The sequence below is a fragment of the Leopardus geoffroyi genome, chromosome E1, assembly GCF_018350155.1.
Source record: "Leopardus geoffroyi isolate Oge1 chromosome E1, O.geoffroyi_Oge1_pat1.0, whole genome shotgun sequence".
Taxonomy (NCBI): Eukaryota; Metazoa; Chordata; class Mammalia; order Carnivora; family Felidae; genus Leopardus; species Leopardus geoffroyi.
This window is the reverse complement of record NC_059330.1, coordinates 55,132,910-55,254,336: the sequence shown is the minus strand read 5'-3', so window position 1 is coordinate 55,254,336 and position 121,427 is coordinate 55,132,910. Positions and strand designations below refer to the sequence as shown.

Below are 121,427 nucleotides of genomic sequence, written 5' to 3'. Positions count from 1 at the left end.
GCAGGGAAGGGGCATAGAGCAGGAGAGTGTGAATCCTGGGCAGGTAGGTCTGGGGCCTGGATCCCACCAACCGTGAGATCTTGACCTGACCGGAAGTCTGAAGCTTAACTCACCGAGCCACCCAGGGACCCCCATTCTTGTTCATTCTTTTGTCCTCAGCCTCTTAAAAAATACCTTTACTCCATGCCCTACATGGGGCTTGAACTCATGAACCTGAGACCAAGAGTCACATGCTCTACCCACTGAGCCAGCCAGGCATCCTAGGCCTCAATCTTTAAGTTTATTTATTTATTTTGAGAGAGAGAGAGAGAAAAAGAAAGCGAGCGAACAGGGAAGGGACAGAGAGAGAGGGAGAGAGAGAATTCCAACTTGGGGCCTGAACCCACTAACCCAGAGATCATGACCTGAGATGAAATTGAGAGTTGCACACCTGTCCCCTCAAGAAAAAAGGTGGGGGGCGCCTGGGTGGCTCAGTCTGTTAAGCTTCCAACTTTGGCTCAGGTTATGATCTAACAGTTTTGTGAGTTCGAGCCCTGTGTCAGACTCTGGGCACTGTGCAGAGTCTACTTGGGATTCTCTCTCTCTCTCTCTCTCTCTCTCTCTCTCTGCCCCTTCCCTGCTCGCACTTTCTCTGTCTCTCTCAAAATAAATAATGAAACAACAACGACAACAAAGGGTTGAACACCCGTTGGACTGAGCCACCCAGGCCCGCGGGAGGTGCTCTCCTTTAAGATGAACCAATTTGTTCCTTGAGGAGCACATGCAGCCAAGTGTACAGATCTTAAGGGTCCCCCTAGCTGGATGAATGCAGAACGCTTCATTCTTGTTCACCCTTTTGTCCTCAGCCTTTAAAAAAAAAAATCTTTATTTATTCCACGTCTTACATGGGGCTTGAATGCACGAACCTGAGACCAAGAGTCTCATGCTCTACTCACTGAGCCAGCCAGGCGTCCCAATCCTCAGCATTTATTTATTTATTTTGAGTGAGAGAGAGCGCAGGGGAGGGGCAGAGAGAGAGGGAGTGAGAGAATTCCAACTCAGGGCTTGAACCCACTGAGAGATCATGACCTGAGCCGAAATTGAGAGTCGGACGCTTAACCGATTGAGCCAGCCCGGCGCCCCCTCAGCATTTTTAAAGGATGGGTCCTACTTCTGTGCTCTATTCCCCGTCCCCTACTGAGCCTGCTGTTTCTCTACCTCTTTATCCCCTCCTGTGTGTCCCAAACACTTTTCCAGGTCTTTTCATGTACCCTTAATGTCTTCTGAGGGCCTCATGGGTCCAGCGCTTTGCTCCAGGGTCAGCCCACAGGGATGCCTCTTCTGGTTTCCCCGCTGCCACCATCTAACCCAGCATGTCCCCATATTCTGCTCTGCTCACCCTCAACTGCTCCTACCCATTCCCAAGACTCTTCTTGTGTCCTCTGCCCTGCACACTCTAGCTGCAACCTCACCCCCAGCCCCCGGGGCTGGCTGCATTCCCTCTCCCGGGCGTCACTCCGTCACTCCCGGAGGCGGCTCCTCACGGGCAGAACCATCCTCACTCCACCGTCCTCCCAAGGCCGCTCCCTGGTGCCTTGCCCACCTCGAGGCATATCACACACGTCACTCACCTGCTCCCACCCCACCCGGCCCGATTTCGGTCTCCATAATCCTTTCGCGTCTGCTACTTTCTCTCCATCCCTGTTGCCACCGCCCCGGTTCCAGGATGGGTCCCTGACTCCTCCACGGGTCAGTCCACCAGCCTGCACGCATTTCCCCGCACTCTCCTCGCCCGTTCGCAGTCAGGTTAATCTTCCTCTGACAGCCTCTGCAGAGGAGGAGGCTAAGTGTCCTAGTTTGTCACACTGAAGGCCTTTCTAGACCCGGCTCCCACTGCATGTGGCCAACATGGCTTCCACAGCTCCTCGTTGCCTGGGTTTCAGCCAAACTGAACCGTCAGTCATGGTTAGCATCCCCCAAGTACATGCTCAGTGCCATTAACCGCTTGATTCATTTCAGCTACACAACAATCCTCTGAGGTAGGCACGGGTAACATCACCCCTAGTTTATAGATGCGGAAACTGAGGTTCAGAGAGGCTAAGTGGTTTGCCCAAGGCCCCACCACAGCTGGGGGTGGTGGAAGGCAGGAGCTGACCCCGTGCGCACTGGCTTCAGAGCCCATTCCCTGGATACTGTAGTTCACTGTCCCAGCCATAGGCAGGGCTTGGACACCACTGGAGCCTTTAGGTGACAAGGTCTTCCTGTCTTGCTCGAATGGCCAGCCAGCCCCTCCCCTCCTATCTCAAGCGCCTCAAGTATATCTTCTCTGACCCTCAAGCTAGAACTAGTTACTTCTCTGGTTCCCAGAAACTACTTATTTACCTGGTTGTTTGGGTGGGGGGTGTGCAGGAAACAATGATCACCAGCCGCCCAGGTAGCAAAAAATTATGCTTCCAAAATCTCTTGATGTTGTAGCTGCCCTACGTGTGCTTTTCACGACCGAAGCCCTTTTTTCCCCAGAACCTGCTTAGATCTTGTTATTCACGTTTTAGGTTGTGTTACCGTAACAGAAATCCGGTTTTCTTCTCCACTTTTATTATCACCTGATCGAATTTAAGTTCTCTGGAGGAAGGACTGTTTTTGTTCATTGCTAGTTTCCTGGGACCTCACCCAGGGCCTTTCACTCAGCATTCGTTGAATTAGCAAACAGACCAATGAATGTTGCACTGCCTTGCATCTATGAGCTTCACCCCCAACTAGGCTCTGAGTCTCTTGAGGGGACTCTTGGAAGAGTCATTTATCGATAACTTGTTGTCCCTTTTTTTTAAACATTTTTTTTTAAATGTTTATTTTTGAGACAGAGACAGAGCGTGAGCAGGGGAGGGGCAGAGGCAGAGAGGGAGACACAGAAATCGAAGCAGGCTCCGGGCTCTGAGCATCAGCACAGAGCCCAACGTGGGGCTCGAACCCACAAACCGTGAGATCATGACCTGAGCCGAAGTCGGACACTCAACCGACTGAGCCACCCAGGTGCCCCTGTTGTCCCTTTTTTACACTTCTGTGTATGATGAGGTCCCTGCTCACATAAAGTTGTATATACCACTGCAGCTAACTATCTTGCATTTCGAGCATCACAGGGCAGTATTTGCTGAACAGGTGAACTAGATCAAAATTACAGAGAACATTTCAAGAAATTCATACACACCAGAGTAATCTGCTTTAGTCATGCCGGCCTGGGTTCTTCCCATACCCATAGGATGGCAAAAACCTATTTTCAGCTCTGACTTACTCTTTTCCTGCCTCTAAAATCCCACAGCATGTGACAGCAACCTAACACATGGCGTTCCTTCCTGCTGAACAACCTCAGCATTTCTTGGTCACCTACATTTCTTGAAATCTAAATTCTAGAGGGGTGCCTGGGTGGCACAGTTGGCTAAGTGTCCGACTTTGGCTCAGGTCACGATCTCATGGTTCATGAGTTTCAGCCCCGAATCCAGCTGTCTGCTGTCAGCACAGAGCCAGTTTTGGATCCTCTGTCCCCCTCTCTCTCTGCCCCTTCCCCCACTCATGCTCTCTTTCCAAAATTAAATAAATAAATAAATAAAACCCAGCAGAACCTAATGTTAAAAAAAAATCTAAACTCTCGAACTTGAATTCGAGTCTCCACATTGAGCTTCTGTCTCCTTTCCAGACTTACCTCCCGCAACCCATGGCACGAATCCACCACTCAGATGGCTCCCTCGGCTTCTCCACCCCAGCCTTTTCTTTGGTTTGTCTTATTCATACGGATCCTGCCAACTGGTGTGTCCCTCCCGCACCTCTACTAAAATTCTAGTCCCTTTTCAAGGCCCAGCTCAGGTGCCCCCTCCCGTCTCAGCCCTCCTAACCCGAGGTGTGTTCCCTGAGCGCAGATACCGCAGCTCGTTCCTGTTTCCCCCTGGCTGACCGGTGCTGGTCAACAATCGTGAGGCAGATTTCAACATACAGAAAAGGTCCGACTTCTGTTTTGAAGCATTCTGAATGAGAGGCGAAGCCCACTGCGTTTACTGCACTTTACTACAGCTAATGCATTAAGTGGATAATTAAGGTTTGACAACATGTGATTGCCTATAAAGACCTTTGCAACCAGTGCCTGCCACCCTCCTTCCAAATGAACCTTCTCATGGTGGCGCCCACGTTAAAGCCAAGCATTAACAGCCACAAACAACAAGGGGTCTCCTGATGGTGTTAGAGCTCGCGGCTGCCTGGATGTCCTGAAGAGGGTCTGTGTCAGCTCTGGAGGAGGATTTCAGTCCATATCTACCCTCCTGCCTGTCTTTATGACAGAATGTATCCTCTTTTTTCTCAGCCTTTCCCGATTCATGTTTTCTATCCTGAAAACAAAAAGACCGCAGTTAGGCCCAGATGCCCAATCAATGCTTTTCAAAGCGGAGAGGAGCTGGCAGCTCGGTGGGAAGGAAGCAGCCGGATCAGCAGGGGCCAGCCCCGCTCGGGTCAGCGGCTTCTCTCCGTCCCGGAGCCTTCCCATCTTCTGCTGGGAAGTCGCGGACTCCCCCTGCCTCCTGTCTTCTCCGTGCAGCCCCTTATCCCCACGACTCAGCTGAGAGAAGCTCGGGGGCACTTTCTGGTACCTGATCCTGTGTAGTACAGCATCTTCTTTGGATGGCTCCTTAGCTGGCTGGCTGGCCTCAGCAATCATGTCTCGAATTTTCTGAAGACAGTCTGCCAGATTTCGGAACTGATAGCGACTGCATTCAGAGGTGAGTATCAACTCTCCTGACTTGTTGATCTTATTTTTATGCTGCAGAGAACAAAGGCAACACCAGAGTTCTACAGAGTAAAAGGTTTAAAAACGACTGAGGGATGACAGAAAAAGAAAGGAGCCGGTGGTTACCGTGATGGCCATCTTCTGCCGCGCAGGCTCGGGAATCCACTCGGCGGTTGCCAAATGGAACCTGACTTCAGCCTTGGAATTCACTGTAAATAAAGGGACCAGAGCGCACGGGTCACAGAGACTCTCAAGTAGGCTCAGCGCCCAGTGGCTGGTGACAATCCTGAAACGGGGAGGCGAGACACCCAGCCACGTGTGACCCGTGACATAGGTCCTGTGTCAACTTGGGAATACAAAGTTGGTGATGGAATGAGCCTGCAAAGATAGTGAGGCACTTCTGGACAAAAATTAACTTCTGGGAACTAAATGCTCAGTGCTTCTCTTACAATTTAGTGGGATCTGAAAAGAAGGGGGAGGGGGAATGGGTTCCATGAGAACGAAAGAAACCTGTTCTCGGAGCTGGCTGCCAGCTCACACTGTGATTTCCCTTTGTTTCGGTTCACAAGCCGACCCTAGTCTTAGCAACCCACAGCTGAGAGTCTAAGAATCAGACCACATTCAAAGAATAAAGAGGATTATTATAAACTGGTGGTATTTAAGCTTCTGCTAAAACAATCCCTTTATTCCACATGAATGTAAGCATAGAACTCAAGTGCATCTCCCGGCCAAGTTTCAAAGTGAAAAACAAGGTGCCTTGTACCTTTGTTAACATTCTGGCCCCCAGGACCGCTACTCCGACAATAAGATATCGTCAAACGATCTATAAAACAGAACACAGATTATCCCCTGTCAAAATGCTCAAACTGTTCATTTATTATCAATACAGTATGACTATCCCTATTACACATCTTTCTTAAAAAAAATTTTTTTTAATGTTTATTTTATTTTTGAGAGAGACAGAGACAGAGCGTGAGTAAGGGAGGGGCAGAAAGAGAGGGACACACAGAATCCAAAGCAGGCTCCGAGCTGTCAGCACAGAGCCTGATGTGGGGCTCGAACCCATAAACTGTGAGATTATGACCTGAGCCAAAGTCAGATGCTTAACCGACTAAGCCACCCAGGTGCCCCACACATCTTTCAATGACTTTTATATAACAAACATAATGTTCAAAGCAGTAAAGGCAGAGATTATTTACAGATCTCAAAGCTAAAATCAAGTGCCTTTCCAAGGTCACACACACAGCAAAGGAGGTAAAGTTATGACCTGGGTTGTCTGCTTCTGGTTCAGTACATTTCCCCAGATCCAGCTGCCCTAGCTTCTTGCTGTTTATTTGTTTTAAAGCAAAGACTCTGTCAAAAGCTCAAACTGAGGGACAAACTTAGTTTAATGTTGTATTTTGAAACGTGGTGGATGTGGAATCCCAATAGACCGTAAGCTCCAAGGGGGCAGACGTTGTGTATTCCTGGTGCCCAGGGCCCGGTTAGTCAGTGTTTAAAAACATCCCCGCTGGATGAAAGGATTCTAAGTTTATTTATTTGAGAGAGAGAGAGAGAGAGAGAAAGCACAAGTTGAGGAGGGGCAGAGAGAGGGAGAGAATCCCAAGCAGGATCTGCACAGTCAGCACAGAGCCCGATGCGGGGCTCAAACCCACTAGCCATGAGATCGTGACCTGAGCCGAAGTCGAATGCTTAACTGACTGAGCCACCCAGGTGTCCTTGGATGAAAGCATTCTAGAATCGGAGCTGGGAGTCTTGCTTCTAACACGGGCACAGCCACTGGCCGGCTGTGATCTTGGCAAAGTCCCTCTGCTTCTCTGAGCCTCAGATTTGCTATAAAATGTAAAATGGGCTTTCTTCCTTCTATTTTTATGGTTCGTGAAAAGCAGACTCACGGTGTCTGAGGAAAGTAGGGAAGCGTGGTAGGGGGAAAATTTCGGAAGGCTGGATGGTGAGCCGTAAGAAGACTGGGTGGCAAAGACCTGGAACCGTGGTGGCGGACGGCAGGCCTTGGTGGGCAGTGGTGGCCCGTCTCGGGACTGCTTCCAAGAGAACTTCCTCCTTTTGAAAAGTCAGATCAGTTCACTTTTCTGCAGAGGTAAGGACTGCGCGGCACTGTCGGGGGACGGTTCTACCGCGGTGTGGGCAACCTTGCCTGTATCTGCATAGGCCGCCGAGGCAGGGTTTGCACTGCGGCCGAGTCCGTCTTCTAGGAAGGCCTGTGAGGCCCCCAAACTCAAGAGCACCCGAGGCAGGGGAGGAGCTGAGACATGGAGGGCTCCCACTCGCCTCCCTGTCTCCCTGGAGGCTGTCATGAGACTGTCTCTTTGCCCCCGGTTCTGATGAGATAGGCTTTTGCCACCTCCGGCCACATGCGCGCCTCAAGGCACAGCTGCCGGCGACCAAAATGCCACCTGCAGCGGGGCACCGGCTCCTAAGCCATGGGGAGGCCATTCCCTTGTGCTGCAGTTGATCAGGCTCTTTGTCTCCGTGTCACCTTGAACAAGGGCCTTGGGGAGCCGGCACCCGTGGCGACTCCTCCTCGCACGGTCTGTGGACACCACAAACTGCTGGACCCTAAAAGGGGCTTGCAGCTTCACAGGCTATGTCCGTCGGGCCTCACCTTGTGTTTGGTGGTACGCAAGTCTAAAGTTATCAAACAGTTCACAGGGAGAAGTCCCCACTTGGGTTCCCCAGCCACCAAATCCTTTCTTCTCCACTCCCCCAGCCAGTCCTCGAATCCAATTTCTTATACATCATTTCAGGTCTATGTATATGCATAGAAATGTATGTTTCAGACATACAAACGTAAGACACAAATGGTAGCTTACTGTATGTATTCTTCTGCAGCTTAACTTTTTCCGGAGAACCATCAGCTCATCTACTGGAAAGACTGTTCCTTGTCACGAGGACATCAAGAGCTCTGATTCGTCTCGCACACTGCCCAGCACTCCACAGTGGCTGTGCCATCATTTCTGTGGTATTCTAAAGTGCTTAAAGGGCTCTGCTTTTGCACACCCAGAGACAGTTTCTTTACTTTTGTTAGGCTGGAGAGATCTGGAAGGATTGTGTGAGGGTGGGAGGAAATGACTGATTTTTTTTTTTTAATGTTTATTTATTCTTGAGAGAGAGAGAGAGAGAGAGAGAGAGAGAGAGAGAGAGAGAGAAAGAGCATGAATGGGGGAAGAGCAGAATCTGAAGCAGGCTGCAGGCTCCGAGCTGTCAGCACACAGCCCAAAGCAGGGCTCGAACTCACGAACAGAGAGATCATGACCTGAGCAGAAGTCGGATGCTTAACCAACTGAGCCACCCAGGCGCCCCCTGACTGATTTTGTATAAAGCAAAATTACTTACCTAGAGGAATGTCATTATTGGCTTGCTTTGCATCATCCTGTAATGTAATGTACACAGTGTTAAATAAATATCACCAGCTCTGTGACGCCTGAACTGGTCCAGGGCAATCAAAGAAAAGATATAAAGCCACAATGCAAATGTAATATAGCCATTTTCAGGTCCCCAGCGAAATCATATCAGGATGACAGAAAAAGCCTCCTCGGACTCCAGAGGGCATCATGGGAGACCTGGTTCCTCGGAGGGAGGGCAGGCTCCACAGTACACATGCCTCAGGGAGACTCCAAAAGGAATCCCCTCTACTAACCTAGAGCAACAAACCTGGTGGGCCACCTTGTTTCTCCCTAGGCCACAGGAGGCTCACATGGGGAGCCAGCTGCCTTGAGGGTCTATGTCAGAGACTACTCGTTCCAGGATTTCTCACCTCCGTCTCTCTCCCGTGTTGTTCTCAGTAGTGATGTCTTTGAACCTGAGCCCCAGGCCCACAGGCCCAGTGCAGACACTACCCACTCTGAGGCTCTTCTGGCTACCAAGACTCATGGTGTCCTCATCTGTCCCCACCACTGGCTGCCTTCATCCCTTTTCATCTTAGAATTATTGGGGAGTGAAATCCTCATCTCCCTGCACTCCCTGCAGCACTGAGGAGGCCAGGCTCCGCCCTCCTTGAGGGCTGCTCTCCCTCTTCCTCCAGCTTCCTTCTTATCTCCCTAATGACTTTCCCACTCTTCTTCATTTGCTCTTTGCAATTTTTTTTCATGTTTATTTATTTATTTTGAGAGAAAGAGACAGAGCACGAGCAGGGGAGGGGAGGGGTAGAAGGAGAAGAAGGGAGAGAATCCCAAGCACACACTGTGCGGTCAGTACCAAGCCTGATGTGGGGCTCGAACCCATGAACTGTGAGATCATGATCAGAGCCGAAACCAAGAGTGGGACGCTTAGCCGACTGAGCCATCCAGGCGCCCCTGCTCTTTGCAACACTGACATGCCCCTGGAATCCTTTCTCTTCTCTTACTCCTTCCCTAGAACGTTTCATGCATCTACGATGATGAAAATATTATGGGTGTTCATGACTCCCAACTGTCTGGCTCAAACTCAAAACCTTCTTCAATTCCAGACCCATAGAGGCAATTTCTATTTGAGGTCTCCTCATGGCTGCCTCAAACCTCAAACCTCCTCACAGAGGACTCCCCTTACTAACGATCTGAAATAGTTCCCCAGCACTCCGACAGCACCCTGGTCTTTTCATCACCTATGTTTTCCCCATTTCTTTACTGTGTGCTCCTTCTACTAGAACATAACCTTCATGAAGCAGGGACCCTGTCAGTTTTATCTGTGTCTGCAACATTTGAAACAGTGTCTGACACATTAGGTATACAGTATGCTTTTTGTTGAACGAAAGAACAAACGACTTTCTCATCTCGATTAATGGCAACTCAATTCTTCCACCCTGGACTTCAATTCCTCTCTTATTCTCACTTCTTATAGAAAACACATCAGCAAGGGGCTCCTGGGTGGCTCAGCTGGTTAAGTGGCCAACTCTGGCTCAGGTCATGATCTCACGTTTCGAGAGTTCGAGTACCCCATCAGGCTCTGCGCTGACAGTGCGGAGCCTGCTTGGGATTCTCTCTCCAACCTCCACCCCACCCCGTCTCTCCCCCACTCATGCTTTCTCTCTCAAAATAAATAAACTTAAAAGAAACTACATTCTAAAAAAAAAACACACTAGCAAATCTTATAGGTTTTCTCTTCAGAACGTAACTAGAACCTGAACCTGACCCATTCTTAAGAGTCTTTTGCTTCCTCTCTGCTTATCATCATCTCTTGACTGTGTTACTGCAGTCTTTTAAGTGGCCTTCCTGTTCTTGCCATTCTACGGTCTACTCTCTGTAAGTCCCTATAAGAGTGATCTTTGTCATTGCTGCTGGCATTTTAAGATTTTATCTTTAGGTAATCTCGACAGCCAATGTGGGGCTTGAACTCACAACTCCAAATCACAGGTTCCACTGACTGACCAAGGCAGGCGCCCTGAGACTGATCCTGATAAAACTAAGTTGGATCATTCTGTTCCTCTGCCTCAACCCCTCCAACAGGTCCCATCACACTCAGAATAAAGCTAAAGACCTGTTAACCCTGTAAACGGGCCTCCCTCCACCCCATCCCTCTCCTCTTTCCATTCATCTGCTTTGACTTCCCTGCTCAGCCACTGGCCTGCTTGCCGTCCCTTGAACAAGTCTCACTGCCTTGCTTCATCCGAGTCCTTCCGCAAAAGTCATCTTCCCAGAGGTCTTCTTAGATCATCCTACTTAAAACTGCAACCCGACCGCTACCTTAGCACTCCTTTCTTCCAGGCTTTATTTTCTCCAAAAGAACTTACAACCATCGCACACACTCTGTAGTTCTGATTTTATTTATCGCTTGCTACCCTCCACTGGAAGATAAGCTCCAACAAGCATTCAGATGATCTCCCCCCCGCCCCCATCTCCATGCCTCCATGGTGCACACACCATGCTTTCAAATGAAGTTTGTTGAATGAGTGAGCGAATAAATGAATGTTTTCTTTTCAGTCCTGTACGTAGAAATTCAGTAGAATTGACTGGGTCCTATCTCTCCTGCCCTGGTGCCTGATAAAGAGCCTGAACATAGCAGGCTGGCAACAAATGCATCCTGAAGAAACGAAGCCCTGTTTCCTGTTTTCTTCAGGCGCGCTGGGGTTCTTAGGAGCTACGGACATAACTTCCCAAAAGGTTCAAAAAATTTGGCAGCTTCTGGGTTTTATTGTCCACTCCAAAGGGAAAATTCCCACATTTGGGCCTGGAGGCTGGGGATCGAACTCGGAAACGCCGGTGGTCCTGCAAGAAACACGCTCAACGTGCTCTCGAGACGCCCGCACACCCCAAGCCCTCCCGGCGCCAGGACCCAATCTGCCGCCCCAGCCCCACTCGCTCCGGCAACCAGCTCCCTCCCGCGGCCCCCGCCACGTCCTACGAGCAGCAGCCACTCCAATTTGCTCCAGCCTGGCCAATGGAGCCCGGGCTTCCTAACGTCACCGCAGAGGCGGGGAAACGCCCCTTCCGTACGGCCTTCCCCGCTCACCGGGACCCTCCAGGCGGTGTCCGAGCCCCGGGATTCGGGGTAGAGCTTGTCCAGGCTGTAGATACTCTGGAACTCTGTGCCGTCGGCCTGCTTGTGCAGAACCCGCTGGGGGCAGCACACGGGCGGCGGGAGCAGCCAGGTCCCGGCTCGTCTCAGGCCCCAGCGTAGGAACCGGGCCGCCGCCATGTTCGGGTGTCGGGGCTGCTTCCGGTGGGTGCCTGCTTCCGCGGTCCTCCACCTCGCGCTTCCCTCGGGACTTTGGTTCCGAGTGGTTTTTAGCGCCCGCCAGGGTCGCTGGGAGGCGGCGAGCTGAGCTCCCGGAGTCACTCTCTTGGGTACCTTTTAGACGTTTCCCTTTGGCCGCTTCCAGGGGGACCTGGTTGGAACGCTGAAGTCCTGCAGCGGCGGCGAAGACGTTGGCTAGAGGGCTCTAAAGGGAGCCTCCTGGTGAAAAGAACCCCGGATTCCGTGTTCCCCAGAAACACCTTTTCTTTCCTTTACAGGGGCTGTGCCCTCCCGGATCGCTCTCCCCTCGAAATTTCACACCATCACTGAGGCCTGCCCTGCCTGACCTAGCTCGTCTCCTTCCCCTTTACTCTGACTCTGCTCTACTTTATCTTTTTCTTTTTTCTTAAACATCACTCAATCTTCTAGTTTATTGCTTCTGTCTCCAGCCAGACTGTAATAAGTTCCAGGGGGGCTCTGGCTCACTGCTGGGTCCCCAGCACCCAGAACCTGGTACATCATAGACACACACACCCCCCCCCCCCCGCAATAAATATGTATAAGATGAATTCTTTGGGACTGTGCTTTTGAAAGTTGAGTTCTGCGAGAGCTGTTTAAGTAACTTCAGGCTCATTCACGAGTCAGTTTAAGCATATCCCTGTGGAGCAGGTGTGTGAAGTCTTTGCAAGACAAATAACAGGTGGGAAGAGAAGCAGGCAGGTGGAGAAAGAAATGTTTTTTGTTGTTTTTGTTTTTTTTTTTCCACTTAAAACTAGCCACTTATTTATTTTTCCTAAAAACCAGCCTTTTTTTTTTTTTTTTTTAGACGTTTATTTTTGAGAGAGAGGGAGACAGAGTGTGAGCAGAGGAGGGGCAGGGAGAGAGGGAGACAAGGAATCCCAAGCAGGGTCTCTGTGCTGAGCTGTCAGCACGGAGCCAGAAAGGGCTCAAACCCATGAAGGGCGAGATTACCACCTGAGCCAAAGTCAGATGCTTCATGGACTGAGCCACCCAGACGCCCCAAGAAAGGAATGTTTTTAAAAGTGGACCCACATCCCCTCACAGAAGGAACAGTAGTTTTGTGGGGCACGACGACAGTTTCTCCTAGCCAGGAGATAAAGGAAAGCTGGGGAGGTGGGTTGGAGATTCAGGCAGCCAAGGACAGGCTAAGCAGCGCCCTTTTTCAGGGTTCTTAATGATGCAGTTTGAAGTGTTGGGGTTCGGAGCTGACGACCAAGAAAGAATTCTTGAGATGTCTTCGGTGGAAAAAAGGGTGGTTTTATGAAAGCACAGGGACAGGACCTGTGGGCAGAAAGAGCTGCACTAGAGTTGGGAGGAGTGACTGATTATATAAGATTTTCTATCCTAAGAAGGCAAGGATGATGTCAGGGTCTCAGGAAATTCAATCTGTAGGTTTCTGGAAGTTTGGCTATTGATAAAATTGCTTTTTTCCTTGTAAATCATCAAGATGATTACAACCGATAGAGACTCCTGTCCTGCATGACTGTGGTCTCTATCAGTTAACCACTTGTTTTTCCTCTAGCAAAGTATTAAGACAACTGGCCATTCTTGGAGGAATGTCACTCTGCTGTCTCAAGGACTTGTCAGTGGGCTGTAAGTTGTAAAGAAATTTAATTTTCCATTTACTCTGTTTCCCACATCATTAAGACATGAACTTCAAAACAAATTCCACCTCTGAGAAAGGTCCAAAGTAGAGGACGCACTGTTTGGAAACAGCTAAGTGTTGCCTAACTTACTTTATTGAGAGGCAATGTGATTAATAAAAACAGCTCAATAGATGATTAGTGATTGTTAGTAATCCTAGTGGTTGTTTTGTAATAAGGGTTCTATTTTTAGTAAAAGCACTATTACCTTGAAAAATATGCCCTAGAGGATGCTGGCGGTTTGAAACAGGAGATTGTCATCAGATACAGGCTTTACCACTCCAGCCTCATTGCTACAGGCATATTCTTTAGGAGAGAATAAACTCCTTCCTGAGCACTGGCTTTGTGAAAGCAAACTAGGAAGGGAATGACAATTAACATAAACCTTTTGGGCTGTAGGCTGGAAGGGGGATCTCTTGGGTCCCTCCCAGTCTTAGTCCCAAGACCTCAGAGGGAACAGAGGCATCTCTATGGTGACTGGAATAAACTGTTCAAGGGAGCAAAGCCAGGAACTCACTCAGGTCGACAGCTCAGGGATTATGAATAATAAAGTCAGCACCATTCCAAGGCGATAGCTCTGAAGCTGGGCTCCAGGCCTGTTCCTGACACAGAGTGATAGAAAAAAGGAGCTGTAGGTTTCCATGGCCCCAAATAAACACAACCTGCTCAGGCCATCTGGTGGCCTGGATTCTGGGAGAGGAGGGGGGTTGAGGAGAGAGAGACAAGCTACCCTGGGGTGGAGAGAAGAGCAGCTGGCAAGCTCCTCTCACCTGCTGCTGTCCCGAATCATCCAGAATAGAGGCCCTTCTGGAAGAAATGGGCCTGAGAGGTGCCACCTGTTCCCTTAAAAAGGTGGGCACTGAAGGCTGAGGCCTGCCTTCTCCTTTCCCTCCTTTGTCCTCCACAGGCTGAAATGGTGCTTCAAGAAGGGGACATTCACAGGGGCAAGAGGAAAGAAGGGAAAAGATAAAGCACCACCAGGCCATTCCCGGCAGCTCGGGAGCTTGCAGGCACCAGGCCTTCTCTATGGCCTGTGAGTTGGGGGATCACTACCTTGTGGGGACCCACAGGACCTTCCTTTCTTCTTTTCTGGACTGCCCTGAGTCAGACTGGCTTTTAAAACTGAACATGACAAAGAGCTAGAGAATGTGAAATATTGCAAAGTGGAATTGGTGAGTTGTAGGTTTGGATATATATATATATTTTTTTTTTATTTTTTTTTTTCAACGTTTATTTATTTTTGGGACAGAGAGAGACAGAGCATGAACGGGGGAGGGGCAGAGAGAGAGGGAGACACAGAATCGGAAACAGGCTCCAGGCTCTGAGCCATCAGCCCAGAGCCCGACGCGGGGCTCGAACTCACGGACCGCGAGATCGTGACCTGGCTGAAGTCGGACGCTTAACCGACTGCGCCACCCAGGCACCCCGGATATATATTTTTAAGTTTATTTATTTATTTTGAGAGAGAGACAGCGCAAGCAGGGGAGAGGCAGAGAGAGAGAGAGGGAGAGAGAGAATCCCAAGCAGGCTCCTCATTGTCAGCAAAGAGCCTCAGGTGGGGCTCCAACTCACGAAATCGTGAGATCATGACCTGAGCAGAAACCGAGAGTCAGATACTTAACCGACTGAACCACCCTGGTGCCCCGGGTTTAAATATTTCTACGTGACTTCGAATTACTAACTTAACCTCTAAGCCTCAGAATCTCCATGAGTAAAACAGAGATTTTAGAGCTGCCTCCTAAGGCTGCTGAAGGTGCTAAGCACACGAAAGCACTCAACACTGCCTGGCACAAAGTCAGCAGGCAACAAAGTTAGCTGCTGCTAAGGGATGATAAGGAACTTCTTTTTACTTTCAGAGATCGGGTGGCTTTGAGTTTTTGTTTCTCTGCAGCACTGGGGTGGGAAATCCAGTCTTACTAGCTCTATTCCGGATGCTAAGACCACCTTCCTCTCCCCATCCAACACCCCTCACCCCCTGGGGGCAGGGCAGATAGAGTGTGCCTCCTGGCAGGAGTGAGTGGGCAATTCTGCCTCATTCTTCCAGGAACCTGCTTCCTTCACCACCACCTGCTATCTGCCTGGTCCCCAGAAAACACCCCCAGGCTTTCAGCTGTTTGGCTGCAAATCCCCGGGGAGCGGAGCTCAGGACTCTCAGCTCCCCGATCCCCAGAGCTGTGTGATGAGAGGTGGGGGTGTGAGATGCACAGAGACAGGACCATGGCCCCAGGGCCATTTCTGCTTTTAGAATACTGGTGCATTTTTTATTAAAGAAGAGAATAAAGCATTTGTAAATATATTTCTCTCATGTATACTTCAAAGGTGACGCGCTGGTCGGCCGCTACAGAACTGGGGAGCAAACAGGCAGGAGCCCTTCCCCCACCCTATCCCCTCCACCCTAGATGACAGAGACACATGGAGGGCTGGGAGCTGCCCAGCTCCAAAGGACAAAGGGCTCCAAGATGTGTGAACGGAAGGACCAGCCGACAGCGCTCATCACAGTGCTGCCCAGAGAGCAGGGTGGCGCCTCCAGGGAGGTCGGGCATGCTTGTTACGAAAACCCCTTTACCCCTTAGAAACAGATAAGGCATGAAGGTCCCTGCTGGATTCCCAGCAGAGGCCAGGGCTGCCGCCTTCCGCGGGGCTAGGTAGCTCCTCTATTTTCTAGGATCTCAGGATGGGTAGCAGAAGGAACTGGAAGCCCCGAGGAACTGCTCAGGGCAAGCTGGAGGCCTGGACATCTCTTAGCTGAAGCTGGACTTTCTGAAGCCTTAAAAAGTTTAGCCTGTGACCCAGCTGGGTCCTCAAAAGACCCCCACAAAGGTGAGAGGTTAAGAACGAGCATTTTACGGGAGGGGGGAGACATGGTCTCCACCAGGTCCCATTTCAATACTGTTCAGGACAGGGTGGGAAATCTTGGGGAGTCCCCCGTGAAGGGGGAGCAGGGGCGGATGCTAGGACCACTGGCTGGTGGCACACACCTGGGACATTCTGGGGGCAGCAGTCATGATCTGAGGAGGGGTCGGCCTGTGGGGAGCATGGGAGTGAATGAGACACATCATGGTCCCTGAGATGGGGGCAGGCAGAGGCTAAGCTCGGCAGGTCAGAGGTGGCGTGCAGAGATGGGGGCTCCCCACCACCCAGACTCCTGGAAGGCTTAACGGCCGGAAGGCATTTCCAGGGCTGGAGCCCCAGGAGGCTGGCTGTGAGGGAAGCAGGTGCACTGTTCGTGTATGGCTGCCGAGGGGCTCTCTGTTCCCCTCCTCTGATTGGCTACAGATCTGCAGTGGGCTGAGGGTCTCTGGGGAGAAGCCCGCCTCACCAGGGCTGGAGTTGGGGGCACTCGGGGCCTGGCCGAGGCTCTGCATGGCAGGGGCCGTCTCTCACCTAGTCAGGACTCTGGGGGATGGGGCAGCTGGTGCTAAGGGGATGACAGCGTGTCACAGCTGGGGAGAAGCAGTGGGTGGTCCAGGAGACCCCTGGAACCAGCAACAGCTGGCTCTGGGATCCTCCTTCAAGTGTTTCCAGTTGTGGGAAGGGGTCAGGGAGACCTTGCATTGCAAATCTCTAAAAAAAAAAAAAAAAAAAAAAAAAAAAAAAAAAAAGAAAGAAAGAAAAGAAAAAGCCAAATAGTCCAGAATGGCTTTCAGAAGCCTGGCCACGAATCTGAGAGCAAGGCTCAGGGTCAGGAAGCCAAGGGCTGGGGAGCTGGGAATCCCCGGGGGAATGGGGATGTTTGGCTTTGAAACTCTTAGCTGCGTCTTTGGGCTGACGCAGGATGGTGGAGGGTTCTGGGCGATCCGGGAGGTGTTGGACACCTCCCAAGTCAGCAGAGAACAGACTGGGTCCCCCCACCTCCCCACGCTCCCTGGGCCAGGCAGCAGCCTCCACTGGGCTATATTGCTGCTAAAGGGCTCCCTCACTCACCAGAGGCTGCATGGCCCAGGCATGAGAGGCCCTGTGACCTGACCCTGGGGGGAGGCTGCAGGCCGGGAAAGGGTCACTTGCTGCTGTGCGTCTTCACTTTGGTGGCATTGATGTCGGCCTTGGTCTTCTGGATTCTGGAGAAGATCTCTTTGAAGAGCGCCTTGTACTCGGGCTGGCTCTGCTCCAGCCGCTTGTCCACAGCCTCCACGTGCTGGCTCAGGCTCTTCTCGCCCACCCTGGCCTCCCCCTGGCCCTCCTCGCCCCCGCGAAGGTCTCTCCACGAGCTGTCGCGGGAGATGGGCCGCGAGGTCTGCACGCCAGCATGCCGCACCCCGGCGCCGTGCTGCCGGCACTTGCTCAGCAGCTCCTCGTACTTCTCGAGCAGCGCGTGGTACTGCTCGTCCACTTCCCGCAGGATGGACATGCCCCGCTTGCGCACGCTGTTGGCGTGCAGCGTCAGGTTGCCCGCGTGCCGGCTGGCTGGGTCTTTGGCCACGATGGCGTTGAGCGCCGTGTCGCTGCAGCTCTTGCGGACGGCATGGCCCGGGGAGGCGGCCGGAGAGGAGACGCCGTCCTGGGCGGCCGAGTCGTCCCCGCTGCCGGGCTGGGGGTCATCGGCCTCCGGGGCCTGGGTGAGGGGCGCGAGCAGGGCCTCGGCCAGGTGGTCCTCCCGGCCCAGCAGGTAGGTCTTCGCCTGCTTCATCTGCTGCAGCTCCAGCAGCTCGGCCTCCAGCTCCTGCACGCGGAGGCGGCAGCCCTCCATCTCGCACAGCTGCCGCTCCAGCTCCGCGTACTCCTGCAGCACCGCCGCGTACTCGCGCTCCGCCCGCTCCTTGCGCTGCCGCTCCTGGCCCACCTGGGAACGCAGCACACCCACCAACGTCTGCAGCCGCTCGTTCTCCTGCTCCAGGGGCCGCGGGCCCAGCTCCAACGAGGAACTGTGCAGGCGGAAGGCCTCCTCGCACCTGACGGGGAGCAGGCCGGCAGACCTCTGGTCAAGGCCAAGGTCCCGGGTCCAGCTCCCCCACGCTTAACACATCTCCCGGGCAACGGGCAAGATCGTCTGTTTGCTCCTCTGGAGGCACCCTCCGCCCTTTCTCTCCCTGCTCTCTGCCCTGGGCGGCTGACCACGGTGACCTGCGTCAGCCAGGTTTCTGCTCTCTCCTGAGCTCGACCAACGGGAGCCACCGGCAGCAGGTCCGAGCGTGGGAGCAGAGGGAGGTCAGGGAAGGTCTTCCCCAGATTCCTTCCCTGGTTAGTGCTGGCCAGGCGGCACCTGCTTGCCTTCCAGTAACCTCCTTCCTCTGGCCCCTTCAGGCCTAGGGGGGACAGCGGCCCCTCACTGTTGCAAGCCTGGCGTGCTGCAGTGTCCCTGTGGTCTCCCCACACCTTGTCCACACCCCTTCATCCATCACGCCTCAGTTACTCCGTGCAAGGTGCTGTCTCCTGCCAGGACCTTTACTGAAACACCCACTAAACACACAATAGGTATTTTTATCTTAAGAGGTCATCCTGTTAAGGTTTACTGAGAACTGAGCGGTGTAGTGGTTAACTCCTCCTGAGTTAGAATTCTGGCTTAGTAAAGAGGCGACCTTGGATAAGCTCACATAACCTCTGGGCTTCCGTTTCCTCATCTGAGTAGTGGGGATGATAAAACATACCTCGCGGGACTGCCACGGGAATGAAAGCACTGCGAGTGGTGGGCACACGGCCAAGGCTCACTAAATGCCAGCTGCTGCCTGTTGTTGGCAACAGGATCAGTCCCTCCAACAGCCTGACAATGCACCAACTCTCATTCCCACCTGCCGCCTGGTGCCCACCCTCTCCTTCCTCCGGGACTCGGGGACGCCGTGCAGGGTCCGGACTGCCCCCCACCCCCGCGGCACCCTAGCCTACCGGGGACTGGTGCACAGCTCCTTGAGACAGGGGAAGGTGTGGATGGTGCGCCTGCGTTCCCGCTTCTCCCGGCGCACTCGCAGCTGCTCCAGGCCCCGAAGCTGCTCCACCTGGGCCTGCAGTTCCTCCACCTGGGCCTGCAGGCGCTCGATGGTCTCCGTCAGCCTGGGGGTGGGGTGGGGGACATACGTGGGAGGGTCTGTAAGGGGACAGGGCCAGCCCTCCTCGCTGCAGCCCTGGAGGGACTGGGGATGGAGGTGGGGACAGATGGGCAACCTTGGGCCCCCGCTCCCTGGTGCTGAGGTCAGAGGGAACTCCCTGTGTGCCCGAGGACCCGCCCGGCCCCTCCAGGGCTGAGCTGACCATCCTCCCTGTGCCACCTCAGTTCCTCCTACACCCTTCGAGCACTTATCACCCTGCACGGCAGTAAAATATTTACATGCCTGCCTTCCCGCCCAGGCTGTGAGCTCCCAAGGGGAGGGAATGTCTCTCTGTATCCCCGTCACTGTATCCGCAGGGCCTGAACAGAGCCTGGTATATAGCTGGTGCTTCAAGAAGGGCTGTGGCCTGAACGTGAAATCCACCACAAATGACAAGGGCGATCTCACCACCATCCCGGGGTCCCAGGCCCGGGTTTCTGGGAGAAGGAGCATGAGTCACACCCGCCAGACCATATGCCCACCGGCAACCCAACCTGACCTCCCCCTCGCTCGCCCCCCAGCCCGCCACCCGGCCCTCACCCATGGATCTTCTGCTGGGCAGCCTTACTCTCCAGCACCAGCTTCTGGTTGGTCAGCTCCAGGTCGCGGGCTGTCAGGTCCAGCTGTTCGTACACTTTGGCATGCTGCTCATTCATGTGCCGCAGCGTGTCCAGCTGCTTGGTTAGGTACTGGAGGGGAGAAGGTTGACAGGGCTGGGGACGGTGTGTTCACGTGGGCCATTCTCCTACTTCTAGGGACACGTTTGCCTGGAGGTATTGGTCTGCAGCAGGGGGGCGGGTAATGATGGTGGAGCCACGGCTGCCTGGGACAGTTGTACAGGTTGTGAACCGGCACGAGGCTGTAGGGCCAAGGCTGTGTCTGCTAAGAGGGCACCTTTCCCTAAGTTATACAAGGGCACCACAGGCCAAGGGGTCCACAATGGGGGGGGGGGTAGCAGGTGCAGGGCCTCCGTGGCCCCTCACCTCGATCTCCTGCACTTGCTCCTCATTGGTGGCATACATCTGCTGCAGAGACTCCTCCAGCTCCTTGTTCCTCTCCAGCAGGGTCTTCCCCAGCTCTGCGGCCAAGTGCAAGTCTAGTGGAGAGGGGGCAGAGGGTGGGAGAAACATGAGCAGCTGAATGGGCTCAGAGGACTCCCGGGAACGTTCTGAGCATTCACTCTGTGCCTTCGGGACTCCAAGACAACCGGGACACGAGCTGGCCTCAGGGAGCCCGCAGGTCTGGGAGTGGATGGAAGCTGGGAGCGAAGACTTTACACTGACCGTCGCTTCTGCCTGCAGTGTCCTCTCCCCAGACACTCCCAAGCCTCATCCCTCCTCACCTTCCAATCTGTGCTTAAATGTCACCTTCTCCAGGAGCCCTTCCCTGACCGCTGACTCAAAACCACACCCTCCCCCGCCTCATACTGCCTCTCTGTTTAATTTTTCTCCTTCGCGAGTATCACCATCTAACTTACCAATTTGCTCATTTATCGTGTTCATTCCCCACCCCCCCCCCGACTAATTGTAAGCTCAGAGGGCAGAGATTTTGCCCATTTTGTTCGCTGATATCCCAGGCCCTGCAACAGCAGGGGCATAATAAATATTTTCTGAAAGAACAAGTGAGAGGAATGTGCTAAGAGAATCGACAGACGTGGGGCCAAGTGCCCTGGGATGCTGGGATGATAGGTAAGGGAGAGCTCACTCTTCCTGGGATCAGTGGGAGGCTCAGGCAATGGGCAGCTTTGGGTTTGGAAGGGTGACTAGGAGCTCGCCGAGAGGCGAAGGAAACAGAAAGACTTGCTGGGTATTAGAATCAGATGAGGGGCGCCTGGCTGGCTCAGTCAGTAGAGTGTGTCACTCTTGATCTCGGAGCTGTGAGTTCAAGCCTCAGGTTGGGTGTAGGGATTACTTAAAAATAAAAAAAAAAAATCTTAAAAAAAAAAGAATAAGCTATGCCTTTATTAAAAAAAAAAATTGGCTGGGGCGCCTGGGTGGCGCAGTCGGTTAAGCGTCCGACTTCAGCCAGGTCACGATCTCGCGGTCCGTGAGTTCGAGCCCCGCATCAGGCTCTGGGCTGATGGCTCAGAGCCTGGAGCCTGTTTCCGATTCTGTGTCTCCCTCTCTCTCTGCCCCTCCCCCGTTCATGCTCTGTCTCTCTCTGTCCCAAAAATAAATAAACGTTGAAAAAAAAAATTAAAAAAAAAAAAAAATTGGAGGAGGCTTCAGAGCTCATTGGCCCAACCTCCTTATTTCATGGAGGCCAGGCTGGAGAAGGAGACAGAAGAATGACCCATCCAAGGTTATGGCCACACTGGAAGCAGAATTCAGGTCTCCCGGCCCTGGTTGGGGACCATCTGGTCCTAGTGACATGCACCCCTCTCAGAAACCTCCTTTCTCTGGGCAGCAAAACCATCATCCTCTTCCCCCCCACCCCTACCCCCCCAGCAGCCCTGATTCTTGTACCCTAGGACTGGAACCTGCTCTCCCCTCCCCCAGCCAAAGGTTCATGAACACTGTCAGAGAGGCAGTCAGGGAGGGGGTCTAGCCTGTTTCTGGGGGGCTGTGTGGTGTGGGGGGGGGAGAATTAAAAGGAAGTGGCAGGTGCTGGTATCCCTAAAAATTCTCTTTAGTGGGTCTGGAGTTGTGTGAGGGCCCCTAGACATTTGGAGTAGATATTCCTCCGTATATATGCCTCATTCTTCTTAGAAACAAGGGAAATAACATACTTATTATCATAAAGGAAAAATTTATTATTTCTTTTATTTATATATATTAAAAATTGTTTAAAAAAATTTTTTTTTTCAACGTTTATTTATTTTTGGGACAGAGAGAGACAGAGCATGAACGGGGAGGGGCAGAGAGAGAGGGAGACACAGAATCGGAAACAGGCTCCAGGCTCTGAGCCATCAGCCCAGAGCCCGACGCGGGGCTCGAACTCACGGACCGCAAGATCGTGACCTGGCTGAAGTCGGACGCTTAACCGACTGCGCCACCCAGGCGCCCCTAAAAATTGTTTTAATGTTTATTTATATTTGAGAGAGAGAGAGAGAGAGTGCTTGAGTGGGGAGGGGCAGAGAGAGACGGAGACAGAATCTGAAGCAGGCTCTAGGCTCTGAGCTGTCAGCACAGAGCCTCACGTGGGGCTCGAATTCATGAACTGTGAGATCGTGACCTGAGCCAAGGTCGCTGACTGAGCCATCCAGGCGCCCCTATATATATATTATATATATATATATACACACACACACACACACACACATATATATTTTAATGTTTACTTATTTGGAGAGCGGGAGAGAGTGCGGTGCGCAAATGGGGGTAGGGGCAGAGATAGAGGGAGACAGAATCCGAAGCAGGCTCTGCACAGTCAGCACAGAGCCTGATGCAGGGCTCAAACTTGCAAACCCCGAAATCATGACCTGAGCCAAAATCTGATGCGTCACTGACTAAGCCACCAAGGCACCCTGAGGGAGAGAAAATCTTAAGCAGACTCCACGCTCAGAGTGGAGCCCGATGTGGGGCTCAGTCCCACAACCCTGGGATCATGACCTGAGCCCAAATCAAGAATCAGATGCTTACCAGACTGAGTCACCCAGGCACCCCAAGTTGCTGTGCACTTTAAATGAGTGAATTAGCTGGTGTGTGAATTACATCTCAAAAAAGCTGTTAAAAACAAAAACAAAAAAACACAAAAAACAAAACAAAACACTTTAGGCAGTTTAATCCAGAGACAGAGACTGATGTTAGGGAGCAAGGCCCTTAAAGAGGTTGGTGATAGGCTCTGATTGGGTTTACAAGGCTCTTTTTATTTTATTTTATTTTTTTAATGTTTATTTATTTTTGAGACAGAGAGAGACAGAGGGTCAGAGAGAAGGAGACACAGAATCTGAAACAGGCTCCATCCAGGCTGTCAGCACAGAGCCCAGAGCCCGATGCAGGGCTCGAACTCACAGACTGTGAGATCATGACCTGAGCCAAAGTGGGCCGCTTAACCGACTGAGCCACCCAGGCGTCCCAGGCTCTTTTCTTTTTAAAATCACTTTAAGGTTTGTGTTAAGTGTACTTGATGTGAAAAATCAAGCAGCACAGAAAGGTTAAAAATGGTGACCAAAAATTACTTGGAAATGTACCTCACATATTCTTAGATCTATAACTGGGAAGTCCATAAACAAATGGATGTGGCCTCAAATGGTTATGACAGAATGGTTATTTGTAAGTAATAGAAGTTACAGTCTGTGTGTGTGGCATGAGAGGAGAGGGGAGGAAGCAGGTTGATGAAAATGCCCCATTTAGAGAAAGATGCTGTCCAACATGCTGGTCACCATTCTTATAAACAGCTCTCTGGGCTTAAAGCAGCTATAGGTACAATTTTGTATGAACGGGATGTTTTTTGTACCTACTTTTTTCACTTAACAATTTGGCATAGGGGTGCCTGGGTGCCTCAGTTGGTTAAGCGGCCGACTTCGGCTCAAGTCACGATCTCGTGGTTTGTGGGTTCGAGCCCTGCATCGGGCTCTGTGCTGACAGCTCAGAGTCTGGAGCCTGTTTCAGATTCTGTGTCTCTCTCTCTCTCTCTGACCCTCCCCCATTCATGCTCTGTCTCTCTCTGTCTCAAAAATAAATAAATGTTAAAAAAAATTAAAAAAAAAAAACAATTTGGCATAAAGAGTTGTGTCCACATATATCTACATGGCCACTTTTAGTGGATGTGAATATTCTATTGTATACAAGTCCCCGATAGCCACCCCTAAATATTATTGTTGGAATTTTATGTATTTCCATTTCCCCCCTCTATTGAAAATGAAACTATACAAAAATTCACAGTACAAAAATCTTTGTGCAAATCACTGCCTATATCCCGAAGATACTTTCCCAGAAACGGAATTACCAGGACAAAGGGTAGGCCTACTTGATTCATTCTGCCAAAACGCTGTCCAGAAAACTTGAGTCTTTTTCCCATCAAGAGGTCGTTTCTTGAAACATCCCTCAATCTAGGCTGATGGAATAAATCCAGATCAAGATGTACAAGGGCACCTCTTCTGGGGCCAATGTGATGTGGTCCAGGGATTCAGGTCTTTAATGCTTTCCCTGTTCAGACAGTGATCGTTCAAGAATCCCCAGAGGACAGAGGGTCTCTATAGCCCCTCCTAGCGAGTTTCATAAATATGGTTGTTTCAGCTGAGCCCCTTGCTTGGCACCAGACAGGTCTGGGGAGGGGGTTTTCTTCTCAGAAGAGCCCCAGACAGCAGTGGCTCATAGTGGGCATTTTGAGAGCAGGACCTCAGGCTTTTTGTCAGCCAAAGCTGGGGGTAGGACTGATACCACCTTATGAAAGTGAGGGGCCTGGCTAGCCGTGGGGCCTGGACAAAAGGCCAGCCTGCCTGTCAGGAACAAGCCTGGAGTCTGCTCCCACACATAAAGGTAAGGTTTTGAAACAGCCAGAGTGGAGTCTCCAGGCCGGGCCTAAGCCAGGAACGCGGGGCCCTGTGCCCAGATGTCATCCGAAGGAGTTTCCCAGACAAGTGCAAAGCTGCTATCCTGGAGCAAGACTGCAAAAACTTAGCCCGGGAAAACACAAGCTGCTCTCCTAAACAGCTACCTCAGCCATTAAGAAAAAGAATCATATAGGGGGCGCCTGGGTGGCTCAGGTCACGATCTTGCAGTTCATGGGTTCGAGCCCTGTGTCAGGCTCTCTGCTGACAGCTCAGAGCCAGCAGTCTGCTTCCGATTCGATGTCTCCCTCTCTCTTTTTCTCTCTGCCTCTCCCGCCCGCACTCTCTCTCTCAAAAATAAATGAACATTAAAAAAGAAAAAAGAAAAACGATCATGTAGAGCTCAGAAGAAGCTTCAGCTTTGAGCAATTAACATCTGATGACGATGGCAAGAAAAACCAGGTGCCTGATACAGACCAGTCGGGGAATGGGCCACTTGCAGTATTAATTTATTCACTATGAGTTGGGCAGAAGTCTACAAAGTGTGAAGGCCTCTGGACCCGTCCGTCCACAAAGTGTGAAGTCTGCCATTTAACGTCGTACAACTGCAGCCCTATGTGATGTCGAGGGCTCAGTGGAAATTTGGGAGCCCAGCATGACCACCGCTAGCTGGCGATGACGGAGCCATAGCGCCTTCCTACTCTCTGTAATGCGATGGTGAATGTTTGGCTCACCCCCAAACAGTATCAGATAACTCAGGTATAAATGAAAAACAACAGAAGGCCACGTTCACCAGTGTTTTCTCCCTCGGGAACTGTCAGGGGGGTCTGTGAAGAGGCCACTGCTACTGATGCCGGCCCCTGTGTTGGCATTGGGGGCACGGGCTCCACGGCTGATCTGCTCGGCGTTCCCGCAGCTTAACCTAGAGTCCGAGACTTCAGGGTCCGAAGCTGAGTGAGGAAAGGTCAAGAACAACTGCATTTTATGCTTTTCCTTCCAGGTGAGCACGTGAGCTGGGCGTGCACATTCCTGCCGCTGGCCGGCTGGGCCAGCTGCAAGTCACGCTATAAACCAGCGACATAGAAGCTTGCGCTGCAAAGGCTCCGCGTGTAACCAGGCCGCCCAATGACTCAGGGGTGGGGAGGAAGGGAGCACAATAGAAGCTGTCTGGGGTGGGAGAAAAATCTCAGAGAGTGTCTCGGGGAAACTGGATCACAGTGCAAGCTAAGCTGGTCAAAGCTGCCAGGAGGGATCACGGGAGAGGTCTAGAAGGTGCAGAGCAGGGGACTGGCTGGAGCCAAGCGCTGGGGAAGGTACACCAGCTAGCAGAGGCCTGGCGGTGTCTCCGGACTCCGGGCGGAGTGCGGTTCCCCCTGGACCAGGGGTGGGGGAGGCCCGGGGGTGGGAGAATGGGAGAGCTGGCTAAGGAGGAAGTAGAAATCGGAGTAATAAACAGCCTGTCATGGCCAGATTAATGGTCACACTGGACCAAGCTGGGGAAGTTACCGAGTCTGAATGGGCATCTCCCCTGGACCCTGGGCCCTGGAGTTTTCTGGGGTCTCCTGTGGTGGGCTTCGGCAGTGTTGCCCTCTGAGTGCCTGCTGACGTGTCCCCCATGAGCCCCAGAGGCCTGAGAGGGAGTGGCCGGCAGCCAAGGGGATGTCTCTGAAAAGAAACCCTGAAATCCCACTGTCCCCACCGGTTGGGGTTGGGGTGTGGCCCCATAGACTCTGGAGCAGAGGTGGGAAAGGGACAGGGGACAGACACAGGGAGGAAGGAACAAAGATAAAGGCGGTGAGAGGAGAAGATCTATCACCTGGCAGGGCTACGGGGTTCCTGCTTACAACCTCCAGGGCATGAATGTCGGAACTCTGGGTCCACACAATTGGGGTCCGGTCACCTCCCTCTCCTTGTCATGTCAGAGCTCTTGCCCAAGGCTGAGACTCAAGGTCAGGCACCCAGGGCTTCACATCTGTGACTCAGCAGCCATCTCTCGGCATGGAAAGAGGTACCAAAGGCCCACCATGCCTGGTCCAAGGTCGAGGAGGGAGGCGGGCAGAGAGGGAGGGAGCCAGTGTGCTTAACAATCAATGGCTTTTTCTATTTTTACAGGTGCTTGTGTCAGTGGGCGGAAGGAACACGGTGAGGATCTAGGACCTTGCTTGTCCCAACTGCCTCCCTCCACTGGGACAGAACGGAATCAAAGTCAAACAGCAGGCCAAGCTTCCAGAGTGTAAAATTGAGGTCTGCCCCCAGGGCAGGGGGGAAACAAACACAGAGGGGAGACCCAGCTGGCTCTTCCTGAGCCACTCAGAGGCAACCAGGGAGCAGCTGGGCGGGAGAGAATTTGGGGGTTGGATACAGGGAAGGGGGATGTTACAGGCACCTGATCCCCAGTGTAGCTGGCCTTTGGCCGACGCTTCGCCCCACCATCCAGCTCTCTGTGCCGGGCTCTAGGAGGTAGTGCTGCACTGGCTGGGCCTGAGGCTTCCTCTGAACCCACCCCTGGCACTCTAGAAGCTCCTACTTTCTAGTCACACGTGGTCTTTTCATGTTGCTCTGTGCCTTCGTACGCCATCCACTCTGCCTACAATGCCCAGACAGCCCTTATTCAACCCTCCAGCTCAGAGGACCCTTTGCATCAACCTTTATGAGTCTTACACCAGAAGGCCCTCTGTCTCTGCTCTCATTGCCTTCTGCCCTCACCCAGGACGAGCAGACATTTGTGTTTTTTTGCTCAAGAAGTCCAATTTCTTCTGACACTGCCTCATTTCTGGTTTCCCTCCTTGTTCCTGGACCCTGGCTACAGGGACCCTGGCTACTGGGGCTACAAAGCAAGGCCGGCTGCTGCAGACCAGCATGGCCATCCCCTACCCTAGCCCCAGAACATGGCAGCCCGGCCCCGCTCGAGTCTCGACACCTCTCGCTCTCCAGAAGCAGTGTATCTCCCACCCCTACTCCCTGGCTCCTTCCTCCCACATCTGGGCCGGGCACAATGCCAGAGACTTTGTTAGGGGTGCGGGAATGAAATGAGACAGCAACAATATCAGCATCAGCCTCCCAGGAAGCCATCTTCCCAGGAGCTCAGCTTCCAATCTTTCCATCTAGGCCCGCCTCTTCCATGAAGCCCTCTTACCATATCCTAACACCCACACTTAGTTACAGGCCCACCTCTACCTGCCAGGGTGCACCCAGGAAGCCAGGGCTGGGACCGTTCCCAGCTCCCAGGACGGTGTCTGACACTTAAATGTCAGCCTTATGGGTGTGTGTGGGATGCAAAATTTGGGGGGTAATGCCCAGGATGGGGGACCGGGCTGTCACAGCCAGTATTGGACATCATACTCCAGGCAGGGAGGCTGAGGTTAGACTCTAGGGTAAAGAATATGGCAGAGTTCAGCCCAGCACCCCCAGTCCCACGCTGGTCCCCCAGAGACCGATTAATCCACCACGCTCCTGAGTACAAGGACAGTTTCATCTACCAGCAAATCTGGCCACGTGGGGATGCGGGTCAGGGCCAGGAATCAAAGGCTCCAGGATCTGGTCAGATGCCTCACATGAGGGCAAAGCTAGGCATCTGGGGTCCCATGGATAGGCCACTCAGAGCATGGGGTGTTAGTAGACACTGAACCAGAGTTGTGTCCACACACCTGCCTGGCTTGCTGGGTGACAGTGGTCACTTCTCCTGGACACGTTTCCTTGCCCCTCCAGCTCTAACCATCCAAGAATGAGGCACTTTGGGGGAAGAGAGGGTGGATTTGACTGTATTCCAGCAGACCTTGGCCCTGACCCTCTTAGGCCTCCTCCTCCTTCCTGTCCTACAGCTCCACCCCCTGCTCAGAGTGATGTCACGTTGGCCACCTCATCACCAGATTCTAACCCCCTTCCAGCCACCCTCTCTACGCTCAGATGGGAGTGGGGGAGGTGGCTCCCCATTTACTCAGGCTGTAGTCTGGTGCATTGTTCAGAATGCCCAAACCCGGTTCCCTCCAACCACGAATCATTTGGGAAAAGGCGGGGAGGAAAAGGGCCTGGGGACCCCTTCCCCTCGAGCCGTTTGGAGACTCCAAGTTTTTGCTGCTTCTTGGCCAGCAGGGTCCCCAAACCCCTACACCCTCCCTGGGTAGAGGGTAAAGAAGTTGGGGAAACTTTCTGGGAGCCTTAGAGCTCAGGAATCCTGGCAGGGGAGGGTGCCACCGGATTTGGAATGGGATAACTTTCCCCTACACACACACACACACACACACACACACACACACACACACACACACACTCACCATGCCTCTCAGCAAAACATAGCCAAGGAGCCACCTCCAGGCCTTCACAGACTTCTAGCCAGTACTCAGGCCCCCAATAGTAGTAGGGGCGCCTGGGCAGTTCCTGCCCCTAAGATGAGGTGGGTGCTCTGGGGGAAGTATGCCCCTGTCGTTCGGGGAAAGAGAATGGCTGCTCCCCCCACTTTTGTGTGTCTCCGCCGGTCCCGCCCGGGTCTTCTCGGGCAGCGCTCCCTGTCTCCACGTCCCCATTCTCCAGACGCATCACCCTCGGAGTCCGGTGCTCCGGGTCCAGCCCAGCCCTCCCCGGGGTGATACTGCTCAACAATGGAGAAGCGGACAGGGGTCGCGGGGCGCACCCCGCTTTCCCGCCGCACCCACGCCGCCGTGCTCACCCTGTTCCAGGTCCTGCTGGTCGTACCAGGGCTCCTCTTCCTCTGTGAAGTCCTCCATCACGGCGGCTCTCCGCATGGCCCCGCGGGCGGCGGGCGGCGGGCGGCAGGCGGGCGCTGCGGCGGCGCGGCTCAGGGCCGGGGCGCGGGGCCCGGGACAATGCGGTGGAGGCGGGCCGGGCCTCCCGCGTCGCGGACTCGGGCTGCAGTGCCCCCGCCCGCGCCGCGCCCCCTCGCCATCGGCCGCAGACCGGGCGCCCACGCGGGGCTGGCGCGCCGCCGCGGTCCGGCCCGGCCGGGGTCCTGCGGAGCCGGGGCACCCGGCGGCGGCGGCACAAAGGGTGGAGGGGCGGAGACGGCGGGCCGGAAGGCGGCAAGGAGGGCCGGGGTCAGCCGGCACGTCTGGGGCGCTAGGAGTACGCGGGGGCCACGGCGGGCGCCCCCTGCCCGGCTTCGGCCCGCGCTGCCCCCGGCCCGCCCGGCGACACCGGGAGCCGCCGCTGCATCTTGGCGGGGTCCGCCCCGCGCTTCCCTAGCCGCCCTCTCCGCGGGGTGGGGCCGGCCACCTCTGACCAATCGGGAAACGTATGCAAAGATAGAGGCGGGGCCGAGGGCGGGATCTCCTTGGTGTCTCGGTGGGCCAGTTGCTGATTGAACCTCACTCTCCCTCTACGTCCAACCCTTCCAACTATGGCTCAGTGTCTGAAATGATTTTATTTTGTTTACCTGCTGTTGTCTCTCTCCCTCCAGATCTCCTGAAAGCACAGTTCTTGCCTCTCCTGTTCACAGCTGGCTCTTCAGTGCCTAGAACAGGCTGGCCCACTGGTAGCTTCCATGGACACCCTTTGAATGAATGAATGTTAATTTACAATCACCTTTAAGAAGTTGAGTGTTTGAATATTTGTGGCCGGAAACTTCAGGCCGGGAGTGGCGAAGTTTTAGGGTGTGTTACCTGCATTCTGGACCTTTCCCTTTAAGGTCCCGTTTCCCTCCCCTTCCCTCTCCTTCCGTATTCTATACCCAGTTATACCAGTTAAAGCCATACATGATTTCACCTTCTAAGCATCCTTTCCTTAAAGGGGTCTCAAGCATTCATGTAACTGATTTTTATTGGACCCATCACGTGCTGGTACTGTTGTGGCATCCTGAGTATATCCAACTCTGAACCTACGTGTCAAATATATCCAACAAAGGACTTGTATCCAGAATACAGAAACAAATATCTGTAAGTCCAGTAGAAAAGTGGGTAAAAGACTTGACCAGGCACTTCACAAATGACCAAATGACCCAACAAATATGTGACAGGGTGTTCAACTTCTTTAGAAGGATCAACACTTGTAGGGGAAAAGAAAGGAAATGGGGTTTGCAGAGGTAGGAGTTGGGTTGAGAGGTGGAGGTGGCCTTGATAAAAGCCTTTCCCAACTCTGCACAGCTCTGGAATCTGAATCCAGAGAGATCCTTCAAAGCTATTCCAGTGGCAATGAGGAGAGGGCCTTTATATCCCCCCCCCCCACCTCCCTGTCTTGCACATATCAACAAGTCATTGAATGGATGAAGGCGCAGGCGGTGAATGGGAAGCAGTGCGGATCTTGGGCAAAGGAGCTCTTTTCAGCTCCTCTTTTCTTAGAGAGGGCTGACAGCTGAGGACTGTCAGCCAGCAGGCTTTCCAGCAGCTGGGGAAACAAATCCTTCAGTCCTGAAAGGGAATCTGGGAGATGAATCACAGCATGCATCATATATGCATATCCTGTAATCTAGACATTCTGTTTCTTATATATGTGCAACAGAAGTATGTACATGGGGCGCCTGGGTGGTTCAGTCCGTTAAGTGTCTGACTCTTGGTTTCAGCTCAGGTCATGCTCTCACCTTCATGAGTTTGAGCCCTGTATTGGGCTCTATGCTGACAGTGCGGAGCCTGCCTTGGCATTCTTTCTCTCCTTCCCTCTCTAACCCTCGCTTGTGCTCTCTTTCTCTCTCACAAATAAATAAATAAACTTAAAACAAAAAAGAAATATGTACATCTGTTAGCAAAAGACATGTACAAGAATGTTCATAGCAGCACGACTGATAATAACCCAAACTGGAAACAACCTAAATGTCCAACAATAGTCAATGAATAAAATGTGGTATCTGTGTGCAATGGAATATTATATAGTACAAATAAAATGTTGAGCGAAAGATGCCAGGCACAAAAAAGTAAATACTCGAATTGGCATCCTATTGTTTCTATAACAAGTTACCCTGAATTTAGCAACTTGAAACAACACAAACTTACTGACAGTTTTTTAGGTTAGAAGTCCAACATGGCTCTCACTGGCTGAAATATAGGAGTCTGCAAAGCTGTATTCCTTTCTGGAAGCTCTAGGGGAGAATCAGTTTCCATGAGTTTTGCACCTTCTAGAGGCCACCCCACATTCCTTGGCTCATGGCCCTCTTCCTCCATCTTCAAAGCCATCAACAGTAGGTTGCACCCTTCTCACACTGCATCATTCTGACTCTCTTCCGCTTTTTAAAGACCCTGTGATGACACTGAGGCTGCCCGATAAGCCAGCATAATCTCCCCATCTCAAGGTCCTTAACTCAATCACATCTGCAAAGTTCCCTTTGCTATGCAAGGTGACGTATTTAAAGGTAACGATTAGGATGCGAGCATCTTCAGGGGTCATTCTATTTATGTAAAGTTCCAAACTGGCAAAAAGGAATCTGATCAGGATAGTGTTTAGCTATGAGTGAGGATCCATGTGGGGAACTCTGAGGGGCTGGGGGTATTTTCTTTCCTGGCCCAGGTGCCGGTTACACAAGTGTGTTCCTTTGCGACAAATGTACACTTAGGATGTGTACATTTCTTTGAATATATGTTACATACGTTAATAACATAGTTTACCTAAGAAGAAAAATAAATCTATGGTTGACACATAAGCAGTCTCTGTCCCTGTGCGGCTTTCCTTCTAGTGGGGATAAATAAATAAATTACTGCGACCTGTAACATGTGCCATGAAGGAAATTAACAGGGTTCTGGGAGAAAGTTTGGGGCAAGGTTTAGGTTTAGCATTCAGGAAAGACCTCCCTCAGAATGGGACATCTAAGCTAATACCTAAAGGGTGCGATGGTGCCAGCCACGTCAAGCTCTGGGGGTAGAGTGTTCCAGGCAGAAGCAACAGCAAGGTCAAAGACCTTAAGGCAAAAAGAGCTTGACCTATATTAGGAACTGACGAAAGGCCAGTGTAACTGAGTGGAGTGGATGAAATGGGAGTTAGGGACAAGAGAATAAATTGCGACCCCCCCCCCCCAACTGGACAAGGCTTGTTATTTTCAGTTGTAAAAGATCGGTGGTGGGGTGCCTGGGTGGCTTAGTTGGTTAAGGGTCCAACTCTTGGTTTTGGCTCAGGTCACGATCTCTTGGTTCGTGAGTTCAAACCTCATCTCGGGCTCTGTGCTGACAGTGCAGAGCCTGCGTGGGACTCTCTCTCTCCCTCGTTCTCTGCCCCTACCCTCTCCCTTTGCAAAATAAATAAATAAACTTAAAAAAAAAGATCAATGGCAATTTTGGAGCATGAAGTGGAGGGGAGGGAGCAAGAGTGGAAGCAAGACTGGTTTGGAGACCCTTGTGATCATCTGGAAGGGAAGTAATGGTGGGATGGGCAAGGCTGGTAACAGTGGAAATGGAGCAAGACGAGAAACATTTTGCATTTTGTGTGCAGATGAACTGACTGCCTTAGACTCCCGGCTCTAGTAACTGGGCGATAGTGATGCCATTTATTGAGCTGGAGGCAAAAGTGAGTCTAAGGGACCAGCAGGTTGGGGTGGGGGGTAAGTTCTAGAAGGATCTGGTCAGCGCTTCATGCCCACCAAGTCTCCTTCCCATTTGCTCATTTCTTCATTCTGCAGCTCTGTGGGAGTGCTGCCCCTAGGGAGTTTAGGAAGTCCCAGGGGAGAGCAGGGGCAAAGAGCTGAGGGCCAGGGCCTGGGGAGGGCTGCCTCAGTTTCCCCAGCCTGGGCAGTGAGGATGCTAGTTAGAGCAATTAAAGGCAGTCCCAACCTGAAGATTCACGGATGCTTTCAGTGGTGACTTAGATGACCCCTATGTGTGAAAACATCCAGCTCCTGGGTCACCTCTCAGCCTTTACCATACTGGCCACACCCTCAGCATGGCTCTCCTCTCCTGTGGCCATGCCTCCCCCTGCCCCAGCCCCAGAAGCATCACCTGGCAGGGATCAACATGTCACAAAGGCTGGATTCTCACTGCCATCGCAGCAATAGGCAGGGTGATTCAGGCCAGGTTCTGGATCTCACGAGGCTGGTATGGGCCAAAGCTGGGAAGCCAACCCTGTCAGGTCAGTGGGACTTCCCTGTTCCGCTCCGCAGGGGGACACAGAGTGGAGGTCCAGGTGACCTGCAGAGCTGTGGCTGACTGAGGGCAGGGAGATGTATGCTGTGGGCCAGGCCTGGGCCCCGCCCTTTGCCTGATTTGGGGTACTGGAACCCCAGGCTCCTTGCCCAGTGGGACCACTCCCTGCGCCTTCAGGCCAGACTTAATACTGTTTAAACTATTCCAGGAGGAAAGTCAGCTCTGCCTTTTTTTTTTTTTTTTTTAAACGTTTTATTTTATTTTTTGAGAGACAGAGACAGAGCGGGAGCAGAGGAGGGGCAGAGAGAGAGGGAGACACAGAATCTGAAGCAGGCTCCAGGATCTGAGCTGTCAGCGCAGAGCCGGATGGGGGGCTCCAACCGACAATGCAGGATCATGGCCTGAGCCGAAGTCAGAGGCTCAGCCCCCCAGGCGCCCCTCAGCTCTGCTTTTGAGCAAATTCCTCAGCCTCTCCGAGCCAGCGGCCAACAAGCCCTGGGATCCATTTCAGGCCTTTCCCTCTAAGTAGGTAGAGAGGAGGATCTTCAGGGGTCAGAAGCGTTGAATTCTTCTTAGTCCCCAGCCTGGTACCTCATAGGTGTGTCAGGAGGACCTACTGGGTGTTCCTTGTTGGAGGCATCAGGACTCGGCGCTGATGGCCAGAGCCCTCGGTGGACCCGATATCCCCAAGCCGTGGGCGTTATGATTCCCTGGGGTTGGCTTCACACTCTAGCGACCAGGAGCGCTTCCCGAGCTCTCACCCGATCTCCCCGGGGACGCAAGCCCAGCTCCTGGATGTGGGACCAGAGCACAGCTGGGGACGGCGGGGTAGCTGGGAGCCGGGACCCCGCGACGCAAACGCCCTCCAGCCTGCGCTGCTTGGGCGCAGGGCGGGGATGGACATCCCGACACGATGGCTGAGTCGCCACTTGCCACCCACCCTCCCAGGCCGGCCCACCGGAAATGACGGCACTTGCGCAGGCTGACGTCGGAGGGTCCCGGCAGCTCCCAGTCGCCCGAGTCACCCTGGGGGAGGGGCAGGTACCCAGCCCGCGTCGCTGGGCCCTCGGGCGATGGACCGCCCCGCCCGCTGCGCATCTTGGGTTGGGTTCAGGGGATCGGGCGACCCCAGGACACTTTCCTCGGGTGCCCCCAGCCTTGCAGGCCACGCTGCCCTCCCAGTCCCCAGACGCATCGTTTCAGCGCCGGGAGCACATTGCACTGAACGATCTCGCCCCATCTGCCCCCTCCCCCCCCACACTCCCCAACACCAGTCTGAAGTCAGTGCCAGGCGGGGTAAGGCGTGAGTGAGGTCATCTGGTGCCCATCCCCCCTGCCTCCACATACCATCTCATTGTGTCCCGGACAACTGTCTGCTCTGAGCAGGGAATTATTTTAGACTCTCAGGGTCCTTGTGGTCAGAAAATGCTTCCGTATGTCTACCTCAAATCCCTGCAGTTTAAACCCTCCAGGCCTGCCATCAGTGGAGTGACCTCTAGGGTGCAAATGCTGAGTGTCCTCCTGTGGCCTCACCCTTACTCCTTTGAGACCTCCCCGTGGGGCTATGGAGAAGATTCAGTGAGCTGACACAGGCCAAGTGCTGAGCACCGTGTCTGGGTCATGGGAGCATACACTATTCAGGACCTTTTTTACCCGCAGGACCTATTTCTTGCCCATCACGGGATCTCTTCTGGCAGGGCTCCTGAGGCGGGTTGGGGAAACCCGTCCAGGGACCTTACCTTCCTGGTGGGGGATTGCTGGGGGGGCAGGTGAGGCCTGCAGTCAGGGTGGGAGCCAGGGGCCTCGGCTGCCCAGCTCCCACTGCAACTTGCGTACCTGGTCACAGATTACGGCCCCACCACATGGGATCCATTTGCCTCTGGGCAGGTGGAGAGCTGGTCGAGGGCAGGAACTCTGCGCGGTACAGAGCAGGTGCCTGACGAATGAACAAATAAACGCTCTGAAACCAGGGGCAGCACCATATTCCTTGAATTTCCTTCTTTGTCCCTCCCCTTGCCCCACCTCAGAGGCTCCTGAAATAACTACAAAATGAATCTGAGAAGGAGTTCGTGAACATGTTGTGGTTCCTATCGACTGAAGGGAACTGCCAAATTGGCTCTGTCTTCTGTGACGCGGGAGTTATCTTTATTCATTTACCCAATAAAGAATTGGGTGCCAGGCCAGTGCTAGGTGCTGGCGGCCCAGGGAGCAAGACAAACCCAGTCCCTGCTCGTGAGAAGCTTACATTTCAGTAGGAGAGACAGACATAAACTGAACAAAAAGGCGAAACTATTTTAAACGATGGCAACTTTTTAGTAAACACACCGGTAGCTAAAATAGCAACAGCCTGGGATGGGAAATCTCCCAGCGAAGGAGAAATGGAAGATAAGACCCCAAGGAAGAGAACAGGGCAGCCACATGGAGAGCGGAAGGAGATGTCCCAGGCAGAAAGAGGTCAGAGGGTTTGAGGAAATGGAGGAAGACCTGTGTGGCCTGAGTGGATGCTGGGGGCTCCCAGGGAGGGTGAGCAGGGCCCCAGCCCATGCAGGGCCCAGCGAAAATTGTTCCTAACAAAGGGCTGCAAGGTGTTTTCAGTGGGGGGGGTGTTGTGAGCTGCATTTTATTTTATTTATTAAAAAAAATTTTTTTTTTGGTGGGGGCGCCTGGGTGGCTCAGTTGGTTGGGTGTCTGACTTCAGCTCAGGTCATGATCTCGCGGTCTGTGAGTTGGAGCCTGGAGTCGGGCTCTGTGCTGACAGCTCGGAGCCTGGAGCCTGCTTCGGATTCTGTGTCTCCCTCTCTCTCTTTCTGCCCTCCCCCACTCGCACTCTGTGCGTGTGTGTCTCTCTCTCAAGAATAAATAAACATTAAAAATTTAAAAGGTTTTTTTAACGTTTGTTTATTTTTGAGAGACAGAGCCTGAGCACAAGCAGGGGAGGGGCAGAGGTACCCCCTGGGAGGTACCATTTACTGAGATGAGAAGACAGGCAAAGGTCAGGAGACAGAATGATTGGGCCTGGGGGAATGAGGTGTGGGAAACAGAATCACCCACAGTGGGGCAGTCTTAAATACGGCACTGACTCCTTTGACACTTCTCCCATGGGGAGGTGGGTGGAGGTCCCCTCCCCTTGAACCTGGTGGGATTTTGATTGCCTTGACGAACAGAATGTGACGGAAGTGACTTTATTTATTTAAAATTTATGTTTAAGAAAAAAAATTTTTTTTTTTTTTACGTTTACTTTTCGAGAGAGAGAGAAAACACAAGTGGGGCAGGGGCAGAGGTCCAAAGCAGGCTCTGCACTGACAGCAGCAAGCCCAATGTGGGGCTCAAACCTGCAAACTGTGAGATCGTGACCTGAGCTGAAGTCGGACGCTCAGCCGACTGAGCCACCCAGGCGCCCCTGGTGGAAATGACTTAAATGTTATTCTCAGGCTCAGTACTAAATGGCCATGCAGCTGCCTCCTCTTTCTCTCCAGACACCCTCTTTTTGTATGCACCCTTTGGGACACTCCCTCTCAGAGCTGTGACGCCCAAGCCACATGCAGAAGTCCAATATTGCTGTGACCATCTTCGCCCCCAGCTGAGCCCAGCCTCTGAGTCTGCCCAGCCCGGGTGCCAGATGTATGAGTGAAGAAGCCTCCAGATGACTCCAGGTCCCAGCTCTTCGGGGTGAACCCTCCCCTACCTCTGCTAGTCTCCCCAGCTGAGACCACAGACACCGTTGAACAGATGCAAAGCCAACTCAGCTGGGTCCTGTCTGAATTACTGAGCACAGAATTTACAATAAAGTGGTGCTCGTTTACACCCGCGTTTGGTAGGAGGTGGTTACACAGCGAACACACATCCGATTGACAAGCAAGTCCCAAGCTTCCACCTGGAGACATCACCTGCATCCTTCCTCCCCATTCCCCCTGTGACTGCCTGGGCTCAGCCCTGGTCCTCTCTCCCCCTCCACGCTGGGTTCCCAGTGTTCAGATCACTTTATCTTTCCTGCAACAGACAGAATGGCTTTGCCAAGACATAATGACATCCGATGACATTCTTCCCCTGCTTCAGAGGCTCCTCAGTGCTCACAGAGTGAGATAAAAGCTCTTGGACAGGATATGAAGCCCTTTATGGTCCAGTCCTGGCCTGCCTCTCCAGCTTTATCTCGTATCACTCCACATTTCATCCCAACCAGGTCTTTCTGGGCCCTGGGCAAACCAGGCTGTCTGCACTTTTGGGCTTTCTTTCTACTTGTTACTCCCACCTGGATGTGGGACAGGTTCCATTGGCCTGTTCTGCTCTCTTTCCATCCTCTCTATCCGCTCGGTGGCCCGAGGCTGAAGCTTTTGTGGGCCGCATCAATGGCCTCCCTTGTTCTCTTGCTGTCTGGGAGTCCACTGATGGGAGGCACCAGCAGGAAGTCAGAGAGCAGAACAATGAAGGTAGGGTATCCATCCCATGGCTCCCTCCCTTCCAGACCCTGTGAGGTCCCTGTTCCTGTTGGTTCTCTCTTACCACGGGGCTCTCTTCCTCTGGATTCTGCTTCTTCCATTCCTCCCTTGCCAGGGTCCTGGACAGACTCCAGTCTCGACCCCAAGGCTCTTTAGTGCCTGTATAGTTGTCCCGTCTTAGCAGTAGGAACTTGCCTTTGTCGCTCAGGCCCTAACACCTTGCAAAGGATGTGGCCCTTAGCAGGTATGGAGTTAATGTTTGTTGCGTGACTGATGGTTAAACTCAGAAAAAAAGGGCTCATCGGAGCCGCAGACAGCGACTCTTCCTTTATGCTGGGCATAAAAGGAGGGGCATGGCATGGTTTCCACATAGGAAATCATAGCTAAGAGCCTACTAGAGAATCATCAAATTAATAAAGATAACTAATTTCTTTTTTTAAATGTTTGTTTGTTGGTTTGTTTGTTTATTTATTTTGAGCGAGAGACACAGAGTGTGAGCGGGAGAAGGGCAGAGAGAGAGGGAGACACAGAATCCGAAGCAGGCTCCAGGCTCCGAGCCATCAGCACAGAGCCCGATGTGGGGCTCGAACTCACCAACCATGAGATCATGACCTGAGCCCAAGTCAGCTGCTCAACGGACTGAGCCCCCCAGACACCCCAACTAATTTCTCTAAAGTTTTAAAAGCTCTGTTTGACTACTATTTTTCCTGTATAAATCTAGGCTTTTTCCTTAAAGATTTTGACTGCATGAGTTTTCAAGCACATGCACAAAAGTAGAGAGAACAGCGAATCTCCACAGACTCCACAGGTTCCACAGTGACCAAGACTGACACATTTGCCTCCTCTTGCCTGTGTGTTCTCCGTCTTGTGTTTTCTTTGCTACAGTATTTCGGAGCAAACCCTGGTCATTAGGCCACCTTGCCTCTCTTCAGTATATGCACTAAACAATATCAACAGTGGTTAAAAAGCAATCACTGGGTGGCGTCTGGGTGGCTCAGTCGTTTAAGCACCCAACTCTTGGTTTCGGCTTAAGTCATGATCTTGCGGTTTGTGTGTTCGAGCCCCGCGTCCAGCTCTGTGCTGATCAGTGCAGAGACTGCTTGGGATCCTCCCTCTCCTTCTCTCTCTGCCCCTCCCCTGCTTGCGTGCTCTCTCTCTCTCTCTCTCTCAAAATAAATAAATAAACTTAAACAAACAACAATCATTGGTGGGATTAAGGGGGATGTTAAGTTTAACCTAGAGACAGTAAATACGTGGTGGGGATAAATGGATATCTTTCCACCTAGATGTATCAGTGGTCACTTTCCTCAAGATAATATTTTTTCCAGCCTACAGGGGCAAGAGTGCCCAGGGACCTTCTAAGATTTCCTCAAGATGGACACCAAGATTTCCTGAGGAGCAGAGTACCCAGTGAACAGGAGAAGACCTCCTGAGGTTGGAGGAGGATAAGCTGATTTATTTAAATCCATCCCTTGAAAGCTGATGGGAGGAGCAAGGTCTCTGGATGTCGAGTAATATTTTGGTGCCGCTGGGAGTTCCTGGTTGCAAATCCCTGAAATGGCTCCAAGTGATGGACAAGACCAAAGGGCTCACAATTACTCCCTTGGGATGGCCAGGTAACACCTGCTCTTGGTTTTTGTTTTTTTTTTGAAGTAAAATTTATTGAGGCATGTTTACATACCATAAAATCTATCCCTCTTAGGTGTATGTGAACTTCGACAAACATATGCAGTCATTGAACTACCACCATGATCATAGCACAGAATGTTTCCATCACCCCAAAGAGTTTCCTCATACCTTTTTTTTTCTTTTCAAAAAAATTTTTTTACAGTTTTTTAAAAAATGTTTATTTATTCTTGAGGGAGTGAGCAGGGAAAGGGCAGAGAGAGAGGGAGACACAGAATCCGAAGCAGGCTCCAAGCCTGACGTGAGGCTCGAACTCACAAACTGCGAGATCATGACCTGAGCTGAAGTCGGATGCTTAACTGACTGAGCCACCCAAGCGTCCCTAAAAATTTTTTTTCATGTTTATTTATTTTTGAGAGAGACAGCGAGAGACAGAGTCTGAGCAGGGGAGGGACCGAGAAAGAGGGAGACACAGAATCTGAAGCAGGCTCCAGGTTCTGAGCCTGATGCGAGGCTCAAACTCACAAACCAGGAGATCATGACCTGAGCTGAAGTCAGATGCTCAGCCGAGCCACCCAGGTGCCCCTCCTCATATCTTTCCATAGTCCATCTCTCAGCCTACTCCCAGCCCAAGGCAACAATCCCTTCTTTGTTTTCTGTCCCAATGTTTTGTCTTTTTCCAGAATGTCATATAAATGATATAATACAGTAAGCTGCCTTCTGTGTCTGGCACAGTACTTTTGAGATTCATTCACATTGTTGCTGCCTGGATCAGTGGTTTGCTCCTTTTTGTTGCTAAATACTAGTCCCATTGTGCCGGTGACCCCCAATCCGTTTATCCGCCAGATGATGGACATTTGGGCAGTTTCCACTCTTTGGTGATTATAAATGAAATTGCTGTAAGCATTACACAGGCTTTTTGTTTGGATATATGTCTTCATTTTTCCTGGGTAAATACCACAAGTGGGACTAGTGAGTCATGTGGTAACTGTATAATTTAACTTTATAAGAAAATATAAATGCTCCCCATCCTCACCAGTATTTGGCATTGTCGTTTTTATTTTTTTAACCCATTCTAATAGGTGTGTAATAATTATTACATTATGGTTTCAATTTGCATCTCCTTGATGACTAACATTCCAAAAATTTTTTAATGTTTATTTATTTTTGAGAGAGAGAGAGCTCGAGGGGGACAGAGGATTCGAAGCGGGCTCCATTCTGACAGCAGTGAGCCCAGTGTGGGGCTTGACCTCATGAAGAGTCAGATCTCGACAATCTGAGCTGAAGTTGGACGCTCAACCGACTGAGCCACCCAGGCTCCCCAAGATTCTGAAAAATTTTTTAATGTTTTATTTTATTTTTGAGAGAGAGAGAGAAAAACAGAGTGTGAGAGGGGGAGGGGCAGAGAGAGAGGGAGACACAGAATCCAAAGCAGGCTCCAGGCTCCGAGCTGTCAGCACAGAGCCCAATGTGGGGCTCGAACTCATGAACTGTGAGATCATGACCTGAGCCAAAGTCAGTCGCTCAACCGACTGAGCCACCCAGGTGCCCCAAGATTCTGAATTTTTAATGTCACTGCGGCCTGGACTGAGGTTGGGTGATTTGTAGAGTAGACTGGATTTTAATTATTTTTTTAATGCCAAATAAAGACACTATTCCTTTGTTATCTCGGAGGGATTAGAAAAGCCACAGAGCCTGCTCAGAATGTTATCCAGGGCAGGGAAAACCCACCTCTGGAGCAAGGACAGAGCTATCCTTCAGAGTCTGCTCCTTGGGTGACAGGGCAACATCCTTGTCCCCCTCCTCTCTGCCTCCATGCCTGTCCTACCCTGCTTTGTGCCACCCTTTCACTGGATAGATGGTCCACCCCTCATTTTTCACCTGTGGGATTCCTATTTAAGCTAAATGCCACCTTTCTTTGAAGCACCTTAGGATTTCCAGAAGCTTCCAGACACAGCATGCAAGATGATATGGAAAAAATGCTGCCTCTTTTGGTGCCAGAGTTGGATTTGCTGTTTTGGTTTTGTTCTTTAGCAGTTGTGTGAGTTGTCATTACTTTGGGCAAGCAATGTAATTGCTTTGAACTTCAGTTTCCCCTCCTGTAAAATGGGGATAATACTTACCTCAGAGGTAGGTTTTTCTTGTGTTAGAGGCATCATCATCATTGATAATATTAATTTGCCTCTATCAAAGGCTCACTCAGCTGAACCATATTTACTTCTTTCCTCGTTTCTTTCCCAAGCCAATCGCTCATAAAGGGCAGGCCCCGTGACTTAAGCTCCCAATGTCCCTGTCCTTGACACAGTGTTAGTAAATAACAGTCCCGCAACACATTTTGTTGAAAACAGATGGACCTCCAAGCATTCTCAGGGAAGGCAGGTGGCCAGAAAGGAGTTGTGGGACCTGGGGGACCCTCCAACTCTCATCAGGCCAGGGAGCTGCTTTTCTGGAGCCTGGGGCTTGTGGCTGGAAAAAAGCGGGGCTGTCTGGTGATGTGGGTTTGACAGGTCAAATAAAAGGGAACCAGGAAAGCAAATACCGAGGGGGGAAAAAAAAAGAATGGGGAGAATCGGGATTGACAAGGAAGAAACTCAAAGGAGAGGGCTGCCTGGGAAAGTATGGGCCCAGAGTTGCGTGGGACCAACGGTGAGGATGGGGGCAGGGAATGGGAGGCTGGGAGGGTTGCGGGCCCTGGCGGCCGAGTGGAAATGGGAGAGCTGGAACAGGGACAGCGCTCTGAAGCCGAAGGGAGGGCGCAGAGGTACGGGGTCCGGGGGAGCAGGACGCCCGGAGTGCGTGGCGACAGTGGATCCGAGGGGGAGACTCCCGGCGCACGCAGCGGGCGGGGCGGGGCGCGGCAGGTGCGGGGGCGGAGCCACGTGAGGGCGGAGCCAAGTGGGGAGGAGCCTGGAGGGGGCGGGGCCGACGCCGGGCCCGCAGGCGGGGTTCGCCGCTCCTCTTCTGCGAGAGCAGCGGGGGCCGCGGAGCTGGAGCTGGAGCCGGAGCCCGGGCCGGGGCGGGAGTCGGGGCCGGGGCCGGGCCGGAGCGGGCTCCAGCGATATGGGGTCGGCCGACTCTAAGCTGAATTTCCGAAAGGCGGTGATCCAGCTCACCACCAAGACGCAGGTGCGACCGGGGCCCTGGCCTCCCCACCCACCTGCCGGGCTGGGGGCTGGGCAGGGCCGGGGGGGCTGCGCGAACTTGGCTTGTCAGGAGATGGGGGACCGGCTGGCCTGCAGGGTGACGCTGAAGCCAGGGCCGGAGTGGGACCCTTGGCCTGTAGCCCAAGGCTTCATCCCCTAGCCCTAGTCCCTCACCCCCAGCCTCCTCTCCCGGGAATATCCCTCTATCCGCAGCCGCTGTTGCCACCTTAGGCTGACGTGTGCCTACTCCCAGAGCCGGCATCGCTGCTGTCCGCCACCTGTCCCGCCCCCTCCCCCCACCCCACCCCCGCTCCCGCCCCTCCAGCCTCGCGTCTCCAGCTTCCTCTCCTTCCCGCCCCCATCCACCCATCCACCTCCCTGCTCCCCTCCCTGCCCCTCGGTGCCCGAGGTTCCCAGACGCACAGACCCTGGCTGATTCAATGCAAACAAAGCCGGGCCGGCGCCTGCCGGGTCGGGGAAAACAGCTGGTGCGCGCTGGTAGCGGCCTCTCTGGGCCCAGGTCGATGTCCACAGCAAGGGAAGGCCCGGGTCTTCCTGAGAACGTGCAAAGAGTGGCGGGCAGCACTGCAGCCTAGCAAAGAGACCTGTTCCCAGGCCCATGAAGTCCGGTTTCCCAGCTGGGGATCACTGCTCCAGGGGGCTCCTCCTCTGAGGCCCAGCGGTGGGGATGGCTGTGTTTTCAGGTACCCTCTGTTCTCTGGGTCAGGGCTGACAACCCACCAAGTTGTCTTTGACTGGCTGGTGTGGGGCCTGGGGATGTCTTTCAGCCCAGTCCATGCCTGCACACTCCCCTGAATTCGCAAGTGGCACAGGGATCACCTCCTTGCCCCCAACATATAGGACCTGGCCCCAGCAAGGCTGCTTCTCTGCCTACCCCTTCTCTCCTTACCCCTTGAACCAGGCTGCCCTGGCTACAGAGATATCCAGCCTTGATTCCGCAGATCCCCCACTTTCAAGGGAGTCAGGACTGCTGTCTGGGACTTTCCTCTTACCCTTACCCCCAAGGGCTCTCTCTTGCTCATGGCAGTTAGAGTGGGACTGAGGGAGCCATCTCCCCACAGCCAGCTGGTCACAGCTCCAGAGGCTGGGCCTCTCGTCTTATACCCTCTCATTCCCACGAGAGATAGGTCAGGTGCCTGGCAAATGCCCAGGGCCTCTGGAGAGTCCAGACCCAGCTAAGAGGCATTTGATAGAAACCAGATTTGCTTCTCAGCCACTTCCCTGATGGCTCCTGATTCATTCTAGCACTTGGCTTTTTGGGGATGGGGCTTCTAGGTCTATGGGTGGGAAGTGGGCCAGCCCCTCTGTGTGGGGCCACAGGGAGAGGAGGGAGGGAGGCAGACTCCCATGTTTACCTACCAGGGGAAGGAAACACCTTGTTGGAGGAATGAACTATGGGCTGTTGGCTCAGCAGGCAGGGTCCTTTGCCAGACCAGCAGGACTAGCTCAGCCAGGTCCCAAAGGATCTGGATAGATTAGATTCCTACCTGCGCTAGCCCTCTCCCCAAAATACAGTGTGCCCATGGCTTTCCCGGCCCTGTTATGGAGCTGGCTGCGATGCTACAGTCCCGTTTCCCAGCTGAGGACAGTGAGTTGGCTAGGGTCAAGACTGGAGCTGGAGACCAGGTTGGGTCTCCCTCCAGAGACCAGTAGGGCCCTGCAGGTGGGAAGGGACCTGGGGTGGCATGAGGGAGAGACCCTGAAGCCTCTGGTCCTGCAGAGTAACTTGGCTTGGGCAGCTGGGGAGTGAAGACCAGATCCCAGTTGGTTGTTCCAGAACTTGCCACTCAGAATCCCCAAGGAGACTCAGGCCAGTGGTCCACAGGGTGTCCTCTAGTCTCAGATCCTCAGAGGCTGTGCTGTGAACACAGATGTTTGTTCTGGGCCGCAGACAAACCGACCCAGCACCTTTTCCTGTGGCGTGGACGTGAGCCACCACCGCTGGGCCTTCCCTGTCTTCCTGCACTGCATCCTGTTTTCTTCCTGCCCTGGGCTAGGCCCGACCCTGGTCCTGAGGCTTAGCAGTTTGGGTTGTGTTTCCTGAACCTTCCCTAGGATGGGTGGGGCGCTAGAAGGAGGACCTTCCTGGACCCGGAACCCTCCCCTAGATCCTGCCTTTTTGGAGATTCTCTCTGTAGGCCAGGTGAAACCTGGTGGGTCCGTGTTTACGTGTGTGCACATATATGTGCGTGTGAATCTGTGGTGACACGGTCCTCCAGGACAGGTCACCCTTAGCAGACTAGAGCACTTGTGGTCCTTCCTTCCCTCTCACCCCCAGCAAGTTGAAAAGATGTAGCTGGGCCCCTAAGCTGGTGGGGGGTCTGGCCTGAGCAGATGTTGGCAAAACCGGGCTAAGAATATCTGGTTTCCCACCAGGGTAGTTCAATTCCTATGCCCTGGCAGCAAGAGCGTTCCTACCTCCAGCAAAAATACTCTTTTCAAAAAAGACTGGCTTGGACTCTAGAAGCTTCCGCGAGTTGTGTGGAGCCCAGCTCAGGTAACTGGGACCGGAGCTAAGCTGTGTTTCTCCCCTCAGAAGCCTGAGAGGCTCCAGTGACCCTGGCCAATACCCATAGCATCAGGCCAGCCTGGGGTAGCCAGGTGATGGTGACCGAGCTGAAGCCAGGTGATGGTGACCGAGCCGCAATGGGAGCCAGAGAGCTGGGACTCTCTTCTGCTTCTTGGTTGGACTAGCCTGGGGCCTCCTAAGTTTCCTTCTAAGTCTCTCTCCTCATTTTGAATTCAGTCCCTAGGTGATACTTGCCTGATGAACTGGGCCAGAGGTCAAGTCCACTGGTGCTCAGATGAGTTTCTGCCCCTTTAAGGGGGTAGTAACCACCTGGGTGGCGGGGAAAGTGGCAGAGATGGGGGCTTCCCAGAGGCGCTCCCAGGTTTTCTAGGATGTCCTTCCCCACCCCAATCCTGGTCACCCACACTGTGTGTGTGTGTGTGTGGGGGGGGGGGGTTGTGGCATCCTGTGACTCCAGTGACTGTCAGAGGGCTGTCCTGGCTGAGGGCAGGAGGGCCGGCAAACCCCAGCCCCAGGGCCCCTCCTTTGGCCTTTGTTCTTCTCCCCAGCTAACTTGTCCTACCAGTTCTGAGACTGAGCAGGCCCTGGTACCAGGCCTGGCCTGAGGGCCATGGCCATGTGCTGTCCCCCAAGTGCTCTCCTGTAACTTGGAAGGTGGGGGGCGCTGCTTGGGGAGTGGGCCAGGGTACACGTGGACCTTGGTGAGGCTTTCTACCCCACCCGGAGCTTGGACAGCCCCACTGGTGCTCAGCCCTGCCCAGGGACTAGATTGAAGCGATCTCTAGGACTAATGATGGCCTTTCCCTGAACAAATATTGGCTGAACATCTGCCATATGCCCCAAGTGCAGGGTCAAGGAAACAGGGCTGGTGGGCTAATGGGGCCTTGAGGCAGGTGCGTTGAGACCCTGGAGTCAGGGCCTATGATGAGTGACTGAGGGTGGGGAGCAGGGTCCCAAGGTGGAAGCAATCCTATCTGGATCTAGAGCTCTGGGAGAATTCTTGGAAGAAGGGGATTCAGAGGACGGAGTTATTTTTAAATGAGATATATATATATATATATATATTTTTTTTTTTTTTTTTTTTTTTTTTTTTTTTGATGGTAAGAGTAATGCACACTGTGTGTGGATTTGTGTGGTAGCAGGGCATTTATCAGCGCTTTCAGAGAAGGGAGGAGGCTGGGTTGATGGAGCAACCAGGGTCTCTTGTGGGAGCTGCTGTTCAGAGGGTGCCTTGGACACCCTGGCCCTCAGCAGACGAACATTCAAAAGGAAAAAATAGTGATATGTGCACTTGCCAAAAAGTATCAGTTACAAAATAAAAACCACCCAGAGAGTTAATCTCTGTGAACATTCTGTCATTTTCTTCTAGGCTTTTATTGCTGTATAATTTAGCAAAGATTGTGACCACCTTGTAGTTAGTTTTTGCCTTATCTTTTCCACACAGTGTTGTACCTTGAGTGTTTTTCATTCATTAACACTCCTTGGGAACACGGTTCTGGTGGTTTGCATAATAACCTGTTATATGGAAGTGTCTTAACTTTTTGAGTGTTCCCTGATTGTTGGCTAGTTAGGTCGATTCCAACTTCTCACTATTATCAACCATTGCCCGTCAGTGAGCATCCTTATACGTGCACCTGTCTGATCATTTCTTTAGGGTTTCTAGAAGTGGAATTGATGATTCAAATTGGTGCCCTCTGTGAACTGCCTATGTGATTCAAAATGCACAACTGTGTTTAAGGTGTGTCACTTCCCTAGGACCGGTGGGACTTTGGAATGTGCTAGAAGGGTGGGCATGCGGGGAAGAGGGGACAGTCCGAGCAAAGGCAAAGAGAAGTTGTGACAGGGTTGTGTCATAGGGATAGTACATAGTGGTGTGTGTGCGTCCGTGTACAGTATGTGTGTGTGTGCATACGTGTGTAGATACGTGTGCACACATGTGTGCACGCATGTAGGTATGTTAGGTCAGATCTTGGCTGACTGTCTGGCCCAGGTCTGGACTCAGTCCTGCAGGCAGTGGGGAGCCCTAAAGGTCTCTGTGGAGGGAACAGTGCCTTTGGTGCTGTGCTTTGAACATGGGTTGGGGGCAGTGTGGAGGCAGGATTGAGGGGATAAATTTGGAGGTGGGGCCCTGGCAAGAGTGGACTGAGCTGCGGTGCTGGCAGTGAGTGCTGAGAGGAGCAGGGGCAGTCAGAGAGCCATGCGGGTTGACTCCTTTAGATTTGGGTGCGCCGGGAGAGGGTGAAGCCGGGGCCGAGGGGAGACGGTGAGGCTGGGCTTAGGCGAAATGATCATCCATCGATCATCCATCGTCTTGCCTTCTTCCTTGGGGAGGGGCATGACCTGGGTCTGGTTCCCGGGCACTTGACCTAGCAGCTTGGCCTGGGGAGGTCCCCAGGTGGGGAGGCCCTGCCAGAGGAGGACGGTGAGTTTCCCTGTCCCTCAGGGACTGAGTTAGGCTTTGGCTGCCGAACTCAGTGCCCGGCTGACCTCTGGCATCCGCACCAAGTGTCTCCAGCCTGCCTGTGCCAGCCCGGGCTCGTGATGGCTGAAGCATGGCCCCCACATGGGAGGGCTCCTGGGCACCAGCAGGGATGGCACAAGGGGACCGTGGCTTCCTTGCTGGGGCTCCCTTGGCTACAGACTGGTCAAACTGTGGGCCTGTCGGCAAGGGATAGTGTAATCACTGTGGACACACCGGGTCCCCCCACAGCCTGTGGAAGCCACCGATGATGCCTTTTGGGACCAGTTCTGGGCGGACACGGCCACCTCGGTGCAGGATGTCTTTGCCCTGGTGCCAGCGGCAGAGATCCGGGCTGTGCGGGAGGAGTCACCCTCCAACCTGGCCACTCTGTGCTACAAGGTGAGTGCAAGGTACCCCGTCCCTCGCTGCCACTCCCTGCTGGGCCACTTCCCACCCTCCCAGGGGGGCGTGGAAGCTGGCCCAGCCCTGGGGACCGAGAAAGCAGGTCCCCATGACATCCCGCCTGCCCAGGTCTGGGCAGTCTCAAGGTGGCACCCACCTGGACCCGCTGGCTGGGCTCTGGCAGGGAAGTGATCCTGGCACCCACTCCCTGTGAGGGCTTCCTCCGGCCCCCACACATCCGCTTATTCAGCTCATCCTGTGTGGTGGACGCTGTTACTGTCACCATTTTACAGATGACGAGACAGATTCAGACAGGTGGTCACTTAGCAAGGTCTCAGCCAGTGTGCGGCCGGCTGGGCTCTCCAGTGAGGCTGCTCTCTGGGCCACCTCCCGTCCCCCTGGGCTGACTGAGCCAGTCTGCCTCTACCCCTCCAAAGCCTGGAGTGACCCCAAGTGTCAGAGCCCCACTCCCCACCCTTCTAGTGTACCCCTCTGCGTGTGCCCACAGGCCGTGGAGAAGCTGGTGCAGGGAGCGGAGAGCGGCTGCCATTCGGAGAAGGAGAAGCAGATCGTTCTGAACTGCAGCCGGCTTCTCACCCGTGTGCTGCCCTACATCTTTGAGGACCCTGACTGGAGGGGCTTCTTCTGGTCCACCGTGCCCGGGGCAGGGCGAGGAGGGGTCTGTGGGCCTGGCTGTGGGGCTGGGTGGGAGGTGATGGGGAGACAGGGAGAGAACCCATTTGGGGTTGGTCATATTCCTCCAAATCTCTTGTGGCGTTTGGGAAGTACAAGAGTAGGCGAGTAGGGGGTGCTACTGAGGAGGGGCCTTCTCCCACAGGGGTCTCTGCCCCTGCAGCTGGGCACATGTGGGGCAGGGCAGCTGGGCACTTGCCCTCCCTGGCTGCCCCCTCCCGGGCCGAGGACAGGACCCCAGTGATTCCCAGCAGGCCTGAGGCTCTAGAGTTTTAGGGACCTGGCCTGGCTCCTCCCAGTCAGTGGGGAGGGTTTTTCCTCCCAGGGTCCCAGCCCTGCTCCTGCTCTGGCCCCCTTCTGCCTAAAGAGGTTTGAGGTGATTGGGAATCTACTTCCTTTCTCTTCTGCCTCTACCTTCATCCCACTGCCCATGGGTGCCTGCCTGGGCCCAGATCCCAGCCGCCTTCTGGGGCCACCTCTCCTTGGCCAGCGACCACTGAGGCGGCCTATATGTTATGTCCCTAGCAGGGAGAGGACGACGACGAGAATGCCCGGCCCTTGGCTGAGTCCTTGCTTCTGGCCATCGCTGACCTTCTCTTCTGCCCAGATTTCACTGTCCAGAGCCACCGCAGGAGCACTGTGGTGAGAGCCCCCCAGTCTTCCACCCCCCAGACCGGGGAGGGCTCTGGTCCTGGGTTGGGGCTGGTTGAAGTTCCCTGGGGCGGGACGCTGTGAGGGCAGGGGCTGCTCTGGGAGAGCCGGGCAGGTCTGGGAAGGGCTGGTGGCTGGTACAGCTGGAGAGGAGCCAGCTGGTGCCTGGCCCTGCCCCCTGTATCCGGGAGGCTGGCACAAGCACCCATTGTCCTCGCCTAGGCAGTGGGTGGGGGGGTGTGGGGCTTGGACGGAGGAGGTCTGGCCCTCTCACTTCTTGGGGGCCCATGGACTCGACCTTGAGTGTTCTGTGCCCCCCACCCCCACGCACCTCCAGGTGCACCCAATTCCGTTCCCTTCCCACCCCCTCTCTCTCTCCCTGCCTCAAACTGGACCGAGCAAGTAAAAGAACCAGAGGAGAAAAATGAGCTTTCAAGAACATTAATTTCTTCCCTTGTGCATTATCACCTGGGGCATTTTGAGGCTCTGTCTTTAGGATAATATGAGGGTCTCTGCCCCCAGGGATGACAATGGGGGGTCTTGATCACTCACCCCCAGCCTGATCACTCTCTGACCGTGTCCCCAGGACTCGGCAGAGGATGTCCACTCTCTGGACAGCTGTGAATACATCTGGGAGGCTGGCGTGGGCTTTGCTCACTCTCCCCAGCCCAACTACATTCATGACGTGAACCGGTGAGCTTTGGTTGGACCCGGAGCCCACAGTGTGGCTGGACCCCAGGCCTTCCCCCCACTCCCCGGCCCAGAGAGGGAACCACGCATGGGGTCTTTCAAGGAGACCCTGTCCACTTGGGACCCAACATCAATCTGATAGACATCGCGTGGGGTCATTGCTTTTCATGGACTTGAGCTGGGGCCGGGCAGGGTGGGCATGCCCTCCGACAGGAGAATTGCCATCCTCAGGTCCTGAACCCCCTGCCGTAACCCCCCCTCCCTAAGGATGGAGCTGTTGAAACTGCTGCTGACATGCTTCTCTGAGGCCATGTACCTGCCCCCGGCTCCGGACAGTGGCAGTACCAACCCGTGGGTGCAGTTCTTTTGTTCCACGGAGAACAGGTGAGGGGCCCCTGGCCTTTCTTTCCATTCTTCTGGTTCCAGGCAGCTGGGAGCGGAGGCTGCTCTCCAGCCCCGAGTCTCAGTTGAGGGGAGGTGCTGCCCCCTGGTGGTGATGGCTTGTAATGTACCGGCCACACGTTGTGCTCTCAAAGTCCAATGTCCCAACTGTGTGTGTGGGGGGGGGGGGGGGGGGGGGGGGCGGGGGAGGTTGGGGTAGGGGAATGGTGCCTGGGTCCTCCATGTAGAGCTGTGCTGTCCCGTAGAAATATAATGCCAACCGCATATGCAAGTCGAACATTTCCAGTAGTGACAGTAAAAGAATAAAAAAGAAGCAGGTGGACTTAATTCTAATTTTTCATTTAACCGAATATATCCGAAATACTACTACCATTGAGCATGTAACCAGTGTGCAGAATTATTGAGAGGTTTTACATTCCCTTCACGCTAAGTTTTCAAAATCCGCCGTGGAGTTTATACTTACATCCGCATTCAGACCAGCCACGTTGTAAACTCTCAACGGCTACATGTGGCTTGTATCTAGCAGGGCCACTGAAGAGTGGCTGGGGAGAAGGCATCGTGAAATACCCCGAAGGATGGGGAAGCCTGGCCCACATGGGGGCGTCCCTGGGCTCTGGGGGCACATGGTGGGACTTAGCAGCTACACGTGCTGTGCAGAGCTGTGCCCAGGGTGCAGGCAGCTCAGGAGGCTCCCTGAGGGGAAGCCCCCCACCCTGTGGGACCCCAGCCCGTTTTTTGAAGTCCCAAGGGAGGGTATCTGCCTCTCAAAGACCTGAGGGTCATTGTCAAGCCTGTAGATGGTGCAGTGCCAAGAATGGACCCTGATGTAAACTGTGGGCTTTGATGATGTGTCCACGTGGGTTCGGTGTGGCAAAGTGCCGCGCTGGCATGGGCTATCGGTCGTGCGGGAGGCTGTGCGTGTGTGGGTGCAGGGGGTACAGGGGAATCTCTGTTCCTTCCTTGTGATTTTTGCTGTGAACCTAAAACTGCTCTAAAAATAGTCTTACATTTATTTTATTTATTTATTTTTTTTTTTCAACGTTTATTTATTTTCAGGACAGAGAGAGACAGAGCATGAACGGGGGAGGGGCAGAGAGAGAGGGAAACACAGAATCGGAAACAGGCTCCAGGCTCTGAGCCATCAGCCCAGAGCCTGACGTGGGGCTCGAACTCACGGACTGCGAGATCGTGACCTGGCTGAAGTCAGACGCTTAACCGACTGCGCCACCCAGGCGCCCCAAAATAGTCTTACATTTAAAAAAAATAGGCTTTAGCCCTTGGGAGAAAAAGCTAAGGGGTATCGACACGATTTCCCATATAACTGGCCATCCCACTCTTGGTAATAAATTCCTCTGCGCTTGGCCCAGCCTGGCCTGGGTTCTGGATGCAGGCAAGGACAAGGCGGGGTGTCTCTCTTAACTCAGGAGGGGATCAGCCTGGTTCTGTAATCTGGCTCCCAGCCTAGGGCGAGCGCCGGAACACTTGTGGAACGAGGGGGTGGCCTGGCTGACCCTCCTGCGTGGCCACCTGGGAGGTGGACGAGGGCTGGTCTCGTGGTCTCCACAGCCTCGCCCCTCCTCTGCCGCAGACACGCCCTGCCCCTGTTTACTTCCCTCCTCAACACCGTGTGTGCCTATGACCCTGTGGGCTACGGAATCCCCTACAACCACCTGCTCTTCTCCGACTACCGGGAACCCCTGGTGGAGGAGGCTGCCCAGGTGCTCATTGTCACCCTGGACCATGACAGTGCCACCAGCGCCAGCCCCACCGTGGACGGCACCACGACAGGCACTGCCATGGATGACGCGGACGTAAGGATGGGAGTGGGGGGAGGGCAGCTGGCCCTGCCAGGCTCGGGGCACTCTCTTTAGCAGAGCTGGGCAAGGCATACCAGGTGGACACCTCGTGGTGAGCCTGGGGATGTCTGAGGGAGCCCTGGGGTAGGGGCAAGGGGTGAAGCCACCCGCTTATCCCAGGCTTCACTCTTGGCAGCCTCCAGGACCTGAGAACCTGTTTGTAAACTACCTGTCCCGCATCCATCGTGAAGAGGTGAGTCGAACACTCCTCTTGCTCCAGTGGATTTTCAATGCCCACCCCCCACAATGGTTATGGCCTTGCAGGGGGGCGAGGGGTTGGACATGAGATAGGGTAGGGGGAGCCCTGACCCCTACAGGAAGGAACCAGGGTCCCTGTGGACTTGGCCACCCCTGGTGAAACCGTGATGGCAGGACTTCAAGGGTTTTGAGACGCAGGAAAGGGCTGATGGCCTCAACTGGGTAAGGACAACTGGGCAGACTTCCAGGAGGAGGTGGCTCTGAGGTCAGCTTTTGGTCAGGGGAATGACAGTGGCCTTAGAGGCCAGGCAGACCTGAGTTCTTGCGTCCTGGGACCTTGGGGGAGGTTCTTGTGTTCCCAGAGCGCTGGCTTCTGCGGCTGTAACATGGAAACAGTAACTGCCCCCTTGCCTTGTTGAGAGGATTTCTTGTAGCAGGTGCTGAGTGAGTGACCGCTCTTTGAGAATAGTAGAGTGTGCCTCCGGTGTGACAGGGCGATGGGGAGGGGTGGGGGCATAGCATCGGTTAACACAGAGTCCAGTTCAGAGTGTGGGTGTGGGGGGTCACTAAGAGCAGCCTCGCTCGGGGACAGGGGAGCCTGTGGTCTGGGGGAGGGGCAGGAGTTCCCTCCGGACCTGCCCTGGACTCAGTTTCCTGAGGGGCCTGCATCAGGACAGCTATTGATGACAGAACCTGGGCCTTTCAGGCTCTAGAGGTGGGACCAGGCTCCGGGGGAATGAGGAGGCGTTTGTGGGGAAGCCGCAGCCACAGAGGGCTGGACTGGACAGGTCCCCGCTGTCCCCCACTCAGGACTTTCAGTTCATCCTCAAGGGCATAGCCCGGCTACTCTCCAACCCTCTGCTCCAGACCTATTTGCCCAACTCCACCAAGAAGATCCAGTTCCATCAGGAGCTGCTGGTCCTCTTCTGGAAGCTCTGTGACTTCAATAAGGTGGGCTGGCCTCGGGGACCTGGCCTGGTGGGCAGCGGTCTCCCCTGAGATGGGGAGCGGCCACTCTGGATAGCCCAGGGTTGGGGACAGTGTCTGGGGACACTCCCAGGATGGGGAGGGGGTGGGGCAGAGCCGTCTCCCCCCTGACCCTGCCCACCTGTCTCCCCCCCCCCCCCCCAGAAATTCCTCTTCTTTGTGCTGAAGAGCAGTGATGTGCTGGACATCCTGGTCCCCACCCTCTATTTCCTCAATGATGCCCGAGCGGATCAGTGTAAGGCTGGGGGCGGGCATGAGATCCCGGGGGGGGGGGGGGCTTCTTTGTAGAGGGGTGGGTCGGGCCGGTCTGTGCTGCCCCCCGGGAGCTCAGGCTTGGGGCTCTGACCTCCCAGAAGGGACTTCTTCCTGGGCTTCTGAGATGGGTCTCTGCCCCGGGCTCCCTTCCTCCCCTCCGCACCCTGTGTGGTGACTTCTCTCATTACCGCCTGCCGCAGCTCGGGTGGGCCTGATGCACATTGGAGTCTTCATCCTGTTGCTTCTGAGCGGCGAGCGGAACTTTGGGGTGCGGCTCAACAAGCCCTACTCAGTGCGCGTGCCCATGGACATCCCGGTCTTTACCGGCACCCACGCAGACCTGCTCATTGTGGTGAGGGGCCTCCCTCAGCCAGGGCCTGGGGACGGGGGGGGGGGGGGGGGGGGGATGTCGTTTTGGCCCAGTCTGGAGGTGGAGGGGACCCCACGGCCACCCCTCTGCCTCCTCGTACAGGTATTCCACAAGATCATCACCAGCGGTCACCAGCGGCTGCAACCCCTCTTCGATTGCCTGCTCACCATCGTGGTCAACGGTAGGGGGGCTGGGAGCCCGCCTTCCCAGTGCTCACCACCAGGTGGCGCCAGGCCACGGGCTGACCGGCCGCGCCTCCCTGGCTCAAACCCCCTCCCTTCCAATAGCAGTATGATGGTAGCTTCCTTTACACTGGTCAATTTTCTAGTAGCCACATTAAAAACAACAACAACAACAACAACAAAACAAGCAGGTGACAATAATTTTATAATATATTTTATGTAATCCACTCTATCCAAAATACCGTCATCTCAACATATAACTATACCCCCTGCAAATTATTAGGATATACATTTCTTAATTTTTAAAATTTACTTATTTATATAAAAGTTTTAAAATGTTTATTTTTGAGAGAGAGAGAGAGAGACAGAGCGTGAGCAGGGGAATGGGCAGACAGAGAGGGAGACACAGAATCCAAAGCAGGCACCAGGCCCTGAGCTGTCAGCACAAAGCCTGATACGGCACTTGAACCCAACAAACTTGGGATCATGACCCGAGCTGAAGTCAGACATTTAACCAACTGAGCCACCCAAGCGCCCCTTAAATTTATTTATTTTTGAGAGAGAGAGAGAGAGAGAGAGAGAGGGGAAAAAAAAAAAACAAAACAAAAAAACGAACGAGCGGGGGAGGGGCAGAGAGAGGAGGATAGAGAGAATCTGGAGCAGACTTTGTGCTTTCAGCAGTCTCACAAACCGTGAGATCATGACCTGAGCCGAACTAAAAAATCAGAGCCACGCAGGCGCCCCCCAAATTATTGGGATATTTTATATTCTTCTTCACATCCAGTCTCCAAAATCTTGTGTATTTCACAGGTGCAGCACATCTCGGTTAGAAGTAGCTTTGTTTCAAGTGTTTAATGGCCACAAACAGCTTGTGGTGACCGTGCCGGACAGCACGGATTTGGACAGTGTGGTCTCAGGGCGCCAGGATGTGCCCAGGCCTCCCGCAAGGACTGCAGACCCCTGTGTCCCAGGGGAGGGGCTCAGGCTGGCTGGCATGCCGGGCCCAGGAAGCAGGGTGGCTGTGGGCTGAGGCAGGATCACTTATGTGTGGCTGACTTTTGGAGAGGACGTCTTGGGAGGGAGTGGATTGGACTCCAGAGTTGATGGGCCGGAGCTGGGCCCCGGAGGCCCCTAGGTGCACCCTGAGCTCTGGGGCCAGAACCGCACCTGCCCTTCCTGGTTCACTCCCCGGCTCTGTCTCACACATTTTAACTGAGCACTGTCTCAGTGTAGCTGCTTCTGAGAAATGCATTTGTGAACGAGAAAGCCACCGTCCCTGCCCCAGCCTGGTGAGGGAGAAAGACACGAGACAAAGAAGCTCACAGATCGATATATGGCTTCATGCCATGCACAGCGCTTTATCCCTGACTCCCCCTCACAGGCCCTGCAAAAAATAAGTTTCTAATCATGCGTGGAGTATCCGTTTCATATTCCAGAAAGACTCACGGATCCTGAGTTTGTATCCCTGCTCAATCATTTTATAACGGGGAACTTTGGGCAAGTTTACAAACCTCTCCGAGTTCTGTATAAAAATGGGGATGGTTTCCTCTGTGTCCGGACCCGCCTCCGCCCCCCCCCCCCGCCACCTTTCAGAGGTGTGGCGAGGAGTGGGCGAGAGGCCATGTGTGAGTGGCTCTGTGAAGAGTAGGGCTGTCCCCCTGGAGTCCTGTAGAAGGCATGGCCAGGGTGGCCTTGGCCTCTGAGGACTCGTTCTTCCTGGCTTTGTGGGGGGCTTTACAGGCAAGGGGCAGGCCGGGGTTTGAAGCAGGAACGTCTCGTCCTGTTCAGGCTGGGGGTGCGCTGGGAGGGCTGGCGGGGGCCCCAGGAGTGAGCCGGCTCCTCCCCTGCAGTGTCCCCCTACCTCAAGAGCCTGTCCATGGTAGCTGCCAATAAGCTCCTGCATCTGCTGGAGGCCTTCTCCACCACCTGGTTCCTCTTCTCTGCTGCCCAGAACCATCACCTGGTCTTCTTCCTCCTGGAGGCCTTCAACAACATCATCCAGTACCAGTTTGATGGTGAGGCAGCAGCCCGAGCCCCTGGCCTGGATGGGAGTCAGGGCGGGCAGTGCGCAAGGACACCTTCCCGTCTAAGGAGGACGCAGCTCCCGGTCCCGCCGCCCCCCAGTCCACGCAACGTGCATTTATTAAGCACCTGCTGTATACCAAGCTCAGTGCTGGGTGGAGGGGATACGGTGGAGAGCAAAGCAGAATGCTTCCTCCCCTGTGGAGCTCCCAGCTGGGGAGGGAGGCACGGAGGGAGGCTTCAAGTGGACGGTCACCCAAACAAACAGGTCACCTTAAATCTGATGAAAGGGAAGTTCGGAGTGGCGCCGGCCCTGTGAATGTGGTAAATGCCAGGCTGCCTGCTGTAAATTCGGGCCTGGCCACTTGTTAGCTCTGTGACTGTGGGCACATAACCTCTCTGAGCGTTAGTTTCTTTGGCTATAAGACAGTCATAACGATAGTACTAAGAGTCCTTATCTCTGAGGGTGTTGGGAAGAATAAATAATACCCCACAAGAAGCATTTAGCAGAGTGTCTGGCGACTTCAATATTAGTGGTTATTATTGTTTCCAAAAGGAATATTTGCACTGATCGTGAGGGAGGAATGGGGGTGGGGGAGGGTAGAAAAGCATCGTGTGGGGTGGCAGCATATGCAAAGGCCCTGGGGTGAGATGCTGAACTGAAAGCAGAACAGTGTGGTGAGAGGCAGGACTAGAGAGCTGGATGGGGCATTGAAGGCCCAGAGCCGAGGGGATTCAGTGTGGGCAGCAGAGCACAGGCCCAGGCCATATTGTCCTTATTGTCCTTCCTTCCTGGTGACCTGGCTTAGGGACGTGGTCAAAATATTGAACAGCTGGCTTGGTGTGGACACTGACACGCTGGGCCTGCCCCACTTTGCCAGTGTTACCCCTTAGTGTGCTGGGGCGTGAGGGGGTCTGGAAGGGACTGGGGAGGGGCACGGGGGGAGCTCATCCTAGAAGCTCCTCTCCAACAATGTGACATCTCGGTATAGCCACTGCCACCCCCACTGCCGGGTGCCAGTCCTTCTGCAGCTTCGTCTCTTGGGCGCCCTGTACCCTCTCCTACCTGTGGGGTCAGACGCCCTCCTGTCCTCCAGACTCCCCCTCCCAGAAACCTGCCCGGCTGGAGGGGGAGGCGAGGGGGCCTCCCCGAGGTGAGGCGTGCTCCCTCTCTACAGGAAACTCCAACCTGGTCTACGCCATCATCCGAAAGCGCAGCGTCTTCCACCAGCTGGCCAACCTGCCCACCGACCCGCCTGCCATCCACAAGGCCTTGCAACGGCGCCGACGGACGGCTGAGCCCTTGTCCCGAACCGGCTCACAAGAGGGCGCCTCCATGGAGGGCTCCCGCCCTGCCGCCCCCGCCGAGCCCGGCACTCTCAAGACCAGCCTGGTGGCCACCCCAGGTCTGGCCCTGGCGGGTGGCAGGGGGGTGTGGGTGCCTGAGTGGTTGGGGGACAGACAGGGTCTCTGGGATGTCATGCAATCTCTGGCAAAGGGCATGGCCTGAGTTGGGAAGCTGAGGTACGGGAATGGCTGCAGGGGTGGGGGTGAGGATATTGGGAGGCAGAGGAGGACTAGCTTGGTTGGGGGGGCGGGACTGCGCCTCAGAACTGGGTGTGCGGGGGTCAGGCATGGCATCGCTAAAGTGGGGGAAAGAGGGGGCCTTGCGGGGCCCAGCGCAGATGCTTCCTCGGAGGGGCCCCACGGCAGGTGTCCTCACACCCACCTGCCCCCACCCCCAGGCATTGACAAGCTGACGGAGAAGTCCCAGGTGTCAGAGGATGGCACCTTGCGATCCCTGGAGCCCACGTCCCAGCAGAGCTCGGCGGATGGCAGTCCCACTGCAGAGGTGGGTGACGGGGACTCCCACAGTGGGGTGAGGTTGGGACTTCCCTTTCTCCCCAGCCTCTGCGGTGGGGGCCGGGCCAGGGTGCTCTGGGATTACCTGCAACAGAGGGCAGAAACCCAGTGCCCAGGGCATCTGGGGACTGGGGGTGCTTTCACAGACCTCTCCCTTGTTTACTGGTCCTAGGCTTAAGCCCTTGGCCTTCAGACTCCTCATCCATCAATCTTATCTGAGCTGAGCTGGCCTTTACCCGACCAGCCCAGTCAGCCCCTAGCCTGAAACCTGTCATCAGGCTGGGCTGGGTCGGGCAGGGCCTGAAGCCCAGGGCAAAGGATACTGGGCTGGGCTGTCCCCACTGTTCGGAGTGAGCCCCCCGCCAAGGGGGCCAGTGTCATTGCCTCCTAGATTCCAGGCTATGGGAGGGCCTGGGAAGAAGGGCTTTCCCTCTGTCCTCTGCCCCATGCCTGCTCCCTGTACCCCTCACTCCTGTCCCTTCCCTGGGTGCAGGAGCCCGGCCAGGCATGGCGGGAGCAGCGGCGACTGTCCAGCGCGTCAGCCAGTGGGCAGTGGAGCCCAACATCGGAGTGGGTGAGGGTTTGGGCAGGTGGCTCTGAGGTGGGGGTGGGGCGGGGGCTCTTGGCCCTACGAACAGCTCAGTGAAGGCTCGGAGGGGAATGTGTCCAAATCCAAGAACGAGCCTGGGAGCCAGGCTCCAGATCACTCCTTCCGGCTGGGTGACCTTGGACTCTCTGGCTGGGTTGCTTCCTCTGTCTACATTGTTCCGGAATATGCTGCAGGGTTGAACTCCAGTTGCCCACAGCGCTGGCTTCCTTACTAAGCTTTCCTTTCCAGCTTCCTTCCCCAGTTCACTTGTCCACTCCCTTGTGTGTGTCCTGTGATCACTACTAATTGTGCTTCAGTGGGGATAAACGTCCTACTTGGTCATGTCATTGCGAGGATCCAAGGGGACAGCTTTTGGCACGTAGTTTATGCTCGATGACAGGCCACAGCTCTTGCCATGAGTAACCGTCAGTGTTCATGGGCCCTGCCCTGGGCCAGGCCCTTGTTGTGGTGAGCGGGGACCCTTTCTGCCCCGGGGAGCCCGTGCTTCTGGGTCAGGGGTCAGGCCTATCCCCTCGCCGGTGGGGGCTGCTCTCCCAGCCCCGGGAACCCCCGTCCCTCCCCCAGGTTCTCTCGTGGAAGTCCAAGCTGCCACTGCAGACGATCATGAGGCTGCTTCAGGTGCTGGTTCCCCAGGTGGAGAAGATCTGCATTGACAAGTGAGGCCTGGGGAGGGGGGGGGGGCAGCAGGTGGGCCCGGGCGGGGCTGGGTGTGACCGGGAGCATGGGTCCCATGCTCCCCTCGACTTTCAGGGTGGGTTTCCCCATGTGGGCACGTTGGAAACCATCCCCTCTTCCTGGCAGGGGCCTGACGGACGAGTCAGAGATCCTGAGGTTCCTGCAGCACGGCACCCTGGTGGGGCTGCTGCCCGTGCCCCACCCCATCCTCATCCGCAAGTACCAGGCCAATTCGGGCACGGCCATGTGGTTCCGCACCTACATGTGGGGCGTCATCTACCTGAGGTGGGTCTGCCCGGCGGGGGTGGGGGTGGGGGCGGCGGGGACTCAGCGGGGGCCTCCGCTCTGGGTCCCGGCATGGCAGTAGGCTTAATGTCAAGACGGTCAACCAGGAGGGTCTCGTCTAGTCGAGGGTGGGTTCCCACTGCCTAGGGTGGGACAGCAGGGTGGAAGGGGTTTGGGCTGTACCACGTCCTAGCTCTTCCCCAGTCTTTCCTGCAAGGCCTCCCAGCACCCCCGTGACAGCCGACTCCCTCCGCAGGAATGTGGACCCACCTGTCTGGTACGATACGGATGTGAAGCTGTTTGAGATCCAGCGGGTGTGAGGCTGGGACCGGGGGAGGGTGGGGGCTCTGGCCCCTTGATGCTCCCCTGACTCCGTGTTCTGGGCTTTAAATGACCACAATCAGAGCCGGGGCTGACAGAGTGGCTGAGTCCTGGGGGGCAGGCTCTAAAGGCCCCTTGTAGCTGGGATGGTGGGGACAGGCTGTGATCAAACCCCTTTCCCTGCCCTCCCCCTCCCCAGAGGGGCATCTGGGTGGCTGTGGACTCACAGGAGCCTCCTGTCTCCAGGGCTTCAGGCCCTGGCCAGAGCCCGCGCCTCACTCTGACTCCCCCTCAAGACCCCTTTTCTGTGCTACCCACCCCCAGGGGCCACGGTGCCCTAAGGGGCTGCCCTACAGGGAGCTGTGAGCTGTCCCTTAAGGCACCTGGCAGGGACAGGGGAGCCTTTCCAAGCCTCCTAACCTGGAACCACCTGGTCCGGGACCAGGCTTGCTGCTGGGGCCCAAAGGAGGAAGGACAGTGTCCGGGTCACTTGAGGAGGAGACCAGGGGCTACTAGACTGCAGAAGCCAGACTGGGGGACCTCCTGCATTTTAGGGGTTTGGAGTGGGGTGTTGAGGGTCTCCTGCTATATTCTCTCTGGTCAACGGACGTAGCCTGACTCTCTTATCCAGTAGGGGCAGAGAAGGGTGGGGAGGGAACCATTCGATCCTCCCTGCCCCCACCCACTGCCTGGATGACTGGGGAGCGGAGGGGGCAGGATGCCACCCCTCCACCCTCCAGCTCTGGCCTCTGGGTCTCCCTCACCCTATTTGTGTCAGTACAATCTTTGCTGTGTACAATCGGCCTCTTTACACAATAAACCGTCCTCTCCATGTCCTGGCTCTTTGTACTTGGAGGGGAGGGGCTCGGGCTGTGGCTCTTGTCTTCAGGGGAGCTGGGGACTCTGTCTCCCAAAGTCAGTCCCCAGAGGGCCCTCAGCATAGGCCTGGGAACCAGCATTTATCATTTTCTCAGGTGGGGAAATGGAGGCTTGCGTCCTCTCACCCAGGATGCGGCCCCCTGGGCTCTGGCCACCCAGAGAAAGCGCCCAGGCAGGAGAGGACAGAGGCTTGCCTCCCAGCCTTCTGCACGGCCCCCAGGGGCTGTGCTGGTCCCAGGAAGCCACCAAAACAGCACTGGGGGCCCCTGGGGCTGCGGCCCTGTGCCTGGCAGTGCCCAGCATCATGGGGAGGGGCCCAGAGGCCTGCAAAGCCTGGGCTGCCCTCCCTGAGCCTCACCCTGGGCTTCACCTGGGGCCCAGCCCACTGTTTGCACTGGGCTCAGGGTGATGGATGGGCCGTCAGCGCCTCTGCCCCTTCCACCCAGTGGCTCAGAGGATCCAGCGGGCCAGAGGCTGCAGTCCCTGTGCTAAGCCAGGTGCAGAAAGTCACCTGGGGCTCTGTGCCAGAGAGGAGCGTGTTAGTGAGGGCTGGGGGCATGTGAGAGCCCTAGCCCCTCTCCTCACCTCCTCCCATGAACCAGGCAAGGGAGGGACTGGGTTAGACACCTCCTGGCCCAGAAATGGACCATCCTGGCCCCAGAGCCCTGACCAGGAAGACTGTCCCTTCCTGCCATACTCGAAGTGACAGCTCTGTCCCTGAGAACAAATGTCACGAAGCTTGAATGTAATCGATCAAACAAACAGGGTTTATGGCAGCAGGAGAGAGCTGTTGAACTCTTCCTGGTAGCTAATTAATGAGCTCATTAGGAGACAGGGTATGTGGGGAGGGAGGGCCAGGCCCGCTCGCTGGGCTTCAAGCTTCTAGAATGTCCTGGGCTGAGCTTGAACCAAGTACCCTCCCCACAGAATGAGGCAGACCCCTGAGATCAATCTGGGTGGCAGCACCCCCCCCCCAGACTCCGTCATTTAGGGCTGTCGGTCCTGGAGAGTAGCCGTGGGGGGCTTCCTGGGATATCCCCTGGGCTGTACTGATTGTGGTGGTGAACAGGGGCAGGCACGTGCCCAGTCCTGGGTGTGAGCATCAGAAGCTCAGTGTCCAGGCCCTGCCCTTGGTCTTGGGCTGCAGACGGTGCCTCCCACCTCGGTGAGGATCTGGGGGAGGGGGAGGCTTTGGGGAATCCAGTCTGGTCTAGGTCCCCCTGAAATGGAGTGTTTGCTCAGAGACTCTGGGCTACCCTCTGCCCAGCCTTGGCACTTTGGTGTTCTGCCAGGGGTGAGTCCTTGGGCAGCCTCAGGCCTCCAAGTAGACCTCCACCAGCCCTCCAATGGAATGCATACGGTAGAAGACCCCCAGAGGCAGACCAAAGTTGACGATGGTGAACCACGTCCGGTAGCCATAGAAGTCCTTTTCCAGCCCGTTCTCAAACTCCGGGTGTATACCAAACGCTGGCATCATCCACAACTGGGGAGGAGAGGAGGGGGTTGAGTGAGGGAGAGGGCTCTGTGCGTCCACGGGCACTCCACCCAGGGGAGGCAGGCCCCAAAAGCTGCTAGCACACCCCCCCCCCCTTCAGCCCTTCAGCCCTGGGCTTTCAAAGCAAGCCGTTCCTCCCTAAATCCCCCACCCCGTACCACAGCCACCTCCCTGGCTTGCCAGCCTGAACTCTAGGTGGATCATGTGGCCTCACGTTGCCACCGGCCATGGCCCAACCTGCTCTGGGCTCCCCTGTGCCTTGACCTCAACCACCTTCTTCCGCTCTGGCTCCCTTTCTCTGCCAGTCTTGACTCTCTGCTCTCTCTACCTGGTCCTGTCTTCTGTCCAAATCCTGCCCCTTTCTCAAGACACAGATTAAATCTTCATGAGGCCTTCCTTGGCCCATCGGGCCCACATTTCCTTCTCTGAACTCCTACTGCACGTTAGGGCCAGGTGATGATGTATGGTGGCCTGTGTCAGGGGCTTCACCACCTGAGGTGTTTCCAGCACGGTGCGCCTAGAATGTGTTCGTCATACGCTCCAGCGACGCTGGGTGTCCCGGCACTGCCCCTGACGGGCTGTGGGACAACCTAAGCCTCCGTCTCCCCATCTGTCAAATGGGGACAGGGATGGTGCATAACGGTGGCTGCTGCAGGGGTTTCCTGTGATGATTCAGTGAGGAGCTGAGCTACGGCATGGGGAGGTGGACGCGAGACTTTAGCTGCCAGACAACCAGCAGCCATCGTCAACACCTTCCCCTAGAGAGCTTTTGGGAAACCAGGCACTTGATGATCTCTGCCCTTTGACCCAATTCAGCGGATGATCAATTATTTGGCAATTCCCTCACTGGCCCCCTGGTGTCTCTCCAGCTGGACAGTGCACTTCCTGAGGGTGGAAATCTTACATGTTTGTAAAGAGCACTTAGCTATATGCTTGGCACGTTCATTCATGTGGGCACCTTACAGCGAGCTGGGGGACACTGCTCTCAGCATGGAGCTGGTGGGAAAGGTGCATGTGTCCCTGACAATAAAAGGGACAGGCCAGTTGCCCTTGGGACAGTCGATGCTCAACGAACGCACCATTCCTTCCTTCCTGAGGGTCCCTGAGGCCACCCGGGCAGCTCCGTCCCCACGCTCCCGCCCTGTCCACTCACTGTGAGATTGCAGAGGATGAGGAAGAGACAGATCTCCTTGAGCGCCCGCCGCTTCCAGTTGAGGTGGCTGTAGGAGTGGATGTAGGCCAGCGAGGCCCGCCGCAGGTCCTGGCCCAGCTCCAGCAGGGAGCCCCGGCGGGGCAGCTCGGCCTCCTGCTTCCCTGCCGTCTCCCAGAGCGGACGCCGATGCAGGCCCTCGATGATGAAGAGGTTCTGGGCGACGTGCTGCAAGATAATCAGCAGCGAGTAGGCCAGGATGAGGCGGTTGAGCGGCTCGTGGGGGCGAGTGGCCACGATGGCCACGATGGAAAAGTAGGCGATGCCCAACTGGCCCAGCGCCGCGCCCATCAGCAGCACCACGTCCAGGCTGCGGGTGGGGTTCTTGAGCGTGTCCAGCTCTCGCTCCTCCAGCCCGTGGATGGCCGTGCCCGCCAAGCACGCCAGGCTCATGGCGGGCAGCACGGCTACGTAGAAGGCGTAGTAGAGGATGAAGTATTGGCGTGCGATGGCGAGGCCACTTGCTTCGATCTGGAAGAGCACGAAGACGCACACGCCTGCCACCAGGGCCAGCAGGCCAAGCAGTGGCCCGAAGATGGCCCCGTGCAGGTGGAAGGGAGGCGTGCCGGGGTGGGCCCCTGCGTGGGGTGCCAGGCGGCGGCCCACGTTCTTCCACATGACAAAGAGCACGGCACAGCAGATGAGGCAGTACTCGGTGCTGAAGGGGTAGAGCATCAGATAGCCCTTCTGGAAGACCTCGCACACCGTGGCATTGAGGCACACGCAGGTGTTGGTGTCATTGCCTGGGAGGGGGCAGGGTGGGAAGGGATAGTTGTTCAGGTGGACCTCGTTCTGGGGAAACCGGCCGCACCAATCAGTCCCACACTCCTGGAGTATGCCACCCATTCTATAGACGTGGAAACCGAGGTCCAGAGATAGAAATCAGAAATCGCGGGATGGTCATTTCTTTACAAAGGGATTTCAGACTTCAGGAGCCAAGCTTTGGTAAAGACACATCATGTCTTTGGGGCCAAATGTCACCTCAACAGATTACTTCTCGGGCACGAGGGGAAGTCTATGACTTTACAACAGGAGGATCTGGCTGCTGCATCTGAACCCTCGGCTATGTGCTCTGTGGGGCAATCAGACATCTTGCCTCGTGATGAGGTCCCTTGCAAAGCTCACAGCATCAACTGTGGAATGCCAGTGTCCAAAGCGTTTAACCTGGATCTGATCGAGGCTTTGGTCCATACTTCCAGGTGGCAGGCTGAGCAGGGAAGAGGAGAACAAGTCAAATGCCACCACTAGGAAGCAGCCTGACAAACCTCAATGCCATTAGGAAAACAGAGACGTAAGAGACGGAACCATGTTTGAACACAGCATCGTAGGAGACATTTCAGAGGCTGGTTGGGGAAAGCTGAACAGGTCGATGGAGAGGATGGGGATCATGTTGAGGAATTCTGTTAGACATTATGATCCGGCTCAGGTCATTTCTCGTGGTTCGTGGGTTTGAGCCCCACATCAGGCTCTGTGCTGACAGCTCAGAGCCTGGAGCCTGCTTCAGATTCTGTGTCTCCCTCTCTCCCTGCCCCTCCCCTGCTTGCACTCCTCTCTCTCTCTCTCTCAAAAAATAAATAAACATTAAAAAAATTAAAAGAAATTACAACATTGTGGTAGTGGAGAGAAATATACTTATTTTAAAGAGACGTGCATGAAAATGTTTTGAGATGAAATGCTGTGATCTCCATGATGTAATTCGGCAAAACATTGAAATTATAGCAACGTGTTAATAATGATTACCTCTAGGTGATGGGTATATCCCGTTTTTTCACTCATCTGTATGTTTGACTTTTACTAAAAGAATCCGTGGTGTCACTTGTCAAAAATTCTCAGCACAGCTCTTCTGAAAAATGTATCTGAGTCTAAAGAATGTCCGCAGTCCATAGGCAGGCTGGGATTTTTGCAGCGGGGGTGCAAATGCATGAATGTGCTGGGAAGGCTTGGCTGTACACAGGTCAGGATGGTGATGCCACCCGGGGGGGGTGTGTGCTTTACACATACAGGTGTGGCTGAAACCCCCATGTAGGTGTGTGGGATGTAGCCTCTAAGGGCGGACTGTACAGGTAGGGGACTGGGTCATGGAACAATCTGCGGGAGGAGGGCCTTCTGCCCAGAAATCTTCTGTCTCTCCTGATATGTCCGGGGATCCACAACTGTGTTAGGAAGACATCCGTTCCTTTCGGTCCTGAAGCCTTTTTAGTTTCTTGCAAGTGAAATGCAATTGCTAGGGGTGGGGCGCATACCTGGACTTATCAGTGAGTAGCTCAGCCAGGATTTGTGGCTAGCTAAGGTGACAGCTAGATGCCTGGAGCCTGGCTGCACGGTGCCAGCACCGATGGGGCAGGACGAGGACCAGCGTGTAGTCACGATCCAGAGTTTGCTCCCACTCTGGGAGGGAATGTGCGCGTGCGTGCGAGTGTGTGTGTGTGTGTGTGTGTGTGTGTGCATTTGGGGCTGGGGGATCATGTCTCCTCTGTACCTGAGAAGTTTTCCACAAGGGCGCTGAGCTCAGCCTTGATCTCGCGGTGCATGGAGTCGTTGGTGACAGCCAGAACCCACAGCAGCAGGTTTGTGGCCAGGGTCAGCATCAGGCCACACCTGGAGGAGGTGCCACACTCTGTCCACACAGCCTGGCTGGCTCCCGCGTGCTCCGCCCTCACCATCACTGCCTTGGGGGAGACAGCTCTCTCCCAAAGCCAGATCCCATCTGGCATTAGGACTTCAGGAGAGGCAGCCCTAGAGGCCCCTTGGGACCCCTTCCCGGATCGACGTGCCACCCCAGGGACACCCTGTCCAAGGAAGCTGTGGGAGCAGGCACTGGCAGGGGACAGGGAGCCCCAGGGGTTGGAGGGAGAGAAGATACCCCATCTTACCTAGTGAAATTGGTCTGGACCTGAACACAGTCCTTACAGTGTTTCCAGAGCACCCAGGTCTGAAAGAGATGGGGCCTTGAGCCCAGGGGCTGGGGGCAGGGGTGACGGGAGCGTGGGGTATGTGCCCCAGTTGCTTGTGTGTATGTACGATGGAAGTGACAGTGAGGACGTCTGGATTGGAATCCTGGCTCTGCCGTTCCCTTGCTGTGTCGTCTTGGGCCAGTGGCAAAATATCTCAGAGGCTCAGTCTCCTCATCTCTAAAATGGGGCTAAAATGCCCACCTCTTAGGGGAATGCCTACTTGTCGGGGAAATGGACGGGATGATGCAAAGAAACAGCCAGCACAATGCCCGGCACAGGACAGGGACTCAGGAGTGTGAGTGATGTTGGTTCCTAAGAGTAGCTCTGTATTCCTGGGGGGTGTGGATTTAGGGATATGCAAGTATGCACAGATAGGTGTATTTACAGGGGTCTGCATTTCGGTGATGCAGGTACACGTAGCTGTGCATGGACGTGGGTGTGTGGAGGCAGGCATTAGCGGGGGGCTGCGGACTGTGGGCACATATGCTAGGCCCTGCAAGCTGCGCCTAGGCATGGTCGGGGTGTGTGTGTGCATGCGGCATGGGGACGGGAGAGGCCTGTCACCTGGGCGCCGATGAAGACAATCTCGATGACGGGGAAGATGAGTTCCAGCTGCGACTTGCAGTGGATGTGGCTCACGTCGTAGCCCACTCGGAAGACGTTCAGGCAGGCGGCACAGCTGCCGAAGAGCACCAGGGAGCCTGGCCGGGCCAGGTGGCCGTTGGCGCCTTCCCTGGACCCGGCTCTCCCTCCCCACCCCTCTCCGGCCACCCCGTGCCCCAACACTCACCCCGCACCCAAATGGATCCTGCATGAGGGTCCCGGAAGAGCATGGCGTGTGTGTGGCGGGTGGTGCAGGTGGCGTAATAGAGGAGCCAGAGAAGGGACAGGGCCTTCAGGGCGGCCAGCAGGATCCACACGTCGCCCAGCGTGACAGCCACGTTGTTGAAGATCATGCTACAGATGAAGGCTCCACCCAGGAACACCACATTGAGGGCCAGGAGCCCCGAGAAGAGCTGCCCTGCCTTCTGGGCCTGCCTGTCTCTCCGCAGCAGTGAGAAATGCCGCGCCAGCCAGGACTTCTGGTACGGGGGGGCAGGAGCTCCCATTTTCTCGGCCCCCGTGCCGACTTGGTTCTCCTCGGCCGGGGCCGCTCCAGTCTTCTGTGCTTCTGGAGAGGCCATGGATGCAGGCTGAGAAGGGGCTGGGGACACAGGGTCCTGGTTGGCTGCCAGGCTTTCCTGGTTTCATTCTACCCCTGCCCTTAACTGCTGTGTGACCTAGGGCAAGCTATGCAACCTCCCTGGTCAGACACTGGAAATAATAGCAGCTTCCTTGTCTACTTTACAGGACCTGAGGAGGTTCACACAGACCAGGGGTGGCTCAGTCAGTTGAGTATCTGGCTCTTGATTTTGGCTCGGGTCATGATCCCAGGGCCGTGGGATCGAGCCCCACGTCGGGCTCCGTGCTGAGTGCGGAACCTGCTTAGGATTCTCTCTCCCTCCGCCCCTCTCCCCTGCTTGTGCTCTCTCTCTCTAAAATAAAAACAAAAAACAAAAAACAAACCAGGGGATATGGGAATCCTTTGTGCTCCAAATAAAGATAGGGATTATTTCGACTGGCTTGAGGAATACCTCCCTCCCAACGCCCTGCAAGGTTATCCCACTTTCTGCCTCAGTGCCTGATCTGAAGACGGAAAATAACTCTGTCAAGGGAGCCAGGGGCTTCTGCATAATGTCTGGCCACTGGACATTTTGTGACTCGTCACCACTAAATGGCAGATTGTGTTCTGCTGACTTCTGGGAGGAATTTCCCTCTGGAAGGCAGGGAGAGCAAGAAGGTGTCCTCTCTTGTCCTGACTTTGATTAGCTGGGTAATGTTTGCCTACAATGTGTTGAGAAGGATCCTGAGGCTGAGTGTGAGGTTGGTGGGAAAGAATGCTGTGATTTGAATGATATTTGATTATGGATGTATATGTGTATATATAAAATTACTTTTAAAAGTCTAGAGGAGGGGCGCCAGGGTGGCTCAGTTGGTTAAACATCTGACTCTCGATTTCAGCTCAGGTTCTGATCTCACAGTTCGTGCGAGCAAGCCCCAGGTCGGGCTCTGTGCTGACAGTGCAGAGCCTGCTTGGGATTCTCTCTCTCCCGCTCTGTCTGCTCCTCCCTCCCTCCTTCTCTCCAAAATAAATAAACATCAAAAAAAGAATAAAAGTCTAGAAGACATCCACCAGATTCACAATAGGAGTTTCTTCTAGGGAACGGAGTAGGGTACTAGGATTGGGAGTGGTTTAACGCTCTAGTTTCTATTTTGTAATTTTTTTTTAAAGCTTACTTATTTATTTTGAGTGTGTGTGTGTGTGTGAGCAGGAGAGGGGCAGAGAGAGAGGGAGAGAGAGACAACCCCAAATAGCATCTGCACTGTCAGCACAGAGCCATATGTGGGGCTCAAAGTCACAAACCTGAGCCTGAACCAAGAGTTGGACGTTTAATCGACCGAGCCACCCAGGTGCCCCAATGCTCTAGTTTTTTTTTTTTTTTTTTTTTTAATGTTTATTTATTTATTTTTTTGAGACAGAGAGAGACAGAGCATGAACGGGGGAGGGGCAGAGAGAGAGAGAGAGGGAGACACAGAATCGGAAGCAGGCTCCAGGCTCTGAGCCATCAGCCCAGAGCCCGACGCGGGGCTCGAACTCACGGACCGCGAGATCGTGACCTGAGCTGAAGTCGGACGCTTAACTGACTGAGCCACTCAGGCGCCCCCCAATGCTCTAGTTTTTAAAGGCACATTTTTTATGGGATTGAAAGTAATTTTAAAGCACATTAAGATTTAGGGGCAAAGTTCTGGGATTGACTTTCAATATCCGCTGTGAACACGGGACAGGCTGGAAGTCCAGCATGATTCCCGGTGGGCCCTTTGGGTACTCATTCCCTGTGGGGCTGAAGCTACACTAGACGGCGAGGGTGCCGTCCCCGTGGAAGGCTTCTCCTGAGCTGACCCGGGAGGCCCTCTCGCCATCCCCGGCCATCTCTGAAGCTCTCCCTTGGTGCTGCCACTGCCCACATCCCTGGTGCTCTGGGCTCGGGGTGCCAAGTGCTCTCTGTCCCCATCCTCCAGGCGGGCAGGAGGTCTGCTTCTGAACTACCTCAGTCAGAGGCCTCTCCATTCCCACCTCTCCCAGCAGGTAGCCAGGTACCCTCCTCGCCTCTCCCCTATCAACCTCTCAGGTCTAAGCCTGTCCATTCCAGCCTGCAAACCTCTCTTAGATTGTTCTTTCTTTACTTACTGTTTTATTTTATTATTTTTATTAAAACATTTTAATGTTTATTAAAAAAACTTTTAAATGTTTGTTTTTGACAGAGAGAGAGAGAGAGAGAACACAAGCAAGGGAAGGGCAGGGAGAGAGAGGGAGACACAGAATCTGAAGCAAGCTCCAGGCTCTGAGCTGTCAGCACAGAGCCCAACACGGGGCTCGAACCCACGAACTGTGAGATCATGACCTGAACCAAAGTCGGATGCTCAACGACTGAGTCACCTAGGCGCCCCTCCCTTAGATTTTTCTTGACCTCAACCTCTACCCTAGTTCAGGGCCTCCTCTGCTCTCTCCTGCACTGGTCTCCCTACCCACTGTGCCTCTCCCCTACTGTAAGCCCGCCAAGGCTCCCAATTGCTGAGGGGAAATGAGTCAATCAGAGAAAGACAACTACCGTAAGATCTCACTCATATATGGAATTTACAAAACAAAACAGATAAAGCAAAAAGGAGACAAATGAAAAATTAGACTCTTAAATGTAGAGAACAAATTGGTGGTTACAGAGGGGAGGAGGGTGGGGGGAATGGGTGAAATAGGTGATGGGGATTAAGAGTATAGTTACTGTGACGAGCACTGCTGAATGTATAGAGTTGTTGAATCACTATTTGGACATCTGAAACTAATATGACACTGTATGTTAATTACAATGGAACTAAAGAAATAAAAATAAAAATAAGACAATTGCCCTCAGTATAAAGTCCAAACTATCTAGCACGGCCTGCACTGCCTTTCAAAACGAAAACTTACAGTGCATGTTTAGCACAGGCTTGGAGGCTAGCTGCTTTTGCTTCCTGGTCTGGCCTTGACTTAGCTCTCTAGCACTGTCCTTAGACCCCACTGCCTGCCACGGACTGTGTCATCCTGCTGTAGCTCCCAGAATGTGCCTGCTTTTGTTCACCACCCCGTCTGCCCACGCCGCCTTTTGCCCATAATGCCCACCCCCTTGCCCTTTGGCTGACTGCAGCTTAGAGCAGAACCCCACCTCCTCTAAGCGGACTTCCCTGAGCCCCAGGCCAAGGCTACACTAGGTACCCCATGGGCCCCCTGGGGCATCACCTGTCATGCTCATTCTCTTCTAACTCACTGCTCTTTGTTCTGTCTCTACCCTTTAACTCAGCTTAGGAGCTTCAGCTTTCCCCTCTCTGTAACCACCAGAAGACCCTCACCACATTTGGCTCTAAAAGACAGTCTTTCCAAACCCCCAGGCTCCCATGTGCTCTTTGCTCAATATTCGTACCTTCTGTGGTTCTGTTACGGCAAAGAGACTAATAACACTTGGTCCTTTATTCAAGATTCTACAAATGATTTTGTCCCCCTTTCCCAGTCCCCTCTGTCGTCTTTTGCCCTCTCCCTGTCCAGCCCCCTCGTCACACTCTGGACACCTACTCCCCATGTCGATCCAGGCCCAGCCAGAAGGCTCCAAGGCTCCATCCATCCTTGGGTGGCTTCCCACACCCCTCCCCCCATCACTTCTGGAGGCTGCTGTTCCTCTGCCTCACCTGTTACCTTCCACCAACGGCTCTTGCCCATCTTCTCCACCTACCTTAAGAACCTCTCCCGGGAAGCATTCTTTCCCTGCCCAAGCATCTATTGGGAGTGCATATGCACTGTCCGGTGAGGCGCTGTGGGCATGGCTGGACCCCCTCAAGGTCAGGAGAGCCTCCAGGGCAGGGACCAGGTCCTGCTGAACTCGAACCCTCCAAACCTATCACAGGCACGCTGCTCTTGCTGACCGACTCTGCCATTTTCTGGGGGAACTTTCAGCACCAGAGCCATGGACAGAGACCCTTCCCATTAAATACTTTCCATCCTGACCAAATCCCAGAGACTTTAGAGATAATCTTTATCTGTCCTCCAAGTTGAGCAAGCATGAGACTCACAGGGACACCTCCCTGCTCCTTTTGTCCCAACCCTGACTCCTTCTTCTTGCCTTCCCCACAATGTCCCTCATCTTCCCAGGGCAGTAGAGCCTAATGAGCCCAATTCTGGCACTTACTATCTCTGTGATCTTGGATAAGCTACTGAGACTCTCTGTGCCTCAGTTTCCTCATATGTAAAATGGATGTACAACTATGGAATAGTACCTGGTGCATAGAAGATACTCAGTAAAGATTTCTTGAACGAATAAATGAAGCACTTAATGCATAATGCCTACCTCATCGGGGTTTCGTGAAAATTAAATGATTTAATGCGTGTAAATGCATGTACAGCCATGTCTGGCACACAGAAAACTCTCAGTGTTAGTTATCTATGTCTTTCCTTTCAGTTCTGTCGAGGTCCTGGAGAGGCTGGAAGGGTCAGGATTACTGGTAAATTTCAGGGGTGGTTTTTGCTTGGACTGCAGGCCTAGAGGGGACACTCCAGGACAAGGTTCCAGGTCCTCTCTCTTCAGGGTCCCCTTCCCTGCCCTCCCCACCCCCAAATCCTACCCTCCAACGGCCGCTAGAGGGAGTCCTGGAAGTGGTCGAATTCGGTCTGCGGCGGGGAGGGTGCCAGGGTGGGACAAGTGGGGGGCGAGGGAAAGAGGCTAGGGCACCCAGGACTGACAAGGAGGAATCCGCCGCCCTCTGGCACGTCCCTTGGCGCGACGCCAGTCCAAGGGAGGGCCCGGACACCAAACTGGTTTGTGGGTCGCGATTAGAGACAGGTGATGATGAAAGCCGCGGAGCCGTCGGGGCGTGGCGCCTGGCCCGGAGCCGCAGGTCCACCTCGGGAGGAGGCAGCTGAGCGCGGGCTGGGACCTTGGGGGTTTCTCTCCGAGCCACTCGAGGGACTGCGGTGCCCGGGGCAGCCGCTACACATATACCTCAGACCAGATGTCCAGGCAGCCCCAACCCCACAGCCCTTGACCCAGCCATCCTGGGTTTTGATTCTTCCTGGCCTCAGCACCCACTTTTGGCTGTGCGCCCCCAGACCGGCTAGGGTGGGGCCCGGGTGGGGCCCGCCCAGCTGACTTTTGTGTGCCCCCTATTCGCGGAAAGAAGGTGGGCAGCGGAGCCAGGGTTGGGGTGCGGGATAGAGAAGGGTTGGTTCTCGGGTCGCCAGGGGTTGGCCTCCCCCTAGTCATCCCGCCCTCCCTCCCTTACCCCTACAGCCCCTAGTCCTTGAACCCGAAGCAGGTGTAAGTGTCAAGGATGGGCCCGCCCGGGAAGTCCCGCCGGCAGTCGAAGGGAGCTCCGGGGCCTGGCGCCGCCGCTGGGAGCCTTACCTGAGGCCTGGGCTGGCATCGCCCCCGGCTGACCGACTGCCGGCGCAGCGCGGATCTTCAGTCCAGGTGAGGCCCCCGGGCCCGCACCGATGCCCCCGACGCCCTCCCCTGCGGGACTGCGCAGCCGCTGCTCAGGCTCCGTGGCCCATCGATTTTTCTGTTGACTTTGGGGATCTCATTAATCCTTCGTTAATTACCCAGCCAGGGGCTCCCAGACGGTGCAGCCAATAGCGAGGCAGCTAGGCGGGCGGGCGGGGCCGGAGGCCGTGCGGGCTTAGGGCCTCAGGGTCAGAGGACCCGCGGCCGCCCGCCTCGGGGGGGGGGGGGGGGGGGGGGGGACTGGGGTGCACCGTCCTTAGGCCATTAGGCCTCGGCAAAGGCCCTGCGGGGCTCAGGCCACCCTTTCCTACGGCAGCCAAGCAGGGAACAGACTGGACCCCCCCCCTCCCCCCGCCCAGGTTTGGTGTCGCCTTTTCCTGTACCCCACCCAGCACCTGGTAGGGGTGCGGTCTTGCAGCAACCTCGCCACTCCACTCTGTCTCCCTAAGTCGAACGTGAACGTGGGGCAGAAGAGACCTCATTCCAACCCACAGGAGGCGGGTGGGGTGGGGGGCAGCCGCCCCCTCTGGCCCTCCTCACTCCTCCTGCAGCCTCTGAGACCTGCCCATCTCATTCTGCGGGCAGAGTCTGGGCGCGGCTTCCTCTTAAGCTCCCTGAGTTCTACGTTCTTCTGCCCCCACGCTCCCCACGCCCCAGCCCCCACCGCTGTCCACCGAAGTGGTCACCGAAGTGACCCTTCGGCCCCTCTAGCCTGTCCCCCTTCACCTCGCTGTGGCTGGACACCGCATCTTCCCCCTCTTCTAGCTGGCAGGGTCTTCTCTTCAATCTCTGTCTGCCTGACCTCCTCGTGTTCTCATCCTGCTAAATCTACCCATGCCTTTCCTAGATTAGAAGCCCATGGAGTGGGAGCGGGGGGTAAGAGAAGGCCCCGTTGTAAGGTTCTGTGTCCCCTGACACCTTTTAAACTAGAACAGCCCTGTTTATGCTATAAACTTGGGTTCCTGAAATATTTTATTTGAGGAAAAAGAAGTTCTGCCGTTTGAAAATCATTATGCTTAGCGGAAAGGCTCTGCGACCTTGGGCAAGTCACTTTGCCTCTCTGGGCCTCTGTTACTTTCTTTGTAAAATGGTAATTGACCAGGTCAGTCCTTCCTAACCTTTCATGCCTCACGGAACACATAAACAAATGTATTTGTCATTTGAGAATAAGGGGAAGAGGAAGATGGCAGCCTGGGTACCCCGTCCAGCCCCTCCCAGGCCCCCAGGTACTGGTCTGTAGCCAGTCTATAACTCACACTTGGTTCACCCACTGAAAAGCTTGAGACTTGAGAATCTCCAGGGTTCCTTCCAGCTCTGACCCACAAGAGCCTCTCTGGCAATCAGCTCAGACAGGGAAGCTGAGACAAGAAGCGGGGGGTGGAGGGGCACACTGCAGGTGGTTCCAACTCCAGGCAGCAGTCCCGGCCAGGCCACGAGGCTGGGATTAGGGGTGGCACCACAGCCACGGACACTTGCAGATCTTGCCTGGTCCTAGATACTATGGGGAGAGGTCTCCCTTCCCTGGTCACTCCATACCCCAGGGTCCTGCTGGGGTGGGTGGGTATGTCCTGACGATGATTTAAAAACTCATCCTGGAAAAATAACTTTTGTGAAAATTCTACCCTGGGGCCAGTGGGAATGGGTGGTAATGTGGCACAGTGACTGCCAGCCTGGGGTTCTCTCCTGGGGGGGTGGGGTCTCTGAATAGACACACAAGCCAAGCCCCACCCCTGCATGTCTCTCTTGGGGGCTTCAAGACAACACGTAGACCTCCAGCAGGCTGGAGACAGCGTGCATGCGGTAGAAGATGCCGAAAGGCAGGCAGATGTTGACGATGGCTGCCCAGAGCGAGTAGCCATAGAAGTCCACTTCCACAGTGTTGCTGAAGTGAGGACGGGCTCCGAAGGCAGGCATGATCCACAGCTGTGCAGAGAGAGGGGCGCATCAGGACCTGGCCCGGCTGGCCTTGAGGGTCATTTCTGTGGGCTTTGCTGGGGCAGGGGTGTGGCAAGATGGGGGTCCCAGCCCTCCAGTTTGTTGGACGGCAAGGGCTGGGTGTTGGTGAGTGGGGACCTTTGGCGTCTTGGGTAGGACCTGGCACTCACTTAAGCAGCTCAGGAAATGCACCCAACTGAATTTGCCCACCCCCAGGCTGGGGTTCCCCCTGTGATCACATCTACCCTGTTATTATGGCTCATTTGTGAGATGCGGAGGTGGGGAAAATAGATGATGTGAGAATTTGGTACAAATGGCTAAATCAGCAGCTCTGCCCTGGAGAGATGTATGCCCGGTGTTGGTGGAACCAGACAGGCCCAGGGCGGGGGAGGGGGTGTGTCAGGATCCACCCAGAAGTGTACCCCCCACCACCCTCCATGATTTCTGTTCTCCAGCTCCACCCCTTTCCCAGGTCTGGGAGGATGTGAAAGCTGGAATCATGCTTCCTCTCTGGCTGGAGCTCAGACGGTTGGGGTGTGGGGTATGAGGCAAAGAATGACAGCTTCTGGGCCAGCCCCACCCTCTTCAACCCCAGTTCACTGTGCCCTTGGACACACACAGCCCCTTTCTGAGCCTCTTTGGGTCATGCGAAATGAAGGGGTTGGAGACGATGTTCCTAGAGTTGACCCAGGAACAGATACCTGGAGAAAAACAGCCTCCCAGAAGGTGGTTCTCAGCCTGCAGTTGGGACCTGGGGAGGGAAGGTGGGGGCGGGGCCAGGCTGGGGGCGGGCTTCCAGGTTGGCCCAAGATACAAGGAGGTTTTGAGCCTTATTGCTTTTACTGGAGGGTCAAAGATTGGTGATCACTCTTTTCCTTCTTCTTTTTTTTTTTTTTTCTTTAACAGATTATCTGCTGTTTGGGAAGTATTCACAGTGGGGACACACTAAGAATGCACCCAAGGCAGGCCTGTTGGTATATTTTCCATAGCGTGCACTGGCGTGGAGTCACTCTGGAGATGTTCCCAACATCGGGATAGACCCACATTAAGGGTGTTTGTATATTAGGGATCTTATTCTGTTGGAGGTTGCAGCTGAGAGGGCCATTTCTATATCGAATGAAGCTTCAGAAGACGTGTTCTTTATGTGGGATGTGCTCACACGAGTACATGTTTACATATGAGAACTTTCCCTCCTGGGGATTAGATCCATACTGGAGTATTTCTCTATTAGGTTATAGCCACACGAGGGGTATTTCCTGATCGGGGTGTGCCTTCATGGAGAGTGTTTCTGCCCTGGAGTGGAGTCTGTTGCTAACACAGGAGTTTCTCTTAGTAAGGGGTTTTGCTGAATTAGCAGGGAGGGGGCGCTGTTGTGAACACCCCCCCCCCCCCCCCCTTCCAGGCCAGCCCGCAACTGCGCTCTGCTGAGACTGCTCGCACTTATGCTGGTCTCTGCTACTTCCTGATGCTGCTCCAATTATCCTGAGAAACAGGCTGGTCACAAGTTCCCAGGAGAAGTCACACCTTCTACCTAGGGGTGAGGGCACCCCCACTCCATATCACAGCTCCCTCTCACCTCCACCCAGCCCCCATGCCAGCATTTCCCGGGGCCCTTCCATCTGCAGCCTAGACACCAGAAGGCTGGGATTTCATTTTCCCTCTCTGCCCTGAGATGCTGTTTGCCTGGGGGCTGCATCTGACCCTCTCTGAACCTCTTTTTCTCCTAGAGAGCTTTAGTGTTTTTGAGTGGGCTGGGGGCAAGACAGAGAAGGCCGAGTGAATAAACCTGGAAGAACATCCTTCCTTGGCCTTCTCTTCCCCCCAGCCCATCCCCATCTCTCCACCCAACCCCGACCCTCAGTTACTCACGATGACATTGCAAAGCAGGAGAAACAGAGAAATGTCCTTCAGGCACCGGCGTCTCCAGTGTCCCCTGGGGGCCAAGATGATGGCCACTGCTTCCTGAGCGCTCTCTGGGCTGGGACCAACCAGCCTGGGGGTGGATGGGCAGGCAGGCAAGGTGTGGAGGGCATCCAGGTTGGCAAAGGTCAGGCCACGGCAGGGCTCCTTGGGGGTGGTATCACGAGGCTCAACCCCGGGTGGTCCCCGGTGGAGGCTCTCGATGATGAACACATTCTGGAAGGTGTGCTGGGCAATCATGAGCAGAGCATGGGCTAGGTTGAGCCCCCCGAGTAGGTCCCTGGGTGCGCCCACCACCACGGCTACAATAGAGTAGTAGGAAATAGCGTATTGACCCAGGGCGGCACCCATCAACAGCGCCACATCCAGGGTTCGAGTGGGGTTCTTATGGTGATCCATGGCCCGGCGATCAAAACGGTAGATGACTGAGCCGCTCAGGCTGACCAAGGTCATGAGGCCCAGACAGATGATGTTGAAGCTGTAATAGATGACCAGGGCCTGCTGGGTGCGGCCCCCCTCCCCACTCACTTGGACCTCGTAGATGATGAAGACGGCCAGCCCCACCACAAAGAGCATCAGGCCCAGGATTGGGCCAGCGAAAAAGGTCTCCCGGAAGAGGCTGACCCGGGACGGGGTGTGGCCGTGGCCATGGGTGGAGGAGGCCAGCAGCCTGCCCACATTTTTCCACATGACATACAGCATGGTGGAAGCAAAGAGGCTGTACTCAATGTTAAAGGGATACAGGTAGACGTAACCCTGCTGGAAGATCTGGCAGATGGCTGTGTTGCACGGACAGTCTCCTCCCACCGAGCTGCCTGCACGCTCCGCTGTGGAGAGAGGGGCACAGAGCTGGACCGCCCTCCCGCCTTCCTGGAGGCACCCCACCTGAAGAGCCTCACCTTTAGACTGTGAGTTTTGTTGGGGTGGAATCACAGTTGGACATGTTCACCACCTTATCCCAAACACCTGCACTGGGCCTGGCATGTTCATTCATTGTACCAGGTATTTATTGAGCGTCTACTATGTGCCAGAGATGTCAGTAAACAATAATAGCTGGCAGTCGATGAACCCACATCTGGACAGCAGAACTGCCCTTTGTCCTTTAGGCAAACATTCCCAATCCTTCCCGGCTAGTAATCACCCCTGGCTCCCCAGCATAGGAGAGTTCTGGTCCTGAGAGATGGTGGCCCTCCTGGGAACCCCGAAAGTTCAAGCTTCCTCGCAGCTCTCCCCAACATCCGACTCAGCCCAGAATGTGAGCTGCTTTGCCCGGGAGTCTCCTGTGACCTCCCCTCATTTTGGTTTGCAGCCCATCTATAAGAACCTTGCCGTGTCCAGAGTGCACTTTATAGAATGCCTTGGATCTTGGCAAACATCTCTTTCAATCCCCAGAACTATGCCTGCTGGTTTTGCAGGTGCAGAAACTGAGGCTCACGTAAGTAAAGTGTGGCTTGTGAGGGCAGAGCTATTGACCTACCTCCCAACCCCTGGGTAGATACCTTTCTAATGCGCCTCTCTGCACCCCCGGGGCCCCAGTATGTTAAGTTGGCCACCTCTCCGGGTTGTTTTAAACCATCCTCAGGAACTCTCTGTATGTGCAAGGTGGCCCTTTATCAGTCTTGCTGGGCTGGGCTCTCCTCTATGCTTTCCGTTCCTGGACCCTTCCATCCTGTGTGTGTGTGTGTGTGTGTGTGCGCGCGCGCGTCTGTGTGCGTGTGTGTGTTCAGGCAAAGTCCAGATGGACCTAGTCATCTAGTCTGGTCCTGGTTGGTGGGAGACCCTACAGAAGTCGAGAGAACTAGGACCAGGGGGCCTATGGACCCTGTTTTTCCTTGGTATAGCATATTGGTTCAAAGCAAAGATGGATCTCAACACTAGTTCTCCAATTTCAAGCTCTGTGACCTTGGGTAAACTATTTAACCTTCTATGCCTTACTTTCTGTATCTGTAAAATGGGAATAATAATAGTGCCCATCTCGTTGGGAAGTTGTGAGGGTTACGTAAGACCAAGTGTCTAGGACACTTAGCACAGCACCTGACATACAGAGTCAGTAAAATGTCACTATTGTCGTTGTGATTATTCTTTCTAGCTTCTTCTTGACAGACTCTAGCCCATGCTTCTGCCATCGAGCCAACTCTGCCTCCCTTCCCTTCTCTCCAGGTGGATCACCCTTGCCTTTTCATTCTGAAGCCCAAGTCTTTGGTGGAATGGAGACCCGAACCATGGGGCCAAGGCCGCATCCTCCAGAATGAGAAGATGCCCCCTGACACCCTCCCTCAGGTGTCACCTACGCCTGTATGGAGCCTGGAGGAGGGGAGGCTCTCCTCGCTTGGGAGGGCAAGGGAGACTGACTGTCCTGGTGCACAAGCATCCAACCCAAGGCCTAGAAGTCCCAGACCAGGGTTAATCTGGAGTGAACACTCACGGTCAGGAGCGAAGCGGTGGTGGCTGGTGTTGTTGTGGGAACTGTCATAGGAGTGAGTCTGGTGCACGGACTCGTCCACCACAGCCGCCATCCAGATGGCCAGGTTGGTGGTGAGGGTGAACATGAGACCACACCTGTTTGGGGAGGGGGAGCAAAGAGGCCAGTGGGAGTCTGGCCCCTCGTGGGTCCCTGGGGCAGATGGAGAACTGGGGAGCTAGACTAAGAGATGATGCCGGGAAGCAAGAAAGCAGTCAGGCCCCTGTGTGAACAGAGAAGTCGAGTTTGGAAGGCACTCTAAGTCTGGCCAGGATGCTACCCAAGAGAGGGCGTGGGGTGGGGAAGGGGTTCAGAGGCTCAGGCCACTGCTGCTCCCTCTTCTAGAGGAAAGCACATATAATTTATCACACAACCCATCCCACCAAAACACACAGGCACACACATATACACAGTACACACAGCACAGGACAAAATGGTGGAAATCTTGCTGATGAAGCAAAGGGGCCTTGGTTGAAACCACACCCAGGAGGCAGAAAGTGGATCCCATGCCCCAGGTTGGAAAGCCCTCATCTTTCAAGCCAGATGGGCATTGAGCTGTGGAGCAGGGACTCACCGGGTCAGATCCAGGTGGACGTGAATACAGTCCTTAGCGGAGACCCAGAGAAAGTAAGTCTGTTGAGAGAGAGTGGGGAGGGGGGGAGGTCACTCACTCTGCAGATGGGCTAAACTCTGGAGTTCCCATGTCCAAACCCAGCAGAATGTTCTCTCTACCTCAAGAACCCCCCATACTAGCTTACCAAGTTTTTACAAAAGGAGTTGGGAGCTTTCTTTCTTTCTATGGAACAGTTTATATAAAATAGTTCACCTGTTACCTGAAAACTCTTGGCATTTTGGGGGTCAACATCCCCTGCCCCACCTCTGTCCTTTGTTTCCTTGAAATGCTTGCTCTCACCTGGTTGCCAATAAATCCTCGTCATGGTATTTGTTGATGTGGGGGTATCTGTAATTTCATTTTACCCGAGTACCCTTCAAACCCATAAAATGTAAAAGAGTAAAACTATATAAGTACCAAAGTCATAAGTGTGTTGAACTGTGGAAATCTGCACAGCAGGGGTGATGTTTCAGGAGATGGAACCCTACATGTGGTCATTCTGGTCATGATACAGGGCTGAGATCTATCTGATCTGGTCCCATGTAAGACCAGTCCTGCCTCAGCTCAATCATGAGACCTTTCAGTGTTATTTATGCAACAAATAAAAAAAATATATATACTTGAACTTGTTTGAACCCTATTTCCTGAGCAAATAGAGAACATATGGGCAGTAGCTGAGGCCAAACAGGCCATGCCCACAGCGGGACCCTGGGCTGAGAATGATGCCCTCTACCGGCACCCAGGGAGGGCAAGCCAGGTTCTAGGAGACATGGCAGCTGCCACAACCCAGACATCCTAGATGTTGATATTGTCACTGCTTAGGTTGAAATGAAATCACAAGACCCCTAAGTAGGAGCTCACATTTGGATATTACTTCATTTCCAAGTGCTTCCGGATTTATGGACTCATATGATACACACTACAGTCCTATCCCCACCTTATTTGATTGCTCAGGGTCGAAGAGGAGTGGAGATCTCCTGACCTCATGCCAGATGCTGGCTCCTTCCACCACACTCAGGAACACTCTTCCCACCCACCTGGACGATGACAAACACAGCCTGGGTGAGAGGGTGCAGGATCTTGATGGCTGACTGGCACTCAAAGAAACTGGAGTAGTAGCCAGTCTTGAAGACATCCATGACGAGAGTGCAGATCCCAAACAGCACCAGCCCGCCTGGGAGTGAGGGGTGGGGGATGGGTCAGAGGCAACGGTTTATAGATCTGACGATGGATGGCTAGATGGGTGGTGGGTTGGATGGTTGGGTGGATGGAAGAATGAGTGGGGCAGGTGGGAGGATCAAGGGACAGGTGAATGGGGTGGGTGAGGGGATGGATAGATGGCTGGCTGGCTGAGTGGATGGTTGGACGATGGATGGGTGGATGGTTGGACGATGGAGGGATGGATGGATGGATGGATAAATGGATGGATGGAAAGATGAATGGGTGGATGGAAGGATGACTATAGGATCGAGTGAGTGGATGCATGGGTATCCTACTGAGCCGCTCTCTCTTTGGGGTTGCACAGATTGGAGGAAGAAGGGCCCTATGTGGGGGTCTTTCAGCTACAGCTGGCGTTTGTTCTCTGCTGTCCATCAAAGGCTCTCCCATGACCACCCTCTTTCAATCTTTAGAAAGGGCGGAGAAATCCCCTCCCACCCCTCACTTCACTCTTCTTCCAAGATTCTTTCTCTTCCTCTTCTCTCACAACGGCAGCCCATTGCATTCTCAGCCACATCTAGTCCCCGGGTGTGTGCGTGTGTGGGGGGCGGAGGGGAGGGACTTCCCAGCCCCCTACCTTGACGCGGACTCCACAGTTCCTCTGAGAGTCCCAGCCTCTGGCTCCCCGCCTGCCTCCCACTTCCTCCCCCCACCACCGCCCCTGGCACCTCGAAGCCAGATGGGGCCGGCGTGCGCGTCCCGGTAGGGGACGGCGTTGGGACAGCGCACGGTCCGGAGGAGGTAGAAGAGGGTCCAGAGGGAGGCGAGCAGCATCATGGTGGTGAGCAGCGCGAACACGTCCGTGTCGTACACCGCTACCTTGTTGAAGGCGCCGCCGCTGATGAGCGTGCAGGCAAGGAGCAGCACGTTCACGGCCAGCAGCACCGACAGCAGGCGGCCGCCCTTCTTCCACACCTCGCGAGAGCCTGCCCTCGGCGCCGGCGGGCTCTCCTTGGGTCCCTGGGCCAGCTCCTCGGACATGGCAGGGGCGACTGGGCGAGGTTGGAGGGGGTCACTGTGGAGGAGGAGCGAACAGGACCCCGGGTCAACCCCGAGGGCTCTGCGACCCTTCGGGTCTCTGGCTCGAGGGCAGAGGGAAAGAAAGGCGGCGGCGGGCAGCCCCGTCGGACCCCGTCCTAAGTCCCCACTCCCCACTCCCCAATCCGTTTTCCGTCTGGTCCGGGCACCCACCTGGCTGGGCCGGGAGCCCGCGCTGAGCTGGGGGTCAGGGGGTGGCGAGCGTCTCCTCTTTCCCACAGCGGGCTGGACGGGCGCTTTATACCGGGGAGGGCAGGGTGATTTACAGCCGCGGGAGCTCAGCTCCATAAATCTCTCAGCCCCACTCACATGATCCATCTTTTCTCCGAGCTGAATTTAGGGAAGAGCGCGCGGGAGCCAGATAAGGTAAGATTTATATTTACCCGTTAAGAGGCGCCCCCCTCCCCCGCCCCCGCCGTCCCGTCACCTCGGAGCGGCAAGGCTCGGGCGCAGCCCCGCACTGCGACACCCAGAGGGCACCCCGCCCCGGGCGCCCACCGCGCCCTCGGGCTCCGCGACCCCGGCCGCCCAGAGCCCCGAGCACTGATGATGCTCGATACACGCCCGAGGGCTCACAGGCGCTCGGACGCCCTCCCAGCCCCGGCGCGCCCTATACCTTCGCGCCCCTCTGTTGCTGCCCCAAGATCGGGACCCCAGTGCCCCTTTCCCTGACACCCCCACAGTGGTCCAAGTTCCTACTTCCTCTATCCCTCCCCGGAGTCTTCTGCTCGGCTGGAAGCCGCAAGCCGGGTTTGGGTATCAAGTTCGCCAGAGGCGCACGGAGTCCGCGTCTAGTCTTCCAGCGCCCCCAGCTGGAGCGCGGCTCCCCGACCCCGCGGTGGGGGGGGGGGGGGGGGGCGGTGGCGGTGGTGGCAGCCGGGACGCAGGGTGCTTCTCGCCGTCTGGGGGTCAGTCCTCAGACCCCTCCTAGGCCCACTGTCCTAGCGATCCAGACTGCCCTCGGACACCCCTCTCCAGCCCTTGGCCCGTCCCTTTGACGGGTGGAGACATCGGAAGCCCCAGAGCGGGGGCTCCCGTGACGACAGACCCCGGACTGTCCGCAGACTAGGCCTCATGGGGCGGGGTGCTGAGGTGACCACTTTTGGAACAGGGCAGGGCCTCGCGTGGTCACTCTTGCGCGCTCGGGAGCAGGGTGTTTAGGACCCAGGGGCAGCCCGGGGGCGGCTCCCCAGGCAGCGGGAGATCCTTCTCCCCCCTCCCTCCCGGGGCGAGCGGCTCAGATGTCGGAGTAGCGGCGGCTCCCGGCGCTCCGCAACCTGCGTCTGCGGCAGCGGGGGCTGGCGGCCCGGCCCCTGCCCGGCCCCCTCCCCCAACCCCATGCCTCAGCCCTAACCCCTCCGCCCTCCCCCGCGGGGGGCATTTCCTGGTGCCCCCTGCCCTCCCCGTCCAAGTCAGGCGCCATGAACGACCAGTACCACCGGGCGGCCCGGGACGGCTACCTGGAGCTCCTCAAAGAGGCCACCAGGAAGGAGCTGAACGCCCCCGACGAGGATGGCATGACTCCCACCCTCTGGGCTGCCTACCATGGCAACCTGGAGTCACTGCGTCTCATCGTGAGCCGAGGGTGAGTACCCACTCTGGCCCTGCCTAAGCCCGGTAGTGGAGGGGGTGGTGGAGGGAGAAGAGAGTCCTGGGCCCCCTCCCAGACCCTGAGACGCAGTCCCCAAGACTCCAAGGTACCTTCCCCCCACTCCTCTGAGCCACCCTCTTCTCTACAGACGCTAAGGTGGAAGCTTGGAGCCTCGCGGTGGTGGGAGGGGGCACAACTTGAGGCATGTGACCCTGGTGACCTGGATGTGGGGCTAGGAGGGGAGCGACTGGGATTTGGGGGCCCACGATTGCGGGAGGGGTTGCAGAATGAGGGGAAGGTGGGAGAGATTTCCTGGGTTGGGTCACCCCTGGAAGCAAGAGTGGGGACGGGAGAGAAGGGGCAGAAGTGGTGGCAGGACAGGCTCCTTACTCAGGAGGGCCTGGGGTCCAAAGGGCACCCCCCCCCCCCCCAGCCGGTGCTGCTCCTCCCTGCAGGCCAGGGCTCACACAGCTCTCTCCCAGCTCATTCTCCGGATTTATGGGCACTGTCCACAGCACCAAATGTCACTCCACACAGCCACCTCATTAACTCCCTCTGTGCCCCTCCCCCATGACAGCCTCCCTCTCCCCCCCTTGGGAGTTGTTTGGGGGGAAGAGTGGGCATAGAGTCCAGGTGTCAGAGCCAGGGAAGTGGTTTGAAGGTAGCGATTAAGGAATTCGGGGTCCAGGGCTGCTGACGTGGGCTCCCGGGGCTGAATGACACCGTGGACAACTTCCCCAGCCTCCACGGTTTTCTACAGAGAGGTCACCCGGTTGAACTGGACACCTGGGCAGCCTGGCCAGGGAAAAGGAGTGGAAGACGTGCCCCAGGAGGGTCACTATGAGCATCTCAGGCCCTGGGAAATCACGGTGGAGACAAAAGGGGCCCAGCTGGCCCTGGTGCCCGATGCTGGCCTGTGGCCTGAACATGTGGTGGGTGGGGTGTGGTGGCTGGGGAGCCCCCTTGCCCTCCCTCCGAGGCCCCGCTCCTCAGGCGGGCAGCAGGTGGGAGCAGCCCCTGACACCAGGCAGCTAAGCCTCGTTCCAAGAAGCCAAGACTGGCCCCTTCCCCCACCAAGAGAGCACACAGCGATCCTGCCGTCCTGCTCCTCCCATCAGAGAGGTCCAGGGGAGGAGGGGAAAACGGTGGCATCCCGGTACGCCAAGTCCCCAAACTCCTACAGACAGCAAGGGTTGGTGTTGGAAGGGGCTTGGGCCAGATGCCAAGCAGCTCCTTGCCACATTGTCCTGCAGGACTTGGCACCAGTAGGAGAAGCGTGGAGAGGGTTGTGTGTGTGGGGGGAACTGTTGAGACAAGGGGGTGATTCTTCCTCCAGCCTTGCGGGGTGGCCTCGTGGCCTCATTAGTGTGAGCTAGGCCCCTGCGGGAGGGGAGCGCTTGGAGAAGCCAGCCAGAGCATGCCCAAGGGGGCACGGTCTGGTGGTGGAGGGGATTGGAGGGTGCTGGGTGGGTCCCCTGGGCAGGCCCAAGCCAGCCTGCCTGACAGGGCTCCCAAAGACGGGGCAGCCCCGGGAAGGGAGGGCTGCTGGGCCCAGGTTGCAGACTCACCTCCTCCTCCCCTTCCGACCTGGCTGCCCCCACACTCCCCTCCCAGCCCAGGCCAAGACCCGACACCTGCTCTCACACGCAGCCTTGCCAGGCCTGGCCCTGCTCCCTGCAGACGTGGCCGTGCCCGCCGACGCCCAGGCACACACTCTCACACACACTCACCCAGGGCTCAGGCTCAGCACCATCACCCTCTCCTCCTCTTTTGTGGGCACCCTGCACCCACAGCCACACTCACCACCACGCCTGCCTAGAGACCCAGACTCGCCCTGGCCCACCACCTCTCTGGGCCAGCTCCCCACTGGGCTCCATGAATAATTCACTCCTGTCTCTCTGGGCATCAAATATTTATCCCCTGAGATTCCCAGCCATCAGTTCTCTTGGGGAAGGCCCCGCCCCGGCCCCGCCTTTTCTGTCGCCCCGCCCCTTGCGAGTCTGGGGCCACTCCCCCCGCCCCCGGGCTCTGTCTAGGTCTGCCTGGTGTCTCCCGAGTCCGAGGAGACGTCTCGGGCCCTCGGGTCCACCGGTGTGCCCGTGGGGCGGCCCACACGGGCCGAGAGCTCCCTACACCTGCAGCCAGTGCCGCCTGCCCGCCCCAAATGGTGTTGGTTCATCACCCTTCCTCGCGTGTCCTCCCTGCAGGGGTGACCCAGACAAGTGTGACATCTGGGGCAACACGCCCCTGCACCTGGCAGCTTCCAATGGCCACCTGCACTGCCTCTCCTTCCTGGTGTCCTTCGGGGCCAACATCTGGTGCCTGGACAACGACTACCACACGCCGCTGGACATGGCCGCCATGAAGGGCCACATGGAGTGCGTGCGCTACCTCGACTCCATCGCGGCCAAGCAGAGCAGCCTCAACCCCAAGCTGGTGGGCAAGCTGAAGGACAAGGCCTTCCGCGAGGCGGAGCGGCGCATCCGCGAGTGCGCCAAGATGCAGCGCAAGCACCACGAGCGCATGGAGCGGCGCTACCGGCGCGAGCTGGCCGAGCGGTCGGACACGCTCAGCTTCTCCAGCCTCACGTCCAGCACCCTGAGCCGCCGGCTGCAGCACCTGGCGCTGGGCAGCCACCTGCCCTACTCGCAGGCCACGCTGCACGGCACGGCCAGGGGCAAGGCCAAGATCCAGCGGAAGCTGGAGCGGCGCAAGCAGGGCGGCGAGGGCACCTTCAAGATCTCCGAGGACGGCCGCAAGAGCGTGCGCTCGCTCTCGGGCCTGCAGCTGGGCAGCGACGTGATGTTCGTGCGCCAGGGCACCTACGCCAACCCCAAGGAGTGGGGCCGCTCCCCGCTCCGGGACATGTTCCTCTCGGACGAGGACAGCGTCTCCCGTGCCACGCTGGCGGCCGAGCCTGCCCACTCGGAGGTCAGCACCGACTCAGGCCACGACTCCCTGTTTACGCGGCCCGGCCTGGGCACCATGGTGTTCCGCCGGAACTACGTGACCAGCGGGCTGCACGGGCTGGGCCGCGAGGACGCGGCGCTGGACGGCGGGGGCGCGCCGCGAGGCCGGCTGCAGAGCTCCCCCAGCCTGGACGACGACAGCCTGGGCAGTGCCAACAGCCTGCAGGACCGCAGCTGCGGGGAGGAGCTGCCCTGGGACGAGCTGGACCTGGGCCTGGATGAGGACCTGGAGCCCGAGACGAGCCCGCTGGACACCTTCCTGGCCTCTCTGCACATGGGCGACTTCGCCTCCCTCCTGCGGCAGGAGAAGATTGACCTCGAAGCGCTGATGCTGTGCTCCGACCTTGACCTCCGCAGCATCAGCGTCCCCCTGGGGCCCCGCAAGAAGATTCTGGGGGCCGTGAGGAGGAGGAGGCAGGCGCTGGAACGCCCGCCTGCTCTGGAGGACACAGAGTTGTGAGTGTCCTGGGCTTTGGGGGATGGGGAAAGGGGTCAGAAGGCCAGAAGGCCTTGCGGGTGGGATCTGCCTTTTCGGGAATGTGGGGGGGGGGGGGTCAATACCGTATTTCATAAAATCTAAGTCCCCATCCATTACAAGAGGTCCCACTGAATTTGTTTACCCCCAATTCTGAAAACGAAGCTGCCAGTTTCATGACAAGGGAGGAGGCCTTCTTATCACAGCTAATGGAAAATGCACCTTGACTTTGGAGATAATCCAAATGCCCCCAAATGGGTGTCTTAGGACAGTTGAGATCCAGTAGTCATAGTAATCAGAGCCCGGATGTTTTGAGCCCTCCCATCTACTGGGTGCTGGAGATACCGCTGCATGTGTCCCTTAATTGAGTCCTCCCCAGCTCCTGGGTGCAGGGGCTGTATCATCCCCATTTTCCAGGGGAGCAAGTGGAGGCTCAGAGGGTTTGAGTGGCTCACCCCAAGGGCCTGCTGCTGCTTGAGCCCCGGTCTGTGTGGCTCTAGAGCCTGGGGGCTAGGTGACTCCCATGGAAGGAGAGTTGTCGCGTTCAAAAGCTGTCAGGGAGAGCTCAAGTCTGCTACCGCACTGGTGGCCGTCCCTGCCCCGATCCCTTTCTCAGGGCATCCCACAAGCCCAGCAAATGCTGCTGCCCCCTTTTGGTGTCTATGGCTTTTACCCTGCATGGCTGGGCAGGGGTGGGTGTGGGGAGGCAGTCTGGTTTAGAGTTCCGGGGATGGGGAGGAAACCCCTAGGCCAATGTCCCCATCCCTGACCGTTGGCCTGCCAGGAGAGGGTCAGTCGTCCAAATGGCTGGTCTTGGTTTAAAATGGTGTCTTGAAAGCCCTTACCTGAAGTCTGTTTCTGTGTCTTTCTCTCCAGGTAACAGGGGGCTCCTCTCTCCAGACCAAATGAATTGCGAGTTGCCACAACCCACCGTGAGGCCACGAGGTCCTCACGGTCGCCAGCCCTGAAGCCCCCCCGGCCCCTCCCCAGGAGCAAAGACCGTGTGGGTCATCTCCCTTGAAAACCTGTCCACACTCCACAACGGAGGTGTAGTCTGGAGGTACCAGCAAGGGGTCCAGGAGCCCTTGAGCCACTCCCGTCTGAATGGCCCTAAAGGACATGTGGATTCCTGGGAGGCCAGCTCCAGAGGAAGGGCAGGGGACCCCTGGGGCCCCAAGGGATAGACGACATACCCATTAGAGCTGGATGGGAGTGTGTGTGGAGGGGGCATGGCGTGTCCCAGGGGCCGCTGTCTCTCCCCACCCCTCCTCTGAGGGTCCTGCTGTGCTCAGGCTGGAGACTTGCTCACTTCTTACATTTTTGTGAAGGGAAGAGTTTGGGCTGGCTCCCTCCACTCCCCCCACGCCGCAGAGAGGAGGTTCCTGGCTAGACTCTTCAGCCAAATGCCCTGACTTTGGTCCCCACTCCTGCCCCAAGCCAGCCCCCTTCTCCTTCACCTATTGGCCATGTCTGGGAGTTGGAGCGCCAGGCTGGCATGAAGTGGGGGTGACTGGCACCCTCACCAGCTCACCTGGTGGTGGGGCCTGGCCTGACTCTGACCTCCTCACCCTGCCTCCAGCCTGGTCCCCCTCCAGGGACCCCAGAGGGTCAGGCCAATAGATGCAAGGTGCTAGAGCAATAATCTGCAGTATTATGGCCCCGAGGCCTGGCGGGCGTGCCCTGGGCTGGAGAAAGGCATCTGCCAACAGCCTCAGCTGGGTGTCTAGCCTAGTTTGGGCGAGTCCTGGGACATGGAAGAGCCTGGGGATGTGGATAATCTAAGCTGCTGACTGTCCCCAGGTCCCCAGGGCCCTGTGCATGTGTGTCTGTGCTGGGGGCTGGCTGGTGGCTTTCCCTCCGGGTCTGGAGGTGGCTGGGCAGCTGCGAGGTTCTGTGTAGGTAGGTCAGCAGGAGCTCAGTATGTGTCCCTGCTCTGTGATGGCAGTGAGACCAGGGAGGAAGCCAGCCCCGGACCCGCATCCCTGACCCTCCCGCTCCCACCGGGAGCACCACTGCAGCTCCCATCTCTTTCCTGGGCCCCCTTGGCTAGGTCAGGAGATGAGGGGACACCCAAAAAATGCCACAGGCCTCCCTCTGCATCTGTGTCTGTGCTGGGGGAGGGGGACGGGGGAGCGGTTTCCGTTCCCACAAAGAGGGCTTGGTGGCCTGTCGCTGCCACCCTGAGCCCATGCCAGTCCTTTGCCCTGTCATCTGGGCCTGGGGCCGCCCCCAAGTGCCGATTCGACTTTCTCAGAGCCCCAGGTGCTGCCCTTTCTCTTCTGTTCCCTGTGTCCTGCCGCAGCCTCCTCCCTGTTCTCCCAGTTCCCGGGGTGGGGCAGGCTCTGGGATTCCTACTGCCGCACAAAGTACCCCTCCCGCAGGCTCATTATAACTTTTGTAGAGAATGTTCTGTATCGTTGTCACACCTGTGTCTCGTTCTTTAACCACTGGGGAGTGGGAGAGGGAGAAGGTCTTTGTGTACTGAAGGGGGCTTGGTCCTCATGGGCCCCCTGGAGGGGGTCCAGGGATGGATGGTTGGGCATGCCCCACCCCCATGCATCCTTGCAGGGCCTTCCCTCATCCCTGGGTCTTCACCCTGCTGTTTCTGGGCCCAGAATTTGGAGCTGAGGGAGAGGGAGGGTTCAGAAGAATGGGGACAGGCAAGCTAGAAGCTGAGTGGGGGGGATGGTCCAGGCTGCAGCTGCTAGGGACAGCTTTCTCCATTTCCAATGGGGCCTGCCTGGCCTTTTCCAGACATGGGCAGAAGTTGTACCCAAGGAGGCCACCACTCATCACCCAGGCCCCATAAGCCCTCATCACCCCTGGGCCCCATAAGGCCCAGCCCATCCTGGGAGGCCACCAGTGCAGTCCCCATTTCCCTCACCACCCCAGGCAGCTCTTGGGGCAGCCCTATTTAGAACCTTCCTTTGTCCCAGAGGTAAAGCTTCTCCTTAAGCTGCAAGACAATGGCCTCTGTTTGCTCAGTCAAGCCTGAGAAAGGGCCCTGGAATCATTTTATTTCATTCCCTAAGGATGCTGGGTCAAGTGCTTCTGCTAAAGGGAGTTCAAGACAGCTCTCTCCCTCCAGCATCAATCAGAATGGTCCAGAGGATGTCCCAGCGGGAAGGTTGCTTAGCAACCATCTGGGGTTCTAGGTCATCTCCCTCCACTTTACAGATGGAAAAACGGAGGCCTACCAAGGGGACAATCCAGACTAGGAACACTAGCCTCCTGACTGCTGCCACACTTTCCTGCCCGCCCCCCCCCCTCCCCCAGGCTGCTAAGGGGGCCAGCGGAGTGGTGGGATTCTGTCGGATGCTCCCCAGGGTTGTCCGCCCTGCGACCCCTACTGGCCATCCTGGTCACTGCACCTACCTCAGGAAAGACCGGCCAGTCGTGGCGCCGCTGTTCCAGGAAACGGACATGGGGGGTGAGGACTGAATAACAAGACAGCAGATAGGAACTTCAGCGTAGAGGCAGGGGCTAATCCGAAGCACTGGGGGCTGGAGTCTCCATGGGTCAGTGTGGCCCGAGGGTGGAAGCCCGAGGCACAAGAGCAGGTGCAGCTGCGGGAAGTCTGAGGGGACTTTAAACACAGTGAAGGGAAGAATTTTACGTGGTAAGGGGTTCAGCCCCCTCGACCCATTCCCCTTAAAATCTAGATCGAGGTTAGATCGAGGAAAGTTTAGAAAAATCCATTGCTCTTAGCCTTTTGGTATTAGAATCTGCTAATAATATGGGCCACTTTCCCTGGAAAAATGCACACCGGGCAGACAAACACTCATATACAATTTCGTTCATAATTCCAGGCAGTTCCTGGAGCTCCAAGAGGTCCAGGGACCCCATGGTAAGATGCCCTAGACTGCTCTGAAGTCACATCATAAACAGGATTACTAATTCTATGGAGATGGAGGTGTCAGAATGAATCAGGCAGGAAGGGCCTCTGGGTATGTGGCACAACCTCATTTTACAGATGAGATAACTGAGGCCCAGAGGGCAAGGGCCTGGCGGTAGATAGCAGAGCAGCCAAATGAGCAAAGTGGCACTAAGTGTGCTGATGCCCTTCCATGGTGCCAGCTGCCTCCTGTCCCCGTGTGAGACCAGTTCTGGACAGCACGACGGCCCTGTGCTCCCAGGGCATGCCTGTGTCACCTGTGAGATAAGCCTGGGTTGCACAGGACATGGCAGGACTCAGGAGACAGCCAGATCTGGGCGGCAAAACTGGCTCTGGCCCTTCCCAGCTGTGTGGCCTTGGGTAAGTTCCTCAGCCTCTCTGGGTCTATTTCCTCAAATGAAATAGGTGGCTATAACTTATTATACTCACAGGGCTAACCCCATGGATCATTAGGAGGTGAAATGATCGTGCAGTGTTAATGCACAAGAAAGCATTTAACACACCTGCCTGGTATTCAGTACATACCCGTTAGTAACGACCAGTTATCAGTGGTCTTGGGCCCATGAGGTGCTCACTGCATCTGTGGCCCCCTCCCCCAACCGTAGGTAAGTCCTAGGCCTTTCCAGAGAGCAGTTTTGCTTTTTTGAGCCCCATAGGCCACCCCACCCGTCACACTAGCTCCTGGAGACAGTACTGAAGGCATCCTGTTCCGACCAGCTGGGGGCGTTGAGGATCGGCCACTGGCTAAGGAATCGTCGGTTAGATAAGGATGGGTCACTATCCAGTGGGAAGACCCCTGGGGAATCAGAGTTGTTCCTGCGCTGCCCAAGGAGCTGGGCATTTTTTCCGGAGGAAGAATCACAGGTCCATTGGCCTGGCCCCATTATACTACTCTCCGAACGTTAGAGTTTATCAAAAACTCTCCCTATTCCTGTGAGGTAGGTGGGTGAGGAGTTTTAGCCCCACTCCATAGATGAAAAGATTGAGCATCAGAGAGGTTTTGTGACATATTTAGGTCCCAGTAAATTAAGGAAAATTCAGGCTCCCTAACCGGGTCCCTTCAGCCACTCCTGTCTCCAGAGGTAAGCTTTCATGTTTTTTCACTATTAATGTTGAGAACGTATAAGGTGTTAGGTGCTTATGTTACTATATATACATTCAATCCTCACAATAAAGCCACAGCTCTATAAAACAAGGACTATATTATGATTATTATCCCCATTTTATGGGTGGGAAAACAGAAGGTCAGAGCAGGGATATGAATTGCCCAAGGTCACAGAGCTATTAGGTGGACAAACCAGGCCTCAGAGACAAAGTTCTGTGGTACTATGCCTAACCATGGCATATCGCCCCCTGCCCCTCCCTCCCAAGCACTCCATTGGTGGGAGTTGTTTTTGGTGTTAGGTCCCCTTGACCTGGTCGTGCCTGGTCTAGACAGATGCCAGACTCAGGCTGGCATGGCGGGGGTGGGGGTGGGATGCTGGCAACTTTAGTGGCCTAAGCACCTGGGCTGACCCACCTGTCCTGAGGGGCTGGGCTGAGAGAGGGCCAATTGGGGTGTGGGTCCACTGGGCAAGATACTGGGGGGCTGTGTGGGAGGGTAAAAGCCGGCCCAGATGGGGAAGCAAGGGTCTGAAGCATTTTGTCGTGACTAGGGAGTCTGCCTGTCCCCCTTTCTGTCTCCCTATCCCTTGGTCTCTCTGCCCTATCTCTCCTTGTAACACAAGGCACCTGCTCAGTCTCTCCTCTATCTCCTCTTTCTGTTGCCTTGTCTTTCTAGACCTCTGTCTCCCTTGCTGTTGGTCACATAATAAGAAATGTATGTTTGGTAACTGCTCCCAGCTCCTGACACAGAGCTCCTGAGTCCCTTGGAAGTCCCTGGGTAATAGGAATATCTTTTGTTCACATGAAGTGACTCTGGGTGGGCTCCAGAACAGATTCGGGATGGGGGCTTGTCACTATGGCTAGCAGCCTGGAACTTTCAGTGCCTCTCCATCCTTTGGGGAGGGGAGAGGAGCTGGAGATCGGATTAATGATCGATCATGCCTTCATAATGAAACCTCTATAAGCAACCCTAAACTACGGGGTTCAGAGAGCTTCTGAGTTGATGAATGCATCCATGTTACGAGAGAGTAGTGTCTGCTCCACAGGGACAGAAGCTCCTGCACTCAGGAGCCTTCTGGACCCTATGTATCTCCTCATCTGGTTGTTAATACGGATCCATTATAACGCACTTTACAACAAACCGATAAATGTAAGTAAAGCTCTTTTCTCAGCTCTGTGAGATGTTCTAGCAAGTTATTGAGGCTCAGGGGCAGGTTCTTGGAACCCCCAAATTTGTAGCCAAGTTGGGCAGAAGTGCAGGTAGCCCGGGGACCCAGGAAGTGAGGGCGTCTTTGTGGCGCCGAACCCTGGGATCTGTAGAGTCTGACACTAACCCGTAGTCAACTTCAGAATGGAATCAAATTACAGGTTGGTTGGTGCCCAGTGTTGGAGAATTGGTTGTTGGTGTCGGGAAAAGCCCACATTTGGTGTCAGAAGTGTGAGGAGAGGAGCAGATTTGGCGTCTTTCTCTCAATCTGTCTTCCCATGCGTTCAGGCTCCTTGTCCCCCTCCCCACCTTGGTCTTGGTCCTGTCTCAGGTTGAACCAGAACTCTGGAGCCCAGCCTGTCCTTAAAGGCCCCTCCTCTCCTCACCCCACACCTCAAACTCAGCAGCCCGAGGCACCCCCAGGGATCCCTAAGGTTTCCTGGAACCCAGTGTTAAAACCACTGAAGTCATGCCTGAACTACATGGGCAGCATAGCGACTATGCATATGGGTTCAAATCCCAGACCTGCCACGGGAAAGCAATGACCTTGGTCAAGTCACTTAACTGCTGTGTTTCTTCTTCCTTAATATGGATGTGTAATGGCCTTCCTTAAATTTACAAATTTTTAAAAATGTTTATTTATTTTTAAGAGAGAGACAGAATGCAAGCAGGGGAGGTGCAGAGCAAGAGGGAGACACAGAATCCAAAGCAGGGTCCAGGCTCTGAGCTGTCAGCACAAAGCCTGACATGGGGCTCGAACTCACAGACAGCGAGATCATGACCTGAGCCAAAGTCGGATGCTTAACCAACTGAGCCACTCAGGTGCCCCCATTTTTTTAAAAGTTTATTTATTTAAGGGGTGGGGGGAGAAAGAGAGAGAGAGACACTGCACAAGTGCACATGCAAAGGCAGGAAAGGAGCAGAGAGAGAGGGAGACACAGGATCCCAAGCAGGCTCTGTGCTGTCAGCGCAGAGCCTGATGTGGGGCTTGAACTCTCACAAAACGTAAGGTCATGACTTGAGCTGAAACCGAGAGTTGAACACTTAACCGACTGAGCCACCCAGGCCCATCTGCGAAGTGGGTTCTCTGTTGGGGTTCCTGTATGAGAGCTGTCTGGCACCCAGCAGGCACACAGCACGGGTCTCTGACCTGAGTCTCACCTCCCATCCATAATAGTAGTAACACGCAGTATGACCCAAGCATTTCAAGTGTGTTAGTCACATGGTCTCCAGGGCTGTTGTGATTCCTGGTTTTCAGACGAGGAAACCAAGGCGCAGAGATGTTTGTAAAACGTGCCCAAGCTCACAGGGCTGGCGGTGGTGGGGCTAGGGCTCCAACCCAGACAGGCTGGCTCCTGTCTGTGCTATGTCTCATCATGATGTGAGCATTTTTCGAGCACCTGCTGTATGTCAGCGCTTTACATCTGTGATGGCTATGAATTCACATGACAGCTTCATTTAATAATTACAGGGGGTCGATTAACCCATTTGACAGAGGAGAAAACCAAGACTGAAGAACACTAGGTTGTTGTGTGGCTCATATAGCCAGTAAGAGCACACACAGGGCCTGACTCCTTGTCTGTCTGACTCTGCATAGCTGCACTCTGGACCAGCTGCTCCCCGGGTTTCTATAGCTGAATGACTAAGTCTGATGGGGTTTGGAGACCGAGGTAGGGAAACTTCTGGCAAGTCCATTCAGAGCCCCTAATGCCTGGTCTTTAGAGAAAGGCCCTTGGGGCGTGCCAGTGTGGTGCGCCCTGGAAAGCTTTTAAAGCTACAAATCTCATTTTTACCTTCTCTCACTGTGGCTTCTTTGTTCCATGGGCCCACGTGGGTCTGCATGGGCATTTTGGGGGGCTGTGGGACCCTCTCCCTGCTCTGGATATGCACACTCCTGAGAAGCGTTTCCCCTGGACCCTGAACAGTAGTTGATGGGGCCCTGGTCGGCAGGGGAAGGGGCTTGCTCTGGGAGGAGAGGGGGCGGGGACAACAGTAGCTGCCAGTCTGATCCCTGACCCCCAACACCACTGCCCCCTTTCCACAGAGTCACAGCACCCTCACAGTCTCTTCAAGTGGGCAAGGGCAGGAAGGCATTCTTTACTAGCCCCATTTCTCAGATGGGGCAACTGAGATTCAGGAGAGCCAATGACCTGCCAGCAAGTGCCCAAACCAGGGTGTCAATTCTGGTGCATTTGCACTGCCACTCCCTGCTAGCTGTCTTCTCAGAGCACTTTCACATACCAGGCACGGCAAACCCTTGAGCACAGCATCATTACCCCGCCTCACGGGTAAGGAAACCAGGACTCATGTCGATTGGGTCATTTTTCCAAGCCCCTAAGAGCACAAGCGTCAGGGCTGTGGGATTCAAACTCCAAACCCTGGTTCTTTCTACCCCATTCCCTGAGCCACCTCCCCAGGCTCTCACCTGGCACAAGGGCAGTTTGTGGGTTCCCCAGGTCAGAACAGGGGCTCAGCGGGCAGGATTTGGGGAGGGGGGAGGAGGGACAGGCTGGACTCACTGTCTCTCCCTCTTCCTCCATTCCTGTTTACCTCACTCCTGCTCAGCCTCGAGATCTACTACTGACTGCTTTCCACTGTGTGTGCCTGTGTGTGTGTGTGTGTGTGTGTGTGATGGGCGTGAGGGCACCGACTCTATGCAAGCCCAGGGTGAGTGCAGTGGACCCAGAGCTCTCCTGTGAGCTGAGCGTGCTTGTGTGTGTCTGTGGTTTTGCTCGCTGATCTTTGTTTCAGGGCCAAGTTTCCCGGGAGAGGGGCGTGTGCACGTGTGTGCGTGCATGTGTGTGCACGTATGTGCATACACACTCACAGAGGACTCCATGACTTTGTCTACGGTCTATATTTCAACTCCTTCTCTCACTTATTATATTTAGAGCCCCAGCTCCTTTAGCCTGGAAGGTTGAAGCCCCAGCCACCCACACCACCTGTCCTCATCCCATCCCTTGTCTTGAATCGGGGGTTCCCACCAAACTTTCCCCAAACCCTCTCTGGGTGACTGGTTTGCTGGGGGTCAGAACCCCAGGGGCCTGGGTGGGCAACTTCCCCTGAGCCGGGGTGTCCAGTTAGGATGCTGAGCTGTGCCACTTGCTGGGAAGGCTAAGTTGCCTTTCCAAGCCTCCAAGTTTCCACCTGTGAGTGGAGCTAACCAAACCCCACGTTGTAGGCCTGTTGGGAGGCTACACTATATGAAGCCCTTAGCTCAGGTCGTGACACCCTGTAGATGGAGGACCTGGTCGACAGGAATCTGGGGATGGGGAGGGCTCGGTGGGCATCAGCCAGGCCTGGGCATCCCTGAGCTGGAAGCACCGAGAACCCACAGGCCGGGTTGTCCGCAACTCCCTCTTCCCTGGTCCCCACACCTTCTGTACAGCCGGTTCAGTATTGTAGAACAGAAGTGGGAGGAGGCATCATGCCCCTGAACCCCAGCCAACAGATGTTAGATTTCAGTCATATCAATATTCAGCATAACAATAATGTTATAATTACCATAGCACAAGGAATGGCTTAGCGATGCCATTACCGTGAGCACTGGCCCTATGGTCCATTGATATCCGTAGTACAGAAGTGATCTTATTACTTTCTCCAGCGACCCAGGAAGCTAGGTAGTATCACCCTCATCCACTGCAAATCACCTTGTCAGAGACCTGAGGCTCAGAGAGGTCAAGCAACTCACCTAAGGTCACACAGCAAGAACAAACGTGGGTGTGTTTGAGTCCAGAGCCCTGCTGTAGTAGACAGTAGACTGTTCTCAGTCGCCTCCACACTGTGTAAGAATCATTGTGGCCCTCATTCCCTTCCCAGCCCTGGCGCTGGCCCCACCAGGCCCAACAACACACCCTTCAGGCTAATCTATGCCCCAAAGTCACTCACACACACTGGACTGTGGTGCTGACCTGACACAGTGAGAGGGACCAAGGGATCCTTGGAAAACCTCACCGGTCGGGAGTCTGGGTTGCTAACAATTCCAGCCTTGGATTTTCAAGGACTTAGCTTGTTCTATAACTTGGAAAGGTAGCCTGGGTCTCAGTGTCCTTTCCCGCCAGGTGGGGACAGGCTGACAGTCTCAGAGCCTCAGCAGCATCCCCACCAGCTCGAGGCCGGCCCCCTTTCCCTCACCTGTCTCACTCCCTGGCCTGCCCCTCTGGGCCATCACCAACCTGGCTTCGTCCCTGCAGAGCGGCTGGTGGCCTAGAAGGTGGGATGCACAGCACAGGCAGCTGTGGCGGGCCAGGGCTAGGGTCCTTGGAGGTGAGGCTGATGCTGACAGTCCATCGGTGTGGCCCTGCCCTGCTGGAGCCAAGGGCACCTGGGATGCCGGTCCCACTCTCAGCTGATCAAGATCTGAGCCCCGGCCTGGCCACTTGTCCTCCAGAGTGCTCGGCCCCGCCCCTGTGAATAATGCCGCTTGCCTCCTGGAGTCGAGCCTCGCTGGGCTTTGATGATTTGGGGGGGTAGCACGAATGGGCGGAAGACAAGGAAGGCTTACAGATCCAGCCACCCAGGCCTGGAGCCTAGAAATGGGTGCATTGCTGGTGGGAGGTGCCATTCTAATCCACCCCGTGTCCCCCCCCACCCCCGCCCCAAGCCTCCCAGTAGCCACCTTCCAGGTGTCCAAACCTATCTCTGATTCTCACGATCCCCTTCCAGGCCCTGGGGCTGGGGCAAGGCTCCTTCCCACCCCACCCCAACCACAATGATAATTAACCCCAATGAACCCCAGCAAATAAATATGTGAATTGCAAAAGGGAGGAATCATAGCTGCCCCCGGGTGGGGAACTCCAGAGGTCCCTGGAAGGCCAAAACCAGCATCTTCTAACACCATCCCTATACAGCCCCCCTGCCCCCCAGTTTTGCCTGGGTAGGTCCCCGGGCACCCTGCCCATTGGGGCCTGGGAGGAGGGCTCACCCCTCTCAAGTTAGGACCGGTGTCTTTTTTAAGTTTATTTATTTATTTTGAGACAGAGAGAGATAGAGAGATAGCACAAGCAGGGGAGGAGCAGAGAGAGAGAATCCCAAGCAGGCTCCGTACTGTCAGCATGAAGCCTGATGCGGAGCTCGAACCTGCGAACCATGAGATCATGACCGGAGCCGAAGTCAAGAGTCGGACATTCAACCTACCCAGCCACCCAGGCGCCCCCATCATCTAATTTTTTTTAACTTTTATCTCCTCCTTCCTTTCTCCTGAGCCTGTCTTCCTAATCTTTCCACTCATGCATCTATTCATTTATTCAACCAATGTTTACTGAATACTTACTATGTGCCACCCACTGTGTGAGACCCCAGGGAATGGGTGTCGTCCAGAGAACAGGAGGGACCGTCTGTGTGCCAAGCCCCAGCCCCTTCTCCTTCGGGCAGCCTGTTTTGACTCACTCTGGTCTGTCCATCAGCTGGTAAACATCAGCCAGGCGTGATGGGTGTGTAAGTATGATTGAAGGTTATGGAGGAAGCTCAGGAAACATAAGGAAGGTGTGTGTGGGGTCCAGAGAGGAATGGGACAGAGTCTGGCAGACCAGGTGCTTCTCCCAACCCCACATGCCCAGCTGCCAACCCCCATGGCCAGGAGAACAGAGATGCCAGCCCCAACCTGCTTTCCCACACTTCACTGTTGCTGGATTTACAGATGATGTCTACTTCCTGACTTTTATCTCTCTCTTTTTTTTTTTTTTTTAATTTTTTTTTTCAACGTTTATTTATTTTTGGGACAGAGAGAGACAGAGCATGAACGGGGGAGGGGCAGAGAGAGAGGGAGACACAGAATCGGAAACAGGCTCCAGGCTCTGAGCCATCAGCCCAGAGCCTGACGCGGGGCTCGAACTCACGGACCGCGAGATCGTGACCTGGCTGAAGTCGGACGCTTAACCGACTGCGCCACCCAGGCGCCCCTCTCTTTTTTTTTTTTTAACATTTATTTATTTTTGAGAGGCAGAGAGAGAGTGCAAGCAGGGGAGGGGCAGAGAGAGAAGGAAACACAGAATCTGAAATATGGTCCAGGCTCTGAGCAAGCTGTCAGCACAGAGCCCGATGCGGGGCTCGAACCCACAAACTATGAGATCGTGACCTGAGCCGAAGTCGGATGCTCAACTGACTGAGTCACCCAGGTGCCCCTGATTTTTATCTCTTAAAAAAACAAACAAACAAAAACTTCTTACCAGCTAGAAACATAAAACAAATGTTTTAATTAAAATAGAACATACAGGGGTGCCTGGGTGGCTCAGTAGGTTAAGTATCTGACTTCAGCTCAGGTCATGATCTCACAGTTTGTGGGTTTGAGCCCCACGTTGGGCTCTGTGCTGATAGCTCAGAGCCTAGAGCCTGCTTCAGATTCTGTATCTCCTCTCTCCGCCCCTCCCCTGCTCGTGCGATCTCTCTCTCTCTCAAAAATAAATAAACATTAAAAATTTATAAAACAGAACATACATAGAGAAAAATGCCCACATAATAGTAGCATGATGAATTTTTACAAAGGGTAAGTAACACCCAGATCAAGAAACAGAAACACTTAGCAGCCCCCAGAAACCCCTATGTACCCCCTTCTGCGATTACCTCTATCAGTAATGGCCATCCTAAGCCTGTTTTTGAATTTTGTAGGAATAGAGTCAAACGAAGTCTGTGCTCTGTTGTGTCTGGCTCGGTTTACTCAACATTAGGCTTGGGCTAACACACCCTGGCATCCACATTTCACATTTTATTTATCATTCTACTGTTGGGGGATACCTGAGTTGTTCCCCTCCCCCAACGCTTTTTTGTGTGTGCCTATTTTGAGTATTGTGGCTACGAACATTTTTGTATATTTCTTTGCATTTCTGCTGAGTATATACCCAGGGCATGCCTGTGTTCAACTCTAATAAAGCTCTTTCCATTTAAAGAGAGAATCTGCCTTCCTGTTTTGTTTTTGCTTTATTTTTATTTTATTTTTTTTTTAATTTTTTTTTCAACGTTTATTTATTTTTGGGACAGAGAGAGACAGAGCATGAACGGGGGAGGGGCAGAGAGAGAGGGAGACACAGAATCGGAAACAGGCTCCAGGCTCTGAGCCATCAGCCCAGAGCCCGACGCGGGGCTCGAACTCACGGACCGCGAGATCGTGACCTGAGTCGAAGTCGGACGCTTAACCGACTGTGCCACCCAGGCGCCCCTGTTTTTGCTTTAATCAACTTTATTGAGGTATCGTTAACTATAATAAAATGCACCCATTTCAAGTGTGTCGGCCCACGACTTTAGACAAACGTGTGCACAATCAAGACACAGACCGCTCCCATCCCCCCCGGAAAGCTTCGTAGTGTCCCTTTGCAATTACTGTTCCCCACCCACCCCTCCCTGGGCAACTACTGATTTGATTTCTATCACCATATACTAGTCCTGCTGTTGTCGAACTTCCTATATATGGAATCACAGAGCGACTACTTGCTTGTGTCTGGCTTCGTGCCCTCAGCATTTGGCCCGTGGGATCGCTTCAGCTCATCTCTACCGCTCGTCTGCTCTGTTGCCGGAACCTCCTTTATACGTGCCGCGTGAATGTATCCGTTTGCTCATCCATTCTTCTGTTGGCGGACATTCAGGCTGTTTCCAGTTTGGCCGTCGTGAACAACGCTGCTACGATCAGCGAGACACAGGTTTTTATGGGGACACATGTTTTTATTTCTGTTGGTTGAATACCTCGGAGCTGAATGGCTGGGTCACAGGGTAAGCCTGTAGTTACCCTCACACGAAGGTGCCAAAGTGTTTTCCAAAGGGGTGGAACCACCTTGTGCTCCCGTCAGCCACGAATGAGAGGTCAGTTTCTCCACACCCCGTTGCCCACATTTAGTGTCTCCTGGCTGCTTAATTTTAGCCAGTACAGTGGGTCGGAAGGGCTACCTCATTGAGGGGGGGGGGTGAAATCTGCATTTCCCTAAAGGCTAAAGATGTGAAGCATCTTTTCACGTGCTCACTGGTCGTGCGTCCAACGCCTCCTGATTTTGATTTCGCCCTCTTCCCGTCCTGCAGCGTCCCTCCCCTGCCACCTACACCCTCAGTACCCTCTTGTTTTAGGGTACTGAAACAGTCTCCAAACTAGTCTCTTGCACTCAGTGGCTGCTCCATTGTGCAGGGTGGCCCTTCCTGAACACATCACACAAGGTGCTCCCCTGCTCTAAAGGCTGCTAGGGCTCCCCCAAGTCTGCAGGATGGGAGCCCAGACTTCTCAGCCTGCCATTGTCTTTACTTCCGGCTCCTGGCCCCCCAGCCTTTCTCTCCTGCCTCTCCTCACAGTCTCCCAAGCCCCACTCCTGCTCCACATCTTGAAGACCCAGAATATCTTGTTCTCTTCCTTCTCACGCGGGTTTAAGTCTATTCTAAATGAAGTCTGTCTCTCTCCAGGGAGGCTGCCAGCCCAGCCCACCCATGGGGATTCTCTGTCTCCCTCTCTCTCTCTGCCCCTCCCCCGCTCATGTGTATGCCTGTGTGTGTGTGTGTGTGTGTGTGTGTGCGTGCGCTCTCTCTCTCTCTCTCAAATAAGTAAACTCAAAAAAAAAATTTTAATGTTTATTTTTGAGAGAGAGAGAGAGAGACAGTGTGAATGGGGGAGGGGCAGAGAGAGAGAGAGAGACAGAGAGAGAGAGAGGGAGACACAGAATTCAAAACAGGCTCCAGGCTCTGAGCTGTCAGCACAGAGCCCCAGAGGGGGCTCAAAATTGGGAATGGTGAGATCATGACCTAGGCCGAAGTCGGACACTTAACCAGCTGAGCCACCCAGGGGCTCCCAAAGTCAATAAACTTTTAAAAAATTAAAAGAAAAAGGATCGATAGAAACAAACGATAATTGAGTTTGGAGTAGACAGATTTGGATTTGAGTTCTTGTTCTGCCATTTAGTAACTTTGGGGTGGGTGTTGGGCAGATCTGTTCATCTCTCTGTGCCTCTGTGGATCAGATGGGGATGATGCCACCCTGTGGGGTTGTGGGAAAAACACAAAACCTAATAAGGGTATGGAAACCAGTGGTGAAACTATAAGGAGCCAGATGTGGGTGTGTGTGTGGACGCGCACGTGTGTGAGGTGAGAATTGGTCTATTAGGTTGTAAGCCCCTTAGAATACTGACCTGATAAAGAAGTCTTACCCTTTTATACAGGATTGGAGGGATTGGCTCATAAGAATTCATGACTGAAGATGCCGCGGTAGACAGAGGAATCAGTCATCAGTGTCCCTAACCTCCTCACAAAGCTCTCCTCCATTTCTTTTCTCCACCTCCTTCTCCTCGTGCTTTTCTTCCTCCTTCCCAAAGGTCCCCTCTGCAAATGCAGCCCTTGCTGTGCCAGACCTCCTTTAGAAAAGGACTTCAGGGGCGACTGGGTGGCTCAGTGGGTGAAGCGTCTAACTTCCGCTCAGGTCATGATCTCGTGGTTTGTGGGTTCGAGCCCTGCATGGGGCTCTGTGCTGACAGCTCAGAGCCTGGAGCCTGCTTTGGATTCTGTGTCTCTCTCTGCCCCTCCCCTGTTCTGTGTGTGTGTCTCTCTTTCTCAAAAATAAATCAACATTAAAAAAAAAAAAAAAAAAGAAAGGGACTTCAATGTGAAACCAAGGCGAATGCAAAAACCAAGGAAAAAAGAGAATAGACCCTCAGACGCAGACAAGGGAGTCTGTAGAGCACAGTGGTTTGTGACGGGAGACCTTCCAGCAGCTCCGGGTTGGGGCTACACTGATGGAAAGGGGCCAGGATGGTGTTGCTCCCAAGGCAGGGGGGTGGGTGCTGTTTGCCATGACCGTGGGTGCCCTTGAGCGACTGGAACTGCAGAACCCCACTCTGGGTGACCTCTGGGTGTGTTTTCTCTATGGTTATCCCCTTCTCTATGGTTCTTCTTTTTGGAGCTTCTCATTCCAAAAATCGCTGGGCTGGAGAGCCAATTCTCCATGGGTCACCATTGCTAAAGGCTGGGACCAGAGGGACCCGCACTCCCCATCTGTCTGGAGTGAGTTCTTGAACTTTCTGCCCCACGAATTCAAAAATGTTTATGTGCCAAGCACTGTTCTAGCTACCAAAGATAAGGCCTGAGCAAAAGCGTCAAGGTAACGCCCCGCCGGCACCCAGCGTCCAGTCTGTTGGTGGAGACAGACGTGCCCGGGTCACACGTGGGAGCGTCTGCAAAGTGCTACTGAGAAAAATACACAGGCTAGGAGATAAAAATGCTACAGCAAACTCCAGAGGCTGCGGGGGCGGGAGAACGCGAGGAAGGGATCTGAGGTCAGGCGGGTCCGAGAAGGGTCTGGAGGGTGGGGTGGGGGCCTCTCCATGGGGGTCTCCGCGGCACTCTCCGCCCGAGTTCCCTCTAGCCCGGGCTGATTCTCCATCCAGGGTGGCCTCCCTACCCGCACGGACCTGCCCGCTCCTCCTGCGGCTTTTCTGTTCCCTCCCGCCCCAAGGGCGCCCCCGGGGGCCGGGCCGGGTCGCTCCCGGTTTCCCCCCCCCCGCCCAACGCCGCGAGCGGCAGGAGGCGCTCGGGTGCCCCGCACGCACCGTGACTCGGAGGGCGGGTGTCCCCAGCCAGCGCGTGACTCCGCCCCTGCCCGTCCCCGCCCGCACTAGGCGCCTCTCAGGGCGCCGCAGACCGTCCCGAGTCCTCCTGGGATGTCCTGGCGGCCCCTCATGGAGCCGGCACCCGGCGCTCCCCGGGGCCACGGCGGGGGCGAGGCGCTGCTGGGTGAGCTGGAGACGCTGGTTCAGGACGTGGTGAGGACGAGCTCTTGGTGGGAGCGCCACGGTGTGGACTGCGCCATCCTCGCGCTCAGCCTCCTCTCGGTGCCGGCCGGTGAGGAGCACCGGACAGGGGGACAGAGGGCGGCGCTGCGGCTGGGGAAGGGGGTGCGGGGTAGGGTGGGGGAGAGGCTGGGGACTGGGGCGTGGGGGACATGGCCCGTGCCCGGGACCCCGGAAGGAGGGGTACACCCCAGATCCGAAAGTCTGATTGCAGTGACCTGCCCTGTGTCCCCAGAGAATGGGGCGCTGGAGGAGGGAGAAGGCCTGATGGCATGAAGGGCGGTGTAGGGGAAGGTTGAGAGGGAGGAGAGGGACTGGGGGAGGGGAGTATGTTCTATGGGGGGAACACCAGGGATGGGGTTTCCCCTGGACCTCTCCTGGCCGGGACCTGTCCCACCGCGGCCTGTGGCAGCCCCCCACCCCCACCCCGCCCCTGGCCCTGGGCCCACTTTGGCCTGGTCTCCAGCGGTGGGGACCCGGGTGTTTGGACCCAGATCTCCAGGAGCTGGAGAAAGGCCCTGTCTGCCCCCTCTCCCCCTCTCCCCACTCTCCTTCCTCTATACAGGGTTCTTAAGCCTGCGCTCTGAGAACGTCCTCGTCCTTGCACTGGGCATCATCATCCTGGGTGTGTGCCACTACACGCTCACGGTTAAGGGCAGCCACCTGGCCACACACGGTGCCCTCACCGAGTCAAAACGCTGGAGCAGGATCTGGGAGCTTTTCTTTGTGGAGGTGAGCCTGGGAGGGGTGGGCGTGGCTGCTGGTACTTCCTGTGGGGGCCACCTCACTGTTCTGCCGCAGCATTCGTGGGGGTGTTCGGCTGTGTGCCCATGTGGAGGGGCCACTACAGCCGTTGGTATGCGTGTCTGAACACACAGCGTGCTCTACAGCTTCGCAAGTCTATGTGTGTGTGCTTGTCCCCAAGCCCTTGAGAGGCCGCTTACACTGCCGGGCCCCTCCTGAGAGCTGCATGAGGAATGCACCTGTGTGTACCTGTGCCAGCCCGGGCATCCCTGTTTCTCCTGGGGGCACCCGCTTGCCTCTCTGTGGCACCGGACCAAGTGGCGATAGAACTTCCTTCTCTTACCAGGGCATCCAGGTCCCTTAGGAACAAATATGAAAGCTGACACCAGAAACGGTCCTTTTCTGCCACTCGTTACCATGACCAACTAACTCAATTATTAACTTTATGTAACTTTACAAAGGTTTATAGAACTATACACACCTACAGACACACAAATGACATTTTATGAAGTGATACATTTCTTTTTTTAAATGTTTTTTTAATGTTTATTTATTTTTGAGAAAGAGAGAGAGAGAGAGAGAGACAGAGTGTGAGCAGAGGAGGGGCAGAGAGAGAGGGTGACACAGAATCCGAAGCAGGCTCCAGGCTCCGAGCCGTCAGCACAGAGCCCAATGCAGGGCTCGAAATCACGGGCCGGGAGATCATGACCTGAGCCGAAGTCAGCTGCTCAACTGACTGAGCCACCCAGGCACCCCAGTGAAGTTATACATTTCTTATCTAGCATTCTCCATTCTCCCTTTCTTCTCCTCCCCTCCTGCACTCATTTCTAAAGTGCTAAGAATAAGAGGAACCTACAGGTTCCTGATCCTTGGGGTCCATTTAGAAAAAATGTTTATTGGGGCACCTGGGTGTCTCGGTTAAGTTTTGGACTTCGGCTCGGGTCATGATCTCACAGTTCAAGAGTTTGAGCCCCACGTTGGAGTCTGTGCTGACAGCTCAGCACCTGGAGCCTGCTTCAGATTCTGTGTCTCCCTCTCCCTCTGCCCCTCCCTCGCTTGTTCTCTCTCTCTCTCTCTCTCTCTGTCTGTCTCTCTCATGTGAGAGTGCACACATGAGTGGTGGAGGAGCAGAGAGAGAGGGAGACAGAGAATCTCAAGCAGGCTCTGCGCTGATGTGGGGCTTGAACTCATGAACCGTGAGATCATGATCTGAGCCTAAATCAAGAGTCAGACGCTTAACTCACTGAGCCACCCGAGGCGCCCCAATTAGGGTCCATTTCAAGATACTTCCCTTCCCAGAAATCCCTGGGCACTGGTGCTAGACAGACTCTGAGGCCTGGAGCCAGGGTCAGGTGCCTCCCTCAGCCCGCCCCAGTTTGTAATCACGAGCAGGGGAGAAACTGGGGACACGACAGGTAGGATTAGTTCCATGTGGACTTTTCAAAGCTGTCCTGAGTGCCAGGAGCCTGGGAGCAGCTGGGGATGAGGAGGTGTGGAGTTTGGACAAGTTATGACAGGGGACTTACCTATACAGAGGTGACCTTGTCAAACTTCAGCGTGCAGCTGAATGGTCTGGAAGCCCAGGTTTCTTGGAGGAGAGAGGCCTGGCCACTTTATTTACCAAGGTCCCCAGGTGAATCTGATACCCACCCAAGTCTGAGAACTCCCTGGCCTAGACTCTGGGAGCACAGTAGCCATCGTGGGTGCCAGGCAAAGACAGTGAGCTGAGGACACCTCCACTGAGAAGCCTCCCCAGTTTCCCCAGCTGAAGAGCTTGCATGGAATCACAGCATGTGACCTGCCCTGGGGACCCATGTGGCTTTGCAGCTGCACGCTGTCTTGTCCCCACGAGCCCCAGGGCAGTGGCCTCATCTTTGTCTCTTTGTATCTTCGGCTCTTGGCACAGGGCTGGGTTCTTGGTGTTTCATTAATGTTTATTGATGATTATCCCTACAGGTGATGCGGCAACAAAGTCTAGGGAAAAGCCAGCTAGTGGACAGTCATAGCCTAGAGGCCTGTGACCCCCTTATGGTGGGGGAGGCCTGGCTGTCATGTCAGTGTTGTGACTGCTGCGGGACGTGTCAGCTCAGTACTCGGGTACTAGCTCACCTGTGTGGGAATGGCCCTGCTTTCTGCCCCGCACAGTGTGGTTCTGGCTACTCTCTGGGGAAGATCTGGTTTCCAGTGTGGGGCAGGGCACGGCTCAGTCTCCCTGTACCGCTGGCTTTAGTGGGGCAAGTGCAGTCCTCGGGGAGGGTGCTGGTCTTGGTGGCCAGGCAGGGGACAGTGTCTGGGCACAGCCTTTGAAGCCACATGCCCAGCCTCGCTGGCTGCCTGACCTTGGGCAAGGTCTTTAATTCAGTGTTGGCTTCCTAACCTAATAAACAGGATGAGAGCATTACTGGCCCCACGAAGTCATGCTGAGGATTAAGTGAGACCACCTAGATCTTGATTTAGGGCCTGGGCCGACTCTTGGATGCTCACCAAGTGTTGGCCTTGCTTTCTCTCTGGAGAGAACGTGCTGTAAACTGCAAGGAGAGAGTTAGCAGTTTTGGTTGTTGTTTGTTAGTGCTGTTTGTTTTTAACAGAAAGGTTGATGCATTGTGCAAAGCTGGACAGACTTGAGTGTGTATGTGAGTGTGTGAGTGTGTGTGTGTGTGTGTGTGTGTGTGTGTGTGTGTGTGTGAAGGGCTCTGTTTGCTGCGGCACCTATTCTCTGTGTTGCACAAAGGACAAGTTCCCGCTGCCCAGGACCCTCCTGGACTTCCAACACTCCACTTTTGCCACGTCCTGTTGTCTTCTCTCTTTGATCCTTCTCTTGTTGGCTGCCTGTGCTCTGCCCAAACCTTGACCCTCAGGAGCCACCATCACTATAGAATGATCCAGTCCTCTAGTCTGTAGCCCTAGGCGTTAGCAAGTATCATTGGTGTCCCTGGGCACCTGGCTTTTTCCAGTGTTGTCCCAAGGTCTGCTGACTCGAGCTCAGGGTGGGACAAAGACCTGGCCCTCTCTGGCCTCTTGGATCTGGAGCGGGGCGGGGGAGGGTGGCAGGCAGGAGGGACAGGGCAGTGACACTCCAGTTATTGTTTCTTTGAAGTATCCCCAGTCACACACACCTGCCCACACTAGAGTGAACTTCCCTCTGAAGACGCACTCTGGTCTACATGAGAAAGTTCCATTCCTCCTGCTTGTGAGCCTTTGACCCACTCCTCGGAGCACTGATGGCTTCCCTGCAGGAGCACCTGCCTTTCCCTGTCTGAGGTCATGTGCCTGGACCAGACCTCGGGAAGGGAGGGACAGGGTGGAGTGGGCAGGGCCATTATTGGCTTAAATCCCGGAGCTTGGGAAGGATTAACTCCTGAAATCAGAGGCCTTAAGGACTTCCCTGTATTGCACTCACAATCAAGATGCTCCCCGAGTGGGAGGGAACAGGCTGTACCAGTTACTAAGCTCTTTAGTGTGTCCCAACTTCAAGCTCTCCTTCTAAAGTTGGCTTTGTGCTTTGGGAGTGGGGCCACAGCTGGTCCAAGGAGAACATGGGGGCACTGGCTCTGCCCTGGGGGAGGGGTGTCACACAGGGGGATGCCATCCCCTTCCTTTGAGTCCAATGTAGTGGTGGAAACAGAGCTCAGAAGCCCCAGCCTGGTCATGATTCTTGAATACTCTCAAGTTCTGTGGTGTGGCCATTATCTCCTGGTCTGTGTCTCTGCCCTTTCCTCTATCTGTACTCAAACCCTGAGGCGTGTTAGTCTGAGCATGCCCAACTGTGATTTTTAAATTTTTAAAAAATTTAGAGGGCAAAACCAGATCTGTAGTACAAAATATACTTTTGTAAAAAAAAAAACTTTCGTTTTGAAATAATTATAGATTCACAGGCCCGTTGCAAATATAGGACAGAGAGGTCCAGTGTCCACTTTAGTCAGCTTCCCCCAATAGTTACATTTATATGTGTCTTTCAATAGCCAAACTAGGAAATTGACATAGACACTGTGTGTGTGTGTGTGTGTGTGTGTGTTTGTGTGTGTGTGTACAGGAAATTGACATAAGCACTGTGTGTGTGTGTGTGTGTGTGTGTGTATACAGGAAATTGACATAGGTACTGTGTGTGTGTGTGCGTGTATGTACAGGAAATTGACATAGGTACTATGTGTGTGTGTGTGTGTGTGCATGTGTGTGCGTATAGGAAATTGACATAGGCACTGTGTGTGTGTGTGCGTGTGTGTACAGGAAATTGACATAGGTACTATGTGTGTGTGTGTGTGTGTGTGTGCATGTGTGTGCGTATAGGAAATTGACATAGGTACTGTGTGTGTGTGTGTGTGTGTGTGTACAGGAAATTGACATAGGCTGTGTGTGTGTGTGTGTGTGTGTACAGGAAATTGACATAGGCACTGTGTGTGTGTGTGTGTGTGTGTGTGTGTGTGTATGTGTGTACCTGCCATTTATTTTATCATGTGTAGATCTGCAAAATGGACTTTCCGGCAGCCTCCCTCCCCACCCCCCCCAGCTTTGGTGTGATTTCCTCAAGGATAAGCCCGAGGACTCTGGGAACTCCTATTTCTGTGGGTCTGTACAGCTTGGCTCTTAGTGGTGGCGACCGTGGTGGGCGTGCATATGGCCTCTCAGTGGCAGAGGACCCCGGAGCAGGGCTAGGTGGTCCAGGCAGTCATCTGTGGATGGCAGCCTGAGTCCAAGGGTTGCAGCCTTGAGGGAGAGGCTCGGAGAGAACAGGGCAGGCTTGCTGTGAGTCCAGCAGTGGCTGCCCAGCCCAAACAGGATTCACAGGTTGAGGGAGGAGCTTGGGGGGCTGAGACAGTGCTGGTCCAGGCTGAGCAGTGATGGCTGAGCAGCGCCCTCCACGTCACTGAGCTTGTCCAAGCCCTCCTCTGCGTGCTGGGGACACAATGGCAAGCGAGACCCGCTCTAGTTCTCCAAGGGCTCAGAGTCAAGTGGGGAAGCAATAAAAATCCTGATTATATTGGCCGATTCTTCCTGGGTGCTTACTGTGTACTTTACATGAATTATCTTCTTTTTAAAAAAATTTTTATTTTCTTACGTTTTTAAAATTTATTTTTGAGAAAAAGAGAGAGAGAGAGAGAGAGAGAGAGAGAGAGAGACACCACAAGTGGGGAAGGGGTGGAGACAGAGAGGCAGACACAGAAGCTGAAGCAGGCTCCAGGCTCTGAGCTGTCAGCATGGAGCCTGATGTGGGGCTCGAACTCACGAACTGTGAGATCGTGACCCGAGCTGAAGTCAGATGCTCAACCAACTGAGCCACCCAGGTGCCCCCAATTATCTTCTTTGGTAATCATGCCTCCCTATGAGTGGGACGCTCTTACTACCCTCACTTCGTACATGAGGAAACACTGACCTGGGGGGTTCAGTCACTTGGCCAAGGCTGCTCAGCCGGGACCAGGGCAGGCAGAATGTGACAGGGACATCAAGCAGGTGATGTGCAGGCCGTGAGCACAGAGAGAGCACAGCAGGGGCACTAGGCAATGTCTGCAGACATCTTTGGCTGTTGTGACTGGTGTGCGTGCGTGTGTGTGTGCTTGTGTGTGTGTGCGTGCGTGTGCACTCGCACGTGTGTTACTGGCATCTGGTGGGTCGAGGCTGGATGCTGTAAACAGCCTTCAGTGCATAGGACAGGCCTCACAACAATGACCCTGTCCCAAATGTCGGTGGTGCCAGGGCCGAGAACTCCTGGGGAACGTGTCCAGACGAGGAACTGCCAGGACAGCGCTGCCAGTCCCAGCCCCAGACGGAGCAGATGTACATGTAAAGGCAGGGATACGGGCAACAGCATGGTACATGAGGGACCCACAGAAATCTGGACTCTGGAGAGAAGGAGTAAGGAGGACTGTGTGCTCAGCAGAGGAGCTGGGGAGTTTCTGGGGACAAGGCCTTAAAGGGGAGAGAATCCCATCATGGCTGCTTGATGGCTCAGGGCTGACCACATCCAGCCAGCTCCCATCAAGACAAGGTTCCCAGGGTCTCCTCTTGCTTTGGCCCTCACTGCTGCCCCCTCTCTTATCCAGAAGTGCTGAGAGGTGGCCATGTTCACCTGGGTCCTGCCCGGTACCTGAGGACTCAGACTCAGAAACTTGTATCCTCACCGAGTAGGGCTTTCAGATGTAGCAAAAAAAAAAAAAAAAAAAAAAAAAATACAGGACTCCCAGAGAAATTCGAGTTTCAGGTAAAAAAAAACCAGTTTTTGTAGAAGTATATCCCAAATGGTGTATTCGGCTCAAGTCATGATCTCGTGGTTTGTGGGCTTGAGCCCTGCATCAGGCTCTGTGCTGACAGCTTGGAGCCTGGAGCCTGCTTCAGATTCTGTGTCTCCCTCTCTCTCTGCCCTGCCCCTGCTCACATGGTGTCTCTCAAAAATAAATAAATGTTAAAAAAAAAAAAAAGAGGGACGCCTGGGTGGCTCAGTCAGTTAAGTGCTTGACTTCGGCTCAGGACATGATCTCATGGTTCGTGGGTTCAGACCCCGCATCAGGCTCTGTGCTGACAGCTCGGAGGCTGGAGCCTGCTTTGGATTCAGTGTCTCTCCCTCTCTCTCCCCCTCCCCCACTCATGCTTGAGCGCACGCTCTCTCTCTCTCCCAAAAATAAATACTAAACATTTTTTTAAAGAAAAAAAGGAAAGACGACTTGTCACTGCCCACTTTTTGAATTCAGAATTATGTAAGCATAGTTCCTATTCAAAAAATAATTGTTTTCAAACTACCAGCTTAGCTGTTAATTACCTTTGGCCACCGGCGGAGAGCGGAGGATGCTTGAGAGAGCAAACAGCTGAGTGAAGGAAGAAGTGAATGATGGGAGACTTGGGGTCCCTGATACTTAGCAGAGGGCAGGTGGCAAGAGGACTTTCACTGGTACCTGCCCATGCACACTGTGGCCACTTGTAGAGCCTGAGTGCTGCTAAGAGATTGGAGCCCTTAAGTCTTCTGGAGGGACTGACTGCATGGTGACATTAAGAGGTTAACACCAGCGTTGGGGACCCCGCTGGTTCAGTGAGTGGAGCATGTGACTCTTGATCTTGGGATCATGAATTTGAGCCCCACTTTGGATGTAGAGATTACTAAGAAGAAGAAGAAGAAGAAGAAGAAGAAGAAGAAGAAGGGGGGAGAGGAGGAGGAGGAGGAGGAGGAGGAGGAGGAGAGACATCATCAAGCCTTGAGGCTTCTGGAATTCTCCCTGGGTCTGCAAGTGGAATCCTCTTGGGTGAGACCTCTGCCCAGTCCTTCACAGCAGACAGTGCATTTCCCAGCTGCCTCTGCGGCATTTGACCATCTCCCCTGCCTTCTGTATGATGGGCGTACATGCGCAGGAGACACGTGGCAGGGTGTGCAGTCTTCTCTTCCAGCCCAAAGCCACCCCCTCCTTTCCTCTATGGGAGGAACATCCAGAAGGGAGTGAGGATTCCAGTGTTATAGAAATAGCTGCAAACCTGTTCTTATTCATATAAAAAGGCCAACCATGTACAGACTCTGGAAGGGTGCACTGAGTCACATGTAGCTCAGCTCTTAGCTTCCTGGGGTCTGGCCACGTGGCTGAGAAGCTGACTGAGGACCCGACGGGGTCCCTGAGGGCCCAGTTCTTACCATGCTCAGCCCTGCTCAGGCGCCAGGTCGTTTGTGACATCACTAGTCAGAGTGCGGTGAGCCGCCAGTGTGCGTGGAGATGCGGAGCCCGTGCTGGAAAGGAAAGGCAACTTCGTCCCAGCGCAGTACAGGTGTGGTTGGCCCTTGAAGGAGAGGTGCACAGAAGCAGCAATTAAAAACAGTTGCTTCTTGGGGCACCTGGATGGCTCAGTCGGTTGAGCGTCCGACTCTTGATTTCTGCTCAGGTCATGGTCCCAGGGTCGTGGGATTGAGCCCTGCATCCGGCCCTGCTCTGAGCATGGAGCCAGCTTGGGATTCTCTCTCTGTCTCTCTCTGTCTTCCCCTCTGCCGCTCTCACCCACTCTCTGTAAAATATAACAAAAACAAAACCAGTTGCTGGTTCCAGTTACATGGGAGAGAGCCTTGAGGATCAAAACACACACCTGGAAACCCTGGACAGAGGCAGGCTGGCCCCTGAGGATGTCCCGGCAGACCCCAGCCACAGCCCTGTGTGCCCGCTGCTGAAAGCTTCTGCCTGGAACCCGAACCAACCACGTGGCCCCGATGGGTGCGTGCTCTGGAGACCAGCAGGCCTGCAAGAGATGTCACTTCAGCTGACACGTGACCTGCCCGCCCCCTGCAGCCTGGCCCAACCTCGTCCCTCTGCGAGTTTATAGAAACAGACAGCAGGACTCATTCCTAGGCAGATTACCTCCTCCTGCTGCTGTCATGGACTCCTAGCAGGGCTGTGCTGGACCCCATCCTCTGTCTCCAGAGGGGCCTCTGCAATACGGGGTTGACGTGTCTGTTGTAAAACCGCAGTTGTGACCTCCCTAACTGTCCCTCTCCCCCCTGCCCCGCCCCAGCATCCTTTAGCTAGACCTTCCGGCTGTATTTCAGTGCCGTTTCATTCCGAGGGAGAAGGTTGCTGCAAACAGAGTGTGAAGACAGTGTCATTCCTTATATGTCTTCTCCTGGCTTTGCCTCTGCTGCCTGGGGCCCAGAGCCTGGGTTCCTGCTCTCTTGGAGTTAGCGGCTCATCTCCAGGGCCTTACGGCTTATCTTGGGTGGATTCTGGGTTCAGATCCTACCTCTGCCACCTTCCTAGCCAAGTGGCCTGGGGTTAGTCACCTGGGGTGGTCACGTGGCCTCTCTCTGCCTCAGTTTCTGCTTCTGTCAACTGTGAATAATAACGCCGCTGACTCACTAGGCTTGGGAGATGAGCAAATCACATTTGTAAAGTGCAGCACGCTGGGCACTCAGGGAAGGGTGTTCAGCTGTCTTTTCGAGGCTCACAGTGGTGACTGGCGCTGGAAGAGTCTTCAAGTCCTTCCGGAAACAGGCAGGCAGCGATCTTGGATAAAATTAACAAGATCTTCTGGTCTGGATGAAATACTGGAGGAAGCTGTTATCTGCGTTTTCATTTGCATATATCTGCATAAGAAACTCCTTATTGCCTCTTTTGCATTCAGAATGATTGCCCTTCTTGGGGTCCCAGAGCCTCTGCTTCTCCTGGGCAGCTACGAAGAATCCCACGAGGGTGAGGGTGCATGCCAGAGGAGTCACCCCTGGGGAGAGGTTCACACTCAGCCCCCCACCCGGGCTCCTCACCCTGGGCGCCACCCTCATGGCCAGGCCACTCTTGCGCCCCTCCCCTTGCCGCTCTGGGCTCCGAATGCAAAGCAGCGTTATGGAAATACAGATGTTTCCAAGACAAACACGAACAAAATAATTGCAGCTGGGTGCCCGGAGCTTTTCCCGCAGTGCGCCCAGTCCCCTGAGAGCCCTGTCAGGCTTGCAGGCTTGCTCGGGTGGCCAGTGACAGAGTGGCAATCGTGGCGGTTGGCGTCTCACCTCCAAACGCTTAGCATCGCCACCCCTAGCGGACGCTGTTCTTTTGACTTGCTGCTACTCTGTGGTCGCGGAACCTGAGTAGATGGTCTGATTAGCCGGGGTGTGAGGCAGGAAGGTCCTGGAAAGGCAGCATCCGGGGACGGTGGGTGTCCTTGAGGTCCCACTTTGCCTGACTGTGCCTGACACGGCCCCCGGTGCCCTCCCTGGCTCCCTCCTCTAGGTGTGCTCGTCCTTCTCTGCAGAGTATGGCAAGTATGGACACGTCAAGATGCACCATGGTTACACCAATGTGTTGGGCCTTGGGGACTCGAGCACGTGGAGGCTGCCTTGCCTCAACCGCTACGTGTACATGTTCCTTGCTCCTCTCTTGATCCCCGTCCTCACCCCATTGGTGGCTGTTGGTGAGTATGCCAGGGCCCCACTTCCCTTACTCCCCCCTCCTGGCTTCCTGGAGGCTGCTTGTAGAGGAAGCTGAGAGCCCCAAGTTGAGACCAGAAACTTTCTGAGACAGCCAGGCAGGGTGGAAGGAGCCTCGGCCCCCGGGCCAAGTCTGGCTGTGCCACTTACTGGCTGATGACCACAGGCAGGTAACTTAACCAGTCTGAGCCTCAGGTTCTTACTTGGTCCTCAAGGGCGGTATGAAAGCATCATGAGGTCCTAGATGTAAAAATACTTTGCAAAGGCCTTGCGCTCTCTTACGGGTTGTGGACTGTAATATCATGAGAGCAGTATTGTGTGGTGGAAGGAGGGGCTGGAGGGCAGCCGGACCCGGGTCCCAGCCGTGGATGGCTCTTACCACCTACCAGCAGAGTGGGCTTGGCCAAGTTGCTTAATGCTGTTTCCTTATCCATAAAATGGGTGAACCTACTTTTCAGGGCTGTGTGGATGAACGGTCGCCCTAGTTAACGCCCTAGTTAGCACCATTGGGCCGGGGGGGGGGCGGGGGGAAGGCTTTTCCTCCCCCCCACCCCCACACTCGCTTTCTTGCTCCCTCTGGCAGAGCGGCTGAGAAAGGTGGAGCTCAGGTCGGCTGTGCGGACGCTGGGCCTGATTTCCCTGGGCCTCTACGCTCACTACTGGCTGCTTCTGAATGTGTCTGGCTTCGGGAGCCCCGGCTCGGCCCTGCTGTGCATGTTCACTACCAGGTCCCTGCTGGCCCACCCTTACCTCCACATCAACATCTTCCAGGTGAGGCCTCCCCGACCCTGAGCCCAGGCTAGACTCAGTGTTCTGGGGAGAGAGATGCACTCCCCCCACCTCCCACCCCAACCTCTCTCTGTGGGTCATCACAGAGAAGTTGGATTTCAGGTAAAGAGTTTGCTTCTCTGCAACACCAGCTGCCATTCACATGTGGATCGTGGATGGAAGGTTTGAGAAACTTAAAACAAAATTTTTTTTTAATGTTTATTCATTTTTTTTTAATGTTTATTTATTTTTGAGACAGAGAGAGACAGAGCATGAATGGGGGAGGGTCAGAGAGAGGGAGACACAGAATCTGAAACAGGCTCCAGGCTTTGAGCCATCAGCCCAGAGCCCGATGCGGGGCTGGAACTCACGGACCGCAAGATCATGACCTGAGCCGAAGTCGGCCGCTTAACCAACTGAGCCACCCAGGCGCCCCTAATGTTTATTCATTTTTGAGAGACACAGAGAGAGAGAGAGAGAAAGAGAGAGAGAGTGAGCACGAGTGGGGGAGGGGCAGAGAGGGAGGGAGACGCGAATCCAAAGCAGGCTCCAGGCTCTGAGCTGTCAGCACGGAGCCCGACGTGGGGCTCGAACTCACAAACCATGAGATCATGACCTGAGCCGAAGTCGGAGGGGGCTCAACTGACTGAGCCACCCAGGTGTCCCAAGATTTGAGAAAGTTCTATGCATAGGGCACTTGATTAGGCCCTGTGGGGGCACAGGTGATTAGGACCCCATCTCCTGCCCTCAGGGCACTTACTGTGATGACCCCAAGTGAGGAGGGCCTTCACAGATGGAGGGGTGGAGATGGGAGGTGTTCAGGGGAGGCCTGGGGCTCAGCACTCAGTTCTAGGGCCATTTCCATAGGCAAGCGCCCCTGCTCCCTGGACACAAAGACTAGGTGCCTGGAGGTCAGAGTATCCTTCCCCATTCCAGCACCTGCTGTGCTGCCAGTGACGACTTCATCTCCTAGGACACAGCTGTGGGTCCTGCCTCCCTGTCCTACTGGAGCGGAAGCGCCCATTCACTTGCAAATCCTTAAGACCCAGGACGAGCCTGGCAGAGGAGGCATATTTCCATACTTGTTGAATGAGACAACAAGAGGGTGCACAAACTTGATCTTGAACCCTGAGCAGGATTTTGATGGGGGGAAAGAGGGCAGAGAAGGGTCTCTCCAGGATGAGATAAAGGCAGAGTGGCGTGAGAGCGCGTAGTGGGAAGTCGTGGGCATGTCAGTACCACGGGGTTCAAGGGGGTACCCAGGCCACGCCCCTTGTTGTACAGGTGGAGAGACCCGGAGATGGGTGAGACTGAGCTCAGAGCACAGACAGGAGAGTCTCGCCACAGTGGGGGTGAGGGAGGCAGAAGGACCCTCTGGGTCCCCACGTGGTGGGTGAGGATGTCCGGGGCAGGGTGGGGAGGCGCGGGGCTGCCCAGCCCAGCCTGAAGCTATGACCCACGTGTCTGTCACAGCACATTGGGCTGCCCATGTTCTCTCGGGACAAGAAGCCTCAGAGGATTCACATGATGAGCCTGGGTGTGCTGAACCTGCCCCGACTGCCTGTGCTGGAATGGGCATTCGGCCACTCCATTGTCAGCTGTCACGTGGAGCACCACCTCTTCCCCCGGCTCTCTGACAACATGTGCCTGAAGGTAGGCGAGGATCAGGCTGGCCTGGGCAGAGGTTCCCTGGAAGGACCGCCCCATGTACGAGCAGCAGAGTGCATTTCTGACCAGAGGCATGTGGGTTCCTTACCAGCCCTGTGACTCTGGACAAGTTAACTGAATGTCTCGGAGCCTCAGCTTCCCCCTCTGGAAAATGAGGGTAAGCAGGGCTTGCTAGCAGCAGGCTTTAAGATTGAAATGAAATGGATCTGAAATGCTAGGCACACAGTACGTGCTTGGTAAAAGGGAGCTCTAGCTTTTGCTTTTTTTTTTTTTTTTTTTTTTAATGCTTATTTTTGAGAGAGAGAATGTGTATGTGTGAGGGAGGGAGGGGCAGAGAGAGAGGAAGAAAGAGAATCCCACGCAGGCTCGGTGCTGTCAGTGCAGAGCCTGATGTGGGTCTCGAACCCACGAACCGTGAGATCATGACTTGAGCCAAGATCAAGAGTCAGATACTTAACTGACTGAGCCACCCAGGCACCCCAGGGAGCTCTAGCTTTTATCCCCTGTGCCAAGGAGGACTGTCGTGGAGTTGGGAGCCCTGGGGAAGGAAGTTGGGGAGAAACCCCTCACCCTTTTCCCTTGCCTGCTGGGAGGGGAGAGGCAGGAATGGTCCCTGCCCCTCATCTCCTCCAAAGCCTCATGGCCCCCCGTGGGGAGGGACCTGCCCACAGTCCTGACTCAGCGGCCCCTCCTCCTGCCCATCTTCTGGCAGGTGAAGCCCGTGGTGTCCCGGTTCCTCCAGGAGAAGCGGTTGCCTTACAACGAGGACTCCTATCTGGCTCGCTTCCGGCTGTTCCTCAGTCGCTATGAGGAGTTCATGGTGCAGACCCCTCCCATCACAGAGCTGGTGGGATTGCAGTAAAAGGGGGGGGGGCGCCCCCTGCGCCCCGCCTCCCCACCCCCCAGCCTGATCCTAGCTCTCTTGCTTCTGCTGGCCTTCCCTCAGTCCAGGAGGGCATGGGCCCTTCCCCAGGGCGGTGGCTTGGCTGCTGGTGGTGGAGTGGGGAGGCACTGGGGGCAGTGAGGTGGAGAGCTCAGGCTGGGATTTCTGGAGAAACCTGCTTGCTTTTCTGGGTTTGGAGGGATATCTGGGGGAAAGGAATAACAGTGGTGGGCATTCTGGTCAGTCTGGATCTCAGCCCACTTCATCTTGGGGTGGGGGTGGGGGAGGGCGCTAAACAGCTGGATTCCTCCCCTGCTGTGTCTGAGCCTTGATAGGGCTAAGGGAAGGTGATGGGGAATGGGGATAGGAGAGGCCCTGGGCAGGGCAGTAGGTGAGGAGAGCGAAGGGTCAGGCCCTCAGGGCCTCCCGGGCGCCAGGAGACCCCATGCTCAACTGCCCACTGCTTCTTCCTGTGTTCTTTGAGGCTGTGTCCCCCAAGGAGCCCTCTCCCCAGGGGCCACAGGGAGAGGTTACTTTTTTAAAAAATTAAAAAAAATTTTTTTTTTCTTTATTTTTGAGAGACAGAGTCAGAGCATGAGCAGGGGAGGGGCAGAGAGAGAGAGAGAGAGAGAGAGAGAGAGAGACGGAATCCGAAGCAGGCTCTGGGCTCAGCTGTCAGCACAGAGCCTGATGCAGGGTTCGAACCCATGAACTGTGAGATCATGACCTGAGCCAAAGTCGGACGCTTAATGGACTGAGCCACCCAGGTGCCCTGGGAGAGGTTACTTTTGGCAGACTTTCCTAATTTCTCTGCCGGAGAAGCCTGTGCAAGACACTGGCTCAGCAGCAACCAAGACCCTCGAGAACATCAGTGAAATTAAGGTGTATGTGTTTGGTGGGGAGGGCACTCCAGGGGAAATAAGGGCATAGATAAGAGTGTAAATAGCTTTGAGCTTGACCTTGGCGAGCTCTAGATAAAGTCTGCTTTGTTCCATGATGTCTAGCAGGGGTAGGCCTCGAAGAACTATCAATTGCGAGGAGAAAAATTACTGGGGGTGGGTAGCCGAGGCTGGAGGGGGTGATGGGAACAGGGTCTGGAGGACAGACAGCCTTAGAGGGGAGGGGAAGGAGGGCAGGGTGCAGCTACAAAGGCTTGAGTCAAGAGCTGGGCTTGGCTGTGAACAGGTGCAGGGAGGAAGGCAGGGATACAGGGGATCACTGATGCCAGCTGGAGGAGGACAGCAGTGTGCTTGGGACACCACTGAGGGTCAGCCAAAAGTGGGCAGCCTTGAGAGAGGACTGGGAACCTCCCTAACTAGTGGCTGGGCGAGAGGGTGCAAGGATGGGGCCCAGCTGGAGGCTGAGGCAGGAACAGAGAAGTAGGCCAGGCCCATGACAGGAGACCAGAGCAGTTAGTCTAAAGCAGGGTTTCTTATGTCGGCACTATTGACATCGTGGCCGGGTCATTCTTTGCCACTGGGGCTTGTCCTGGGCACCCTGGGGTGTTTAACAGCATCCCTAAGCTTCTACCCACTGGGATGCCAGGAACCCAAGTTGTAACAATCAAAAATGTCTCCGGGCATTGCCAACTAACTGTCCCCTAGGGGGCAAAACCATCTTAGGTTGAGAACATGCGGGTCATGTTCAGAGCACACAATTGCCTTGTTTTTCAGTGAAGCCTTTGGACAAGGTAAAGGGCCTGCTGGCCCTGATGGTGGGGAGGCTGAATGGGATGGGCGGAGGGGCTAGACAGCAGGCGAAGGCATCCTCGAAGCCTGGTCCTGTTGGAGCACCCACCCTGCGCCTCCAAATCCATTCCCTACTCTTCTTCGCCTTGCCTTCCTCTACCAAAGACCACAGCTGCTGTCCGGTGCCCTTTCCTATAGCTACGGCTCTCACCACTTCTGAAACTCCTCCCTCCTTTCGCGTCTTCAGGACCTGGGGTGGTAGTGGCTTCCCGCCGTTGCTAGCCTGGGGGTGCTCCACCATTCCCTTGATCCTGGCCACACCTCTGTACAAAGTTCCTTCATTAAACTCTTTTCAGTCAGTCCTTTGGAGTGTGCCATCTGTTTCCTGCTGGGAGGCTGACTAAGAGAGCAGAGTTTTGGATCCAAGCAGCCCTCCTGGAACAAGAAAGCCTTGACAGACTCCCCAGCCTTGTTCTTTGCTGTATGTTATTGCTGCTGTTTCGAAATGCATTAACAGCTCAGAAATTGTCTTCAGGTCTGGGAATGTGATTAATCAAACTGCTTATTCTCCACATGAAAAAATGCAATGTCAGAAAAGGTCCCATTGCGGAGTCCTGGCCAATGATCAAAACCATCCTAATCTATAACCAGTGACTCATTGTTATTGACCTGGGCCTGAGTGGGGGCTGGGCAGTAGCTGAAGGCCCCGGTACGAGACCTGGCTGGACTACAGGTGCCTGGGAACAAGTCACTCGATTTCTTTGAGGCTCAATTTTCTGTTACTCTAAGGATGTGGGCTGGGAAAGCATGGGGCTTGGGATGGAAGGGTGAAGTGATAGGAGTGAATGAAGCCCTCCCAGGACTGTACAGATACCTGAGGTCTAATTTACAGAATTATAGGGGAGGTGATTATATTGACAATGGTGATGAGAGTTAACATTTTCAGAACTTATGGCCAACAATTTTACGTACGCCACCTAGTTTCAGGGTTTACAAGACGTTTTTACTATTTTTTCCTTCATATGGTGAAGACAAGGCTTAGAAAAATTAAATTTCTCAATATTCTATCGCTAGTAAGTGTTAGGAGAAGGATTCAAACCTAGTGTGTCTGACTCCAGAATCCATGCTCTCGACCACCAGACATACTGTTTCTGGGTGGGGAGTCCTGTAGGGCTTTCAGAGATGTCTGATCCTGACTCTCCTCTTCCTCCCCATGAAAGGATAACACATGGTTTGA

General features: G+C 54.9%; 7 protein-coding genes, 2 long non-coding RNA genes and 1 other non-coding gene across 17 annotated transcripts in view; 4 read left to right on the top strand and 6 right to left on the bottom strand.

The window, feature by feature from the left end:
* LOC123604594 overlaps positions 1-255 on the bottom strand; it is a 4,676-nt gene extending 4,421 nt beyond the window's left edge. The window contains exon 1 of the long non-coding RNA XR_006715378.1: positions 1-255. This exon is cut by the window's left edge and continues 1,073 nt beyond it. This is a non-coding gene — a long non-coding RNA (uncharacterized LOC123604594).
* A 2,123-nt stretch (positions 256-2,378) lies between these two features.
* LOC123604746 lies at positions 2,379-2,492 on the bottom strand. The gene has a single exon (XR_006715477.1). It is a non-coding gene; the product is annotated as a U11 spliceosomal RNA (small nuclear RNA).
* A 1,525-nt stretch (positions 2,493-4,017) lies between these two features.
* MRPL58 (mitochondrial ribosomal protein L58) lies at positions 4,018-11,718 on the bottom strand. Of its 2 annotated transcripts, XM_045490886.1 has the most exons (6): positions 11,192-11,718; positions 8,102-8,138; positions 5,511-5,570; positions 4,874-4,956; positions 4,611-4,780; positions 4,018-4,352 (listed from the first exon to the last, which is right to left on the bottom strand). In XM_045490886.1, exons 1-6 carry the CDS (start codon positions 11,375-11,377, stop codon positions 4,268-4,270), a joined length of 621 nt encoding a protein of 206 aa, XP_045346842.1. In that variant the 5' UTR covers positions 11,378-11,718; the 3' UTR covers positions 4,018-4,267. The 2 variants fall into 2 exon arrangements, with proteins under 2 accessions (XP_045346842.1, XP_045346843.1); XM_045490887.1 differs by lacking the exon at positions 5,511-5,570 and having other exon boundaries at positions 11,192-11,416.
* Positions 11,285-11,985, top strand: LOC123604592. Its single transcript, XR_006715376.1, has 2 exons — positions 11,285-11,401; positions 11,695-11,985. It is a non-coding gene; the product is annotated as an uncharacterized LOC123604592 (long non-coding RNA).
* Positions 11,986-15,316: 3,331 nt separating this feature from the next.
* On the bottom strand, positions 15,317-29,315 carry CDR2L (cerebellar degeneration related protein 2 like). Its single transcript, XM_045490838.1, has 5 exons — positions 29,201-29,315; positions 20,084-20,196; positions 19,641-19,789; positions 18,901-19,065; positions 15,317-17,969 (listed from the first exon to the last, which is right to left on the bottom strand). Exons 1-5 carry the CDS (start codon positions 29,274-29,276, stop codon positions 17,078-17,080), a joined length of 1,395 nt encoding a protein of 464 aa, XP_045346794.1. The 5' UTR covers positions 29,277-29,315; the 3' UTR covers positions 15,317-17,077.
* A 13,213-nt stretch (positions 29,316-42,528) lies between these two features.
* HID1 (HID1 domain containing) lies at positions 42,529-61,056 on the top strand. The gene is made up of 19 exons (XM_045490787.1): positions 42,529-42,733; positions 48,012-48,161; positions 48,673-48,843; positions 49,383-49,499; positions 50,095-50,201; positions 50,466-50,582; positions 52,189-52,411; positions 52,593-52,649; positions 53,465-53,605; positions 53,786-53,876; positions 54,097-54,248; positions 54,369-54,447; positions 56,299-56,463; positions 57,649-57,876; positions 58,216-58,322; positions 58,827-58,907; positions 59,508-59,599; positions 59,745-59,903; positions 60,160-61,056. Exons 1-19 carry the CDS (start codon positions 42,668-42,670, stop codon positions 60,221-60,223), a joined length of 2,367 nt encoding a protein of 788 aa, XP_045346743.1. The 5' UTR covers positions 42,529-42,667; the 3' UTR covers positions 60,224-61,056.
* A 793-nt stretch (positions 61,057-61,849) lies between these two features.
* On the bottom strand, positions 61,850-73,730 carry OTOP3 (otopetrin 3). 2 transcript variants are annotated; one of them, XM_045490819.1, is made up of 7 exons: positions 73,287-73,730; positions 67,553-67,933; positions 67,327-67,463; positions 66,682-66,740; positions 66,288-66,406; positions 63,752-64,551; positions 61,850-62,586 (listed from the first exon to the last, which is right to left on the bottom strand). In XM_045490819.1, the coding sequence occupies exons 1-7, from the start codon at positions 73,303-73,305 to the stop codon at positions 62,416-62,418; spliced, it is 1,686 nt and encodes a 561-aa protein (XP_045346775.1). In that variant the 5' UTR covers positions 73,306-73,730; the 3' UTR covers positions 61,850-62,415. The 2 variants fall into 2 exon arrangements, with proteins under 2 accessions (XP_045346775.1, XP_045346774.1); XM_045490818.1 differs by having other exon boundaries at positions 67,553-67,966; positions 73,287-73,729.
* A 595-nt stretch (positions 73,731-74,325) lies between these two features.
* Positions 74,326-98,269, bottom strand: OTOP2 (otopetrin 2). 3 transcript variants are annotated; one of them, XM_045490793.1, is made up of 7 exons: positions 97,987-98,269; positions 82,201-82,900; positions 81,352-81,488; positions 80,276-80,334; positions 79,666-79,799; positions 77,190-78,067; positions 74,326-75,308 (listed from the first exon to the last, which is right to left on the bottom strand). In XM_045490793.1, the coding sequence occupies exons 2-7, from the start codon at positions 82,886-82,888 to the stop codon at positions 75,138-75,140; spliced, it is 2,067 nt and encodes a 688-aa protein (XP_045346749.1). In that variant the 5' UTR covers positions 82,889-82,900; positions 97,987-98,269; the 3' UTR covers positions 74,326-75,137. The 3 variants fall into 3 exon arrangements, with proteins under 3 accessions (XP_045346749.1, XP_045346748.1, XP_045346750.1); XM_045490792.1 differs by lacking the exon at positions 97,987-98,269 and adding an exon at positions 90,981-91,086; XM_045490794.1 differs by lacking the exon at positions 97,987-98,269 and having other exon boundaries at positions 82,201-82,547; positions 82,724-82,834.
* Positions 82,826-90,028, top strand: USH1G (USH1 protein network component sans). 3 transcript variants are annotated; one of them, XM_045490840.1, is made up of 4 exons: positions 82,826-82,936; positions 83,987-84,155; positions 86,369-87,586; positions 88,482-90,028. In XM_045490840.1, exons 2-4 carry the CDS (start codon positions 83,992-83,994, stop codon positions 88,483-88,485), a joined length of 1,386 nt encoding a protein of 461 aa, XP_045346796.1. In that variant the 5' UTR covers positions 82,826-82,936; positions 83,987-83,991; the 3' UTR covers positions 88,486-90,028. The 3 variants fall into 3 exon arrangements, with proteins under 3 accessions (XP_045346796.1, XP_045346795.1, XP_045346798.1); XM_045490839.1 differs by lacking the exon at positions 82,826-82,936 and having other exon boundaries at positions 83,802-84,155; XM_045490842.1 differs by lacking the exons at positions 82,826-82,936; positions 88,482-90,028 and having other exon boundaries at positions 83,802-84,155; positions 86,369-87,590.
* A 6,091-nt stretch (positions 98,270-104,360) lies between the features above and the next one.
* On the top strand, positions 104,361-120,552 carry FADS6 (fatty acid desaturase 6). Of its 2 annotated transcripts, none has more exons than XM_045490857.1 (6): positions 104,361-104,611; positions 105,125-105,291; positions 114,987-115,167; positions 115,767-115,954; positions 117,425-117,604; positions 118,332-120,552. In XM_045490857.1, the coding sequence occupies exons 1-6, from the start codon at positions 104,431-104,433 to the stop codon at positions 118,479-118,481; spliced, it is 1,047 nt and encodes a 348-aa protein (XP_045346813.1). In that variant the 5' UTR covers positions 104,361-104,430; the 3' UTR covers positions 118,482-120,552. The 2 variants fall into 2 exon arrangements, with proteins under 2 accessions (XP_045346813.1, XP_045346814.1); XM_045490858.1 differs by lacking the exon at positions 118,332-120,552 and adding an exon at positions 117,711-117,772.
* Positions 120,553-121,427: the final 875 nt, after the last annotated feature.

Coding starts and splice junctions, on each gene's coding strand:
- MRPL58 (XM_045490886.1), bottom strand. CDS start 11,377: ATGGCGGCGGCCCGGTTCCTACGCTGGGGCCTGAGACGAGCCGGGACC. Junction 4,781..4,873: donor GGCAGAAGATGGCCATCACG/GTAACCACCGGC, acceptor TGTTCTCTGCAG/CATAAAAATAAGATCAACAA. Junction 4,353..4,610: donor GCTGTACTACACAGGATCAG/GTACCAGAAAGT, acceptor TTTTGTTTTCAG/GATAGAAAACATGAATCGGG.
- CDR2L (XM_045490838.1), bottom strand. CDS start 29,276: ATGCGGAGAGCCGCCGTGATGGAGGACTTCACAGAGGAAGAGGAGCCC. Junction 20,197..29,200: donor CCAGCAGGACCTGGAACAGG/GTGAGCACGGCG, acceptor CCTCTCCACTAG/ACTTGCACTTGGCCGCAGAG. Junction 17,970..18,900: donor GAGCTGTGCACCAGTCCCCG/GTAGGCTAGGGT, acceptor GCTCCCCGTCAG/GTGCGAGGAGGCCTTCCGCC.
- HID1 (XM_045490787.1), top strand. CDS start 42,668: ATGGGGTCGGCCGACTCTAAGCTGAATTTCCGAAAGGCGGTGATCCAG. Junction 50,202..50,465: donor TACATTCATGACGTGAACCG/GTGAGCTTTGGT, acceptor CCCCTCCCTAAG/GATGGAGCTGTTGAAACTGC. Junction 59,600..59,744: donor GAGAAGATCTGCATTGACAA/GTGAGGCCTGGG, acceptor TCTTCCTGGCAG/GGGCCTGACGGACGAGTCAG.
- OTOP3 (XM_045490818.1), bottom strand. Junction 66,407..66,681: donor GTCCAGACCAATTTCACTAG/GTAAGATGGGGT, acceptor CACCTCCTCCAG/GTGTGGCCTGATGCTGACCC. Junction 64,552..66,287: donor CCTTGTGGAAAACTTCTCAG/GTACAGAGGAGA, acceptor GCCCCCTCCCAG/GCAATGACACCAACACCTGC.
- OTOP2 (XM_045490793.1), bottom strand. CDS start 82,888: ATGGATCATGTGAGTGGGGCTGAGAGATTTATGGAGCTGAGCTCCCGC. Junction 79,800..80,275: donor GTCCACCTGGATCTGACCCG/GTGAGTCCCTGC, acceptor CTCCCCAAACAG/GTGTGGTCTCATGTTCACCC. Junction 75,309..77,189: donor TCCTGCTTTGCAATGTCATC/GTGAGTAACTGA, acceptor CTCTCTGCACAG/CTGTGGATCATGCCTGCCTT.
- USH1G (XM_045490840.1), top strand. CDS start 83,992: ATGAACGACCAGTACCACCGGGCGGCCCGGGACGGCTACCTGGAGCTC. Junction 84,156..86,368: donor CGTCTCATCGTGAGCCGAGG/GTGAGTACCCAC, acceptor TCCTCCCTGCAG/GGGTGACCCAGACAAGTGTG.
- FADS6 (XM_045490857.1), top strand. CDS start 104,431: ATGTCCTGGCGGCCCCTCATGGAGCCGGCACCCGGCGCTCCCCGGGGC. Junction 104,612..105,124: donor CCTCCTCTCGGTGCCGGCCG/GTGAGGAGCACC, acceptor TCCTCTATACAG/GGTTCTTAAGCCTGCGCTCT. Junction 115,955..117,424: donor TCCACATCAACATCTTCCAG/GTGAGGCCTCCC, acceptor TGTCTGTCACAG/CACATTGGGCTGCCCATGTT.